We start from the raw sequence: 134,472 nt of genomic DNA, 5'->3' as shown, positions 1-134,472 counted from the left end.
GGAACTGCTCTTTAAAAGGAAGCTTGTCAAATGCATTCATTGGGTATGGTAGAGTGTTCTTCCTTGTTTTGCTACACTGGAAAGATTTTTCTAGAGCTATTGCACAAGATTATAGTTTCTAGATAAGGATACTTTTATGCCAAGCAAGTCTCCTACAATTCACAGAAACTGTTGTGTTGGGATTTTTTTGTCCTAACTAGGCCTTTTTGTTAGAGCTGCTAAAAATGCAGATAATGTAGGATCACAGAAATGTATAATCTGTTGGTTAGTAGTTTTTTCTGTAAGTTTCAAGATAATTTTTAAGATACCAAGACCAAAATAAGAAGAAAAAAATACTAATAACCGCAAAAAGGATAAACTCAAAAGAAACTACGTGGTGGAAATTGAAACAATTTTAACTAAATTATATCTCTTTGCCAAGATTTTAATTCATCATTCCACTAATGTTTGAAACTGTTTATGGTCTTTGCTGGGGAAGCAGATGTTTCTTATAAGGACTTGTTACCAAAGCAAAGCTCTGGTCCCTTGCTTCGCAAAATGACTCATAAGTGCTTGGTCTTTCTAATTCCTTGTTCCAAGTAAAATAATATTGAAGGGATTTGGAGTAAGTTTCTCTGCTTAAACAGCTGATGGGGCTTAACTCAAGACTCGTGACAGTTCTAGTTTATGGCAGGAACTGAAACTAGAAAGGTGTAATTGAACTCTTTTGATCATCCCATCCTGGCCAAATAGTACTGAATTCATAGCTAAATCTCTATAGACCTTGAGATTTGGATCTTCCTCAATTTTATTTTGTGTTTGTAGCTCTTTCTGTGAGACTTTCAGATCATGAGTGGAACTGATACAGAACTGCACGAATCTTTACAGATATAAATCATCTTTAATAGTTCTTTGACATCAGTTTAGCCATGACTTTCATATAGATTGTCTAATGTGATTTTAATTTTTACTTGCTAATTACTTTGCAGAAAGTAAAAGTAAGTTCCTGCCCAAAAGCTTAAACCTGCAGTGTACTGGGAATTGTTCCTTGGACCATTTTGCATTTTGTAATAGAACCTTCCCTGTGCTTTAACTTCAGTCTGTGAAGAACAGTTAGACATAGAGACATGTTTTTCATTTTCTGAAGGATTGTCTTATCACTGCTTGAATTGTCAAATATTTATTACACCCTTATTATTGACTTAACTGAATGTTTTGGCTTTATGCAAGTGACACAACAGTTTTGCTGGATGGTGTGATGAGTACTGGGTTTACAGCTGGTGTTGTTTGGTACAGTGTACGACAGTATGGCTGGTACGCTAGCTTTTACTTGCCTCTAATGTTCTGACCCTCCCTCCCCTTTACAGGACTAAAACTTTCTTCTGTCTCCACAACTATTGAACATGTGTCACATTCTAAAGAGAAGTGTTTTCTTTAACTAGATAATTTTTGGGAGGTATGAGAAAGGATTTTAAATCTGCTAAGAAAATGTGGAGTTTGGTTTTTCCTCTCTTAAGTGTCTGTGTGTTGCAGCAATTTGTAGGGGAGACAAACTTTTATTCTTAATTTCAGGAGGGAAGTAGCAAATTTCCTTTATGTTGCCATAAAAGTCAGTGAAAGGCTGCTGTTTCAGTAGAATCTTCACAATGAAATTCAGTTAAGTTTAGACAACAGCAAACTCAATAAGAGACTTGTATTTCTGTGGATACTGTCCTGAACTCTAGAAAACTCTACAAATTAGTGATAGGAAAAAGCAAGTCTGCAATAGATGAAATTATCTGCAATGAGGTTCTGATCAGCCTTTCCTGGGTAGGAAAGCAATGACTTGCTCATTCTGTACAAGTCACCACTCTCACCTCTCAGGTATCTGGTGCTTCCCTACTTACGGCCTTTCCGTGTGCCACGAACCACTTTTTCTGACTTTCATGGACACCTGCTTCTCATCTACTCTTCATCTTTTTCCCTTCAAGTAGCTCCAAAGAGCAGAATCCTACCAAACTTTACAGTCCTACGTCATACTAGGTGATAAGCCACCATACAGGGTCCTTCAGCTCACAATGGAGAGCATTCATGTGCCAAACTGATTGCCTTCAGGCGGTCATCCTCTGCCTAGTCAGGAATCTCCATTCTGGGTTAAACACTGTAGCTAGACTGAAATGTGCACAGCAAGATTGCAGATGATGAGAAATTGCAAGAAAATGTGTCACTAGAGCACCCTAGAAAGAAAAGAGTAAGGAGGAACCTGTGTGTGGCAGAGGTAAGATGTTGGCACCTGGAAGAGAAAAGAGTTATGAGATCAGGTAAGGAGAGAACATAAGAAATCAACAGAAGTGTTGGAAAGTAGTAGGCTGAGGAACAAACTGACATTTGCATACAAGGCATGAGTTGGAAATCACCTTCCCTTTTCAGATCACCCTGGGGGATAGGAACAAAGTAAATTCCATCTTTATTGTCTTTCAATAACTTGCAGAATTACTTTTTTTTTTCTTTTTCCCCTAGCTGATAAGCAGTTATGTCAATTAGCCAGCTTCCCAAAGTTGGAGAGTAGGGAGCCATTTTGGCTTAGAGTTGTGGTCATTAATTATAGTACCTAGAGAGGAGTCCGTAGCCTGTAGTAATTCTGATGCAGTTAGATTCCAGGTAGTCTCAAGTTTGAGTTTGTAGATGGATTCAGCAGGAGGCCTTCCCACAATATAAAAAAAACCCCAAACCAATAACCCTACCCCACCCAAATCCAACAAAGGTTATTTTCTAAAAGTTCTTTTTGCCTTAAATGTATACAGTTAATTTGACATGATAGCTTAAAACATAAGCAGAAAGTATGTTCTACCACTTCGGTTGAAGACAAAAAATTCCTCCCATTTATTTACTCCATCTCATGTTTGATTATTTCTCCTGGTATGCCATTAGCCATACTTGGACAATTCCCACTGGAGCAAATTCAGTACTGGTGAATTCCTGCTGCAGTGAATTCAGTCTTCATCAAGTCTTGTTGTGAAGAGTTACTTTGCAATGGCTGATCTCATGCTGTTCAGCGAAGGGACAGAATGACTCAGTTTCAGAATGTGATGACCCAGACTTCCACTAACCTGCAAAGATATGTATTTTTTAAACTGATAATTTAGAGAGGCTGTTATCTGTGCTTCCACTGTACACAGCATGTACTTTATTTTTGGTGACTGTTTACAGCATTATTCACGCTGTAATGGCTACTAATTGCTTAGCAGTTACTGCTGTGGACTACAGCAGAACAGTTTCAGATGCTGGTACTAGAAAGTAAATAAAGCTGTTACTCAAATTGACGCTGCTTTAAGAAAAATATTCTGTTTTCTATGGGCTGATGTTTATAGGACAGAATGCTGCTCTGGCCATTTTTAATAAGGTTTGATGGAGTAAAAGTTGCCAACATCTTTAAGACAGTCATGAAAGCACAAAGTCAACCAGTTTTGTATCCAGACTTATTTCATACCGATGCTAATTAGCACTGTGCTGTACTTGCCTAGCAGCAGCAGTTCTGCTCTTTCCTGATGCACTGGCCTTGTTGACAGTATTTGGATTGTGTCTACACTTCAGGCTGAATAACCTCACTACCATATAATTGCAAGAAATTATGGTCAGGGCTGGCTCTTTTCACTTAGAGACATGTCCAGGCATCTTCTGTGAATGCCTGGTTGCTGAGATGTCTTGCCCATGCAAATAAGTGTCTATTTCAAAATGTATATAGAAGACAGTTCACTAGTTATGCACACACTGTATCTATGATACAGCAGTGCTGAAGTACATATCTGGTCTGATGGCCTCATGATTCTCTCTCTGCTTGGACTTTGGAGGTGGTAGTCTCCTATAATTGATCTGAGAGTCAACCAGTTTCAGTTTGAGTCGAGTTAGAAGACCAGAGCTTGAAGCAAAGATAAAAATGGTACCTTGCAACAAAAACATGCACAGCATATGGAACCTGGCAAATACAGAATCTGATAAATAAATCTATACTTTGAAGAAATCGCCACCCCAAAAATCAATCAATAACAGATTTTGATCTCCTTCATATTTCCTCAATACAGCCCAGACAGGCACCTCACACATTAATGGGTTGGCTTAATGTTGAGGTACTTGGGAGAAGCCAGGAGGAAGAGCAATAGCTCAAGCTGGCCTATCCAGTTTAGTCTCTGTAGAAGTACAGAGACCCGAGAGTGCTGTTAGATGAGCTGTGCGCTTCGGGTGCCTTCTGCTACCACACAGCTCCTGCTGTGGCCTCAGTTTGATCTTCCTGCTACAGGAAGGAAATAGGAATTATTGACACTAAAAAAGTTTGCCAATAAAAACCAAATCTCAACACATACACCCCTAGCCATGGGTATTCAGAAAGAGAGTATGATCAGGAAAAGAAATACCTGGGACATCCACTAAGCCTTTTAGGGACAATTACAGAGAACAGTTGGGGAGAATTAAGAGGAGCCCACAGTGCATGGCCTAATTTTCTGCTTTCAGCAGGATCCAATATAAAATCTTAAACTGGTACTCTGGACAGGTCATGGAAATTGGGAATATTGTTAGCAGTAGTAGCATTAGTAAAACTTCAGAATTCCTGCAGAAAATAGTTAATGACACTGCTCTTGTACTACAAGATGTGGAAAATTAGCTTGAGTTCTCTAAAGTCAGAAGCTGTTGACTCTGAGCTGACCTCCAAAAAATGGTGTCTTCCTCCAACAACATGACTTTGCAATCAGAACATTATTTTATTGTACTGTGTAGTTAGAGTATATGATTTAATCAGCGTTTGATTTTGGTTTATTAAATGCTTATTCAGCACTAAGTGGCAATCAAGCATTGAAGTACTTTGGATAAATCCAGGAACTTGATAATTAACAATCATAATACGTTTGCCTCATTTCTACATGTTAGGTCAGGTTCTGCAGGTTGAATTGCAGGAAGTGATGGAGAGTAGTCTGCCGACTCTTCCCTAGCCCCCCACCGAACAGATGAGAAGTGAAACAATCCAGATAGCTCTAACTCTTAAAGATATTCAAACTAAACCCCTCTTCCTCCAGCAAATCACATTACTTTCTACTTCAGCTGCAGAGGTTTGCTGATGGAATTATGTTCATTGATTCCTGGTATATAGACTTCATCCACACGCACGTTCTAGTTAATTACCAATTGCTGTTCTGCCAAAGTTGATATATATATTGACATACTAGGCAGAGAGCCAAGTAGTTAGGGTACAACTGCTTGATTTCATAGGCTGTACTTGCTCTAGTTACAACAGCAACCAGCAACATTGTGTTAGCAACCCCTACAAACATTATTTCTGAAAGGGCACCTTGGTAAAGGTCATTTCAGCTACATCTAGATACTAATTTCTTACTCTGCTTTGCATGCCATATGTAAAATGACTCTAAAGGCAATATTGCTTTCATTCCCCTGCCCTTTCTTTTTAACTTAACTTTGCTGGGGGGAAGAAACACACTTCTCACTGACCTGCATCTCCCACAGGTATTACATAGCCAGAAATGACTGGCTACAGTCGGAGACAATTGTGTCACAACTTGTGTTGTGGCATTATGCAAACACACAGCAAACATCTTTTTATTCAAGAGAACTTGCCATTTGAGTACTTAGTCCTAGAGCATATGATACCAAAACTCAGATTTGTTTAGACTACTTCACTTTCTGTTACAGTGGGGATCATAAAGACTCCTTTCTAAAAATGTCTTCTAAGTTTTGTCTGTAAAGTAACTGCCAAGAGTTACAAATGATCTCTGGAGCAACTGCCATGCAATTACTGTGGTGAACTTTACAGGTATATTTCTACCCAGCATATACTGTGACTCATCAGCGTTGGTGTGCTATGGAGAAAGTTGTATTTCCTGTTCATGTACCTGGGTTCATCTGGGAGTACTGAATACCACATCTGTGGCTGTGGAAGTGTGTCATTCCAGTTGATCTGGCAGCTGTTTTTACTACATGAACAAAGAAGGTATTTGTTGGATTTGTGGCCATACTAACCACTGCAGGAAATTCAGATGTAAAACTACTAGCTAAAGATACTTCTCGTGGTGATGTTGACATTTACAAGACAGCCTTAAGTATTATAACCTGTACTGCATTGAATTCAATATTGTCTTCAGTAAGATCATATATATCTTGTTTTGATATATTCAGAACAACTCTTAGTAATCTGAGCAGTGATTAGTCCTGGGTGATAGACTTGAGCAGGACCAGGCTTCAGAGCAGAAAGGTATTTACTATGAAAATAATAAGCATCTAATTTGGATCTTTGTGCTTTGATGTCATGTACTTAGATATTTTTCTATCTTCAATACACCATGCAGAGGGGAAAAAATGCCCACCAAAATAATTAAGGAGCAAAAAGAAACAAACAAAAAAGGGTACTTTTTCATGGCAGTTGGTGAGTTGGTCTCTGTTCTGGGATACCTGCTTGGTAAAAGAGGCTTCTGTGAGCTGGACACCTGTGATCCCTCATGAATATAAACAGCTGTATGAATATCTGGTCTCAATACACAGTTTAGAGTGCAGACTTTAGGCTGAAATCCAGGTCAATCATCAATGTATCTGTGAAATACAAGTTGACTGTCTCATGATATTACGGAATGATCAGAGTAGCATATTCTCTACTCATTGAAAGGTAACGATGTCAGGAGGCACATAAATAACTACAGGAATAAAAATAACAGCAGTTACACTGGAGCATGTCAAATGTAATTAAATTTCTGTACACTACTAGTGTCAAGCAACTGAAATTGACAGTACTTTGGAGTACCTTTTGACTGACTTTCTGCATGGATTACATGTCAGAGTTAAGAAGGACGTTAAACTGAAGTACAAGTCAGGTTTTAAAAACTGTTCTGTGGTAGTTATCCATGTGACTTGACCACAATATTTGACTTGGATAAAGCTCTTTCTTATCTTTCTAGAAGAAAAATTCTAGTCAGCTCCAATGTTTAGATTTTAAGTTAGAAAATGGTAGCGGAAACGAAGATGACAAAAATATTTAGGTGTTTAAAAACGCTTCTTGAGGTAATTTACTTATCTGTCTATGGTATTGGTAATATTATTTATACCACAACTCACAGCATTTATCAGGAATGACCACAAATCTGATTTTCTTGACTGGTACAAATGACTTTTATCACTGAAATCTCACATTATGGACAAACACAGTGTTTTGCAATTGGGGCCAAGCTGACTTCAGTGCTAAACAATAAATTCAGAATAGAATAAGGAATCTGGAATTCTAACATTTTGTGCAATAGTATATAAAAAGCTGAAAGAAGCCAATGTTAAGTATGACATCCTTCTAATAACTCTTACGTAAGCCCATTTTAAGTGAAAAGACGGGAAAAGTACTATTTGGACTTTGAACTGGAAAAAGATAAGGATGGGTGTGGCAAAATACATCATCAAGCTGAAGGGAAAGGAAACCTAATTAACGTTCCTGTTCCTCTCGTTGTTTGGATCCGTTCCAGGAAACAGCCCTTCTGTTCGTGCTTTCCTGCAGCAGGCCAGCTCTGTGCCGCACCCCACCACCGCTCCACGGACACACACCCCTAGGACCTGAGGTTCTTGTGCGTCTCCTCCTGTAACCCCGTTACCCTGGCACGGCCGTGCGTCTCGGCAGGTCCTGCTACTGCTCAAGAGCTGTAAAGGAAAACTGAGGCCCTGCTCCGTTTGGCACGCTCAGATCGCGGGTGCTGTGGGGTCGGTGTCTCAGTACAGAGTGCAGCGCTCAGCGGTGACAGAGAAAAATCATGAGCTGGGCTCGTTTTGGGAGTGGCTTTACTCAGCCGGGGGTCTCGGGGAGGGGACGGGCAAACGGGAGCAGAGTGGGCAGAACTCTGGGCCTGAGGCCTTGCGGCCGGGCTCCGCGGCCTGCACCCCCCATCTCGCAGCGCCGGCGCTCCCGGCCCCTTTAAGGGCCGTCCCTGGCGCCGCGTCGCCTCAGCTGCTGCTGCCAGCGCTGCCGGCCGGGGCAGGCCCATGCGCCGCGCGCCGCCGGCGAGAGCCAATCAAAGGGGCGATTGGAGCTCAGGGGCCCGCCCCCTTCGCCGCCTGCACCAATCCGTTTCCTCCGTGTCGCTTCGCTTCCCCGCGGCCAAGGAGGGAAGATGGCTGCCGGGAAGGGGGCGGGGCGGCCAATCGCGTGTCTGGGGCGGGGCCTGCGGGGCGGCGCGCACGCGGCGCGGGCGCCTCTGAGGGGCCGGGTGCGGAGCCCCGGGTGCGGAGACCCGGGCCGGGTAAGGGCCGCTGCGTGGGCATTGCTGTGGGAGAGGATCAGCTGGGCCGGGGGTGGAGGGTTGTTGGGGATGGGGTCCGCCCTGCTGGGAGCGCGGGGTGCCTGTGGCGCTTGTCGTGGGCGAGGACAGGGGTAACCGCGGCGGGTGTTTTGGGCTGGAAGAGCAGCCGCCTCTGTCGTGAGCCTGCTGCTGCGCCGGGGCTGGGCATGTCGGTGGATGGGGCGCCCTGTGCAGCAGCGAGGAGAAAGGGGGCTCCAGGAGTTTCGTTCTCTCACCGCTATCTTTCTTTTCCGTCAGGCTAAACGGAAGCAGCTCTTGCTGTGCTGCTAGTGATGCTGTCTGTATCGCTGCTAACGCGTGAAGAAGAGCCCTCGACTTACTCTGTGAGTTTATCCCGTTACTTGGCAGAGCCTTGGAGCTTGGAAAAACTGTGCTCTCAAAGCAGAGGGCTTGGTGGAGGGTTGACACTGGCCAGAGTCACCATTTCTAGTTTTGATGCCGTGTCTGTTAGAGACGGGAATAGGAATGAACCTGGCATTGAGGGCTGTGTCAGTGTATTGCTAGTTTGGGCAGGCACATCTCAGAGTTATCAGGGTTAAAGTTGAACTGTTTTTGCACCTATTAAACATAAAATATGTTTATTAAGAAGTTACACTGGTAAGTACCAGCTGACCTCACCTAGCTTTAGTGAAAACAAGGCTATTAATAATAGTAACAGTCTTAAAAATGTGCAAAAGGTCAGAAGAAGAAATAAAGTCTTTGATTTGATTGCTTTATTCCCTTGGGAAAAGTGAAACCTTCTTAAGATTTTGAAGATAAAAAACCCAACAAACTACTTCTAAAGCTGTAATCTGTATATCCTTAAATAATGTTTTATATAATCCACAGGTATTTCATAATATGCTACGTTGGAGAATTAACTTTTTCTTACAGGATATGGGGAGTGGAATTGTCAATGCCACGCTACTGACTCACATTGGTTACAATTCTATAATTCCAAATTCATTTCCTCTAGAAATGTGTTGTAAACTTGGGAGCATGCAGAAACACATGGTCTTTTCTTGGTCTGTAAAAACTTAGTTCTCAGAACTAAGCTATGTTAATGGCTTTTATTTTGTAATAATTTAAATGGGTTTCCTTTTTGAGAGTAATCATCATTCAGTGAAGTGTGTGTGCACAGCAGCTCCTGTAAGAGAATTGTCACTGTCAAGAGAGTAAGTGAAAAGGTTTCTGTTCATGTGTATCCTAAGGATTTCTTTGTAGTTGCTAATTTTATGTGGCTATTTGAAGTTTACATGTTGATTTCTAATTGTTTAAAGATTTGGTTAAAGAATTGTTTAAGATAGCTATTTGCATTTTCCTCCAGGTATCTTTTTATGGGATCAAGAAAAAGTGCTGTAAGGAAGGTGGGCCTAGGAATTCTCAGCGGCCTCTGCATCTGTAGACAGTGACATGAGGCCTGGCTGTTTCATGTGTGTTCTCAGACTTTTTGGAAACAATTATCTTCCATTTTGCCTTGCAAGAGTTCTGCTGTGCATCAGTGCCATTTGTTTAGTTTTTAAATGCCCAAAGTATAAGGTGATTTTTAAAGGAAAGTTTTTCTTTCACTGTATTAGTCTTGGGAACAAGAGTCTTTTTGGTCTGCTCCTGATTGTGTCAGAGAAGTCTCATGTAAAACCAGATTGTTGTTATGTCCTGGCAGCACTTCTCAGCTGTGTTCTGCAGCTTTGAGATGCTTTTACTGTATTATAAGTGTACAAATAATTGGATTTCTGAGCTTTTTCAGAAAAGAAGGCAAACCAGAATGAAACCAGCACTACTGTGGTTACTGTGCTGATTAGCTGCATTGATGTAAAGTCACCTGGGCAGATTTCTAGGGCTTGGTTTTAACTGGTGAGTGAAAAGATGTCTCCTGTGTGGGTCAGCTTCCCCTGGGTGATGACAAGTCTGTTAGTGGGTTCCACACCAGACATAAAAGAAGTCTTGAGACTTGTGAATTGGAGACTTGGTTTTGGAGATGAGTGTCCTTTGTGATGTGCAAGGAGTTCAGGTGCAAAATAGACAATAGAGGACATTAAAAAGATAAGAAAAGAGTGTGTTGCCTATAGCTACATGGGGTTAGGAAGTTCAACTTCAAGCATGCATTTGCCCTCTGCAGACTTTAGCCTGACCCACATCCACTTCTCCCTTGCCTCTTCCCTTTCTCATGTTCCTATACTGTCCTTTCCTTTAAGCAGAAATTTGCCGATGTGTTGTCTTCTCTTATTCCTACTGCTACCTCCTTTTCCTTCTCCTTTCTTCCCTTCAAAGCTGCACTCAGACTATTCTCTCCTTCCTGCCTGCAGCTTTGGAAGCCCTGGGAAAGGATAGCTCCATTGCAGCCCTTTGCACCCTCAGACCAACTGGTGCTGGTTTGGGTCTTGCAGAAATATGAGCATACAGAGATGAGACACATTCACTACAAGTCTGTAAGGAAGCTCAGAGCATTTAATTTAAGGCTGCTTAATGAAATATTTGTGGAGATAACTTGGTGCATTGACATGACCAACCAGAGTGTGTTGTCTTAGCTACTCTAATAAATGGAAGGGACTGTGGAAACTGGGCATGTACAATTGTTGCTTTGGTAGATAAAGCTTTAGACTAGGAGTGAAGAAAACCTTGCTTTCAGATTAAGTTCCAGTAGTTTGGATTAATTGTTTCTACCATGTGTTTTTGCCTTAGCTGATACTTTGATGCAAGTTTCAACAACTTACTTCAGTGAGAACCAAGCAAGGAGCATGGAGAGTTCAGTCGCAGAAGGAAGTAAGCCAACCCATAGCACTGCATAAATCACGCTCAAATTGCAGGACAAATACCGAGTTTCATCAGGCTGTTCTGAGGGCCACAGCATGGAGTGTGTTTTCTGTCTTGTTTCTAGGCCTTACAGGACATTCAAGTGTTTTCAACAATTTCACAATATTTTGAAAGGAGTGTCAGGAAGCAAATCTTGTGCAGCTGTCCATTTTAACAGGTTCACACTAGTGCTTTCTTAACAACTCCTCAGGCTGATACATTGTTATTCTGTTCATTATGTCAGGTGTTTAGGTCCAGGCATATTGCAGTATCTAGTTTGATCTCCTTTGCAAGATAAACCATCTGTACTGTTGTTTATACTCTTTACAGACTTCACATAAATTTGTCTCCCCTTTTCATATTAACCTGAAGCCACTTCTTGCAGCCTGTTAATGTTCTCAGCTTCCTGTTGTTACTTTTTATGACACTGTCTGTATGGCTGAAAATGTTTTGAGGTGATAATGTTTAGTTTCAGGATAAAAGTTATAACAGATAGAGGAACCAAAGTATTCCAAAAACCTCTTGGTCCCTATTAATAGTTTTGCTCTTTGAGACTTGTTTTATATAAAACTTCACTGTGTCCTTCTTATAAGGAAGGGCATTCTTTATTTCTCTAGTTCTCCAGGTAAATGAAAACTTCATGAAAAATCAAAACTCAAGAGTTCTGGAAACGCTTCATTTAATATAGCAACTGCATCTTAACTGTGAAAAACCAGCTGCATTGAAACACTCAGAGTTCTTATGCTGGGTTAAACTATCTGTTTTTCTGTATTGGTAATCTTTCTTGCATTTTCTTTTTCTTAATATTTTTATTAATCTTAATTTCTTAATAATTTTTCTTTGGTTTTTTTAGTTGATCATCTTTTCATTTGCACCTTTCTCTGCAACCAGCCAGATCTACCATTACCTTTCTTTTTCCTCATGCCTGTTATTTCAAGCCAAAGCCATTGCTCAGCTTTTTGTTAAACATAACAAGATATGAAATCCAGTATATTGGTGAACAGTTAAATTTGTGCAAAGACAACCTAGCATTTAACTAAAACTGCCAAACTACTTGCTAGATGGAGCTATGTGCTAGCAGCACCTGGAATAGGAAGCTTCAAATACTTACCACTCTTCAATAATTTGAAGATATTTCTGTAAGAAGCATTCATGTTTATTTGTTGCTGTGGGCATTGCTGAGAGACCTGAAGTTAAGTGTTGTTTGTGAATCAGAAGGGACGAGGGGGTGGATGTGAATGCAAAGATTCTTGTTCAGAAACGTGCAGCTCTTGCTAGCAAACCTGACTTGAACTTGGGTTTCTGTACAGTTTGTGGGGAGTTTTTTGAGCTATGTGAAGTTGATTTTCATTGACTCAATATCTGTCAGTATATCTAAGGAAGTACATGACTCAGTTTTGAAAGGGGGGAAAAACCAGATCTAAGGAAGAAATCCATTCTAGTGGTTTAATGTCTCGGGGTAACTATTAATTGCCATCTATGTGTATTGAATGTTCCTTCGTCAGGATAGTCATAGGAACCAGACATGAGTGTAACAGACTGAGAGGAAAGATGGTTTAACTGTTAAATTGATTTGTTCGCCCTGCTTTCCCGGGAAAGTTTAGGGATGGATGTTTCTGGGCTTGTCACTTGCTGAATGTTTAAAGAGCAAGTACAAATGCACATGAGTGAGTTGTTCCCTGTATGCTTCTGTGTGCATGGCATGGAGATACCCAAGTTGTGTCTCATGTTTTTGTGAAGTCTGAAAGATCAAAAGCTCTGCATTGAATTCACAAACTAAGATTTTTTTTAAAAAAGAGCCTGTAACTTATTTTTGCTCTCTTTGACAGATCAGAAAGGGAAAGTTGCAGTGTTGTTGAATTTGGGTTTTTTTTCCATCTCCAGTTTTTGGTGCTAGGCTAAATAAAAGCTGTGTGTTTATTATTAATAGTCCGATGTAAGAATCTCCGGGTTTTAGGAGGAAAAAAGCCGGGAAAGTACGCTAATGATGTGCTTTGCAGTATTTCAGGCTCACCTCCCGCGCCTCGCCCTGCAGACGCCGCGGTGCCGGGCGTTACTGACATCGCGCGGGCTGAGCGCGCAACAGCAGCTCCCGCCGCGCTGATGCCGCCCGCAGGCACGGGGAGATGCGGTCCCTGCCGGACCAAGGCTGCGCTTCTGCAGGGCGGTGGAGGCGTGTCCTTTCTCACGCCGGATGCCGCTGGCTGGAGGGCTGCGTTTAGGTGCTTACGCCTTCATCCCAAGCACGCCAGGGGCGCGGGGAGAGGAAGCTACCACACGCTGGGGATTGCGTTCTCTTTACGCACATACACACGCCCTTAGCACGGTCTTAATACTGCTTTAGAAACTGTGCAGTAATCAAATACACCTTGCAATTGCCTGTCTGGCAGTGTGGTATATTCCAGAATGAAATGGTGAGCCAGCTCATCTCCTAGTTGCTTGTTTTTCAGTCTGCCTTCCTATTTATGTTCTTTGCTGTGCAAGGGTAGCTGTGAGTGCCAGGCTGATGAGGTTATAAAAGCAGATGACAGCTGAAATTTTTGCCTCCACTGTTCCAACTGGAAACTATTTTGAAAGATAAACTTTATAATTTCTGCTCTAAATTTTATTTACAGTCAGTTCATGCTCTTAAACTGTTGTGCCAGTATTGTTCTTGTGTAGCTCCCTTCCCTCCTCAACATTTATTCCTTTGATGTAGATAATAATTGTATCCCGTCTCAATCTCTGGCTTTGCCAAGCTATACAAGGCAAAGCATCCCAGCTACTTCTTGTAAAATAAACAGTCCATTCCCTGGATCATCTAACCCGCCCTCTTCTGCGCTAGATTGTGGCTTGGTTATTAAGAGGTTGGCTTCAGCAGAGAGCCCTGCTTGCAACCTGCTGTGACCCTGCGACATACGGATTGACTAAAGCATTGAGAACAATCATGGCTTGAGAGCAAGGTCATTAAAGAGGCAAGGTTTTATTTTGGGGCAATACTGTCTGCCAAAGATGTTGGAAAGGTCTTTGTGGACCTTCAATTCTCCACCCAGGTCTTATGGGTTTGGGTGCTAACAAAAACATAAGTGGATTTTTTTGTTCTTTGCCAGCAGGGATCGTCTGTGTGGCTGCATACAGTAGATCTCTTGATAAAGAAGTGGTAGATCATCGATACCTACACACTTGCTCTTTTGTCCTTCCCATTCACCATTCCATTTCTTATGATTGAGTCCTAACTCACAGTAGTAGTGAAAAAGAAACTGGGGGATTGGACTAGATGATCTCTAAAGGTCCCTTCCAACCCCTACCATTCTATGATTCAAGGCTACCCTATCTAAATATCACAACACCAGATAGCTAAACAACATTTAAACTCACAGATTATTCTTTCTAGGAATAAAAAAAGCAAGTCTACATGTATATGAACTTACAGTGCAGTATGATGGAAAATCACTGTGCACTTGGCTGTTCTATATAAAAGGGAAAAATTATCTGTGTATGGCATTGGTGGAGTTAGCCCTGGAGTGCTCTGTATGGTTCAAGTGTAAACACTGTGTAAAGGCTCTTGAAAACAGAGAGCTGAAGAGAACGGCTTGCATGGGTACAATGTGCACATGCTTCATGCCTTAGCATCTTTTATGGAGACTGAAAAGTAAATTCTCTTGAAAAGGATAGAGTCAACATAGCTCTAAAGCCCTTGATTTCAGCCTCTTCCATCCTACTGTTGTCACTTAGATGACATCTTTTCCTTTTTTCTGCTACAAAGCATTGAAAATTGAGCTTAGGGCATGATAAGGCTTCAGCAGAGCCTCCGGCTGTCAGGCTCTGCACAATGAGCATGTTTTGGAAATTGATAGTCAGTGAACTGTCATGGGCACACAAGGATCTCCAGTTTCTCCTGTTGCTTTGATACCAGAGCAGGTCTGAAAAATTACGTTGATGCGCTGATGTTCTGGATTAGCTAAACGTAAAAAATGGATGTTGTAGGGTGTGACTGATGAAGCTGCTTCAGTGATCTGCGTGTTCCTGGGGAAGCAAATGAAGAAAATGAAAAGTCATTTCCCCTGCTTAGTTTTGAGGCATGTTTTTGCTTGTGCTATACATCTGGAGCTGCAGAGGATGCGTAGGCAAGGGTGTTAGCATTGTGTTAAAAATTGCCAAGCACACCAGTGTAGTGTGTGGAAAATATGGGTGCCACATCTGCACAGGTAGGGGAGTATCTTCTTATCAGTTCACCAGCAACATCTCAGGTGAAGACTGGAACTGATTTAGGTTTGCATTTGTAAGAGGAAAGTTTTGAGAACATCATAGAATCACAGAATGGTAGGGGTTGGAAGGGACCTTTAGAGATCATCTAGTCCAACCCCCCTGCAGAAGCAGGGTCACCTAGATCAGGTCACAAAGGAACATGTCCAGGTGGGTCTTGAAGACCTCCAAGGAAGGAGACTCCACAACCCCTCTGGGCAGCCTGTGCCAGGGCTCCCTCACCCTCACAGTGAAATAGTTTTTTCTTATGTTTAAATGGAACTTTTTGTGTTCCAGCTTCATCCCATCACCCCTTGTCCTGTTACTATCTGCTATAGAAAAAAGGGATGCCCCAACATCCTGACACCCACCCTTTAGATATTTGTAAATGTTAATAAGATCCACTCTCAGTCTCCTCTTCTCCAGACTAAACAGCCCCAGTTCCCGCAGCCTTTCCTCATATGAAAGATGTTCCAGTCCCCTGATCATCTTGGTGGCCCTGTGCTGGACTCTCTCCAGCAGTTCCCTGTCCCTCTTGAGCTGGGGAGCCCAGAACTGGACACAGGACTCCAGATGAGGCCTCATCAGGGCAGAGTAGAGGGGGAGCAGAACCTCCCTTGACCTGCTGCCCACACTCTTCTTGATGCATCCCAGGATGCCATTGGCTGCCTTGGCCACGAGGGCACTTTGCTGGCTCATGTTCAGTTTATTATGAGCCAGGACTCCTAGGTCTCTCTCTGCAGAGCTGCTCTTCAGCAGTTTGACCCCTAGCCTGTCCTGGTGCAGGGGATTGTTCCTTCCCAAACATAATCATCTTGTTTTGGAGAATGAGCTCTGGTAAGGTAGTGTAGAGAAGTGAAATTACTGTTGTGAAAGAGTTTCTAAAATGTCCCGGTAAATAAAACATTTCATCTCATTATCAGTATTTTGGCACCAGTGTGTGGTAGGAGGAGGTATTTTTCCTGCTGTAACTAAGTTTCTTCATGTCCTTTTATTACAGTTGCTTCTAAATTGAGGCTGAAATTTCCCAGGCTTCCTGTGCTGTAGAAGCAAATTCTTTGGAAGAATTTCAGCAAAATATTTGGGAAGAATCTTCATACTTATTTCCATTTAAAAAAAAAAATGAGACTGTTGGTACCAAGTGGCAACATCTAAATTGAAGGAAATAAATGGTGTTATTTCAGATTTAAATTATTCATGCAGCTGCACAAGGAATTTTTTCCTTTCACCTTTCTTTGGAAGTGGATCCTTGGGGTTGCCTATTCATGTGACGGTTTTGTTCAGCTTAAAATGGCCCTGAAAGTCATCACTCTTGGAGTCTTTTCTTGCAATGCCAAACTTGAAAGGAAGTCGAAGCACTTTTTGATTGTGGAATTCGCAGGTGCATTGCAGTGTTACTGAGACATTTGCATTTTATCTTCTAGTGGTGATGTTCAGACGAGGCTTTTTCTTTCACAAGTCTGCTGCTGACTGTATTTACTAATGTTTACATACACAGGCATTATGATTTAGGCAAATACTATCACTGTTTCACTGATAAAGAAAGTAAAGAGTGAATGTTGCATCTTGCTGGGAATTACTCAGTAAGCTGTTCTGCCAGAATCAGGACTAGTGTTCATAGGCCAGGCTCTTGTTCCAATCCACTCAACCAACCATATTTCTGTCTCCTTTATCTGTGAGGTGACCCGTCTTGGTGTGTAGCTCTAGTGCCAAGTCTTTGACCTTTCACAGAAGAAAATGCTGTTAGTGAGCAGGTATATGAAGAATAGTTCAGAGAACAGTTCTCTTAGCTACTCATGGCTATATTGTGGAAATGTGAATGGAGAAAAACTTAGTATTAAGTGCAGGAGAACACTGTACCCTACACATTTGATTTACAGTAGTTGCTGGCTGCATGCAATTGAGAGACTAATTAGTTCTGGATCTTCTTTCCTATGTTTGCGGTTACAGAAAGTAATGTCAATATGGAGCCTAGGGTGGGAGGTTCTCATCAGAGAAAGGAAATGACTTTTCTGTGGTCACTGTGGTCTGATGAGATAAACGCAAATGCAGAAGACTGAGACTTGGATTCCCTTCAAGTTATGTAGAGGGTTGTCTGAATAGCCATGGTTGTGTTACAGACACCAGGACACAGCCATTGTCTGCTGGATCTGGGAGCACCGGTGTTCATGCAGTACGTGGATGGGGATGTCTGCTGGAGCTGCTGGGTGCGCACATCATCCACCTTCACTTCCTTCTGGGGGTGTTAACCAACATCCTGGGGCTCATCCTAAGATGAGATGTTTGTTAGAGAAAGGGTGAGTGTCCCAGAACTGGCCATGGCTTCCCTGGTAGATGCTTACCTCCCCTTCTTTTAAAAGAAGGGGGTCTGGCTGCCTCACCCCCTATGCTGTTTGTGTGCTGGGCCGGAGTACAGGTTGTGTGCCTGGGAGGAGAGGGGAGGTGGAGGAAACAGTAGGCACAAACCTCTTATTTGACCTCCATCTCAAGAGACCTGCTCCAGTGCAAAATCCAAGCCCAGGCTAAGAAAGTTTTCCTGGCAGCTCTTGCCTGCTCTGTAGAACCCACCCAGGGACAAAGAGTTTGTCATTTACCTCTTTAGAGGCCATGAGTGTGTGATTTAAGCCTAGATCAGCTTTTGCAGAGGGGTTTAAAATACAGTGTTCTTTAAAAAATAAAGGAGAATATGTAGAATTTAGAAGATAAATGTCCCAATTACAGTATCTCTTTCTATGGTTTAACCTTTGCCCAGGAATCTGTCAGATCTGTCTTTATAAAATAGGATTGCTTCTGCTGCAGCTTCTGTGAGCTTGGTCTGAGAATAGCCGTGAGAGTAAAATAGAGCATCTCTTATCCTCTTATCACTTTGCAGCCTCCTTTATTGGATGACTGCCTCATCCACACCTTCGCTCTCTGCTTTGGTAAATTAGAATCAGCTATAGGAGTCTGTAGGCTGGAGAAATGGCGTGTGCCTGATGGGTGTGTTGTGTTTCCCCTCAGTGCTGAGATCATGTGGCTGATCCATCTTCGGTTGTGAAGTGGAACTAGTGAGGAGGTGTCTCTGAAGGCATTTTGCCTCAGTGAAGTGCAGTGTACTTAATGCATCTTCCTCAGACAACCTTGAGCTTTGCAGTTTTGTCTTAAAATGCAAACCACATGTAATGTTGCAGGCATGAGTTGCTTTCCACTGCCCAGGTTTGTTCTTGAGCTTTTAATAATTGTGAAAATAAAGGGAGGGTCTGTTTTCATTGTTTATAGTAGGAAAGAACAGTACAAGATTTCATCTACTGCTGTTCAAATCCCTTGCTATTTTTGGTATTTGACCTCTACAGAGACAATTGCCAAAACTACAGGTTGTTTTCATTTTTGCTACATGTTTCTACCCTCTTTCTCCTAAGTTACTGTTATATTACTAATTAAATCTTTGAGTAAGTTCCATTTCTCCTACATTTCCAATGGTATTTTTCAGAGAGGCAATTTTATGTTTCTACATCTTGTTGAGCTCACATTCCCTTTTGGAAATGAGAGTGATGCCATTTGGCAGCATTGTGTGTACACCACTGAAAGGAGAAGGGAAATAACTTTGGAATTGCTGCTGTATTTTTTGGAAAACTTTCTGGATTGAAGAGGACTCATGAGCCTGTTGACTTGAGTTGGGGCTGCAACATTTAGAATACTGCAGGAATAGCACAGCAGTGTATGCTGAGGCAAAATGAAATGTTTAGTTTGTGTGGATAGGTGCTTGCTTTTCATTTCCCTGACATTGGCAAGACCTGCTTTTGGCATCCCTGGCTGCTTGCTTCTGCTCTTGCTGTGTGGTTGTTTCCACACTCCACTAGTGAGGAATACATTAACAAAGGCATCTGAAAATCCTGTCCTGGCACTTTGGCATCCCTTCCACTTTGTGCCTTTTGCTCTAAAAATCAAACTTGTGTTTTAAAGGAGCCTTGTAAGTATTTTAGGTTATTTCATAGGAGTGTATTTATTCTAAGTTCTCAAGAGGTAATTAGTTTTGAGTGTCCTTCAAGAAGCTTGTTGTTTCTGGTAGCTGTGATATCAAAAGATGTGTAGGAATTGTTTATAACTGTTACAGTTCATAGAAAAGATCACATGAATGTAGTTCCAGAGGACCATACACATTAACACAGAAGTGTCATGGTTCATTTGTAGGAGGTGTCTTTACCTCGTTCGAGGAGCACACAGGAGGGATGCAGCTGTTTATATGAGGAATGGTGATCATTGAGGATGGGATTGAATTTCTGGTTCAAACACAAGTGACTGGCTGTTCAAAAGATACTGCTGCCTATACTGGTATTCAAAGATACTGCCTTTTCCAAAAGGTTACTGGTGACCATAACAAAATAGATACCTGTTTTGTCAAAGGACTGCTAAACTCAAAGTGCTTCAGTTTGGCCATGCAGAGCACCACGTGCTTTTGTAAGATGGCAGCAGTCCAATGCTTGGTTATCTTCTATTGTATTTGGAAGACCATTGTTTCCTATTTGTCCCATAAATTTAACACAGATCCCATTCCTGCTATTTAAATGTTCCCATCAAAATACAACAGTGACTTCCCCTTCTGAAAAGGAAGGGCTGGCAGCTACACCCTGAAGTTAGAATTGTTTGTGTAACCTTCAATCACAATTTCATAATAGTCAAAAGATTTTCTCACTAGGGCAGACATTTTACAGAGTTTTTAGCAAAAACCTGCCTGCCATCAAATACAATTTTAAGGCTTCTTAGTCATTGCAGTGGAAATACAATTGAAAACTCTACCTTCCAGCTTCCTGATGATACAAACTGTGCATCTATCTGGAAATATGAACAGCATTTTCTGCTATTTCAGAATAGCTGTACCTGTGTCATTCAGGGATAAAAGCTTAAGAGCTGTCTTGGACTAACTCTATTTCCTGGAAAATATTATTAAATCAGAAGGAAAATGCTTTTGCAGACTTGGGCTTTTTACAACTTCAGGGTACTTGTAGAGTTCCCTTGCCCTACTCTCTCCAGCAGTAAAAGCTCTGACGTGAGTGTTGCAGAAACTACTCATTGAATAATATTCTCTATTCAAGTCAGTAATGTTTAAACAACTGCAGCTTGCTTTCCGAGAGGATGGCATTTATCAGGAACTTGGCTGGTTGAGTTTGCTTGGCCTTTTGAGTATAAAAAGTATGAATATTTAGAGCTTGAAAATCAGGTCAGTCTGGAAAACTACACTTGTTGCAAAAAAGTTTACAGAGAGGACCAAGTTGTTTTCTTAGTGATTGTAGCACAAAAGGATAGCTGGTTTGTGAAGATGCCTTTCTTCACGTTCAAGCATGGGTTTTTGAAACTGTATTTAAATTGAACCATCCCTTGTAATTCTCCAGTAAATTGGACTAAGTGGACAGTCATCCTTGTTAATATTACAATGTTTTATCTCTGTAATTTAAATTATCATTTTGCGTAGGAGTTCAGTAGTTTTGTGGTTGAGCAGTGTAACAAGCAGTGTTTGACAACAGTTGGCTTTATGCAATGGTTCTAGCAAAAGCTTGTTCCATTTGAGGCCATACACAGAAGAGTAGGGAAGGAGTGGGCTCTGTGGGAGGGTTGTATGCAGGCTAATGCCAGAAAACAACTTGAACTTCTCTTCAGAGGGGAAAGGAGTTTCCACAGGATGTCTGCGTTTTATGGCAAAAATTACTTGTAGATGTGCTCTGAAAGGTTGCTTTGATGTGGAAGATTAACCTGGGGACCTCATTGTCAGGATGTTACTGAGGCAAATAGCTTAGTGAGATTATTTGTGCCTTGGGAATTAAGCTTTTATGAGCATGCCTACCGAAGCTGTTTCTTACGAATTTGCTCGTTGGTCACACGGCATCATGAGTATGTAACAAACAGGAGGAGGGAAAGCAAAACCCTGTAACTACAAACACCACCAAGAAATGAAAAAAAAAGCAGAATGCATGTTTGTCATAGCAGCTTTTCCTTTTCTAACCTCTTGTGGACCATTAAAATAATTACCCTAACCCAAGTAATACATGGAAACTTGCTCATTCCATCCCTAAAAACACAGCCTGAAGAATTTGCAGAAAAATTTATGATAGGAAAAGCACGAGAACATTTTTTTCTACTCTGGGTCTGCCTGATTTTTACTTCATTTCTATTTGGATTTTCTTTAAAGGAATCCTTTCATGCATGTGCTAAGAAGGATTGGGTGCTGGTAAACTCCCCGAGGAAACAAGATTTTTGAGTTCTGCTTTACCTGAAATCCCTGTACCAGTGAAATCATTGATGTGTCCCCCCCCTTAGACCCTGCTGTGATTTCACCAATGTTCTGTTTGTGTTTTGTAACATGGAAGGGTAGCCTAGTTGAACCCATAATTTTGACAGAAGTCATTCATGTGAGTGCTTGTTTCATAGAATCATAGAATAATTTTGATTGGAAAAGACCTTTAAGGTCATTGAGTCCAACCACTCACCTCACACTGCCAAGCCCATCACTAACCCCTGTCCCCCAGCACCTCAGCTACATGGCTTTGCAATAGCTCCAGGGATGGAGTCGCTCTCCACCTACATCTTTCTGTTAAAAATGGCTGTAGTTTGCAAACTCACTAAACCCATGCATTGTTTATGATGGCAAATGTCTTTCCAGGTTAAATGCTCTAGTCATTTTTTTGACTCTAAATTGATGAAAGTCTTTACTGCAGTTACAGAATTGATTTTTACCTTGTGTTATAGAAGGAAGAACATTCCTATTTTTTTAGAACACACTGTAGTTTAAAAGCAAATCTGTGTATGAAAAGATTGAGAGAATGTCTTTTGGTTTTGCTGAATGAAATTGTAATTTGGGTACATCACTGGAATAGTTGGGGTTTCTAGGAGGATTCAGTAGCATCAGAGAAGAATTGCCTCTGGAGGGAAGATCTTTGTCTGTTGCACTAAGAGCTGGTGTTATTGGGGCTTTATAGGAGATTCAAAAAACATTTAGTTTCTCAGAAGAATTGCTGAAAATGGCCAAGGTGCTTAACTTCATTGATTGCACTAATGTCATGTAGCCTATTTAGGTGGTCCATGGTATGCTGAGAAGGGTTTATCTGCGTCATTGGGCACTTAAATACCTGTAAAATGGATCTCATCTGGTCATTTCAGGCTGTAGCTCTGTGTAGTTTTGTTCTTGTTTTCTGCCAACCCTGTGAGTGTCCCTCAACAGACAAAAATTACCAAAGTCATCTCCTGTGGTTGTACTGGCCCAGCAGTTCCTGGGCTGGGCCTCCCAGCAGCTTTTTAGAACAAAAAGTTATTCCTCCTCAGGTAGCAGCAATGACTTCATTTTCTTTCTGCTTTACTATTCACTTTATAAAAATAACGTAGGAAACTTAGCTAAGTGACTTGCACAGCATCCACACAGTGTTTAATCTTGTAAGGAGATTATATGATGTAGTGCTTACAACCACCAGAGACTGAGCACCTTAACACCTAACACGGGTCCCTCATGTCTGCAAATAAAGTTGTGGTGGGCAGGACGCCAGGATAGTTGATTTTTGACCTCATGTACCATTTCTGTGCAAGGTGCTTTTTCTTACATATTTTTAAAGCTCATTTCATTATGTTATAATTACAACTCGCCTTGGGTTTCATTTACTGCAGGTTTCTGATGCCATCAGGAGCAGCACCTGAGATGACTGCAGTGGAGAAGATCGAGGAGCAGCTTGCCAGCCTGCGCATAGCGAAACGTTCTGCGCCAAGTGAGGAACCCGCTTACGTGCTGGATATAGACGTTTCCAAACCTGCTGAGTCCGAAAGCGGCCGCTTTGTGGCAGCTTCGTGTTCCAGTAAGTCCATCAGGGTATATAACAGGGAAACATTAGGCTTCCTGAGGGAGTACCACGGCCATCCTGGGGTACTTGCCGGAGTCAGGTTTGCCCACACCTGTGACAGCCTGGTGTTGTCAGCCTGCGGTGACGGTACAGTAAAGTGTTGGGATATTCGTTTAGCAAGTCAAAAAGCTGTGCAGGTGTTTAGTGGGTATCCTTCCAACGTTTTCATCAGTTTTGATATCAACTGCAACGATCTCATAATCTGTGCTGGAACAGAAAAAGTTGAAAAAGACACATTTCTGGTGTTTTGGGATGCAAGAGGCATTACAAACTGCACCAGTGCTAGAGAACCATTGGGAGTCTATTCTGAAAGTCACAATGATGATGTCACTAAAATTTGTTTTCATCCTGTTGAACCCAGCTTGGTAATTTCTGGGTCAACCGATGGGTTAGTCAATGTGTTTGACATTAACAAGGACAACGAAGACGATGCTCTGGTATCAACTTGCAACTCGGATTCATCAGTAAGTTTTATTGGCTGGTCTGGGAAAGATTATAAACAGATCTACTGCATGACACACGATGAGGGGTTCTGTTGGTGGGACATCGCACAGTTAGAGACCGAAGAACCAATAACACTGTTGCACGTTCTGGATGTCAGAGACACAGCCTGCATTGAAAATGATGGCTTACATTATCTGGTAGGTGGCTTGTACCATGAAAAGGCAGACAAGCTCTTTCTTGTGGGGGGAACGTCCACAGGAAACATTCACCTCATCAGCTGCAGCAGCAACGGGCTCAGCCCAGTGGGTTCCCTTTGTGGAGGACACTCTGCCACCGTGCGCTCTTTCTGCTGGAACCTGAGAGATGAGTCTCTGTTGACGGGTGGAGAGGATGCTCAGCTGTTGCTGTGGAAACCTGGAGCTGTGGAAAGGTCCCTCGCAAAGAAAGCGTCTCTGAAGATTGCTTCTTCCGTGCAGAAGAGAGTAAGAGTTCACAAGAGCTCCCTCAAAAGCAGGATAAAGTAAAATTCTGAGGGCAAGAATCTCTGCTGTGCGCAGTTGTCCTGGTCCTGGATCTCTCCAGCACTGCTTGGCTGAGTTTTATTTGCAGGTATTTGTGGAAAGAGCTGTGGTGCTTGAATTCTACCTGGGAGCCTGTTTCAGTCATCAGAAGCATGCCTTGCTTTGGTTGCTTTGGGTTTTTTTCAGGGTGATAATATTAATCAGAAAAGAGTAAAAGCTTGTTCTCAAGTTCTTGAATTAATAGATCTTAAATCATATGATATAAAAATGTTTATGGTTGTTTAGTCTCAGCCAACATTTTTAATGCATAATACAGGCCTGTGGCTTGCATAATTTGTTACCTTCCCTCTGAAATTCCCTGGCATGCTTGAGAAGCTTTTGTATTTCATGCTGTATTTTGCTTTCTTTGTAGAGAACTTAATGAAACTGCTCAATACATTAAAAGATTTTATGTCACGTCTCAGTCCCCAAGAGAATTACTTCTTGATGAAACAGAAAATGAGTCCTATTTTGCACTGTCATATCACAGGTTTATAACAGGCTCATAAAGAAGCAGTTGATGGAGCCATATTTTTCATAGCAAAGCTATGAATGTATTCAACCAAGTGAGAACACATGGTTCTAAGCACCTCATTTTTAAGTGTATGAGAACTGTTAAATTGGCATTATTATTTTGGGCATATTTCCTGCATGAAAACACCCAAGGGGCTTACAAGCAGCTTTGTGCTCTCCTGCTAAGTGTGTCTCAGGGGAGGGTGGGTGCACCTGGAAGACTTTGGGAGATCTTCAATGGGTTATAGAAATTGATGAGTGCAATTACAGCAGCGGTGCTGAAAATCCCAGATCCTGCATCAGAAATAGGCTGATATGGCATGCTGAGTGAGAATGGCAAACCCCTAAATGAGCAGTACTTTCTGGGACTGTGCTGTGGGAGCAACAGCCTGGTATGAGAAAACCTTTCAGAGGTTTGTGTGTGGCCTTTAAGATATGTTTCTCTCTGCAAAGGGGTTTTAGGCTGAGACATCTCCCTCAGCCAGCTTTCCTTTAGCATTCCATCAAATACCTATGAAGTGGTGCAAAAATTGGTCTGTACTGCTGGAAGTGCTGGAGTGTTTATGCTCATACTGCTCTGCTGGCAGGTGATGATCTATGCATCTGGCTCAGCACAGGCCATTGCCCTCAGCCTTCTGGGGACCACGCAGCCAGACGAGGGGTGGCAATTGTGCCAAGGCTCACATGTGACTGTAGCAGAGACCAGCACGGGGGTATTTCAGAACTGCTCTTCCTGAGTGGCTGGCAAAGGCACAAAGAGAAGTTGGGTTTATTTTTTATGCCTGAGGACAGATAGATACTTCTTTCAAAACAAGTTTAGAATGTCAGGTTTAGAGGATTAGCCTGGCATTCAGAAACAGTTTCCGAGGTATAGAAGATAGCACCAGTATATGGTTACAGCTGTGCTGGAGATGCTTTAACATCTCTGGAAAACAATCCCATTCAGCAGAAGTATCCAGTTTCCAGTTGATGTGTTTCACAAACTGTTGGTGTCCCTCAGCCACAGGTATGCATCTGGAGTTGTTCTAGGTCTGCCTCTTGAAGATAATTAAGATGATTCGCTTCCTTTTGTTACTGATGGTTATTTGAAAGTGTTTGTTAATTTGTGCTAAATGCAAGTTACACCCAACATCCTTAGCTTTTGGCTTTCAAATTACTGTGTGCTATTTTGAGACAACTTGGGCAGTGAGCGTGGGGCCTGTGATGTGCCTGGACTGGGTGGCCTTTCAAGATTTATTCTCCCAGGTCAGTAGTTATTGCCTATTTTTGTGGAAATCATGGGTTTGTGACCAGCCAAAAGCTTAAGCCGCCTCTGAATTCACTGTAGTGCCTCACAGGCCTGGCCTGGTTCCATAGCAGCAGCTGGAGATGGGGAACTCAAGGATGATTTTGTGACCTATCTCAATTGCAGGTATGATATATAACTTGTTTTGAGGTGCTGATCTGCTCTCTTTTCCTGGTATCGTGACACACTCAGTGCATTAAGGTCATTGCGTCTCTCTGATGCTCAATTTCTTGCACAGTGTTGTGTGCTACACGCAGAAATGCTCAGAGAGGGAGCTTTTGGTTGCCTCCACTTGCTCTCAACTGTATGTGGAGCCAGATCCTGATGTGCTCTGCCAACTGTCTCTGAATTAAAGCAGCAGAGATAGCAGTTCTGGTACTGAACTGTTTGAAGTATTCAACCTGTGTCTGTGACCTTGTTGCTGGACCAGACTAAGATATAACAAATCCATACCCATCCCAGTTAAAGCCATGCTTTTCCCAGAGATGTTGATTTCTCCCTTTTACACACATAACTTCAATAGCAAGGAAAGGGGAAAATGTATTTATGTGTCTTAAAATTCCGCACAAGCACAGCAGCTGTCAGGAGATTCAGGCTTGTGTTGCCTCTGAAAAGATTTGATTCTTTTTCTTTCATGTTGTCTAAATTTCAGATTAATATCCATAAAACAAGCATAGATGGAAACCTCATGTTAATGACTAATTAGTGTTGCTTGCTTGTGTAAACTGCAAACAGTATTTTATAGACTACAAAGTGCATGCAGGATATGTGTGTAATCATATAAATACTAATGGACTTGAAATCAAATCAGGCAGGTCAACTTCTCCAACTGTGTTTCATCTCTCAGGTTAGTTTTGCTCTCTGTATGTTGGCTTCAGCGTTGTTAAGAAACATACCTGACCTTTAAAGAACTTCTGTAATTGAGACTATGTGCAAGGAGCAGGCATTCAGAAATCACCATGTGAACTGTTTAACCCCAGGGGAAGCTTTAATTGTTTTTTTTTCCTGTAGATGAAAAGCAAAACTCCAGATAGACTACCCAAGTGCCAAAAAAAGTGTCCATCTTGATTTAGAGATGGCAAACCGCTTGTGCAGTACTTGTGAGCAGCAGGGGATTATCCTGCTGTGAACACGGGAGAGTAAACTTAATTGTGTTTGAAATGTTCCTAAATTTCCTCTTTGTTTCTTTTTCTTTTCTCTGCAAGTAAAATCTAACACTTGCCCACTCCCTGTCACTGTGTTCAAGGTGTGTGCCCACTGAATACAAGGTTGTCACCTCTTCCTGAAGTCCTGTTGCATTATTTCATTTTGTTCAAGTAAAACTGGCTGATTGACAGAGCCCTGAGGGTGGTGATCAATGGTGCCCAGTCAGGTTGGAGGCCTGTGGCCAGTCATCAACAACCTGGATGAGGGAATAGTGAATTTCCTGATGGCACCACACTGGGAGCACTGGCTGATTCCCCAGAGGCTGTGCTGCCGTTCAGTGGGACCTCGACCAGCTTGAGAGTTGTGCAGAGAGGAACCTCATGAGGTTCAACAAGGGCAAGTGCAGAGTCCTGCACCTGAGGAGGAACAACCCCCTGCACCAGCACAGGCTGGGGGTCAAACTGCTGAAGAGCAGCTCTGCGGAGAGACCTGGGAGTCCTGATTGGCAGTAAACTACCCATGAGCCAGCAATGTGCCCTCGTGGCCAAGAAGGCCAATGGCATCCTGGGGCATCAAGAAGAGTGTGGGCAGCAGGTCGAGGAACTTCTGCTCCCCCTCTACTCTGCCCTGATGAGGCCTCATCTGGAGTTCTGTGCCCAGCTCTGGGCTCAAGAGGGACAGGGAACTGCTGGAGACAGTCCAGTGCAGGGCCACCAAGATGGTCAGGGGACTGGAACATTTTCCCTATGAGGAAAGGCTGTGGGAACTGGGGCTTTTCTATAGTGCCCAGTGACAGGACAAGGGATAATGGACAAAAGCTGGAATGCAAAAAGTACCACTTCAACATGAGGAAAAAGTTCGTTACTGTTGAGATGTGGAAGCCCTGGCCCAGGCTGCCCAGAAGGATGTGGAGGCTCCTTTTCTGCAGGTTTCCAGACCAAGCTGGACGTGTTCCTGCGTAACCTGATCTAGGTGGACCTGCTTTAGGAGGGAAGTGGGAGTAGATGATCTTTAGAGGTAGCTTCCACCACCACCATTCTGTGTGTCATGAGGCCATCCCAAAGGCCATGGGTAGCTTCAGCAATTATTTCAGTGGAGTTTAGGATTTTACCCCCACTTTGGGTTTGCAGTAGAAATTGTCAAATCGAATGGTGTAAATTCATTTGCAGGTGGAATTTATTTAGCCAGCTGTCAGCCACAGGCCATTTTGTGGCCTGATTGTATATGGCATTTGTCCTGTGTGGGCATAACTGCATACCTAAATTAAAATCTTAATTAGCAAAGATGCTGATACCATAAAACATCTTAAAGACATGGAATGCAAGCTTTATACTATTTTAATACCTACTTTCTCTTGGCTAGCCATCTTGCATAGCCCTGTAGCTCATCCTGTTTCTTGAGGTCATCTTTTGCTGTGGGAGATGGGAGCTGGCCACATCTCGTGCTTGCAAGGAGGGCTCCCTGTCCAGCAGCACAGAGCCCAACCCAGGCGTGCTGGGGCTATGAAGGCACTTAACTGCAGTGTCACTTACTCAGCAAAGCTTTTGTGCTCCTGCAAGAACCTGCATTCTGTTGGCCCACCTCATAAAGCTCACCTGCCTTTGCCATTCGTTTAGAATTGCTTCTCCCCATCCTTTTGAAATGGTCTTCTGTTACTTGGCTTCTGGGTCTTATATTTTTTGGGAAGTAATAGGTTGTGTCTAGACACCTGCTTTTCTGCAGGGAGACAAGCCCTGTCCTTTTCCCCCATGAGCTCTCATGTCCTGTGTGTAGGCTGCTGGGCTCTGCACGTTGTGTTATACCATGTGGGGATGGGAAGCAAAGAGAAGGGGGAAGAAAGGGAGGTGCCAGCCCTCTGACAGAGTGACTGTTCACAGAACCTCCTCGACAAAGGAGCCAGACCCTCTACCTTTGAAATGCATGTAATGGCTTGTTCTTGAGGTCAATGGAAGTAAGATAGGACCTTAAATAAATGATGCAAGACATAAACACCCTTCAAGCATAAAAGCCAGTTCCTGTTTGTCTGAGATGAACAATTTGGCAGCCAAGCATGCAAGAGAGGCAGAAGATGTTTGCTTGCAGGGGCTGGGCCTTCTCAACTTGTGCTAGCAGTGCAGAGTGCCCCTGGTTGAGCCATTCCTGCTGCCCCTGCCCTGCAGAAACCAATGGATTTGCCATGGAGAGAAGGAAGGCAAAAGTGACTGTGGAAATGACAGCTAAGGGTGGCAATTCAGTCTGTGAACTTACAGCTGTGTGGTAAGTGATTATACAGGTCCTTGGGTCCTCATCAGAATTATTTGCAGGCAACCTTACAACCCCTCATGAGGATCTTTGGTAACCTCTTGTTTTCTCTTTCCTTGTCCATACCAGTTTCTATAAACTGACACAGGTAGGTTGGCTGATGGGAGCAGAGTGGGGCTGAAGTCAGTTACTGCCACTGACTGCTTGGCCTCAGCTTGTAGCCGTGATGCTCTGTCCTACTTGGATTTCAACACGTGCATCTCAAGTCTTCTGTCCTCACGCCTTTAGATATGGAATCTGTATTTTGTACTTTCCTGGAAGCTAAATGACAGAAAACACTATTCTATACACTCCTGCTGCAGTCTTGGCACCAGTATTTTTACGGGAAGATGTTACATTTTCCATTCCATATCCATTTCAGTCTTTCCTGCCTCATGCTCTGAATAAAGATGCGATGGATGCAGCTCGGCTCCCACGGAGGCGGTGCTCCAGCAGCCTGTTGCTGCAGAAACTCAGGCCTGGCAATGAGAAAAGCTGGGAGGACTTCAACAGAGTTCTGATTTAAAATGATCTTAAAGGAAGCTGAATAAAAGTAGGGGGAGGGGGAAAAGGGTCCATGGGACTCACAATACCCAGCAGATCCCCAAAGGACCATGGGGATTGCTAAAGCTGGGGAATACGTTTGACCAAGGCTGAAGCCCAAATACAGACCCACATTTCACATGGTTTTAGTACAAGAATTTAGACTTACTAATGGAGGAGAGTTACCTGTAAGTACAACTTGTGCCAGGTAAAAAATACTGGATACACAGAGAGGGTGAAAGGGCTGGAAGTGACTCGCCTGGCTTTGGCTGGGGCCTGGGGAGGGCGCTGGAGAGCAGCACCGGTAAACCAAACACAGCAGGTCGGGTTTCTCTTCAGTTTCAGTGCTGCAGGTGTGAGAACGACAGCAGAAAGGTCAAGCAATAAAGTGTTTGTAACGCTGCCTGGGTCTGCAATCGCTCCTGCAAAAATCTAGTCTCTGCTGGTGGATGCTCAGTTTAGGATCAGAGTTTCATGTCTCTTGTCTTAGAGAAAAATGATTCCTTTGCATGCTTTTGTGTTTGCTGAACCTGTCAGAAGCCAAGGAGGAAGTGGCACAGGCTCTGGAGTGGAAGTTCTGCTCCTATTGATACTTTATCAGCAACTGCCCATCTGCTCGTCCCTCTGAAGTACCTTCCTGTGTTTGAATCTGGGAACAGTGGATGTTTTTTGGGTATCACTCAGCCCTGCAAAACATCACCTGAGTGCTTCCAAGGAGCCTGGTTGATAGGTGAGCTGCCTGCTGTGTCTTGAAAGAAGTTGAGGCTGGCACGGTTTGATGATGGGAACTCTTACTTATACATGGAGATCTCCAATGTTGCTTTAAAATCCTTTTACTTAGGCTGTCTAGAGAATGTGTAGTGCAACGTTTTCTAACAGTAATTTGGGGATCATTTAAGAAGGAAGCCTCAGGACTTCACTGTAACAGTGACCTTAGGAAGGTCAATTTAAGACTGATAAATGATCAGGAAGCAGGGAGTTGTTCCTTGCTGAGGTACAGTGGTTTTTCAAAGGTTTGAGTAGCTGTAGATTTGCAGTAGGAACATGTAGAAGTAGACTTGCATTTCAGAGAATCATAGCGTGGTAGGGGTTGGAAGGGACCTTTAGAGATCATCTAGTCCAACCCCCCTGCAGAAGCAGGTTCACCTAGATCAGGTCACATAGGAACATGTCCAGGAGGGTCTTGAAGACCTTCAAGGAAGGAGCCTCCACAACCCCTCTGGGCAGCCTGTGCCAGGGCTCCATCACCTCAACAGTGAAATAGCTTTTTCTTATGTTTAAGTGGAACTTTTTGTGTTGCAGCTTCATCCCATTACCCCTTGTCCTGTTGCTGGCTACTATAGAAAAAAGGGATGTCCCAACCTCCTGACATACACCCTTTAGATATTTATAAATGTTAATAAGATCCCCCCTCAGTCTCCTCTTCTCCAGACTAAACAGCCCCAGTTCCCGCAGCCTTTCCTCATATGAAAGATGCTCCAGTCCCCTGATCATCTTGGTGGCCCTGCGCTGGACTCTCTCCAGCAGTTCCCTGTCCCTCTTGAGCTGAGGAGCCCAGAACTGGACACAGGACTCCAGATGAGGCCTCACCAGGGCAGAGTAGAGGGGAGCAGAACCTCCCTTGACCTGCTGGCCACACTCTTCTTGATGCATCCCAGGATGCCATTGGCCTTCTTGGCCACGAGGGCACATTGCTGGCTCATGGTTAGTTTCTTATCAACCAGGACTCCCAGGTCTCTCTCTGCAGAGTTGCTCTCCAGCAGGTCAATCCCCAGCCTGTACTGGTGCATCCATTTGCTATGCTACACTTCAATAAAATGTTTACTTGTACACCTGGACACGTAAATGTAACAGTTATGCTTTGGAGGGAGCAGTCAGATGCTGAGCAGCAGTACACTTCAACATTAGATCTTTCTGACAAAACTAAGTGGGGATCAGTTCTACTTGCTGTTATGCCACTGTGGTGGCAGAGATGGTTCCTATAAGGACAACAATGCCTTGGAACAACTGGGATGGCATTTGTGCTTCACACCCCAAAAATCCAAGTGTGACTGAGGCCAGTACTAGATAACCTAATGGTTAGTAGAAAGAAATGAACATTTGATTCTGTGATTTGATTAAACAATCTTGTTTTGCTAAATGAAGAAAAGTAATAAAGTATAGGTCAGAAGGAATACCTCTAGACAGCAAACCTTCAACCAGGTAGTACTAAAGATCTGTATGTTTATGGAATTGGAGCAACAAGAAGATTAACTGGTGGATGGAATTAATTCTTATACTTGGGTTGAAAAAATCTGAAGGCTCCTAAGGAATATCATAGGAGCACACAGGCCTCCCAGAGCGTGCCAGGGAATGAATGGTGGCATTTTGTTGAAACATCTTGGCTAAAATCAGCCCAAATCCTCATTTATTCTTATTAGTGTTATTATTTTACCATTTCTGTTGTGGTTTATTGTCAGCATGCCTAGACAGTGAGTGAGCTGGAGCTCTGGGCTGGTAGGAGCTAGCTCAGCAGCACATGCAGGCAGTGACAGCATCTCTTCAGGCTCTCACACATGTGTTTCCCTGTTGTCACTTTACTTTTGTTCCTGATGTTCTACACCTCCATGTTTCTTCTATTTCATTTAAGAATTGTCTCCCATTCATTTCCTAAACTGTTACAATGCCCCAAGGCTTCATTCTCATGAGATGTAACTGAAGCATTTGTGGTTTCTTACAGGGATCTCTAATGTGTTGGCCACATCTGCTGATGGCTAGATTTATTAAAGTGGTGCAGTTAGCACATGGAGAATTACCTGTTCATGCATTACTGTGGCAGTTTTAACTGTCCTGTCAATACTCCTTAAATACACACACACACACATAAAAGTCCTGAGACTTGATTATAGTTGCTAACTGCTGTAGATGTGGGTGGTTTTTTTGAAGACTATGGCTTAGGAAACAATTCTGAAAAGCTCTGTAATATCTTGTAAATGAGGAGCCAGCGTTTTCCAGATGGCTCTGCAAAGAAATTTGGTAGATGCAGAAATAAGTTGAGGTATTTCAAGAGCTCGGGGCTTGTTTTTGCACATAATGCTGTGGTGAGATAACAGAGGAAATGAACTTCCTTTTGTTTGCAAAATATGAAACCCTCCAGTTCGTAATGTCTTTTCCAGACTGCTGGGTGAGTTAAGCTACTGCTGGTCCACTGCAAGTTTCCATGTGTACCATGTTCATGAACCCTCCTCCAACACCTCAGAGAAGGCAGCCCCAGTTAGGGCTAGAGAGCTCCTGGGGATGCAAACCAGAGCATTCTGCTGGTACCCAAAGGTGTAGGAGAACAGAGTGCACACACCTCCCTGCCTACAGCAGAACATACGTAGCGCAGTTACTGCTGTTTGTCTCTTCTTTCTCTTGTTTTTAAGAGTTGATCCAGAGTCATCTTACAGCAAAACAGAGTTACTAAAGTTCTCTGTTATCTCTAAGAATCTCCTATATTTGTTCCCAGCCTTGCTGCTCTTGATCTCAGACCGTTTCTGTTCTGTGGGCAGAAGTGAACTTGACAGTTACCAGGGTGGTTTCCAACCATCTGCCTCTGCACAGGCACTGGGGCAGCACCAAAGAAACAGCAAATGGTTTGGGTTGGTTTTAATGCCCAAACTGCAGGAATGTTACTGTGTGAGATACTGTCCAGCTCTGGGCTCTTCAGCTCAAGAGTGACAGGGAACTGCTGGAGAGAGTCCAGCGCATGGCCACCAAGATGGTCAGGGGACTGGAGCATCTTCCTTACGAGGAAAGGCTGCGGGACCTGGGGCTGTTTAGTCTGGAGAAGACTGAGGGGGAGCTCATTAATACTTAAAAGTATTTAAAAGGTGTATGCCAAGAGGAAGGGGCAACACTTTTTTTTTGTGTCGTCTCAAGTGACAGTACAGAGGGTAATGGAAAGAAGCTGGAACACAAAAAATTCTACCTAAACATAAGAAAAAGCTCCTTTGCTGTTGAGGTGAGGGAGCCCTGGCACAGGCTGCCCAGGGCCAGTGTGGAGGCTCCTTCTCTGGAGCTTTCCAGACCTGCCTGGACACTTTCCTGTATGACCTGATCTTGAGCAGGGGGTTGGACTGGATGATCTTGAGGTCCTTTCCAACCCTGGACTTCTGTGATTCTGTGAGTGCTCTAAAAACACTGTTTTGCTTGCTGATGTGTTGGACCAGGAAGCTTTGTGCAGCCTATTGAAAAAAGACTGGGCAGAGCCCACTGAATGTGCCAAGGGGAGCCTGTGTGTACACAGCCAGGCTGAAATGGTGGTCTGAGAGGCCCCTTGTGTGACAGAGCACGTGAGGGAGCTCAGGATTGTTTATAAACATGATCTGAAAGGTTTGAATACAGGTGATAAAACAGCTGTGTCACTGGGATAGTCTAAATATACACTTGGACTAATAAACCATGGCTAAGCTTCTGGGGAAAAAATGGTACTCTGTCATTCAAAAATTATTTTCCCTAGATTTTAGACAGATTTAAGGATTGAAGGAGGCTTTGTTTTCCCCATTATCTCCAGTATAGCTATAACAAACCAGCTGATTTTTAAAGGTATTTGCATAGTTATTCCCAAGGAGTGAAATTAGAACTTCTGAACTTCAGAACCCAAGTGGAATCTAGGTTTCTAAAGTGCAGCTTTTATATATATACATATATATATATATAATGTGCATTCTGTTCTGTGAAGATGGCTTCATTGTTATTTGTTCACTTCATACACACAATGGTCTTGGAAACTGTTAATGTATCTTATATTAGCTTTTAGATAATGATCTGTAACAGCATATCTCCTTAACTTCCCAAGAAACTCCTCTGAGTGGACGGAGGCACATTCCTTCTGACCCGTGTCCCCACGTGCTCATTTCGTTGGTTGTGGCTGGAGGCACCAGCAGAGGCCAAGGCTTCCCTGTATGGACAAACAGCTCTGGATGTGCTGTGTGGATAGCCAGGAGCTGTCCTGCCAGGGAGTTCATTGTTTAAGTGTGGCAAACAGAGAGGGGATGTTGGTTTTGGGGGTTTTTTTCCTTCATTTTACAGATGGGGAAAGTGAGGCAAAAAGTTCCCCAGTTGCATGTAAGAAATCTGTGTCAGAACTGGATTGGAGCCAAGGACTAACACTCCTGCTTCTCTCCCATTCCTCTGCACCACAGGGCTGCTGCTGCTTTGGCCTCAGTTTATAATGGTACCAGCAGAGGGAATCTATTTTGTTAACTGAAAGCTTTGAAGCCTCTGTTGAGGTCTAGAACCCCCAGAGGACACAGACACAAGGAGCATGCAGCCCACATACCTGAGGGAATAAACCCTACATGAACAGAAGAGTAATGAGAAGAGAACACCAGCTAGCCAGTCAGTTGTTAAACCAGAACTCCCACCTCTCCGCAGCCCCTCACCGAGTTCTGTCAAGCTTTTGCAGGCATAGGGGCAGGGAGGGGAGTGTATCCATGGCTTTAAAGAATTCTTGAAAGGAAAATCATGGTTTGGTGGTTGCTTTCAGGAGCCCCTGGGGAGAGCAAGTGGGGGCAGCTGGGGAGACAACAGGAAAAGGTTCATTTGAAAGTCAGACGCAGAGGTGACAGGAACTCATACTGGATGTGTATCAGTGAGGCAGGAGTAAGACAGGTGTAACCTGTGTGGCCTGTTGTCTGCTCCATCAAGGCTAAATTGCAAACTCAAGGGCTTCTGTAGGGATGCTGAGATGTCAGCGTCCCAGAGTCATGTTTTCCTGAAGCAGAAAGCCTCAGAGGGATTGCATCAGCTCCACAACGAGTTGGGGATGCAGCAGGGCCTCTGTGAGACTGCAGCCACCATGCTGCATGCCACTGTTGCTAATGATGAACCTTCTGGGGACCCAGTGGGCAACTGTTTAGAGAGAGAAGAGGAAAAGTGAAGAGACCTGTGAACAGAGGAGCAGCAGCAGAGTGACAGCCAGTGGCAAAGGCACAGGGCTGAGGAGGAGGGAGCGGTGCTGTGTGGGAATCAGCTGAGATGTCCCCGGTGGTATTTTATGGTGATGCTCTGCAACGTGATCTCTGTTTACATTTGAATAGATCCATTTAGCAAACGCAGTGGTGGGATTCCTGCCAGCTCCTTTCAACCAGCCCTGTTTTCCTTGCCAACCAGCACAGGTGGAAGGCCAGCACAGGCACAGACAGCAAGCAGGCAGCCGTGCCTGGCTGTGGGGAAGGCAGGGGCTGAAGTTTGCGCTCAGCTCAGCTGCTTCTCTCCCCTAAGGATTTTTTGCCAGGCTCTTCCCTCAGACATCTCAGTGCTTTGTGACTGTGTGCACGTGTTGTGTTCCTGGAGCACGGGGTGCCCCGGGGTCCTGCTCCCCCTCCTGCAGCTCAGACACAGAGTCAGTATGTACCTGTTTGCACAGCTCAGTGCCTTCCAGCAGGGTCCCCCCCTCCCCTCTCCATTGGAACCCCAGGCAGCTCAACAGAGGTGGTGAGACCTGCCTGGCTGCTGCACAGCGTCAGGGGGACAAAAACTTCCTAATGGCCAAGTGTGGCTCAACAGCAAGTGGCTCAGGCTGAGTGCAGGAGGCAGAAAGCTGTTCAGAGAGAGTTTGAGTGTTGCCAGAGAGAATAGTCTGGGCTGAACCTAAATAGCCCCAACATAAAGTTGAATGGAGGATTTTTACCATGGGTGATGCTTAAACAATCCTGCTGAGGTTTTATTTGTGTGCTTTTGTCCTTTGGAGAGCCAGAGGGGAGAGCATGAACAGTGGGTCTGAGGCATGGATGGTAACATGACAATGATGTCCAGTGGTAGGACAAGGGGTAATGGGTGCAAGCTGGAACACAAGAGGTTCCAAAGAAATACAAGGAAGAATTTCTTCCCTGTGAGGGTGAGGGAGCACTGGAACAGGCTGCCCAGATGGGTTGTTGAGTCTCCTTCTCTGGAGACATTCCAAACCCACCTGGATGAGTTCCTGTGTGCCCTACTCTAGGTGGTCCTGCTCTGGCAGGGGGGTTGGGCTGGATGAGCTTTCAAGGTCCCTTCCAGCCCCTGAGATTCTGTAGTTCTGTGATCATAAAGGAGATGGTGTGAGCTGAGGGACCCCGGGGCACGTGGAAGCTGTTGCCCTCTGATCTCTGTCGTAGTGACTCAGTTTACCTGCTGTGTTCCTGAGAGGGCTTTAGCTCTTCACACCACAAACACTCAGGGTAACAGCATGAGGGGTGTGCAGGAGCCACGGCTGCACTTGGTTGCCATTGTATGTTACATAAGAAGAGATGATAAATCAAGTTTGTTTCACTTCACTTACATGTTGTAAACCCACAGAGCTCTCCTGTGGGCTACCAACACTTTAGTTGTGTTGTATTTAACGCCCTGAAGGCACTGACACTTTAAAGTCACCATTCTGAGAAGCCAGGGGAGGTCTTCAGTGGCTGCAGTCATTCAGAGCCTCCATCACAGGAAGGCTGAAGATGTTTTTTGGTGCTGTATGGGGTCCAACTGAGATGGAGTTCATGTTCCTTGCAGCAGCCCTCCTGCACTCTGCTGTGTATTGGTAGGTGGAAAGGTGTAAGTAACACTCTGGTGTTCTGGGCACTGCTGAGCAGTGCTCCATAGCAGCAAGGCTGGCTCCTCAACAGCCCCCTTCACCAGCACACTGGGGTGGGCAAGATCTTGGGAGATGCTGTCTGGGATAGCTGATCCCAGCTGACCAGAGCCATAGTGCACACTCTGTGATGGCTGCTTAGCAATGAGAGGGGAGAACACACACACATTTGTTATCACAATGTTTGTCCCCAAAGCACCTGTCACATGCACTGAAGTGCTGCTTCCTGAGCAGTGGCTGGACCTTGCCTGCTGATGGGAAGTAGAGAATAAATCCTTCAGTTTCCCTTTGCTTTTGCTGTCTTAATCTGCTTTTATCTTGACTCATGAGGATTTTTTCCATGTTATTTTCTCCCCCCTTGTCCTGCTGAGGGAAGGGACAGAGTGCCTTAGTAGGCACCTGGTGTCCACTCAGGATCAACCCACCACAGGTACACATTCAGGATTTCCCCAAGCCATGGGAAATGTATGCAACAAACCCTAAAGCCTTCTGAAAAATCTTAATTGGGAAGCCAAGTCACATATTGTCTGTGTCTCCCATTTATGCTTATACAACATGTGGGAGAAAACCTCCTGCCACAGCTGCAGGCCTCACCCCTTGAGATGCTCTCAGGGCAGCTGTTGTTTCAGACTGTACAAATCCCCTGATGTAACACTGCCTCTGAATGCTCTGTAACACTTTTACTGTGTTTATCTATTCTAATGCTTTGTAATAAAATCATACTTTGGGCTGCTTGGGCTGAGCGCTCCAGTCACCTTCATGTGTCAGCACTGCACAGAGCCCCTCGCTGAGGCAACCGGTAGGAGACTCACCCATGAGAGAGGGTGGTGGTGGTGGTACTGCACCATGGACCTGCTTCAGCCAGTGCTTACTGACATGGATTCTCTTAGTCCTGGGATGCTGGAAATGAAATGATGAGTTTTTCCAGAAATAAAATGGGGCTGGTCAGGCTGGCAGCTCACATGGTGAGTCACAGATGCTTTTGACTCAACCCCCTCCCGTAACACTTGCTTACTGTGCAGAGTACGCTCTCATTTTGAAGGCCTTTTTGGTGCTCTGTAAAGTGGGGCAGTGGTACCACTGGCTGGATTTTACACTTACAGACTGACCCCATAAAAGAAACTTGTCTAATGTGTTTTTCATCTGAGACTGAGAATTTCCCATCTTCTTCCTGTCCTTAGTGAACCTTGACTTAGCTCCAGCAGACAACTTGTTCCTCAATTTCAACACTGTCAAAGTGTTTGGGGTAAAATTTTGTATTTCAGTGTCTTTCCTGATGCTTGTTTTACCCTTGTTTCATTCTTACTCAAGTTTTGCATTTGTTGCTTTCTCCATAAGGTAACAAAGAGTCAGTGCCAATATCATTACATACCTGCAAGTCATAAATCCTTAGTTGGCTTGTAAAGTGCACATAGCAACGCAGCCTGCATTAGCAACCTAGAGATACACACAACAGACTGGACTCTACAAAAGAATTGTCATTTCCCTAACTTAGGGTGCTTTAACTCAAGTTCAGGATATCATTCAGCTTTTGGAACAGAGGCTTCTGTGAATACATCAGAATTAGTGTTAAAATTAATTAACAGCCAAGAATAGAAGTATCTAATCCTGTCCCAAGTCTGTGCAGAGTGCTGAATTCAGCTTTGGTGAGATGACTGTGTGCAGTGGGAGTCCTAAACCCATCCGTGTTTTCCTTCCAGAGGTTATGTTGTAGAGGGCAAAAAAAAGCAACACCCTCCCACCTTCCCTCTTTGGCTCTGTAGCATGTTGTGCTTTACTTGTGTACATGGCAGCAACCAATCTTTGCAGGATTATTTTCCATAGGACATGAAAATGATGGAAGCTCAGGCTCTGAAGGGCTCGTGAGCAGGGGCCATCTGAACACAGGGCGTCTGCCCAGCCTGAGGGCTCTGTGCTCCTCGGGGCCCATAGGTGCAAATGTGATCCCCTAGAAAGTCCAAGCCCAGTTCCATGGCCTTTCCTCCATGAGACCCTGCAGTCCTTCACCTCTCCCATGTGCTGGAGAAAACCCCAGGAGAGAAGAGTGAAGGGTTGTAAAGGGGCTGCTTATCCCTCCCTGAACAGCCTGCGAGCACCACAGACTCTGCTCCTCAATTAATGACTGCACCAGGAGCAGAACTTGTGTCTTTATTACAATAACCAACCTATGCCAGGATGAGCACCTCAGAGCCAAAATTAGACAGCATTCAAATTGGAACTAAAGTCCATTATAATGGCAGAGGTCAAAATTAACCATTGCAACAAGTGGCCCACACCCCTGCCACTGGAAGTACCAATCCCCAGTACTGGAAAAGCCAATACCAATTGAGGCTGGAGGTTCTTCACAAGAAAGGACAGCTTCTCATTTACTACAGCATTATGTTTCCACACAGATAAATATTTTGGTCTTTTTCTTCATCCTCAAACTCATTTCACTGACAAAGTGCAGAACAGCTTTAACAGTATTAACTTTCATTGAATTCTTCTCTTTTCTCTTCTCCTCAGTTAAGAAATTCGTCACCCTCGTTAATTCAGCTGAATACTTTTCTTAAAGGCATCGTGCCCTCTACACTCCTATACAGTCTCAGTTTTCCTCAATTTGAAAGATTGATTGTCTGAACTTCAAATTCAAACCTTTAAAAAGAAGAAAGCATCTCCCTGAAGAGGCCTGTGCTAGCCTGACCTTTCTGAATCGGCTTCTGAAGTGACACTTGAGCCAACAGCAACGCTGCATTGTTTCACAACTGCATGGATATGGTCCGTGCTGCAGGTGCAGCTCTCTTGAGTGGAAATGCACTAAACAAGTGTCTTTGTCTGAGTTTTGGAGTTCTTTCATAATAGAACTACAGACAAAGAGCTCCTCTTTACAAAGGAAGCAGCTGAAGGAGCAAGTAGCTTTTGCAACCGCTTCCCTCTTTGCTTGGCTGCCTTGACAGTAGCACGTCACGACAGCATCAGTGGCTCTGGAGGGATGTTGGAAGGATCTGATGAGTAACAAAAGAGCAACTTGTCTAAAGAGGTAGTGGAGTGACAACCAAAGCAATTGCTGAAGGAGATGCCATAACTATAACTGTTAGTAAAGGATGTCCACATATAGGACAGTGTGACTCCATGCAAAAAGCCTCCCGGGGTCACCTTCCAGAGCAGAACCAGGTGCTCCACCTGGAGAAAGAAGACAGGTTATTACTTAAGCAACTACTCCAGAGAGATCTTAACATAAACCCTCCTCCTATTCAGTGCCACACTGGGAGCAGGTCCACACTCCCCACGATCCACGAGGAACTGAAGGAAGGTAACAGCTTACACTTGGCTTTCAGAAGGTGCCTGTGTGTGCTCGTGGTGGATTTTCCATCTGTTTAGCTTGGGTGTATCATTTACCAATTTTCAGGAAAAACCTGCAAAGCTGCAGTAATTTTGTGCATCCTGGGACATGGGAACGAGCAGAAGGTAGTAAAGGGGGGACAGTTCCTCCTTAGAACGATGTGTAAACACACTGAAGGTTTTTAACTTGTAACACAGGTGAGAATGGCAGGAAGGAAGGCACATTTACATATTTCATAACTGTATTTGCAAGACATTACAGAACAACAAAGGAAAAATGATCCTGGGAAAAGAAAGAGAAAAGAAATAAGCAGTTGAGAGGAAGAGACTGTCAAGATGGGACACACCTCCCTGCTGAAGTGTATATCACAGAGGGAGGCCCTGAATGGTGTGTTTTACAGTCCAATACTTGTGTGTTTGACTATGGTTATTTTTGCCCCCATTTCCTTGTAAGTTAAAAGTTACAAAGAAATCATTCTGGTTAAGCTAAAAGGAATGGAGAAATATTTCTAGAGGAGAAGTAGTTTTCACTTAGTGGAAAGATCTGAGAATTCTGCTTGCAACACTATTGGCCCTGGTTCCTCTCTCTTGTTTATATTTTGGATTTTCGAGTCACATACGGAGTTATGCCAAGTGACAGAAGGGAAAATGTCTGTGTGGAGCAGAGTCGTGCTCCCAAGAGGAACTGGCTTCCTTGGCATATCCGTGTTTTCAGGCACCAGTGACCCTCTGACTGAGAAATGGGAAGAAGAATGATGAGCCAGATTTTCAGACTGGCAAGCACAATTAAACACATTTGAATGTGCTTTATTTACGCTCGCAAGGAGTTATTTGTATTCTCTCCTGGACTGTTTGAGCTTGCTGTAATCTTCTTTTAACAGCCACCCAGGTTGCTGCCCTCTTCAAGGTCTTGATTAGCTTGATGTTGCTTTCATTCTGTCTGGCTGCAATGTAGCCCCGACTGGGTTGAACAGATTTTGGGCAGCTGTGGGGTAAGCACAGTAGTTATGAATTAATAGAGAAAAAACAATGAGCTAGATGTAGGATAGACACATAATGCAGGATCTATGCAGGAGTACAGAGCAAGAAGGCAAGAGGCTGCCTGTGTTTACTGAAGGCCTCTGATTGCTTGTGTTTTAGGCTGTGATTCTGAGGAACATTTTCACAGGAAGCTTCTCTCCCATTTAAAACTGGCATGGCTGTACATTGCTCCTCGTGACAGCAAACAGCAGTAGAAACTGGAGCATCTTCCTTATGAGGAAAGGTGGCAGGAACTGGGGCTGTTTAGTCTGCAGGAGAGTGAGGAGAGATCTCATTAATAGAGATTAATACTTACAAGTATCTAAATGGTGGGTGTCAGGAGGTTGGGGCAGCATTTTTTTCTGTTGTTATCTAGTGACAGGACAAGGGATAATGGGATGAAGCTGGAACACAAAAAGTTCCATTTAAACAGAAGAAAAATCTATTTACTGTGAGATGAGGGAGCCCTGGCACAGGCTGCCCAGGGAGGGTGTGGAGTCTCCTTCTCTGGAGGTCTTCAGGACCCACCTGGACACGTTCCTGTGTGACCTGATCTAGGTGAGACCTGCTTCTGCAGGGAGGTTAGACTGGATGAGCTCTAAAGGTCCCTTCCAACCCCTACCATTCTGTGATTCTATGAAATGACATATGCTCTTGTGACTTGGCTTACACTTAAATCCAACTTTCTGGGTGAGGAATAAGTGATTTTTGATGCCTCATTTGACTACTGATACCATTCATGATGGTTTTACTAAAGCACGTTTATACCAGAACTAGAATTTTGTTGTACAAGTGGAAAAGTTACTCTGGTTTTGTAGTACATAAGTTTATACTTCTGTCCAGCTTCCCAGGTGAGAAGGGAAGTAATCCACATGCATAAACATGTGTCTTACTGTGGCAGGCAAAACAGTTCACAGATGTTTTTGCTGAGTTTGAAAAACTCGGTGGAAAAGCTGAAGAGGCACGGCTGTGGTAAAAAAACTGGGGGAAAAAAAACAGGCAGCAATTAGTACATCTTTGTGGTTCATACTTTATTTAAAAGAAACACCTGCAAGGGAGTCAGTGCAAGCAGTCCTAAAATCTTTCTTCTGGATTAGAGACCCAAACCAAGAACTGCAATTTTGTAATGAGCAAAATACTCTAAATGACTGGCATTAATGCAGGTCGTTCACCTCATTTCAGTGCCCGTCTTTCTGTGGCCAGGATACACATGATAAAGCAAACAGAAAGTCCTCTCTAGATAATGGGAAATGTTGACAGGTTGGGTTTTTTTTCCCTGCAGTATTGATTTTCCTGAGCACAACCTTTTGTAAAAAAAACACATCATCTCAAGAAACTCTTTGGATGCAAACACAAGTCAATGACAATTAGTCCCATTAGTGGAGAAATGGACATAACCGCCTAGGCAGGCTCTCTTCAAGGAAACAGAAGAAGCTGTTGGAAGACAGGCAGAACAGTTTCATCTCCTACTCAAACTAGTGAGAGGTCTTGACTAACAGTGTACTCTGCTTAACCACAGAAAAACTATGTTGTCCTGCTTTAGCAAGGAGCAGCTTTTGCTTGGTAACAGGGGGAGCGGGTTGCAGTGAAGACCCGATAAAGAGATTCTGGACTCTCCCCCGGCTCCTGGGTTCAGACCCACCTGCAGCCCGGCTGGGCCAATCTGGCGCCTCTGCCAGCACTATTTAGGGATGGGAATTTGAAGTGCTGGCAGGAGGTGTCAGAGTGATACAAGATGGAGGCGACCACGCGGAACCCACAGTCAGACAAGGAGGAAGGAAGGAGGAGCTCCAGACCAGAGACCCCACTGAAAGCCATGGTGAGAACGCAGCTGTGCCCCTGCAACCCATGGAGGGCAATGGCAGGACTGAGAGCCACCAGCAGCTCCGTGTGAGAGCACCCGGACGGGCGAGGGACTGTGTGGGGAGGCGGCCATGGCACAGGCCGTGCTGGAGCCTGCGGGCCCAGAGCAGCCCCACACGAGAGGCAGAGAGGAGCTGCAGCCTTTGGGATAAATGCACGTGGGAGCAGCCCGTGCAGGGCTGTGTGTGTGTGAGGGACACCACGGACGTGCAGGGAGGACTGGTGCGGAGCCCACCTGCCCTGAGGAGAGACAAATGGCAGAAGCCATCAGGAACAGACTGACTGAAACTCCCATTCCCTGCCCCTCTGGGCCGGGCAGGCAGGGAGGAGATAATAAACACCCGGATCAGGGCTATGAGCCCGGGAAGAGGGAAGGAGTGGGCAGAAGGTGGTCTTAAAGGGCTGATGGGACTCTTCATTGTTGTACCACTCTGTGTTGTTTTATTTTGGTTATGTTTTGGAGGTTTATGGGTATGGTTTAGTTGGTGTTGCATTAAATTATTTTCTGTTTTCTTCCCCAAGCCCAGTAGCCTGGTCTGTTTTGTCCTGGACCTTAAGCAACAATTAAGCTCTCCCTGCCCTTTGGCAATCCTCAGGTCTTTGGTACCTGAGGCTAATCGTGGTCTTTTGTTCCCTGATGGGCCTAAACCATGACATACTCCAAGATGATGCTCCTGTTACGGGGAGTTATATAAAAATCATCATTGTGACCAGCATGCTGGTGAGACACCTGTAGAATCTCTCTGGTTTCACAGTTCTTGCCTCCTGGGTAATGCTGAAATGTCTCAATAGTGAATTGAAGGGCAAACTGGCTAATGGTAAAGTGATAGACTGCAATGGATGAGGTACAAAATAGCACACAACACAATGAAATTGGGCTTAGCAGTAGTTTGTTTAAAAAACTCAATGAATTCTAAAGGAAACTGGAAATGCAAGTAACCTTGATTTAGGAAATAAGACTTTGATGGGTTTTGGAGTGTGAATGCCTACTGGATCCTGAATGAAAGTATACATTCCAGAGCCACAGGGAGCTTTCTACATTGCTGTGATGGAGAAAAATACCCTGTGATACGCTCCTACCTTGTGTTAGGCTTTCTTGACTCAGACAGGTTCTGGCTGATGAAGGCACACAAAGACAGCTAAGGCTGGACTAGCTTGCACTCAGCCATTTTGGTAAACAGTCTGTTTGGAGGAGAAACATCAGAAATGTCTTAATTCTTCAGAATTAGTTCCTGAATAAATTACATCATTTTTAGGGCCTTTGAATGCAAGAGAATGGATGTGTAGCCCATTGAAAAAAACAGTTAGTACACAAGTCCTAGAAGAGTTCATAGTGGTCTTTCAAAGGCTTTTTTCTGTTGATGGTTCATACTCTAACATGCAATGGAAAAGTGGGCACAAGTAGCTGGGGCCAAGCCTGTTACTCAGTGGAGAAAAGTTTTAAGCACGAAAAAATGAAGCCCACTCCCGAACTGCCTTTCCCCTGGGACAAAACATCCTCAGCATTGCACCAAAGTAGCTGTCTTGTTGCTTCTTTTTGGGGAAAAATATGGAGACAAGAATGGGTCCCTGAAGACAGAGAGACAGAGAGACAGAGACAGACAGACAGACACACACACAGACACACACACACACAGACACAGACACACACAGACACACACACAGACACACACACAGACACACACACAGACACAGACACAGACAGACACACAGACACACAGACAGACACAGACACAGACACAGACACAGACACAGACACACAGACACACACACACACACACAGAGACACACACACACACACAGACACACACACACACAGACACACACACAGACAGACACAGACACACACAGACACACAGACACACAGACACACACAGACACAGACACAGACACACACACAGACACACAGACACACACACACACACACACACACACACACAGACTGACATTGCTGCTAATTCACCTGGGCACTGAAGTGCCAGCCTTTGTCCCAGCCCTGTCAACCATTTCCCTGAGTGCAGCATCCACCCATCTCTGAAACCCCTCCAGGGATGGTGACTCCAGCATCTCCCTGGGCAGCCCCTTCCAATGCCTCACAACCCTGTCAGCAAAGAAATTCCTCCTCACATCCAGCCTGAACCTCCCCTGGTGCAACTTGAGGCCATTTCCTCTTGTTCTATTGCTTGATATTAGGCAGAACAGACCAAGCCCTGCCTGGCTACAGCTTCCTTTCAGGTAGTTTTAGAGAGTGAGGTCTCCCCTGAGCCTTCTTTTCTCCAGGTTAAACAGCCCCAGATCCCTCAGCCCTTCCTCATCTGAGACGTGCTCCAAATCCTTTCCTAGCGTGGTAGCCCACCTCTGGATCCTCTCCAGCACTTCAGTGTCCTTCCTGTAGAGAGGTGACTCTAGAGGTGGGGTTAAGCATGGACAACATCATTGTACTGCTGCTGCAGGGAAACGGGGCTAAGGCACACACCACTGGCCTGTCTCCTGGATGTTAGCAGAGGTAGCTGACTGAGGCAGCTCAGTCCCTGATCAAGGACTGGCTCTGAGCCTTAAGGTGAAATGCAGTCGTTCCAAGAACTACCATCTGTCTCCAAAAAAATACTTGTTCTCAGTGAAAAAAATAAACACACAAAGATTCTAACAAACAGAAGTACTGCACAAAGGACCTTTAGGCTCAGTGATCAAGGATCTATGGGCAGAAGCTGTTACCAGTTCTCCTGTAACTTTGGATGGATCAGCGGTGTAAGTTATGCCCTGATTTGGGCTAAACCATTTTGTGGTTAGATCAATGTATACTGGGTTTGGTGCAGTACGCTGGGTTTGGATTCCAGAAATAAGTCTGTTGCATGGGAAATGTGAGGCATCCTATTCAGCACAGTTTGTAAAAGTAGCAGCCATCTGTTGGGGTTTATAGAAGGCTGAGAAACGCAGGATGTTTACTTTTATTCAGATGTGTGGTGGATGTGCCTTGTATGAGCTGACTTGTTAGAATGCTAATAAAACAACTGGGACATGAAAGCTCAAGAGAAAAGCTTGTTTTATGTAGTGAAATTGAACTTGAGCAAGACAGAGAGCATTACAAATATGCACACACAGAGGCATATACATAATCAATGTAAAGGTGAGCGGCAAACAGGCCAGACAGAAATTCAGAACAAACAGGGCACTGACTTTGAGGCTGACTGCTTTATGAGCTGCTCTAGGAATTATCTACAAAAGGTAAGATAAGGGAAAGCCCAGTTTCAAAATAAACCTACGTGGCAAAACTACAAGCTGAGACTAATTAAGATCAATCCTCCAGAAGGGAGTTTGGCACTACTGACACAACTGAAATGTGTGAATCCAGCACCTCTAAAGATGAGACAGAGGCATTTCTTTATCATTCACGGTGATCACCAAGACCACGTAAGACACTTGAGAGGGAACTGGGCTCAGGTGTCTTTAACTAGAGGAAAATGTCATCCACAGTGTGAGTAGCTTGGTGCTGCTGTGAGTGGCAACCACCAAAGGGAAAAAAATCCCATGAGAGCTGAGGGGATGCAGGCAGAATTCTGCAAATGTGAAGAGAACAAATCCAAGAAGTAACCCAAGATGCAGATGGAGACGCTGGCAAGCAGCATTAGCAACAGCTAAGGTTGTTTTTGCCAACAAAGAGAAAAGTTAAGTACAGTAAATCAAATAAAATTAAACAAGTAGCAGCAATAGATGCCCTACTTTTTTTTCCCCTGCAACTGTCTTTTACCATTTTTTCCTCTCGGGAGGCAGTGAGGATTTTTGTAAACCTCAGTTGAAAGAAGACCTCCTTACTTATATTTCTCTCTAATGGCTTGAGTAAGCAGATAACATTTCAGATGGAAAACATTTTTTTCCACTGAAATAGAAGAATTCTGCATACCCAGCATTCTGGTTGATGTCCCCTGCAGATGATCACCAGCGGGACCAACACTGGATGGTAACTTTCTTGAAGGAACAATTTGAACAAGATGATGGGCAACAGTACCTTATGAAAGCTTGGGCATGTGTATTTGGTACAATTCTGTCAATTTGTTAAAGCAAAGCAGTGAGCTGTCGTGGGGAACAGGAGGCAAGCTAAACTGCTTGCACATATGCATCAAAACAGTTTGCTATGTGCCACGCTACCAAGACTTACAAAAAGAATCTCTACAGCATATTCACTGTTGTGCATTGGAACAGTATCCCAAAGATACTATATCCCAAAGAAAAGCAGAATCATAGAATGGTAGGGGTTGGAAGGGACTTTTACAGATCATCCAGTCCAACACCCCTGCAGAAGCAGGTCCCACCTAGATCAGGTCACACAGGAACGTGTCCAGGTGGGTCTTGAAGACCTCCAGAGAAGGGGACTCCGCACCCTCCCTGGGCAGCCTGTGCCAGGGCTCCCTCACCTCACAGTGAAATAGTTCTTATGTTTAAATGGAACTTTTTGTGTTTCAGCTTCAGCCCATCACCCCTTGTCCTGTTACTAGATACAAAAGAAGAAAAAAGGGATGCCTCAGCCTCCTGACACCCACCATTTAGATATTTGTAACTGAGATCCCCCCTCAGTCTCCTCCAGACTAAACAGCCCCAGGTCCCGCTGCCTTTCCTCATAAGGAAGATGCTCCAGTCCCCTGATCATCTTGGTGGCCCTGCACTGGCCTCTCTCCAGCAGCTCCCTGTCCCTCTTGAGCTGAGGAGCCCAGAACTGGCCACAGGACTCCAGATGAGGCCTCACCGGGGCAGAGTAGAGGGGGAGCAGAACCTCCCTTGACCTGCTGCCCACACTCTTCTTGATGCCCCCAGGATGTCATTGGCCTCCTTGCCCACGAGGGCACATTGCTGGCTCACAGTTAGTTCATTATCAGCCAGCACTCCCAGGTCTCTCTCTGCAGAGCTGCCCTCAGCAGGTCAATCCCCAGCCTGTCCTGGTGCATGGGGTTGTTCCTTCCCATAGCAAGATCACATTGGGCAGAGACCTGGCGTAGGTCTAAGTGAGTGTGGAATTACAGACGATGTGATCAGAATAGTCTGAATGTCAAGGAATGAAATTCTGGATCAATAATGATGTACCTTGGGAGGAAGTTTGGTAACTCTGAAATGATGTTTTATGTAGAAGATGGAGAAAACTAGTTTTCCTATTTTCCAGGATGTGGCTTATGAAATATTTTAAGATCCCAAATGAAGCTGCAGTGAGTTTTCAAGAAAGAAACCTAAGATCACAACACAAATTTGACCTAGATATAAACCAGGGAAAAGAAAAAAACCCCTCAAGCAGGCACTGAAGAGTATATCCCAGTGAACAGTGCTGCCCAGGACTGTATCACACTTGAGCTACAAGATGGCCATCGAACTTCCAGAACTGAGCTCTGCAAAGATTATGGGACTGAAAAAAACCTCTCTCACCATTAAACCACAGTAACTGCAAGATACAGGAATTATTCTAAACCAAACCTGCAGGGAAAGGTGTGTTTGAAGGGCTCTTGTTAGCCATGTGTGTGCTAAAAGCTCTCAGTGTTTCATTGTCTGGTTTATTTTGATGGACTTCAACACACAGAGTACAGATGCACACCTAGAGAACTGCAGTTGGAGATTAATCTGCTCAGAAGTAGGAGCTCACCTAGAAAGACATATATATCATAACTAAACATGACTCAGAAGTGCACAATCCCATTAAATATTTATTTATTCAAGATGAACAAGTGTCTGTGTGATTAGATTGGGAGTTTTTTATCTCTATTTGAGCTGAAATGGCTCAAGTGGGAGCCACAATTTCTTTGAACATACTAAATATAGTTGATAATGAATTTTCCAGAGGTGCTGCTTGGTGCCTTAGCAAATCATGGTTTGAACTCCTCTTTGCTTCTTCTTAAAAAGGAAAATCTCAGCTCTATTTTTGACCTTGTCTCATTCAAGTCTTGGCTATTGATTCTTGCTATAAATTCTTCTGGGACTCACCTGACACTGGATAATGCTGAGAATTCTCTAAGCGTGGGGACTAGGTAACGCGTCAAAGCCACTCGACACCAGTAACACGCCACATCTTCTCACTGGCTTTATATCAGCTCAAATTCTTCTACATTCACTGAGTTACCTTACCCTAAAGCTGGTGTCTAGACTTCTCTATAGAACAGATTGTCAAAGTTGATAGTGGTACTTTTTTATTTAGTGGCAAATAAGCTTCTCAACTCATTCAGGTGTTGCACATGTAACGTGTGTTGCAATTACGGCAGCCTGGTCATGTACAAGGACAATTTATCTCCTTGGTGCCCTTGAGCATTTAAATTCTGTTTTATTTGAACATGTTCATACTTTTTGCCTCTAGAACAGGACATGGAAGGTTGTAATGCTCCATCTTGCCAGAAAACACAAAGGATAACACAAAGCAGTTTTGAGCAAGAAGTTGCCCATCTCTCTTCCGTCCAAGGGCTTGACAGGCCCTTGTCAGACTCAGCCTCCAGTTTTTTTCTTCTGAGCTCAAGAACCCTGGTGCATTGACTCTCCTTATGCAGGAACTGTACCCAGCCATCTTACTCCTTTGGCTTTCTTGATATTCTTTTTTCTAGAGGCAGTCTATACCAATGCAGAGTTAAAGAGAAGGAAGTTTTACAATGGTATGATGGTGTTTTCCATTTTATTCACTATTCCTTTCCTAACATTGGCTTTTTTGCCTCCTTTTGTCACTGAGTGCTGGAGGGGCTTTAATGCCATCTCTTCTCAGCATTTCCCAAAGATCAGTTCTATGGATGTGCACCTTGGAAGTGAGACATTCTCATCTCTCCAACCACACTTTTAAACTTCCAGCACTTGCACAGAAAACCATTTTTATTCTTGTTCCTGTAATCTGCTTCTGTGTGATCTGCTTAGTCAGGAGATGGTTTAGGGTATTCTGTGCGATTTTCCATCTGAATCTAATCAACTTCTGCCTTTTTCTAGGGTTTATAGTCCTTTCCTACTAGTTATTTACAGGGTATCTGTCCTTCCTGTACAGGGTCACGAAAGAACTACAACCCTGCTTATGGTGGGCTTGGTTTTGGTGAGTGTGAGGACACGTCTGCTCATGTAGCAGCCTCGCAGGAGCAGGATCTGTGCTTAGACCTGTGACTAACAGCCACTTCTTTCCAAGCTTTGCTCTCCACGTCTCTTAAGAAATTGTTCAAAGTGCTCTCTGCATCTGTACAGCGTTTCCTCTGCCCAGCTTTATACCACAAGCTTTGGAACCCAATAAAACTTACATTTTAAACTTACTTAAGGGCTGGAGGATTCCCTCTGATGTGAAGCACTCCCCACAACGCTGTGCTGAGCTACAGACTGTAACACTTTCATTTGCTGTAATCTGAAAATGTTAAAGTATCTAATAGGTTAAAGCTGTCCCATGAGATAAAGAACATAAAGCAAGTTGAAAAAAGAAAAGCCCACAGTGTGAATACTTACTTGTTCTTTTATAATAAAGAGTACAAGTTACCTCCATCTCAGCCTGCTGTGTCCCCAGGGTCCCTGTGCTTAGGGAAAATCTCCAGTGTTTTATCAACTGCTGTTATAACCATGAGAGGCACCAAGTTTGGGAGGAGCTGCTCAGTGTTTCACTGGAGATGTGGGAAGTGACAGAGCCCAGAGGGTGGTGATCAATGGCACAGAGTCGAGTTGGAGGCCTGTGGCCAGTGGAGATCCTCAGGGATCGATTCTGGGGCCAGTCTTGTTCAACATCTTCATCAACGACCTGGATGAGGGGACAGAGTGTGCCCTCAGCAAGTTCCCTGATGACACCACACTGGGAGCACTGGCTGATTCCCCAGAGGCTGTGCTGCCATTCAGCGGGATCTCAACCAGCTGGAGAGTTGGGCAGAGAGGAACCTCATGAGGTTCAACAAGGACAAGTGCAGAGTCCTGCATGTGGGGAGGAACAACCCCATGCACGAGGACAGGCTGGGGATTGACCTGCTGGAGAGCAGCTCTGCAGAGAGAGACCTGGGAGTCCTGATTGATAATAAATTAACCATAAGCCAGCAATGTGCCCTCATGGCCAAGAAAGCCAATGGGCAGCAGGTCAAGGGAGGTTCTGCTCCCCCTCTACTCTGCCCTAGTGAGGCCTCATCTGGAGTCCTGTGTCCAGTTCTGGGCTCCTCAGCTCAAGAGGGACAGGGAAGTGCTGGAGAGAGGCCAGTGCAGGGCCACCAAGATGATCAGGGGACTGGAGCATCTTCCTTATGAGGAAAGGCTGCGGGAACTGGGGCTGTTTAGTCTGGAGAAGACTGAGGGAGTATCTTATTAATATTTACAATTATCTAAAGAGTGGGTATCAGGAAGCTGGGACATCCCTTTTTTCTATGGTATCTAGCAACAGGACAAGGGGTAATGGGCTGAAGCTGGAACACAAAAAGTTCCATTTAAATATAAGGAAAAACTCTTTCAGTGTTGAGGTGAGGGAGCCCTGGCACAGGCTGCCCAGGGAGGGTGTGGAGGCTCCTTCTCTGGAGGTGTTCAAGACCCACCTGGACACGTTCCTTTGTGACCTGATCTAGGTGGATCTGCTTTGGCAGGGGTGTTGGACTGGATGATCTGTAAAAGTCCCTTCCAACCCCTACCATTCTATGATTCTATGTTCTAAGTGCCATTAGAGCATCAGTTCAAGCACTGCCAGACACCTGAACCACACACAGGTATTTCACTTCATTTTGAGATGTGCTGATGTAGGAAGCTGGGCTGCAGCTGAGGGGTGCTTATCTGAAGAGGACAGCTTTATGTATTCTGGGAGATCATGACAGCATATACGTTTGGCTTCTATTGCATTCAACACAGAGATAACTGAAACGAGGATGCTTGATTGTGAAGCAAAGAAACACTTTGGGATTCAGCCATACCCCAGTGGCACAGGGGACATGTAGCACACAGGCACATGCTGCTTCCAGGCGCTGTGTCAGGTGCCAGAGGCAGCCCCGTGGGCGCTGCCCCAGGAGAGAAGTGCTGGAATCTTAAGAGGCAGCTGCTTAGAGGAACCCAAAGAAGGAGAGGTAAACAGGCAGGGAGAGAAAGGTAACCCAAAAATTCAGAAAACTAGGCTCAAAGGAGCGCCTGGGGCCTGAAGGCAAGCGAAGACACTGGGGGAGGGGGAGAAAATAAGAACAAAACTGGGAATTGGGGAATAAACGAAAGCAGCATTGAGCTAGGAGGAGTCAGCCAGCCAGCTGCCAAGGCAAGCAAGCTCCTACTTAGCTTGCCACATTGACTACAAAAACAGACTTCAAACAACGCAGTGTCTGTAAACAGAGAGGAAGAATTAGTTCCCATTCGGGTAGTGGCGTCCATGACCCTAAAAATCCCCATCCCACACAGGCATCAGGAATTCAGCTCCTGAGGGCACCAACAGTGTTACTGTGTAGCTGATAGCAGGAGGAACGTCAGGCAGAAAGTCACAAGCACTTGTTATCACAGAAACATGAGTCTAGTGATTACAAATGTTGCCCCAAAGCTGGACACACCATTCCTCCCCAAAATACAAACTGTACACATCAGAAGCCAACCGCAGGGTGAAGAGAATGTTTTCTCACGGCAGATGAATTTGATTCAAAAGTAAACAGTTTTTTTTACCAGACTCTGCTGTTTCAATCAAGCTGATGGAGCAGGACAGGTGCTTTGATGCAGCATTGCACTGGGTTCGCTTTTGGTAAAAGCCTTGTCCACATGCTCATTTGCCTCTTCAATCAGCACTGCTGCTTCCTCCATAACACTTTCTCTTTCTGCTCTTCTTCCTGCTGGTCTGAATAATTAGTTCTCTGGGGAGATGGAGCCTTTTCTTGCTTACCAGTATTGGAACAGGGAAATCTGAACTAATCCCATGGTACCCCAATAATGCTCCTTTTCTGTGACCCTTACTGTAGGTAAATACCTGTCAGATGTGCTACGTGAAACATTTACAAGCTCCAGCTAGATCTGTTTCTGTTTCATTTCAATGGAGCAGGACTTCCACCATGGTATCTCTGTAGCAATCCTGTCTGATAAGCTGCTGTGTAAAAAGCAGAATGCCAGTGTGGATGCCAGCTCCATACTCCTGCCTGGGTGGCCACAACAGATGGTCTATAGTGGAACTTCAGTCACACACAAAAAAACCCTGTGCAGGAGCACAAATCTGAGTCACTGGTGCAAAAAACCTCTCTTTTGGAGGAGTCTTGTTTGCTGTTCTGAGGGTTTGGGTGCTAAAAAGGGACAGGGCTTAACTGGTGAGGAGCTGGCCCTGAAAATTCCTTTCTAAGCTATTTTAAAAAATGCCTTTTGTAAGAAAGTATAACTTTTAAAAAGGAGAGGCTTGTCTTGTGCCTTTGACAGCAGTGGAGAAACAGTGATCAGAAGGACTCATCATTGCTTGTAGAGCTTCAGGAAAGGCTGCAGGTACTGAATGCATCCAGACTTTTATGCACAGGCCTATGTTCCTGTGTGTGAGATGTCAGCCATGTGAACTTTAGATGATGGCAGGTAATTTTTATTCTTGCAAATGGATATGATATGTATTTATACAGAGATAGAAATATACAGATACCTATCTAGGTACCACACCTCTTGTACTTCTTCTATTTCTTCCTAATCTCTGCTCAGGATTCCTGTAATCACTTTTAAAGTAGCAGTTTTTACAGAATACAGACTAAACAGAGAATTGTAACAGGGGCCCTTTGAAACAGTAGCAGTTTTACACATTGTGGTCTTAAATCTCCTCACAGACGGTGACTTTATAGACCAAAGTAGAGAAAAAGGAAGCAACCTGGAAAAGGGAGACCAACTCTGTAAACGCTGCTGGCCGAGTGATAAAGAAAAGGTAAGATTTCTGTTTATTCCCTGACAAAGCCTGTATTTTCCTGGAATTGTTACCATACAAACATGGCTCAATCCAGGACACATCACCAAAATGCTTTACACAATCAAAATGGAGAAACATACCACAACATGCATTTTTCATATCATAAACTACCTGAATGCATCTTTTACCACCCCTGTCCAGCCCTAGTGAAGAATGAAGAACTAATTCTATAGCTATTGCCTAAAGAACCACAGAATTTTAAGGGTTTGAAGGGACCTCAAAAGATTATCCAGTCCAACCACCCTGCCAGAGCAGGACTACCTAGAGTAGGTCACACAGGAACTCATCCAGGTGGGTTTTGAATGTCTCCAGAGAAGGAGACTCAACAACTCATCTGTGCAGCCTCTTCCAGTGCTCCCTCACCTGAACAGGGAAGAAATTCTTCCTTGTACTTCTTTGGAACCTCTGATGTTCCAGCTTGTACTCACTGCCCTTTGTCCTATCGTTGGACATCACTGAGAAGAGCCTGGCTCCATCCTCCCGACACCCACCCTTTATGGGTTTGTAAACATTAGTGAGGTCCCCCCTCAGTCTCCTCCAAGCTTCAGAGCCCCAGCTCCCTCAGCCTTTCATCAGAAGGGAGATGCTTCACTCCATCATCGTTGTGGCCCTGTGCTGAACTCTCTCTAGCAGCTCCCTGTCCTTGAGCTGAGGGGCCCAGAACTGCAGGATGTGCACGGGATGGTGAACTTGGAGAGCAGTCTTGACTTTTACCCCTTCTGAGGCAGTTATTTTAACAAACACCCACACCACATGCTTTAGTTTTAGACTTTAGGTGTTTTACAAAGACAGATTTAATTTCATACTGGGCAGACCAAAGTACAACCATGTCAAATGACACGCTCAGCTTGACCTAAAAGGCCAGTCTAGCCATCAGACTGTGCTACAACTCCCCTTTTAAAGAGGATGCTATCAATAACTCTGAGTTGCTCATCATTCAGTCCAGATCAAAAGCAGCACACAGGGCAGTGAATAAATCTGGGAATTAAAGCATGTCACTGACAAGCACAACTAACAGAATTACATCCCTATAACAAAGTAAAACATACACATCTACAGGTTCCGTTCCTCACTGATGGGGGCAGTGTTTTTACCAACTTAACCTTGTATTGATATTAAATCCCCCTGACTTACATTCTTTGCTATCAAACCTTGCTTGCACTTAGATTATTTTAGCTGGTTGACAGTTTGAGTTGAAAGTTCTAAAAATGTACAGATATGTACAAACCTCTCTCTAAGTTTTGTTACACGACCATTCTCTACCCGTGGCACTGCTCAACCTTAGCTAAGTTTTGTTTTTTAAAACACCACAAATGGAATTGATTTACAAAGGATGACAAAGGCTACAGTTTTCCAACTTAAAATCACATGGAATTTTATTGCAACAGATGTCTTGACCGCTCGTCTGTCCATCTGTCCAGCAGTAAAAATGACAGGAGAGCATTAGGGCTGTTGGAGTAAATCATTTCTCAATTAGCATTACTGTCAACTTGAGAGAGAAAGAACTGGCTCGGCAGGTCAGCAGAAATGGATGAGGGGCTAAAACAGGCCAGCAAAATCATGAACAGCTCACACCCATTCGAAAGTATCTGTATTAGCACATGTGAACAGGAATGTGGGCTGTGACAGCAGATGCTGGTGGTGTTGAGGCCTCAGCTGTAGTACTGTATCCAGTCTTGGGTGCTGCAGTTCCAAAGAGATGTGAATGATTTTGAGATGACACAGGGAGAAGAAACGAGCATCCTGAGAGATTTAAAACTATGACATGTGAGGAAAGACTGTAATGAAGTGGAAATGCATAGTCTATAGGTAAAAAAAATTAGGGGAGGCATTATTTCTTACGCCATGCAAGAGGTGTTCTGAGACACATGGCAAAACTGTTCACATTCATCACACTCAAGCTTTGATAGAGGTGAGCTTTTATTGCATCTCGTGTCCCAAGTTCCTCTGTGTGAGCTGGACCAGGGAACTTACCTGGCTAAAATGGTCAGTTCAGAAAGTAGTGTCACAGCAGCTTAAGTCACTCTAAACCGAGTCTGCCACAGTCTCACCTCCTCCATTGTGCCAACCTGGTGCTGACATAGCTGGAGGGTAAGCTGAGTCAAAAAGCTAAGCGGGACAAAAACTAAGTATCCTTTGTAGGATTAGGAACGCTCAGAGGGTTCTGAACTTGCTACCTGCACAAACGGGAGGACATGACTGACCCGTCAGAGCAACCAACTCCCAACCTGCTGTTGAGCTCATTTCATAAAAAATGCCTGTAGCTCAGGGGGTTTTGGCCCCATTGACACAAGAGGGCTGCTGCTTACTAAAGGATTTTTTTTCCCCTTTTCGGTGAGAAACACAGAGGAGACAGTGGATAACATTTTCAAATGTAACAGTCATATTAACGCTATTACTTGTATTTTGGGGAAACGAAGCCAACAACAAAACACGGATCACCAAGCCTTCAGGTAAACAAATATAAACAAAATGTATGATATTTAACAATATAATCTAGAAGCACTCGTGCTGGCCTCTATACATACAAATACGCCTTGAAACAAAGCAAACCGCAGTTATTTGGGCAGCAATCACACGCTGCTAAAGAAACGCGAGGGTAAGGGGTGCCGGGCTGCAGAAACCCTGTCGCGGAGGAATAAAGCCGTCGGCATCGGCTCACTCCCGAGCAGAGCCAGGAAGCTGCGGCCGTGCCCGAAGCGGCTGGGTCCCTCCGGCGGCCCCGCACGGCCAGGCCGGCCCCGGCGCCCCGCGGCGGGACGCGCCTCCCGCCCCGCCCGCAGCCCTCCCCGCCGAGCGGACTCCGGCCCCCGCGAGAGGGCCCGGGGCGGCGGGACGGGCGCGTTACCTCGGCATCAGCGGGCTTTTACCTCAGCACAACCGCGGTTTTTTCACCTCAGCCGACGGGCCTCGCTCCGGCGCCCGCCCACCCGCCCGCCTCGCCCCCAGCCCGCCTCGCCGCGACCAGGGCAATGGCGACGGCGCTGCCGAGCCGCCCGCAGTGGCGCGGCGTCCCGCCCCGGCCCCGCCTCCTCCTTCGCCGGCGCTCCCCTTTCCCGGCTGTCCCGGCGGCGGCGGCGGGCGCCAATGAGGCGGCGCGGCCCGGCGGCAGGCTCCGGTGGGCGGGCGCGGGGGGCGGGCCGCGGGCCGGGGGGGGGCGGGGGCAGCACGCTCGGTTGTGAGTGAGTGAGTGAGTGTGTGTGAGTGAGTGCCATGGCCGGAGCCCGCTGAGAGTGACAATAGGAGCGAGCCGGAGCGCGACCCCGACGCCCACCGGGATCTCCCCTCTCACCTGAGCCAGCCGCCGGCGGAAGAGGCCTTCCCTCCCCTCGCAGCATCGCCGCGCCGCCCGCCCGGCCTGTGCCCCCCCCCCCCCCCGCTCCCGGCCGCCCGCACCGCGCCCGCCGCTCCCCCTCGGCTCGGCCCGCAGTCGGCTCCCTTCGCGCCCCCCCTCCCCCCCACCCGGCCCGCGCCTCCTCAGGGCCCCTCCGCAGGGCTCCGCCGGGAATGTGAGTGAGGCAGCAGGCATCGCAGGCAGGGGGCCGCGCCGAGTGCATGGGACTGAGCGGAGCCCGAGCAGCCGCCCGCTCCTGAACCCGCCGCCAACGCCGCCCTGCGCTGGGGAGGCCGCCAACGCCGCCGAGGCCTACAGGCTCCTGCGCCGCCGCCGCCGCCGCGGCAGGGACCGAGCCCGGCGCGTACCACACTCGGGCCGCCGCCGCCAGGCATCGGCCGCGCTCCGACAAGCCCGGCTCACGCAGCCGCCGCCTCCCTCCCGTCTCCGGCTTCTCTACCAGGAGGGTCAAGGTAACTCCATCCTTCCGTCCCTCCGCGCCGGCCCGCGGGGAAGCGGCGGCGGTGCGGGGAGGAGGCGCGGGCGGGCCGAGGCGGAGTGGCGGGGGGGGCCGGGCCGGGCCGGGCCGGGCGGCGGTGAGGAGGCGCGGGGAGCTGCGGGGAGGACATGTTCCAGCTGCGGCGCTCCGCGGCTCCCGTCTGGAAATGACAGCCGATGGCAGCGGGCGGGAGGCGGCTAATTGCACCTCTGCTTCCCCGGGCGCGGAGCCGCTGGCTCCCTTCCCCGGTGATATCCGTCGGTATTTTCACGTCCACCCTCCTCGCCGTGCATTACGGCCCCCTCCCCCCTCGGGGACCAGCAGATGTGATGTGCGCGGCTTCGTATTTACCAAAATACTTCGGGAATAAAATAAGATCCCCTGCTGAAAGGAACAAGAAGCAGTGGCTGGGTTTGCAGCTTTCCCACTCGCACACAATACATAATCTTGGGCTTTTTCTCCCCCCCCGCCCCCCCTCCCATTGAAACAGCGTGTTTCACTGCGATAGTGCATTCAGGGGAGCGAATGTTCATTTGGAGAGATGAAAAAAAGATCAGTGTTTACTGTAAGATTGTTAGGCTGGATGTAGTCTTGTTGAATTAGAATTAGATTTTAATAATTTATAAAGCAGGTTAGGGAAACTGTTACTAAATTTACAGCAGAGAAGTGTCAGTAAAGCTTCTTGCTGACACAATGATCCTGCAGTTTAAGTGATCTACTTTGATACCTGTCCATTTTGCTTCATTTTTTTTTCCTGCCTTTTTGTAATTTAATTTTGGGAGAGCATGCAAACATTTCTGCAGCAATGGCTACACTTTAATGCTGCACGTGATGAGGAGGTGAATCTTTTCGATGGGATGATACAGGGCCAACCGATTCGGGTTTTAAGAATACTAGTTGTGCTGGTGTTTCCAGGATTTGGTTTATGTAACAGGTAACTTTGTGTTTGCGTGGTTTTTGGCGGACTGTTGAAATCTTAGAAGTGGCTTGCTAAAGTACAGGCCATTCTATTTCAGTTTATCTGACTTTTTTTATTTATTAATCTTGGCTGAGGCCTGAAAGCCCTGGTGATAGTGGCATTTCCCACCCCTCACCCCCCCCCAGATGATAAACAAGCCCAGTTTGAGGTACAGGTTCATGTTGCCGATAGTATATTATATTTAGAAAGCACAAGTTGGTAGTGGAAGGGTACCTCAGGGGAAGTCAAAAAGACAAAATAAGGTCTTTTGGTTGTGGTGATAGCAGCTGCACAGTTCAGCTTCTGGGTGCTGCACAAGCTTCCTTGAAGAAGCTATGGAGTTTATACTTCCATTTTTGATGGGTTTAGTGCACATATATGTAATTTTGCATTGAATAGTTCTTGCCTTTCAGACCTTGTTTACACAGATTTGTGTTCTAAGGCTTTTCATGCAAAAGACAAGACCAAATAACGTCTGTTTCAATGGCTTCAGTAATTTGTGAAGCTTATGAGTAACCAAGTATTTTAATGAAACGATTACTCGAAAGTGTTCTCCATATTGTGGAATCAACTTCTTTTAGCATACGAGTCACTTTGGTAATTGAAGTCAACAGACATTGAAGATGAGTAATGCTTTCCAAGGACATATTCTAAGACCCTGATCCTGCAAATGCTTATGCCAATGCTTAACTTTGCAGTGTGTGTAGCCTTACTGAAATCAACAGACCTGCTCTTCTTAATGCTCATGCTACTAATGCAGATAGTTCTGTTGATTTCAGTCGAGGTGTACATGCTGGTGAAGTTAACTGTTCACAGAGCTGCTTGAAATATGTAGGCCTGAGTTCCTCCCATCTCCTTTCCCTGAAGTATTACTCGCATATTTCAGCAAGATGTGATGGGCCTTTTCAACAGACAGGACAAGGCTGGTAAATACTCTAGCTGGATGGATTAATTCACTCTTTTAAATGTTACCTTTTGGTATTAATGGTATGGAATCAGTTACAGGAGTAAAGGCTTAAGTTTTATAGGAAGAAGCAATGCTTATTTCTTTGACCAGTTGATAGAGTTGGGAAACAAACAAACTTTTGCTTGCAGAAACCTCTTTTGGCTCTCTACCTCTCCCTGCAAACCTTGGCTGGCTCATGCCCATAGAACAGTTATGGCTACCACACTGCTCTGCTTACAGAAATGCCGGAACATGGAATAACTGTGTGTAAAGACACAAGAAAATTATCTGAGTGTTTCTCAAATGGAGAGTAAAGAAGTAATATGTAAAATTTGTCAGTGTTACTGGATCTGTGAAGCACAGCAGTACATTTTACTGTACTTGACATAAAATCTATTACATAGGTGTGGCAAACTGAATTTTTCTCCTGTCCTATTTTTTTTGTCCTGTGCATATTGGTGCCTTTAGTGCCAGTTTGCACCTCTTTGTGCACCCAGTCCTTAGCATGCACAGTCCCTTGTAGAATGAGCTGAAATTACTTGGTCCCAAAGAATACATAGTTCAAGGCTGCAATCCTTATGCCAGTTCTACAGGTGTGTGAAGTTGTATTGATGTAGTGATGTCAGCATTAGGTCTGAATTTTTCCCATTGTGGGATTTTTGGCAAATGGGAGAGACAGATAAACAAAGTGAGTGAGAACAATTTATGACACTGTTCCATTCAGTTAATTCCCTACAATTTGTACGTTGGTGGGTCAGCTCTCTGAACAGTCTGTCTGGGCGAGTTCTCAGCAGGCAGTGATGGAGAAACAAGAAGATATTAAAACAAAAATAGGTTAATCTTTACCCATTTCATCCATTTAGAGTCTGTTGGTAACCTTTGTTTTCCTTCAGTAGGGATATGTCCTCAGCACCAACTACTCCTCCATCAGTGGATAAAGTAGACGGATTTTCTCGGAAGTCCGTCAGAAAAGCCAGACAGAAGAGGTCACAAAGCTCCTCCCAGTTTAGGTCTCAGGGAAAGCCTATCGAGTTAACTCCCCTGCCTCTGCTAAAAGGTAAGGTCAAGAATGATTTTTTTTTTTAATTAATTAAAAAAAAAAAATAATAACAATAAAAGTACTCAAAGTATTCTCTTGCTAGAAATTGCAGGGAAATTGTGCCAGCAATGAGAAATGTTTCATGCCAGAAATGTATGTGTTTAAGCTCTACAAAATATTTTATCTGTGACTTGAGGGTGTGGTAACTGTTTGCAATACTTTTGAAAATGCTAATGTCAACTTGTACCATGACTTGAATTTTCGAGACACTCAGGCTCTGTGTGAGTATTTTAGTTTGTGAAACTGTGGCTGTTGACACAAATGAACAGTAATTTTGGTAAGGGTAAATTGACTTGTGAGCAGAGAGGAAACTGGTTTGTAGTATCTTTCCTTGACATGTAGGTCTGCAGCCTGGGACAGAGATGCCAAGTGCAGCCCAGGGGCACATTTTGAACACCCTACAGGAAGGAATTAGTGGGAGGATGGGACCCCCTCTCATGCCATCCGTGAATGGGTAGCTCTCAGCTCCTGGCCTCTGTTGGGTTTTGAAATCTCAAGGTCCTGTGAGCTGCAGCCTCTCAACAGGACCTGCCAATCAGGTCTTAGGCAAGACACTACTGTTTTGAGAGCCTGCGTATCCCAGCTCTGGTTGAGTTTCTGCTGGCACATTTAACCTCTAATTTGGAAAAGAAAATTATGATCCAGTATACTACTCTTGAAAGGATGCCAATGTCTCTGTAATATCTTGAATGCTTCCTCTAAATCTCAGTTGTTGCTGAATTTCAGTACAAATCCAGGGGCCAAAAGCACCTTCTCAGAACCATGTTGGTGAGGAGTGGGGAGTTCAGCACTGTTCAGTTCAACATTCTCAAATGGTTTATTTAGTTTTGTGGATTTTTTAATTCCTTGCTATGATTTTTTAATTCCTTGCTATTCTTTTCTGCTGTAAGTAATGAAAATAAGCATGATTGGTGCTGATAATTCTGGAAAACAGCAAGACTGATAGGTTGAATATTATGTTTGCTCCATTTTTGCTTTGTAGGCAAGTGTATTTCCCACCTTCCCTCCTCTACCTGTTGACAAATTTGTTAACTAGAACATTGGAATATGTAATAAATGTATAATTGCACTTTAGTTTAGGTCTTGACCACACTCCATCGTAAGAGAGAAGCTGCAAAAAACTCACTTCAAAATCTACCCCCACAAAAAAACTCACATCTTAATGTGTGTCTTTTAAAAAGGTAGGATTCTAGGATTAGTTCTAGTGGAGTTGTTATTAAAATATTTGGGGCTTCTTTCTGTGGGATACCTGTAAGAATGCACAAAAGGCCATACTACATCAAAAGAAAGGTCCATCTTGCTCCACTGCTTTGTGCCTGGCAGTGACTGACTTGGAAGCGCAGAGGAGAGTGGGAGGCCTGGAGTGATGCTGTAGCAGGATGATCCCCTCCTTCAGCCTTTCTCAGTTTAGTTTCTGTTGGTAACAATGTATTTGACTTTGTAGTCTGTAGTGAGTATTATTTTATGAATTCTTTGTGTCATCTTGTGGCAGGATGATAAAGAAGGAAATGTTCCTTTATAATAATTTGAAAGCTCGTTTTTGATACATGGGTCATTTTCTTTGCAAAGGCTGGTTGCTACACTTGAGAAGGTGACTGGAGTTTATCCTTTGGCTTAAATGGATAGATTACTGGAAAACATTGAGATTTGTATTTGGATAAATGAAGAAAATGGCGTTACAATTATTTCCTTCTATTGTGTGGTCCCATTCAGGGAATAAAGTAAGCATGTGCACAGGCGTAAGGGAACCGTTGCCTTTGTCTGAAGACCTTGTCTTGGGGAAAACACAGGCATATGCAGGTGATTAACTTGACTGCTGTAGCTAGTGTGTGGATTGAGATATAAAACTATAATAAGATAAAACAAACAGATGGGGAGCAGAGAGTGTTGGTGGGACTTTTATGATTAGTGTCATAATGAGTTACAATGGTCCAACTTCAAATTAAGAATCTGATCCTGTGAGTTAGTTTTCCCCCTTTGACTTAATGCAGAACCCTAGAGACACAGGGGAATCTGCCTGTGCAGGCTTTGGGCCTAACAATCTGTCTGAAGCAGCAGTGCCTGCTGAAGGGACACTGGCAGTTAAAAATCATGCCACTATTGGAAAATATTCTTGACCTACATTAATATTTGTAACATTCAGGATGATTAAGCCTGAAAGAACTGAGGAAACAATTTTCTCCTGCATCTTTCATACTTTTCTTGGCCAATTGCCTGAAAGACCTGAATTTATAAACTCGTAGGCTTAAGCTTATCATCAAATAAGTGACTAGCCCTGTTGCTTCAGTCCAATGATCACATAATTTCCAATTTTTTCCTTATTGTTTGGGCCTCTCAAACCAAAACTGAGAAGAGATTTCAGCAAAACAGCTCTTTAAAGTGTCAGAAAAATGAAATCAGTTTGGAGATCTACAGTTTATTTAAACTTCCTGTTTTGGGTAAGTTTCGAGTTTAATTAAACCTCTTCAGAAATATCTCCGTACAGGAAATTTTTAGAGGGCAGACCTTGAATTCAACCTTAGATGTAGTTCATATTCGTGATGGAGGGGCTTTGCTGATAAAAGCATCTATGCTGTGCTCCTTTTTTTTCTTGTTTTGTTTTAATAACTGTATTGACATTTGCAGGCTGCTTGCTCTCAAACAATGCTTTTATGGACTTGAGTCTCTTCTTTGATTACAAGAACCATGTGTGCAGAACACTAGATAAATGCTTAGTCCGTTCTTTGCAAGTTTTTCTACTCTGCCTGTCACCATAATGATTTGAGCACCTTCCAGTAGTGTATTAAGTGACGTGACTACACATCTGTCACATCTTATCTGCTCTCATTCCTTTCCCTAGGGGCAGAGTCAGATATAGTGAAATGGCTTGTTTTGGTAGTGTTTTAATGCAGTCTGTTGCCTTCTGTGAACATACATGCCTGTATTGCAAAAACAGATAGATACGTCAGCGTTGTTGTTTGTTTGGTAATAAAAATGTTTTGTGAAAGAAGAATAGAATGGTCTGTTTTGGTGCTGTGTACAAGTCTGAAGGCTAACCTGCTATTTAGGAAATATGAGAACTGGAATTTTCAGTATTGCTTATTCCAGGATGAAAAAAAAAAAGTACAGAGAAATTAAGTTGTTACAGTTGGGGTTTTCTGTTGTGTCATAGGTGGGTGTTTTGTTTTGGTTGGTTTTATTTTTAATTAACAGAAATGTATATGTTGGGGTTTTTTATTTTTGTAAGAAAACATTTAATGTCTTTAGAAAATAAGATGTACTTTCTAAGGCCCTGTTGGGCTTAGTTTAGGCTTTTGAAAGCCAGACATCAAAAAGCTACTCTGTTTGCCTCCAGTGAAAAATATTCTGAAAATGGAATTATGTTTTTATTTATTGTGTGTTGTGACTAAACCTAATGTGGAATTCCCTTTTTAAATATGACTAATGTCCAGTATAGCACTTTAAAACCAGCCTTTTCTCCTTTGTTTCAAGTACAGAGGAATGGGATGAGAAGTGCATATGGGAGCTGTCATACAGCTGCCCTTCATTTTCAATATGTGTACTCTTACCCGTGCTTCAGTCTCACATGTATTTTATGTTTACACGCTCTTGATTGGTGTATCTTGTAGTGCATTATGAATTTGGATTTTTGCTTTACTTTTAAAGAGGCTGTTACTATCATGAAGGCTGGTGGGTCCCCTACATATATCTGGTTTGTGACAGAGGAGTCCAGGTGAGGGGCCCTTTTCTGGGGATGAGTACTTCCATCTCTGCACCTTGGACAAACCCAGCCCAAGTTTCTTAACTGAGTTTCTGGTGTGCCTCAAATCACACTTGTTTTGTGGAGGAAGATAGTATTGTGTGTTCATTGGCTAAGTCTATTGGAGAATTATTTTACTTTCATTTTGTATAGATGCCCTATTTACTTAGGAGTCTCTAGAGGTAGATTGGTAGGAGTGCAATGTTAGAAAGCAATTGGTTGGAAGCAACACTATTGTAGAACTGGACATGTGAAAACAGAGCAATTTCAGTATTACCTGTAAAAGGGGAACGGGGACATCATTTGTCTTTCTGCTCGTATCTGTAATGATAGGGAGTGTCCAGAGGATAAAGTCATACATATAGATGACTAAAAAGATCATATGTCCTGTGAACACATTTACCGTCTCGAGAAACTGGACAGAAAACTTGCATGTAATTCACAGAATTCTTCCCACTCCCCTCGCCCTCATTCAAAATACATGTTAGGTTAAGCTAACCACTCAAAAGGAAGAGTGTTCAATTTTATATCAGTGTATTCCCCTTTTGTAATTTTGGGGTGGGCTTATTTTTTCCTATCATCCTCCCACATTTTCCAATGATGTAATATAATTAGTGTCATTTGCTTTCAGGTTTTCTAAGACCGTTGTATGTTTGTATTGAAAACAGCTCCAAGTAGGGTTTTTATTTTTAGACAGTTTTTCTTCCTTAAAATACACACTTGGAACAGAACTTCCCGGTCAACAATACCCATTGCTTTGCTACCTTGATATTAAGAAATTTATTGAGCTTCTAATACATTTATCAGATAGTTTCCATGGTGTTAAAGAATTGTAGTGACAACAAAAGAGCATGGCATAGTAAAAAAGGGGGGGAAAAATCTCTTTCAACTTGCTGTTTGCTTTTGATCATGATTTCCCTGTGGGTGAGATTTTATTATAAGCTTTTCATAGGAATCCCATCTATAAGTCAACTGCTGAAGTTCCTAAATACTGTAAAATCCTTCTGACTCCAAAAGACACAGTGAGACTCCAAAAGACATAGTGAGTACTGTAAGATATCTGCACCTGAAAAAGAAGGTGCCTACTTTTGATTTCTTAAAGAAGATTCTTGTAGAATCATAGAATGGTTTGAGTTGGAAAGGACCTTAAAGATCATCCAGTTTCATGGACTGGGACACCTTCTACTAGACCAGACTGCTCGAAGCCCCATCCAACCTAGCCTGCAACACTTCTCGTGGTTGATAGGGCTGGGACAAAGGTTGGACTTGATGATCTTAAAAGTATCTTTCAGCTGAAACGATTCTGATTCTGCTTCCAGGGATGGGGTAGCCACAGCCAGGGCCTTACCACCCTCATGTGGAAGAACTTATTCACACCTAATCTAAATGTCCCTTCTTTCAGTTTGATTCCATTTGATTCCCTTGTGCTGTTGCTCCATGCCCTTGTAAGAATTTCCCCTCCAGCTTTCTTTTTGGCCCTTTTATGGACTGGAAGGCTGTTATAAAGTCTCCCTGGAGTTATTCTTCTCCAGGCTGAACAACCCCAACTCTTTCAGCCTGTCTCTGTAGGAGAGGTGCTCCAGACCTCTGATCATCTCTGTGGCCCTGCTCTGGACTTGCTCCAACAGGCCTATGTCCTCCTTATCTGGGGGCCCCCAGAGCTGAGTTCAGCAATGCAGGTGGGGTCTCCTGAGAGCAAAGTAGAGGGAGAGAATCACCTCCTTCACAAAAGGAAGGTGAAAGGTCATTAAAAAGTCTGGCTTTTTCAGACTCTTCAGAACCCTACATATGGGAAATAGTTACATTTTTAGTTTTAGAAGAAGGAAGATATAGGTTCTGTTTTCTGTGGACTTTCCCGAGGGTTGGCTGCTTGTCTTTACCCTGCCCTGCAATTGTGACATTTGGAATGACTTACAGATATCAATAAACTACTAATAATATACCTAAGCAAAATACTTTCTGATAGTTAATGAACAGGAATTTAGGATCATAGTGGTTTTCAAAATAAAAATGTGTTTTGTTTCTGTAATTGGAAAGAGATCCCAAGTTTCCTGCCTAATTAATTGTGTGGAATAAACATGAGAATTTGGTTTGTGCTGTACGTAATCAATGGAGAATCAAACCTCAATCTGGGAACTGCTTTTAGGAATTTTGTACCCTTTCTGATTGAAATAAATCTGGAAGTCATGTTCCAACTCTGTGTGAGATTTGGGAGTAGGGCCACAATCCCAAAAGGGAAAAGGACTTATTCTATTTAATGTTCATTTTTTCGGAAGATGTATTTGGTTCTTGTCAAACGTGATGAATTTCTTCACTTTGTTTTGCTCTTGTTAGTTGTTTTTTGAAGATATACATCATTTCCTTTTGAAGTTTTTTAACATATGGTGGTTATAGAATAAATTTTTCCAATAATCTTAAAAGTGTCTGGTTGTTTCTAAAAGGTATTTGTTTGATGGTGTTTAGGAAGGGACCTATACTTAATTACTGTCTTTTTTGATTTAATTTCCCCACGTCTCGTTGTCTCTCACATTTGGAATGTACTTCTGTCGACCTACATTTTTAGAGAATGAGCACATGGAGAAATGCTGACTTGAAGTTAAGATGGTAGTAAAAGAATACCTCCTTATCTTAACAGTGTATTAGTGAAACTTCAGCTGGTGAGACATTCTGTCAGCTTAGCTCTGATCTTCTGATGTTTCTGTTATCGTTATTCATTTCTCAGTCTCTTTAGGGCTGGTGATTTTCCTATGGCTGTGGTGGTGGATTTTTGCCTGTTGGGTTTGTTTTATTTTGGTTTACTTTTTAATCTGAAGCCTTCGGTATAATTGTTTTACTTCCGAAATTTCCCAGACTACCTTCTGGAAATGTTAAATGAAAATCATTCCCAACTCTTTTTTCCTTTCTTTTTTTTTTTTTCTGTGGCATGTAATCACTGTGCAATATGTATTTCTGTTCTCTTCACAAGATTGAGTCTAAACTCTTGATAATTTTTCTGCAGGAATGTCCGTAGTTATACCATCATCAGAAACTCTTGTTTTCAATGTGTATTTGTACAACAGGTTTCTCAGAATTATTTATTTCTCTAATAATACTATAATTTTGTTTCCTGTGTCCGAGTGTAACACTGTGGGTCTGTGATAGAACCTCCTGGTTCTGTAATAAGTACCTTCTTTATATTCCTTTCTCAAAGTACCTCTGACAAATATAAGTTATGGTTTAGCCATGCAATTATTTCTGTATAGTATATGTGATTTTTGAAGTATAGTGCTGCCTTTATATGTACAATAAGGAGTTTTACTGTTGTGAAAGGTATCTTTTTCCATATCTCTGGATTTATTTGTGTATTTATAAAATCCATGTTTATGTATATTAAATGTGCATAACAGATATTTGTGTGTATGTTACATATTTACATAATGTCCCATATAAAGTTTAGGTTTTGAACTTATTTAGTTTTCTATTCTGTTTTAAAAGTTCATGAGCCACAATACGATAGTGCTTCTTTTCATAGGTAAAGCTTTGTAGTAGGGAAGCAGTCCCTTCATGTTCATCTGTTGTAAGCTACAGCCTCCCTGAGAAAAGAGCCCTTTCATTTATGCTTTCTGGGGAGTGGGAGGAGGACAGAAAACTATTTTTAGATTCAGGGTAACTTCCTTTCACCTAGAGTTTCTTCATTCAAGTTACTACTGTTTCTTTGGCTCAATCAGGGGAAAAACCTTACAAGTAACAGATGAGAGGACTTACCGAGCCTGCCTTTTGGTAGGGTAGGGCATTTATGGGTTATTTATGGCAGCCTGTAATCCTGGTAACTGTCTTTTTCACAAATATCAGCAAATGGGCACACAGTATGTGGATATGACAGGGCATATCTTAGGTTGAAACCTCCCAGGCTGTGTCAGTCTTCATGGCAAGTGCAGTTATGTGAGGGTTTTTTTCTATTGACAGAGCTTCTTCAAGAAGTTCCCAAGCACACACCACAGTGCACTGCCTCTCATCTGTGCTGAGACAAATGTCTGAGGGGTGACAGTGTAAGCCAGATTGTTGAAAAGGTTTTGCCTCCTGATTTTTGTGATGTACTTGATCCTGTGTCCTCTCGCAGTTAATTCAGCAGAACTGAAACTTGCTCCAGTTACACTCTGAGGAACTTTATGAAGTGTTTTCAAGAGATAAGGCAATGGTCCAAAGAACCGGTGTAAAAAACTTTTATACCCTTAGTTGTTGCACTCTTTTGAAAGTGTTGTCTCCTTTGAACGAAGTCTTGGAAGTCAAGCTACAGGGGAATCTGTTTTGATCAGGAGCAATAATGAGCAATGGAGGGGTTTTCACTGGTAGATATTTATAATTGATAGTGCCATGTGTGTAATTTTGAAAATGTAGGTATTCTTGGATTTGTTGTTTTTTTCAGTCTCACATAGAAAGTTTATTTTTCAAGTCACAGTATTTTCTATATTAACTGTTATATTAAGCTGCACTGCTTGAAAACAAACTATGTAATTATTTAAAAACAATTATTTTAAAACACTTTATCATGTAATGATGTTTTTATTAATGCAATTTTCCTGTAAAATTAATAATTTTGCATTTATGCACTTTATTAATTGTTACCACTGTTTTTTCCTTTCTTATCTGTATGACAGGTTCTTAACTGTGGTATTTTCCTTGCATATAAAGTGCATGGTCCTTCCCCTAGCATTTGCAAGAGTCTGAAGTAGTGAAGAAACGTGATGTAACAGAGTTCACGTACCTGGTGGAATGGGTGGAAAGCCAGAAAGTGAATGGGATTCTTTCTGGGTAGCTTACTAAAAGAAAAAATAGAATAGCAGATCACTGTAACATCTGTTGAGCATCCTTGGACATACTGCTAGCTCTTCTGTTACAGTAACTTCTTGTAATCTCTAATCTGAAGAGCTTATTCTAATAACTTAATGTTGGACTGACCAAGTTATGAGAGGTCAAGGCAAGCAGTTTGTTATTCCGGTTATAAAAGTTTGTGCATAATTAGGATTGGTTTTCCTTCTTTTTTTTTTAAGGTTGTTATGAATGTAAAAAGATGTATCTACTGCAAAACATCAGTCACAGACTTAGCCTTCCTTACTTTATGGGTATTTTGCAGGACCTAAAGTGAATCATCAGTGGTGTTGCAGGGATGATGATTAAATGCAGATAACTCTGTATACCTACTGGTAAAAGTATTAATTTTAGGACTTGACTCCCTAATTGGAGGTAATGGTTGACGTACTCAGATACAGTAATTTTTATTCAGAAGAGTCAGCTCTCGTCAAGAAGAGTAAGAGTGGCTGTATGTTGTCTGGAGAAGTACTTTCAGATTTTTATCAAAACAATGAAAGAAGTGTAGCACGCATAGTTATCCATTTCATTGTTATTGATCTGCTTTTCATTGTGAGTAGTGGCTAGGTATAAATGTAGCTTGTGTGATGGGAGAGAAGCATTTCTTCAGGTGTTCTTTTCTCATAAGGTTAAGAAGATCTGTCATTAAAATTGTTCATTTTGATGCGCTTTGAGGAGTATCAGAAAAGATGTTCGGTGTCATAAGAAGAAATGGTGGTTCGTGTTGGATGAGCTCTGTGGTTTTCTGTGGGACTCCTGGTAGATTTTTTAGGAAGTTTTAGGAATACATTGTGTGAAATCCTGGGATTTCTTTGCCTCTTTGCAGTGTCATGAGTTTCATTTAATATTTCATGGCTTCTTTTTGTGTGTGCTTGTACCAAATTTGGATTTTCAAATTTTAAAACACAAGTGGCAGTAAATTTTGTTGCTTTCAAAGTTTGATATATGTTATCATATGGATTATGTTGTAAAGGTAGACTACTGCAAGTTAGGTTTCTCATATTATAAATTGATATTGGGCATAGTCAGAAATTGAGGAAAAAAATGATTCCAGATTTTTGAGGAATTAAATATTCTTATTCTTCTTTGATGTTACCTGGTAGGATGTCATGTGAATGCATAAACTTCCATTGGTTTTCTTTATAAGTTTAGCTCACATGTTCTCTACTTTCATGCTCCTGCAGCAGGGCATAGATACTATGTGCAGTCTTTTTATAAATAACAAAGTCTATCTAGCAAGTGTTTTCTGACTTCACTGTTTATAGAGAACATCTTTTCCCATCTATGTGGAAACCGAGGTGCAAAAGATGATGCTTACAGCTCAGACAGTACTTGACTCACTAGAACACAACTTACTTGTTGAACGTTGTCAGTGTTCCCCAGAAAGGGAAAATAGGACAGTTTGTTATCTTTGGTGTTTTCAAATAGCATTTTTGGGATATCATTTTGAAGAAGTTGAGGTGGTACTGTATTACAAGTCATCTTGGTTCTCCTTCAACTTTCCCTTTATTCCACCAGGGCCAAACTTCTCCTTTCTTCTCTGCTTGATCTTTATCGCTGCCTTTCTCACTCTCACTTTCTTCTTCCTACAACCTCTGATGGATACAATTCACATGTTTTTCCACAAGAGGGTGATAAAACTCGCTCATACATGTAAAAAACAAACATTCCAGGTGGAGTGGATTGCAGAGGTTATTGGAAATTTCAATAGGATAAAATTAGCTATATTTAAAAGATCTTTTTGTCCTCTTAAGCTCTATCAGTGTGTTGCAGTGGTTGTTTGTCTGCACTTCTGGAGACATGACTAGACCCGTCAGGATGGAGATCCACCCTGTCAGGAACATGCCAGCTCCATCCTGTCTCTGCTGTAGTAATCAGACCTTACTGCAAGACAGTCTTCCCTTTCTGTTGTTCATGCAATAATTTTCCTTGTCCTTTATTCTCCACTCACTGTCTTGGTTTTTATTAATTTGTTTTCTGTTTTCCCTCTCCTCCTGTCTATTAGAAGAAGAGGAACCTCGTTCCACACTCTAAGAAACTGCAGTGATTGAAATTTCTACTCTTCTTTAAAAAGTGCAAACAGGCTAAAAAGGCAAGAGAGAGAAAATAGCCACCGCTGTTGTTTGCCTTTAATAGACGATCTTGGTAGAAATTTGAATCTGCTTTTGGGAAAACCTAGACGTTGGCAGGTATTTTACTCAAGACTAAAAGCTATTCTAGTTTATCTTTTTAGGATTAGAAATAATGGTGGTGAGAAGTAGTATTAGTCCTTCTGAGGAGCTCCAGAATTGTCCATCTTAAGTGACGGAGCTTTTGGTTTAAGTTCTGGCACCTGGCTTTGGCTCTTGGAAAAGCTGATGCAATTGTCTCAGGGTATGCTGGACGTCAAAGGTACAGCCACAGACCTATGAGGTTATGTGGGGATAGGTTGGGATGCAAGGCCTTTTAGATGCACTTTGAGGAAGAGACAGCATGTAAAGGTGGTTGTTAGGCTCTTATTTTGGATACTGTTGTAGACTCAAAAAAAGTGGCTGTTGCTGTAAACTCTTTAGAACACCATCTGAGCTGCCACATTAAATCTTGTTAGCCACAAGTAAAAGGAACTGCAAGGAGTCTCCTAATATTAGAGAAAGGAGTAAATGGGATCTTACATTGTGGTTTGGACATAAAGTAGGCAGTGAAAAGGCTCCTGGAAAAATTCTAGACACTTCATGATTCTATGATTTTATGATTCATTGCGATGAGTCAAAGGAGACTTAGCAAGGAAGGAGAAAGGAACAAAATGCTTGAGGTTATGTTTACCCCATCCTCCCATTAACTGTGAAATTTAAGGTCACAGAGCGAGATTTCTCACTCTTCCTTAATTTCAGAAAGAACAAATGCCCCAAATGATTAAAAAGGATGCAGTCTTTTAAGGAAAAGATTACCACAGTCAATGATCTTATCAGAATATGTCACTGTTCGCTTTCCTTCTTGTAGTAGGACATTTCAAAGATGGGAGAAATGTGTTGAATTTCCTAGGACAAGTCTGTTCCTCTTCCTATTCTTTCAGTGTCCTCTTGTCTCTAAAATGCCACATCCGTAATGTGCATGGTCACAGCTCAACAAGCAGCATTTTGAGCACCTTGCTTCATGGGCAAGAAGATTTAAAGTTTGGTTCAGGAATCTCTAAATCTCAGCTAGGATAGGTTCCCCCAGGTAATGTACTAGAGGGGTACATCCCCACCCCAAAGCAGCCCTTCTACAAAAGAAAAAATAACCCCCCAAAAACCCAGTCATTCTTAGAATTTCTGTATATGCTTCTAAACTCTTTCTGAGAGAGTGTGAGGGAATTGGAGAGATTCTGATTTATATCAGCAATGTAAAAGGGAATTTCTGAAGTCTTCTGGATATTCTAAGGGAAGAATGCTATAATAGCTAGAAGCAGAAGTGGGTAGAAGCAGGTTTTGAAGTATCTCTAAGCAAGTTTCTTTTATTTCCTCCTTGGAAGACACAGTCATTGGTGTTACAGAAACTTTTTTAATCAAGCATTTTGCAGAGGGGAGGACTGACATGCCCTTCAGACGAGATTCTGAGGTGACCTGGTTTGACACGAGTGCATCATTGGTCTCCCCTTGTTTTGATCTTAGTGTCAACAGGCGTTGCACTACAGCAAAAAATTAATTTGAGAGCCAACATCTTCAAAGTTATTTCACTTGTCATGAAATGTGCCAAAACTTCGTGTTCAATAAAAAGCAAATGGTTTGGAAATGAACATATTTTCTTGTTTATGTTTTTGGATACTTCAAATAGAACACATAATATACAATAATAAAGCTCAGACTGTATTTCATTGCAATTGATCTTTTTAGATAAAGTATTCAGTACTTGGTAATACTTTTGTCCATGTAGTTTTTAATGTCTCAAAGCAACAGAACCTCTCTGATGTCCAGAGCTGCAGCAAAGATAGTTGACTAGACAGCCTGCCCATGTGTGCTTTGTTTTGGGAGAGGAGTCAAAGGGGTGAAAGAGGAGAAATTCAGCCTTCCCCCCTCATTCCTAGATTCAGTGGTAGATAGTGCCTTCTCCCCTTTTGAGCTCATGCCATGGATGTGGTTAATGCAGTTTTTCTGCATTGTTGTTTCCCAGGTTTCTTGTCCATATTGAAGATCTATATTTGGGATTATTTCTCCCAGCTGTATTAGTTGGTGTTTTTCCAAACAATTTCACTTTATTTTCTGGCCGTGTAAGGAATTTACTTAGGTTCCTTTGTATTATTTCTGACACTGCTATTCCAAGTTCCCTATGTAATATCCTTTAGAAGATGTTATCTATATGCTATTTTAATCATATAGATCATTAAGGAAGTTATTAATATCTGGACTAAATTGATTCTTAAGTCTCACTGGCGTTTCTTTCCAGTTGTATAGTTTGATATTATTATCCTTTTATTTTCTAGACTTTTTATCAGTCTTGTGTTTCTCAGCCTCTTCTATCCAAAGAAAAAAGGAATCTGTTTTAAACATAGGACTTTGAGGAAAACAGAAGTTTCAGTCATGCTGAAGTAAACTCTGTAAATTCAATCACAATTGAAATTGAAACTGTGTTACAATCATTGCATACATATCTCCACATTGATTTCCAAATGCTGTCTTTGTACTTTAATTTGTACAGTAGTAGTTCTTAAATGATAAATTATTAAGTAAATATTTTCCTACTGGAATGTGCCTTCTATTTTTGTCTATCATCTTGAGAACAGAATGTGATTCCTTTCTGTAGGGTCAGCTATTTGAAATACTTGTCTGTGTTTGTTCTAACTGCATAATCTATAATCCTCAGTATGTCTTTAATCCACTTTATCTCCTACAGAACGACATCTTTGGAATAGGGAAGAATATAGTGTGATAGGATCTAAGGGTATAACATTTGTGAAGATTAAATCAATTTCTGAGGTCAATATTGATAGATGTTGGCAAATAACAGATATAAAAAAGGACTATTTAAGGAAATTAAATACTACTCATACTTTTGTTCCTATGGCATGAACAATGAATAAATAACAAAGAGTGGTAGAATGGTTTGGATTGGAAGAGACATTAAAGATTATCTAGTTCCAACTCTTCTGCCATGGGCAGGGACACCTTCCACAAAGAAGTTTTACTGCATTTCCTAGGTGGAAATAAAATAAAATTAAACTAAAGGTGGAATTTACCATCTAGCTCATCTTAAACATCTCCTGCAGTGTTAAGGAAGGGGAATGGATTTACTTTCTTTTGATTCTTTATGATTACTATGTGAAGCAAAACTGAACTTAAAACATTGACTTTATATGCATGGCTAAGGTAGAAACCAGAGTGCATGTTTCTTAGCACTGACCACTTGACATTGAGTGCATGGCATTAATCTGAAACAAATTGACCTGTGGGTTGAAGGAGCAGGATGTTTTTGTATGCACAGGTGTTTGGAAGTCAGTTCTTGGAAGAACGAGTGTGTCCTGGTATTGATGGGTAGGGTTTTTTCCCAATTTAGTGTGCTGGTTTTGTGAAGGTTTTTAAGGATTACACAAAAAGTCTATAACTTAAATATATTAATATTTAACAATGGGGAAAATGTATCCCTTTAACAAAATTATTGGCACTGTTTGGGGCTGTCTGCTTTGATGGACTTGATAAGCTATGCATTTTTCAAGGAGAAGAACGGGGAAGACCAGTCATCAACAATCATTTCAGTTGGAAAAGACTTTTAAAATCATCAAGTCTAACTACTGACCTCACATTGCCAAGCCCATCACTAAATCATGTCCCTCAGCATCTCAGCTATGCATCTTTTGACTGTCTCCAGGGATGGGGACTCCACTACCTCACTGGGCAGCCCGTGCTAGTGCTTAACAGCCCTCTTGGTGAAAAAGTTCTTCCTAAATCAGTCATCAAAAGTTCAGAAGCTTTTTTTAGTATTTGAACTCTAAACAAACTTTATTTAAAACCAATAATTTTCTGTGTGAATTTCTGGTATTTTATTAGGTGAGTGTTGAAGTGTTAGATGCAAATACAGCTGATTTTTTTTTTTTCCTCAGTTGTATGTTTTGGTAACTGACAGCAATTGATGGTTAAATGAAGCAAGTGTGTCAAAGGTCAGGTTTCTGTGTTTGTCTAACACTAAAGTATTAGGTTTATAAAGTATTTGTCAAGAGATGATGGATTTCTCATTTCACTTACTGACAAATAATCTGATCTTGCAAGGTCTTTGAGGAGTAGAGATAGTGATCATATTAAATGGCAAAGTTGCACAGCGCCTTTTTTTGTTAATGAAGCCACACTAAGTAACAGACCTGGCTTCAAATACCAACAGGACTCGTGTTTTTATTTTTTTAAGGTAGGGTTGTTAGACAAAAATATTCCTGGGTTTGTATTTTGGAAGAAGGTAAAGATCAACAATGCTGAGTAAATCTGGTACATTTCTCCTAATGTTTGTTGTTCTTACAAATAGCTAGGAACATGCATAACACTAAACAGAAGGAAAAAGTTAGCCTGGAATTTCAGCATTCTGTATTTGTAGAACTTCTGAGAATCCTGCAAGGAGATGTAAATTGCAGGGAAGCTTATATTTACATGAGTAGATATTTTCCTCATAGAAAAGAAAAAAGATACCATGTAAAGCATCATGGTCCTTGTCTGCTGCTTGCCATTAAAAATTATTCCATCTAATCCATTACTTGGAAGAGATAGGAACTGGCTAACAGGGCAGAGGGCTGAATGGGCAGACTGCTTACTGTGAGGGTGAGGGAGCCCTGGCATGGGCTGCCCAGGGAGGGTGTGGAGTCTCCTTCCTTGGAGGTCTTAAGGTCCCATCTGGACATGTTCCTATGCAACCTGATCTAGGTGAACTTGCTTCTGCACGGGGGTTGGGCTGGGTGATCTCTAAAGGTCCCTTCCATCCCTACCATTCTATGAACACTGAAATGTCTATTTTGCACCTGCGTGTTCTATTGCAACAGCATCCACGTGGCTATAGAGAGGGAAGGCTTACACTTACTTTTTTCCAGTGAGGAAATAAGAGGGAATTTGCATTTTTTGCCTTTTATATGACTAGAAGTTTTCTACCAGTTTCACTGCTTAAATTCATATTGTGCTTTCTGTGTTGCCACACCATTTTCAGTAAAAGAGCAGTTGCATGGAGACAAAGAGGCTGCTGATTTAAGTCTCAATAGAGGAGTCTGTTAGGCTTCAACTGTGGGAGGATACTAAATGGAGCTAAGAGTTTGGCAGATGCTACCTGGACCAAAACTACTTGAAAATATTAAGCAGCTGTTTAGTACGTTTGCCTAAAAAACATTTAATGAGTAGAAGAATTGCTGGGAAAATTATGACAGAAGAGTTTAGATTTTAAAATGTACTTATGGTTTGGTTGTAATTCACTGTTTGTGTTGAGTAGAAAAACAAAACAAACCAACAGAGTGCAGCTACCACTATTTTGCTATTGTTGATATGAGGGGGGGAAAAAATCCCAATGCCAAGCCCTCCTTTGTCTTCCCACCTGTCTTAAGAGTTTTTTTGGTGTGCTATTTCAGTTTATACCACATTTTGACTTTCATTTGCAAAAGGAGAAATACTATTTCTGATTATATATGTTAAGTTGAAAGCTGTGGAGTGTTGCTTTCTGAAGTTTTCAGAAAGGTCAGTCTGTTGGCTGATATTAATGCTTTTATAAGCTGTAACGCTGTGAAAATGTACCTGAAGTGTTCATTTTGCACTGCAGCCTTTGAGAGCACCTTACGGAGGCCAGAGGCGAGGTGGTGAGACTGAGCCTGAAATTCTAGCTGGTGCATGCAGTGCATTGTGTACAGACCAATAGGGGAAGCTTTCTTCTTCTGCACTTTCCTCATGCCTGCACTGGCCTCCTGTGCAGGCTTAGATGGTCCTGGGAGCTGTCCTGGTTTCTCACTTGTTGCTGAGCTGGAGTGTAAACACTCTTTAGCTGTATCATTTCTGACCCATGAGATGCTGTGTTGGATGCATGAAATGAGCTGCCCCAGCATTTTTTGGTTTTCCTTTTGGCAGATGGAGAAGGAAGATGAAGTTTGTGAGGCTTTTGTGTTGTGTGACTAAACACAGAGAAGAGGCCTAAGGAAGCCATTGCTCAGGTCCAGGGTAGTTAATTTAAGCAGGATGGCTGAACTTTTAATTCATTTCTAAGTGCGGTTCCCTTTATGACTTGTTCCATGGGAAGACCTGATTACAGGATCTCTGTGCTGGGTCATTAAATAGTTAACATCACTGAAGATACTTACGCTTCAGAAGCTGAGATTTGCACACACATGAATATAAGTGTTTTCAGTAGAACATATTTGATACTTAACCTGGAAAAAAGTTAAAAGAGATGATGATTAATGTATTTTACCTTTGGAATAGGTTTGATGTTGTATGCTTAGAGCTTCTTGCAGGTGCTGTAGAAACTGGGGGGAGAAAAAAAAGCTTTTAAGCATGTCCCACTCATACTTCACATTGAGCCACAAAATAATTTTCAAGTGAACAAGAATCTCTTGATTGAATCTAAATAGAAAATGCAATTTTCCATGGCCTAATTATTCCAGGAATGATCATTTAATTGTAAGCAAATTTAACTAAAACCTAGGAGATTCTGCAAGTGAGGCAAAGAAAAAGCAAGAGCTTTTTCACAGAGGCTATGCTGATCTGTGTCAGCTGTTAGTTCTGCTTCTCATAGAAAGGGTTTCAATTTTTATAAACGTGTGCTTTGTGTTTTGTCACTGCACTATACAGTAACATGACCAAAACTTGTGGGCACAGTTTCATGGACTTCCAGTGTTTCTTATAGAATTTCTAAAAACTTATTTCTAAGAGACTGAACTTCTGCCTATGTGAAGTGGATGCTTTAAAACTTCTCTAGTGGTCCCTTGCTGTTTGTCAGGGCTGGTTTTAGTGCCATTGATCAGCCTTTTGCTTTGTCCATGAATACCAGACCAAAATTGACAGTTCTGAATTGGCAGAAGATTATTTTAGGTGTAACACTTAGATAGGTTTGTCATAATTAAGAATAACCAGGCATTTTAGCATCTGTTGTTAAAAGAGTGTACATGTGTGATCCTCACAGAGCGAACAAGAGGCATCAGTGTTACTTCTCTTTGTGGTACTTCTGAGGTTAATGCTAAGATGGGGTCTGGGACTTGACATGGTTGAAGAAGCTATAGGAGATTGAGAGATGGGGACCCCTTAAACGACCAAAGACCTTGAGAAAATGCCTCATGCAGTACAACTTAAAAAAAAAAGAAAGTGTCAATCGTTTATCAAAAAGCTTAAACACAGATATGGTCATAATGTGCTCTAGGTGGAAAACACTGGTCAAATACGAGAACTAATGCTGTTGGCCATAGCCAGCAGTTAGGCATGCAGTTTTAACAATGAGGGAAAAATCTGAGCTGTCAGGAACACTTACAGTGATGTTGGAATCTGTTTGTGTGCTTTTGAGAGTCATGACTTTTCTAAAAGTTACGTTTTAGTTGAATGTAAGTTACCTTAATTCACAGTGTGTTGCTTCATCAGGAAATCCTTTACCTTAGACTACCAGCTCTGGTAGCTGTAAGACCTCAAGCTTTAACTGCTACAGAAGTAAGGGAATTGGGAAGAAGAGTAAGGCTTTCATGAGTTAGACAAGTTGGATCTTTCCTTGGGAGAATTAGACTTTGTTGTTTCCTCTGTTCTGTGTATCTCGAGTGATCCTCTGCTAGCTGTTCAGAACTGCTTGGTCTTTTTGCTGCTCAGCCTGAAACACTGGGTCGTGATTTACAGAATGGATGATGACTCAAAATGCAACTGAACTTGGTGGGAACTAGTTCTGAATGCTTCACAGCCCCATATAAACATCCAGGAAAATCAGGATGTCTCCAATTAGGCATTGAAAATGAATGGATGCTTTTACTCAGAATTTTTCCGTTTCTCCGTGTTCTTTTAAATGAATATCTTGTAGGCAAACCAGCATAAAACAGTGTTAAAAACTCTCATTCTTGTTTGGTTTGAGAAAAACAAGAGATAAAAATAAATATGACATTTGCAAACTCTTTTAAGGTTTGCTGCTTTTATTATCTTTAAGTAACTGAAAGATTACTCTAATCTTATTTAAATAGAAACAAATATGAAAAAAAAGGTTTTGGTTTTCTCTTCAAAAATCACAGACTGTCACAAACATTTTTCTGATTAAAGGTAATGATGCAGCCTACTGAAACTCAGGTGATCCAGATTGGAGCACTGTCACTTCATTGGCTCAGTGTGAAATCCCTTCCTTCTCAATCAGATTAATAAAGAAAAAGTGTTACAGCATTTAAATAATTATTCTGTTTTTTAAACTCATAATTCTTTTCATTATGCAAACTTATTTTTTCTTCCTGAGAGTCGGTGTGCTCTGTACTTTTGACTGTTTTTACTGAAATACTTTTATTTTATTGCTTTGTCAGATGCATTTCTTCTCATCAGCACATTTTAGCAAGCTTTGCCAGGTAAAAGTAGGGCTATAGATTTAAAATGGTTTGAAACTGCGATCCTGCTTAAGCTCTTCTATTTTCTCAGTTCTGCCTGCCCTCAGCACAGCCGTCTTCACATGCCCTTTTCTTTGTGATGTTCAGTGTCAACTGAAAGCAGTTCAGTGGCAAATGCTTTGTCTGTTCTCTTGTTATTCCTTTCTTTGGGTCAAAATCTTAAGCAATATTGAACAATGTCTCCTAATATTGTCAAGTGATATTTTACAGTGCCAAAAAGTTCATCTCTCTGAACTTTGATAGGATCACAGAATGGTAGGGGTTGGAAGGGACCTTTAGAGATCTTCTAGTCCAACCCCCCTGCTAAAGCAGGTCCCACCTAGATGAGGGAGCACAGGCATGTGTCCAGGTGGGTGTTGTAAACCTCCAGAGAAGGAGCCCCCACACTCTCCGTGGGCAGCCTGTGCCAGGGCTCCCTCACCTCAACAGCAGGAGAGTTTTTTGTTATTAGATGCAGGTGGTGAAGTGAAAGCTGTTCAGCACTTACTATTGAAAAATGATTATGTTCTCATCCTCTGAAAAGAAAGGATTGTAATTCGAGCCTGCCTTTTTAAAAGAAGAGTTTCCTTCAATGTTGTTTCAAGGTAGACTTTGAAAAAGGAAGTAATTTGTAAACTGTTGAAATACAGTTCAGCGTCAAAGCAACCAAAGAATAAAATTACTCAAAACAAATAGCTGCTTATATTTTGAAAGCGTGTCAAACTGGAGAAGCTTGCTCTAAGCATAGTTGCTATTGGCTGCACAAACCCCTTGTTTCTGTGGTGAATGATAGATAGGAATATTAAGAATATAATTCATGCCTTGTCGTATTTTGCTGCTTAATCATCTTGTTTGGCACTCCCCTGGCCGTGTTCTGTGTGGCCATAATTCAGGAATGAAAGCTCACTCGGGCGCTGGTATTACAGTCCAGCAATCAAGGAGGCTGGGATTATGCAGATAATGAAAGGACTGGCCAGCATGTGTTTACCCATGAAAACTGGAGTGAAGTTAGAGCCAGTAAACAGCTGGGGAGCTGCCTTCCACGCCGGCCCATGGCCGCCACTCCTACGTCACAGCAGCTTTAAAGAGCCAGGGTGGGTAAGCAGAAACCGAGAGCGCTCTCGGGTTCAGAAACATGTGTCAGCAGTTATTACTGCAAGTTTCCGCCATGAAAAACTGAATCTCTTACAAGTCTTTTGTACTGTTGCCTTTCCTTTGCTGTTGCTGCTGTCAAAAGTAGTATTTCAAGGAGGTTGCTAACGTTTTTAATAGCAAATACTTGATTTATAAGCAGTTTCCTGGCCATTAACATAGATTAGGAAGATAAAGAGGGGCTGTGTCATGATTCTTAATGCAAATAAAACGGAGAGCCAGTATTTTTTTTCTTTGTTTTCCTTCTTTTTCTTTTATTAACTAGAATTTTAAAATCCTAACATTTTCTCACTGGACCTTATGAATTGCTTGTGATTCAAAACATTGATATCTTTGGAGAATTTTTTAAAAGAATTTTGAAGTACAAGGCAATTGCTTGGCTTGATACTGAAGGGGATTGTAACTGGGGGGCACTGGAATGGATAAAATGATGAGAGGATGAAAGGAAGTATCTAAAACAAATAATAGGTTTGGCTGGATTTTGTTTGGTTTCAGGGATTTTTTTTTTGTATTCTTTAAATTTCTGGTTTTGAAACTCAAGAAGCCCATTCTCTCTCTTGTTTTTCAAATGTTAACATTTTAAATGTTATTTCATCTTTAAGTTGTGTAGATTCTTCCAAGATCTACCCATGATTTTTTTGTGGTTTCTATGCTCTTGTCAATGCATGAATAACAAATAATAGAATGGGTGGGGAGGAAGTTGATTGTAATTTGAGTTAAAAGCATGAATGTTTTGACCTCTACGATTGGCAGTTGGAAAAGAATGATTTGCTGGGCTGTTGGTGTGAGTGTTGTGTTGTTTGGTGTTAATCACCATCCAGTTATGAATATAATTCACTCGTTAGACAAGCGAATTAGACTGTAGGCTACTGTTGGACTTCTAAACGTGCTTTCAGTGAGCACTCGGGTTAAAAGGAGGGATGTTCTTTAGAGTGCTACGTTGGCGGAGAGAAAGCAGTATTCATCTTCTGGATGTAGTGAAGGTGAGGTTCTTCAAGTTGGAGAGATCTGAAAAAATAAATATTTACTTTTTAACTTTTCATTATGGTTTCTTATGTAGTTAAAGATGAGGTGCTGTTTGGACTGACTGCTTATGGTGAAATTTTCATGCATAATCAAAGGATGAGACATTAGTGGTTTTTTGGTGTTATTTTGATGGGGTCTTTTTTTTGTTGTTTCACTTTTTTTAAGAGGTTTAAGTTCCAAGCTTTGAGTAAGGATGCCTTTTGGTTTGGTTGATAACTTGAGATGGTTTTCTTTAGGAACTTGAAACTGTTATTGACAGGTATCACTTAAAAATAGTCTGTCTATGCATTGCTGTAGCAAAGCAGTCAACTGGGAGGAAAGCTGACCCTTATTTTTTTAAATGATACTTTAATTTGCAGATGTATGATGAGCTTTATGAGGCAGAGAGTAGAAATCAGATCAACTTACAACCTGATCCTAGCCATGGGAGCTCCAAAATCCGAGGAATTGTAGGATCAGTCTCCCCACTGGAATATTAGAATTATAGAATTAAGATGCCGTTTTATGTTATTCAGAAACAAGTCTAATTTTGATTTTATGACCATTTTGTCTGATTAAGGATCACTCAATCAGGTTCACTACTTGAAAGGTAGGGATGTTAAGAGAAGTGTATGTTTTTGTTTACTCAGGCTAGTGTGTTATGTGATAACAAGGAAAAGCTGATCTTTGTGTTGAAGGATAGTTAAGTGAGCCTGTATTTGTATTTTAATTCTAAAAAGAGATTCCAGTATATTTTATTTTTTGTGCATAATTTTGCTGAAGTTAAGACACGTTTTGAAAGTTGTTGTTGAACATGCCAGGGCCTGAGATCACTCTCCTTCAGTTAGAGGTAGAGAGTTATGCTCAGAATGAAGGCAAAATTGACTTCTAAAAACAAAATAGAATTCAGTTTCTCCAGGATTTTATATGGAAGTTATAAATCCAGAAACTTTCATTTCAGTCATGTGTTCTTAAATATTTTCATAGGGTAAAAATAGTCTGTTTCTGTTTGGTTTAAGAAAGGACATCAGCATTGCTTATAAGACATAAGAAAAATACCAGTCCAGTGGGAATTGTGTACACCTCCTGTTAGCCTCTGTATTCTACTCCTTGATCATGCAGAAAACATTAGGACTTTCAGTTATTATAATTTGGACATTTCTTCTGGTCATCAGGTTTTGGTGTTTTTTTTTACCATATTTTAAAACGTTCCTAAAATTCTTTTACCTGCAGAGTTCAGTGAGTTCATTATTTACAATAAGGAAACAAAGCTTCCTTTTCTTTTCCCTTCCAAGGTGCAGGAAGCCCGGAAACATAAAATGACATGTCATTGTTATCTTAGGCCTACTGAAAAGTAAAGGGTTAATGGCAGCTCGCTGGTAGCAATATGAAAAGGTAGGATAACCTGGGAAGGGGAAAACCAAGGGAAGTTGTTGCTCAGTCACAGAATCAGGAAGCAGAGAGGAACTGGACAGACCTGTTGTGTAAGAGGAACTGGGCTGTATCAGGTGCAGTGGAGGGGAATTAGAGCTCCCTGATACTGGAACTGAGTACGGAGGAGTGGAGAGAGCTCTGCTTGAGCCAGTTTATTCTGCAAGGGAGACATGAGGGAAGTGCAGCTGCCAGGTAAACTGTTTGCAGTTATCTGAGCTTGCTCCAATAGCTAAACCACTTTTCCCTCAACTTTTTTGACTCTGAGCATTTCAAAACATTGGAAGAAAGACGAAAATTCAAGGCTTACTTAGTATGCTATTAATTGGAGATAGTGAGGATGTGGAGAGGTGATAATAGAAGTTTATTCCTGAACAGATGAAGTACATTTTTGTACAATAATACAATTTTGTTTGCCTTACAAGTACTTTCACTAAAAATGCTGATGCATAAACTTGCATCTGTCTACAAGCTAAGGGAATTTTGGAGTAATGTGATATTTTTTCAGATGATCTGAAATATTGAAGGGAGAGCCAGGGGTAAATACCTGCAATACCATGAGTAAATACCATGAGTGCCCTAAGGTGGTACGGTGCCTCGAGGAAAGATTATCTCATAGTGGGAAGAGTACTGCCTAAAGCAGAACCTGCCATTTTCCTCTTTGTTGCACAAGGAGCCTTTCTTCCATTTTCTGTGCCTTGATTTATCCTGAGCAAAACATTGTGTTAGGCCAAGGAAGCCTGTGTGTCCATGTAAGGCTATATGCAGTGAGAAAAGGACAAACTGGGTGGCTCTTTACACCTTATCTAAGTGAGGACAAACGACTCAGAAGAGTTCATCCATCTGTATTAGGCCTGGACTCCTATTGAGTGCAGGAGATGACACTGAAATGGCAGAAAAGCATCCTAGGTGGCTGAGACCTATGAGCCCAAGCTGGAAGAGAAGTGTGCTGGGTGAATGCATGCCATGGACAGTCAGCACAGCTGTCCCCTCCTGCGGCTTAGCCCAGCCCAGGGAGTTTGCACTGGTAGGAGCTGAGTACCACCAGAGATCCCTGCATCTCTAGGCTTGTCCCAGATTGTTGTAACTCTGAGGCTGACTCACCTGCCTGTGACATCTGCCTCAGATCAGAGGAGAGGAACCTCCTGAAAAATGTTGAACAACCCTCAGGCCTTGATCTGCACAACCACCGTGTCCTGTCTCATCACAGTTATGTCCACAGCTAGAAGCTCTCCAACATTTCCTCAACATTTTGGATCATAGGCTTGAGAGCTGGAGAGAGTGAGAGGGACGCTCCTGAGCTGGGTTCTAGGGTACAGGTTGTCTGGTGCTCCTGTGATGGGTTGTGCTTGCCTTATAGGGAGTTGCTTTCCCTTTGCTCACTCCTCACTTCCTGCAGGCACTGAATGTCTCACAACGCTGTCATGGGAAGCATGGATCCCTCTTTGGTTTTGGAACCCTGTACATTTGAATCCAAATATATGTGTGTGCCTTTTCTATAGTGGATAGTAACATGTAAGTAACTTATGTTCTTAATGTAGTACTTGAATCCTCAGTCTGGAGCGAAGTTGTACACAGCCATACAGAACTGTGTATTTAAAAACAGAGAGAACTCCAACCAAAGCAAACAAAACTAATACAAGAGTGGGAAGCAGGAATGTTGCAGGGCTAATGGTGGTGGTGGTGGTGGTGGTTTGTAGGGCAAGGATTTTGCAGTCTGCTGTATGTGTTCATTCATTTTATCAGATTCACATTTAAAGCAGATACTATTTGCCTTCATTTCAAGTGAAAAGAAGTTCCTTTCTCAGCAAAACAAACCATCACAGAAGCATTCACTTTCTCATTTGCAGTATAAATGACTTTCAGTTCTTTTGGGTCCACGTGGAAAAAATACTCCACCATTTTCCCAGATGCTGTGTTCTCCTAAACATCTCATTTTAAAAAATGGCAGTTTTCTAATGATCCACAGCTGAAGGCCCTTCCTTCACGCTTGGCAGCCTGTGCCATCTTTATAGGGTGGAACAGGATCTTTCTTTTGTCCTGGGAAATAGTGTTAATCCTGCCAGTATTTAACTGAATCCAGGATTACTAATCTGCTGAAAAGCTCTGCTTTTAGTTTTTCCAGATGATGTTTAAGACATCTGATAGTTGCATTCATGTTGTCAGAAATGCATGCTGTGTTTGTATGTGGTAACCTCAGAATGTCTAGAAGGGATTCATTATGTTAGTATTAAATGATTGCGGTCTTCATTAGTAAAAATGAGTCAAGTTCTCTTAATAAAATGATAATTTTCTCGTTTATGTTCAGTGTTTCTGAAGCAATGACTTTTAAATACTCAGCATTTAAATTTGCCTTTCTAGTGGAATAATAAGGTATTAGAATGTCTGAAAAGTAATTTGCAATGAATTTAGATCATTTAGTTATTTACTTTTCCCAGTGTTTTCATAGTAAAAGCTGCCTAACTAGTTTGTCTGTCTCATGACCTGTTTTTCCTGTTTGTACCAATTTGGTTGATAACTATGCAGAAGTAGAATAGTTGGGAGGAAATTCCAAGATGCTTTGACTTCACTTTTCATTAGCGAAATCATTAAGAAGTAAGCAGGGCTTGCTGAGTTGCCTGAAACATTTTGTATCTGCAAAGCAAGCTGTTTGATTTCATGTATGTAAGAAAGAAATCTTCATGGAAAAACATCTTTTTCATAATGGGTTGCTTGTATGTGTGTATCATCATCACTTGTTTCACTCTTCAAAGATCTCGTGGTTTCTGTCATTTACTTTGAGTAGATCCTTGCAAAGTTTACAAGATTGGTGGAAAAGATTCTATGTGGAAAAGCGTCCCAAACTTGTGAACTGGTAGAGAACAGTTGATCTCTAGTGCTACAGTTAGCTTCTATCTTATGTGATGCATCCTTACAGGATTTAGAACTTCAAAAGTATAAAATTCTTGTGTGGGAAGGTCATTACTTGAAGAGAAAACAAGCATGAGTGAAGTTGCTATAGAATCTTAGAGGTTAAATTCTGGTTTAATTTGTATTTAACTCTGGGCTTTAGCTTGCATGGGAACACGTTTAGTGGAAGCTTCCTAATTTTAATTACTGCAAGTCTGAGGCATGCAGATTCCTCAATACAGCAGCTCAGAAAGAGTTAGTCAACTAGGTTACTTTTCCAGTTGTGACTAAGGGGCCAATTAGCGGCATCCGGAGTGAGACAGCAGTGCCTAGGTAAAAATAGATGGCATTTGGAGAAGCCAGGGGCTGCTTTGGAGAAGGTCTTCAGCTGCAGACTGAGAGAAACAAGACAGAGGGAAGCTTCAGAAAGTATTATAGACATGATTGTGAGAAACTCCATGAACAGGCAAAGGTAGATGTGGCCCAGAGAAACAGCAAGAAGCAATACCAAATTGGACTCTCGAATTTGAAGAGCCTCTGCTGCTGAAGGAATGCCTGAGCTGGCTTCTTCGCTCCCTTCTGACAAGAGAGATAATGCTTGCATTTGATATTAAAATGAAACAAGCTGTAACATCCTCTGAAAATGCCAAGATCCAGAGGAGTGGGTGTACAGTGTGCTAGATTGTTAGGTCTTCTATGAAGGATTGATACTTTAATGCCTCTGTCAGAGGAAGGAGTAAGGCACACAGAAATGCTGCGTCAGTGGGTTTGCTTGAAGTCATAGTTGACTATGTGACATGTGCCTGTGAGACCAAACAATTAAGTAATGTACCAGGTACAGGAAGGGGAACTTGATGACATAGGATAGTATTATGCTTTCCAGCCTTCACAGTTAGAGTTTTGTCCTGTGACTATGACAGTTTTGACCCTCCTTTGTCATTTCTGTAAGATACTGAAGCCATGGCATTACTATAGTTTAAAACTTTTGTTCTTCACTGACCTACTTTGACTGCATGTTAGCTGTTGGATTGGGAAAGGACCATCTGTGTATGTGCCTGCTGATACAGCCTGAATGTGAAGTAAAGAGAATGTAGAACGCCTCTGTGTCTTCACTTGATAAACTTGAGTCCCATGGAGATAATTAGTTTACATACTAATTTTTACTGTAAGTGGCATGGTCTACTTGTAATTTAATAATGTATTATTAAATTTGATATTTCAAGAAAAATAAGGCAAGAAAGGATGTACCTGAAGTCCTTCCTGCCTTTAAATACACAAAGGATGGGTGTAAGTGAAGAGTTCTTTTTAGTGGTCTAGTAGTGAGCCTGCTACTTCCTTTAAAAGTATGTTCAAGCTAGAGAATGTATGATCTCTTTATTCTATGATCATACAGAAAGCATGTTTGCTGTGCTCAGTGTGCTTTCTTGGTCAGTGATCTGTACTTGCAAAGGCTATAAAAATACCTTTTAAAAGTTATCCTCATTCACCAATAGTGTATTTGGATCTCTGCACATACGAAGAGGAGTTTTCAGACTTAGCTATGTGTGTATAAACCTGCAAAATACACAATTTTCCTGTAGAATCTTTCTCCATTTTTTTTTGTGGAATATGTAACTGATGAGATTGCTCTTCCTTTTCTTGATTAGTAAGCAACGAGCTTCCTGCCAATTCAAGCAAAGGTGTAATCGCAGTTCTAAGTAACCAGTGTAACACTCCCATTGATTTTAGCTTGGCCGGGATGTCAGCTGGAGATGAAGTTTGCGACCACAAGATAGTTGGGGATAGAAACTGTTGGTAATCTAATTTTGGTTGATCACTGTCAACAGAGAAGCACCTTAACTAATGAGCAGTTTGGAAGTGGTAGAGAGGGTAGCAGTTGACAATGACAAGTACTGTTTGGTAACCACAGAGGAAAGATTTTAATTATATTTAATGCCTAAACTGTTAGGTCTGGTTAATATTTGTAACAGTTTAATGGTTTTGCTAAGTGGCTGGATGCACAGCAGAGTGATGCCTTTGGTTACATTAGTTGCATGAAGTAACCTTGTCTGTGCAGTTTTTGGTTTTCTCAAACTTGTTTATGAATCTTAAGAACTCCAGAACAAATGTTTTTTTTTCTAATTTCATTAATATTTACAAGTATCTAAAGGGTGGGTGTCAGGAGGTTGGGGCATCCCTTTTTTCTATAGTATCTAGCAACAGAACAAGGGGTGATGGGGTGAAGCTCGAAGACAAAAAGTTCCATTTAAACATAAGAAAAAACTATTTCACTGTGAGGTGAGGGAGCCCTGGCACAGGCTGCCCAGAGAGGATGTGGAGGCTCCTTCTCTGGAGGTCTTCCAGACCTGCTTGGATGCGTTCCTATGCGACCTGATCTAGGTGAACCTGCTTCTGCAGGCGGGTTGGACTGGATGATCTCTAACAGGTCCTTCCAACCCCTACCCTTCTATGATTCCAATGGGTCCAATATTTTTAAAGGTAATATACTGTTGTAGACTGATAGTTAACATTGTAGAAAGTGTAAGTAAACCAGTGAAATTCACTTCAGGCGCTAAAGGCCCAATGATGATCAACTAGATCTGTGTAGTAGCAGAATGCATTTCTGAGGGACAGAAACCTCCTGTGATTGGTATATAAGCATGAGGGTAAATGTATTCAGCCAAAAGAGAACTTCTATTTTTTTTTTTAATTCGATGTTTTTGGAAGAGATCAGAAGTAAAGATGATATGAAAAGCCACAGTAATGCAAGGCTATACTGATGGTTATTCCTTAGACAATTACAATTGTCTAATGAGGTCTTTGCTCTCTGGACCCTTGGGTTGGGGAGATAAAATGTCTAAACTCCTTAGGATTCAAGCAGCAAAAAATGTTACTGTTTAAGATAAAAATGGCCTAATACTCTACATCAAGTCAAATTTCTAAGTTTTAGCAAAAATACCCAAGTTAGGTGTAACAGAGCAGTGAACTCTGAATAATAGTAGTAAATGAGTCTAAAACTGATAACTTGAGATGTGCCATTCTGTGGTGGTGAAGATCCTATTTTTGAATGGTTTACTGGCATTTTTACATCAACCTATGTCACGATCATAGAAATGACAAAAAATATCCAGCATAACACAGACTAACATCACAGGTTGTAGGGGAGTATTATACAGGTCATGTTTTTTTCCTCTCTTTGTGAATTGTTCCAGGTCCTGAAAAATCTGAAGATCAAGAGTGCTGTAGAAATGTTCTAGAGTGGGGACATATTTCTGTGCATCAAGGAGTGTGGGAGAGGTCTACAGTAATTGCAAAAGCAAAAGAAAATAAAGTAGATTTATTTATTTATTTCCTGTCATTTAGACGCATCTGCTGGGCTTGGCAATATGAGAAAGGGTGTTCCCTGAACTAACAGCTTGACTAATTTGAATTATTGTCATAAGGCATTGAATAACATCATCTGAGCCTTACAGATGACCATATCTCACGGCAGCTGGTTGAGCCTAAGCACCAGAGCACCTTATGCAAGGACAATATCTTGGAGGAGGGCATGATGTGGTAACCTGCTTTCTTAACAGACTCATGGATTGCTTGTGGATGCAAAGTCCTCACGTAGCCTCCTTTGAGTAATGCTTTCTAGTTCCTAAGTTGGCAAGGAGATGTTGTCACATCAGGAGGTACTTTTAGCTTTTCCTGTTGTTCTTGGTGGCTCAGCTGACATGTAGTGTAGGGTTATGTTCTTGTGCTCAGGAATCCCAGTGAGTGCCATGGCTGGTGTTCCTAAGGGACGTGCTACTGCATCGTCCCTTGCAACCCTGGCTTAGTTTTGGCATAACATTTGCTCCAACTTGGTGTTGATTAAAATCTCAGAGGAGGTCAGTGGGCTGAAACTAGTATTTAGAAGACTAAATGAATAATGAAGGCTAGACCTAGTAATTTTGTTCTTCACTCGTATTGGAGCTTCTGCAGTAACAGCTGTTTGGGAACTGTGGAATGAACTCCCAGCTTGTCTCCACATCTTTCATCATAACTTTGGGGTGTGTTTATTAAATCTTGTCTTTAGCACCCTTTACATGTGCAGTTCCATAACATTCTTACTCCATTACATACATTGCTCCCTCTAGGGACAGATTGAGCAAGCAAACACGTGACGGACAGTCCGATTGCATAATACCTTACTGGGAGATGTTGAGAGATTATTGTGGTAAAGTAGGATCAAGTAGTATATGTTGTTGCCTAAATTTATATTGCCAAATGAGAAAGGAATGGAAGTTGTTTCCAGCGTTCAATTAAACTCTTCTAATATAAATAGGGTTATAGAAAACTATATTTTGTATGTATGTACATTATTTAAGTTAATAAATGTAAATATTTTAAAATATAAGCCTGAGCTCTAAAAGAGTGCTTTGCATATGTAGAGTAGCTCTCACTTAATTTCTTCTTTCACTGGAGAACGAAGTACTCCCGTGACTTCTGGGATAAATTAGTGGGTCAGTATCAAGCAGAGTAACAATCCTGGCACTTGTTCTGAGCCACTTGGATAAGAATTATGGTTTGGGTTTCCTGTGCTCTTGGTTCAGGGTTTTTTTGCAAGCATCTAAATGTTTCTGAATAAATTTCATAGAGCGACTCTGTAGTTTGAACAAAATAAATATTGCATATTTTTATTTAGACTCATGGCAGTCTCAGAGCACTTAAGGAGCAAGGTATAATTTTTGCACTCTTACAGGAAACATGTACAACTGTATGATTTTATGATTATTTCATTATGTACTTAATGCACCAAACAAATTCCAATGCAAATTGTGAACTGTTTTGTGGCCACAGTTAAGAATGGAAAGTGACTGTAAGATTGCTACGACATATTTGTGTCATTGTATTTAATGATCATTACAGAGCAAGAGCCTCTCTTGTCATTTAGAAGAAAATGTGGTCTGATAAGAATCTTATCAAAAGGAAGACAATAATCCTCTTAACATTTCTTCTGTCTTAGGTCAGTAGGCCATCATGGGGTGTTTTTCAGAAGTGTTTCTTAGTAGCCTGGAAGTCGTAAACATTTTTCTGTGGTTTAGATTTTTTTTGCCATCCAAGGAACCTGGAAACCATGAGATGATTGTTATAAATTGCTACTCTTGTCATTTTCTGATATTTGCCATTAATTCACAGTGCAAAAAAAAAAAAAGCACATGATGTAGCAAGATAAAGTTGAAGCTGTAATGTAATCATCTATCATTCTCTCTGAAATTAAAAGAAAGTGGAAGATAAAAGCGATAGGAACATACCATGGCGAAGTTGAAATAATGAGCTGAGACTTGTGTCTTTATTGATGTTTGGAATTCCAATGCTCTACTAAGAAGTAAGTAATGGATGGAGGATGGCAGGGTCCTAGAGACTAGCTAGGCAATTAAAAATACAGTGAAAAACCGCCTGAAGGCCTGTGAGTGACTCTACTGCTGTCTGCCTTTCCTTTAGAGTGACCTACTGGGGCACTAAGCTCCCATTGTGTAGCTTTGCTCTATGTCTGTAACCTGAGAAATCACTTGGAAAATGAGATGGCTTTGTTTACATGGTGTTCCTCTCCCTGGTCTTCGTGGTTTTAGGGTAGAGTTGCTGAGTAAGTAGATAAGTCCAGCTTATTTTGGATTTTCATTTTCTCTACCTGTAGCTTTTGCTATCCAAATGTCTACAGAAAAGCCTTAGTTTAATTCTAGTGTACAACTCCTCCAAATACCAGTAGAAAGGAACCAGTGGAAGGTTCTGTATTGGAGGCGTTTCTAGCTCGAATTAAGCAGAAGTATTAAGTGGTACTTCCTTACATACTGATCCTAGAGTCTCAGGAAACCCAAGGGCAAAGATTTTTCATGTAGAGTGTTGTGTTTGTAATGGAACATGATGTTAAAATTTGGAGATGTTTGCGTTTGGGAATATTTTGATTCTTAGCCTAAGAATGTTCTAACACAGCTCTGGAGGCTCTAAACCTCTACTAGGTTTTAGTATTGTGTTCCAGCATAGTGTACTAGGTTGTCTTTTTATACACATAGCTGAATTAACAGGTCAGTACCTAAAAACCCCGCAAAATCAAACAGCATCCTACCACACTGCCCCATCCCACCCCCACTCACCCACCCCCAGATGTTGAAATAAATGTAGAAAGTAGGTGATGAATAATTTTTGGTCTGGGTTCCCTCCCCCACCTATTTTTTTTCCTCCATTTCCTTTGGAGAAGGCTTGTAAATGAAACAGTTGTGTCTTTCATATCTAGCAGTGGAGGGTTAGGCAATAGGTATGTGGCAAAGATGTCCTGGTAATTTCCTCAAACCTAGTGACTTTGACTCTTATAAATGATGGTTCTTGTACTTTGAGAGTGCATTTCAATAACAACCTACTTAACTAGTTAAGTTATACTGAGCCAGTATATAAGGAACTTGAATCGGTCCAGGAAAATTGGCCACAATAATTCTCAGTGTTTCAGCAAACTGTTTTGGTCCTATTTGAGGATTTTGTGCCACATATTCACTTTAGTAAATTGAAATAACATTTGTGTGTATTTTAGTCAGACTTTCAACTTCCCTTTAAAAAAAGATAAAAATTGGTAATCATCATTTTCAAAATAGATGAAAAAAGGGGGTATGGAAAGAAAGCAATCTACAAAACCTGTGGGGGAAAAAAAAAAGATAATTGGATATCCATGTAAACTCACCATAAATAATGTGTAAAGGGTTGTATTAAAGATGTCACAGTGTTGGGAACCTCCAGATAGGTAGCAGCTTAGTGACGTCTAGCCCCTAACCACTAACTCAAGCATTAGTATTTTGCTTATATACTTTAAGCTTCTGTTTTTCCTTTTAAAATCTTCTACTTTCATTGTGTTACATATTCCCCAAACAATTTTTTCCTCTCTGTCTTTTCCAAGACTCCTGCTCCAGCTCTACCTCTTTCTCTCATGATCTCACAATATTTTTTTATGTTGTTGGTCTGCCTTCTTTGGCTTCCTACTCTCTCCTCTCATCATAACATTAACAGCTGCTTTGCTGTTCTTCTGATTTTATTTCTTTTGTACACTCATCCAATTGCTTTTCTCCCATTAATTTTCTCTGCAGTTTGTGTAATTTGAATCCTTGTCCTTACCTTCTCTCCCGTTCTCTCTGACTGAGTAACCTTTGGCTTGAATGTACTTGGAGGTAGACTAGATAAACTTTAGACTTGGATAACTCAATTAATCTAAACTCTTCCCATTAATTGAAGAACCAATGAGGACAGGTTGAAAAATGTTGTCAACATATTTAAAGAAGAAGGTATTTTCCGATTGATTATGAAAAGACAAGGTTATTACTAAGTGGTGATTATTAGTGCTATCATTAAGGACAGTATATACTACCAAATATCTTGTGAGTCTCTATGTTTGTGGGACCCAGAGCACTGGTGCACTCAAATACCCTGGTAATATTGTCTTCCCTTAGTTGCTCATGAATTCTGACTATCCACTATGTATTTCCTTGGTTGCTTATTAGCCAAGATGTTTGCTATAACTCTCATAACGGATTCACTGTGTTAAGTTAGCAGTAAGTACTCAAACTTGTAAAACCTACAGCACCCTGGAAGCTCTCCACTCACTTTAGGGTGATAAATCATCGATGCTGATTTGCATTGACATGGTCCTTTTGGAAGGGATATGGATGTAATCATATTTTGCTATGGCTCATCAGTAGCTTTGACAGCCAAGCTCGTGGTCTTGGTCGGCTTCCAAGTTGAAAGATGTTCACAGCACGGACACCATGGTGTAGTCAGTGGTAGGATGAACAAGTGTTGGTCACAGACTGACAAAGCATAGCCTAAAGGAATCCTTTCATTGAAATCTTGTCAGCTGTGGCTCTGGATTGAGCCGTACAGGTGAATGTGAGGTGGCGTGACTGTTGCCTGCACCATGCCTGCCATGGAAGTAGGCAAAAAAGATAACTTACATTTAATAAACTTTATAGTTTAAAAAAAAATTCCTTATTGTTTTTTTTAAATCAGTTTGATTTTATATCTTGGTCTTGACATGAAGGAAACAGCAGCCTTTCCTCCATGTGTTCTATTAGAGGGCTGAAGTTCATAAGATTTTTACATAAATGAGTAAAGAATTGTGATGAGTACATTTGAAAGTATTTCTATGGTGTGAAACTTTGGTCATGTATATGACTAAGAGTGTGTCTGTTCAGAGGCATCTCCTGCGGCTTGTAATGCTGTTCCATTTGCACTCGAGTGACTCAAATTGTAGATCTACACTGCTCCCATACACTCAACTCTGTAAAGCTGGAAACCTCTGTGAAACAATTGGGAAGTTCTAGTGAGCGGTAGGGGGATTTGCAGTATTCAGGATCCTTGCCAAACTACCCAGGAGGCTCCCACTTGATGAAAACTTACTCAGTTTGATCAGAGAGAAATTTATGGTCAGGGAAGTTGTTCTCAGTTTTGTGATTGATTGTCCGACGAGACACCGATTATCAGGAAAAGTGGTGGAGTGTGTCCTGTGTTACACTTCTAATCGTGCCTTTTGAATGTGCTGGAAAGGGTATGTTAATGTTGTGCTTTCCTCTTTGTGTATATTCACTCATGAAAGTCAGCTTGAGTTTGTCCCACTGTATTTATTGCTGTGTGAATAATGTTGGTACTGGTTAGACTTAATCTGTTTGGAACACAATGCCTAGCTGGTGCCCTGCCTGTATAATTGTTAAGTATAGAAAATGGGTTGGGAAAACAGCTTTGAATAAAAGCACCTATTATAAATTAATGATTACTGACTTCACAAAGCATTTATAATATTGACAGCTAGTTAGGAAATTGAAATGAATACAATCAAGATAGTGATTATTTTCCTCAAGAAGTGTGTGTAAGAAAGAGAGGGCAAACATTTGTACTTCTTGGCATCTTAAGGCCAATGTTGTACTGTGAAAAGTGGCATATAGAAGTATGGCTTGTTAGGTACTCAGGTATATGTCTTATCAGGGAACTGATCCAGGTGTTCAGTGTCTCCCTCTTAGTTTTTTGCTGCCACTCAGAGGAGAAGCATAGCTCAGTTCTGGGAACGCAACTTTGCTGGTCTCATGCATAGTTTTACTTTTCTATCATCCAAAATCAATTGCTTGTGTTTTATTTAAAAAATGAATGTAGTATAAACATAGATATTTGAAAATACCTGTCAGAGACTTGCAGTAAAAGTGTACTATCAGATTTGTATGTCTTTATTTAATAAATGCCTGCAGGAGGCAGAGATTTCATAGATGACTGATGAGAAAGGATTAGCTGGCTGGATTAGGATTAATTTGGCAAAAGGCCAATAAGAGAGAAACTGAAGTGCTTTGGCCATTTTAGAATTAGTGTTTCAGCCTTTGTAGTAACAATTGTTGGTCCATGTCTACAAAAAACCTACTGTACTTTCTGTTAATTTTCCTGTTAACTTTAATGAAAATCAAGTGTTTTGTAAAGTCTCTGATTCTATCCCAATTATCATTGTTTATGTGCTTTAGTACTTGCTTTCACTAAGCCAATTTCATTTGAAGCTGTGAATACTCTGTATTTCAAAAGCTCTGTAGTTCTAAATGGCTAAAGAGAAAACTGACAAGCCTGAAAATGAATTTGTAGCAGAGACCTGAAAATGAGAAGAGTTGTCAGTCATCCACACAAAGTTTTATTCTCTTTAAATTTTTATTTTAGGTTATTGCATTAAAGAGTTCAGCTGGGGAGCTCAGTAGGTCTGTACCCCACACATCAGTGTGCCCCTTGCTCTGGAGAGTGGTGTCTTGGTGGTCAGGGAAGTCTATTGCTGGTGATCTTTAGGAAGGGCTTACACAGCTGTGAAAGAGAGGTTAGAGGCTTGAGGAAACCACCCCTAAAGAAAAAGAAAACCCAAATGAGAAAAACCCCACCAAACCCATTCATGGCATGGTCTCTGTGGGATGGGTGGGAACACAGAATCATGATTTTACTGCTTTTTGTTCTCCTTTTCTTGTGCTGTGCATAGTAGGACCTCCTAAAATTCACACTCCAACTCTCTTTTCCTGTTTCTGATTAAAAGCAACATAGGCATTAGGTGTTACCCTCTTCCTAAGGCACCACGAATTCCCAAGAATAATGAAAAATAGTATTGCATGAAACTTTTTGCAGTTCTATTTTGTAGTGTGAATGGTAAGTTGCTTAATAAAGAAAAGCAGAGACAACTGGAACAATTGGGTTTGGGGGTTTTATTTTCTGAGCCCTTGTGGTTTTTTGTTGTTGTTTGTGGGGTTTTTTGGTTGAGAGTTTTTGTTGTTTACCCCTATAGTTCACATGGCTCATTGACACAGTAATGCCAACATGAAATTCATGTAGTGTTCTAGAGTGGATTTTCTTGAGAAGAACTTAATTATGTTTTTCACTTTGTTCCCACACCTCCAGTTACTTAGCTGGAGGGAAAAAGAGAAATACATTTCATTATTTTAATGCTTCAGTAGTTTTCTTATTTAGTACCGACCCTGCCTCAAATTAATTTAATCTTCAGTCATGAAAGTCTGGTTATAACTTATGCTGAACTATATTGTAATGGATTCTCATTGGATTTCAGCTTGTGTTTTTCTTTGCCTGTGATATTCCTGCTAAGGTAAATGGCTACTAGCCATGTAGAACAACGTAACCAAAACTCTGTTATGTTCATGTAACATCATAGACTTCATTTGGTACCATTTACATGTTGTCAAGTTCTATGATGGATTATAGATACCATAAGAAAGAGTAGAGGTTAGAATTAAAAACAGTACTCCCAAAAAGAACTGATTTGCACTTTTAGCTCTCTATTTTTTTCCCCAACTTGTCTTTACTGGCTTTGGGAAGAAAATGTTAATCAACTGATTGTTGCCTGCTTGGTAATAACAAGGAATTCTGATGCCTATTTTCCTTTTCTGTATTATTTGAAGGCACATAGTCAAGAATACGGTTGCAAGTGCTTTTCTTTCCCAGGCTTTATCTCCTATAAGACTATAACCTTAGAAAGGTCTCTAATAGAAGTGGTCTTTTTTTTATGTATTGGATGAAGGCTAATGAGTTTCTGTGACACCTTGGCTTATCTTGGATTTCAGCACTGCCTGCTGTGTGCAATGTTTCAATGGATGTGACCTGGCCAGGGGAACTGCTTTAGAGTGACCTGGTTTTGGGACCTTCAGTTTTGCAGAGAGGTGTTTAGGGGGGATTTTTCTCCCCTGTAGCTCTTCCTTATTGAGGTTCTGCAGGACCATGTGTCTCATATCTTCTGTGCTACAGATGAATATAACCTTCAGGAGTGTGGTGTGAGCAATTCCGATGATATGAAGTGTGGTGTTTACCACTTTTTTCAATCCCTGTAATTTCCTTTGGACACAGCTGTTGTAGAGCTTACCCAAGCCTAATGAATGTGAGATTGGTGTGTGCTGCCCAGTGTCAACAATTAAACTTCATAAGATCTTGGTTGTTTTTTGTGGGATACAGCTTGCTAACCTGAATCCTGTCAGTAACTCAGTTCTGTAAGCAGAAAAAGGTTGATTAAACTGTCACATCTGAAGGCATGTAACATCTTTGTACTGCAATCCGTATTTATTCTTTTCAGTGTTTAAGCAATGCAGAAAGTTGATGTGAAGTGCCTTGGGGTCCTTGCATCTCCATCGGTACTTTTGCAAACTATTTAGCTATATACTATGACCTTGTACCGTTTCACAGGTCCTGCGAACTTGAAACTAACTGTTGTGTACGTGATTTTAGTCAAAACAGATTCATGGTACTTGGTCCTTAAAACTACTGTACAATTACTAACAGCTTCCAGTGCTTACCAACTATTAACTTGACATAGTCAACAATAACAAGTTCTGTCTCAGGTCGGTTCTTTACTAGTGTGCCCAAGTTTTAAAAAATAAACATGAACTCTTCACTGTTAAATTTTTTTCTAGCTGACACCTGCAACATTTTTCATTTACATGTTGTATTGTGGCTTGGAAGGTCACTTGCTGGATTCTGATGCTGACGGAGCTTTTCTGCTTTAAAAACAAGTTGATCAAAGGGAAGTGAGGTGCCCTCTAGTCTGAGGGCAAACTTTGAGAGTAAAAAATGCATATTTGTTTTGTCCAACTTTCTGCTATTGTTAGCCTCTTGTGTACATGAAAATCGGATAAACTAAGCTTACCTTGTACTCTTTTGATGCACTTGGTAAACTAACAAACCACTGAGGAGTTGACATTCCTCTTTATTAAGAGCAAAAGTTGTAAATAGTACATTCTGCTTACTTTATTGGTCAAGCACATAGTATTATTTTGTGTTGAAATGTTCCTATTGATACGTGTTACATGCTCATATTGCAGAAAAAAATCCTCACTGTGTTCCAGTAAAACTAGTTTTGCTATGGAAAGTGTCAACATGGGGATAATGATTGAATCTGAAGACTTGGTTGCAGAATTACAGTCTTACTGTGTATTCATATACATATTAATGTACATTTATACAGAGCTATAAATAACACAGTGTTTTTAAGAAACATACACTAGTCAAGCTTGATCAGTTTGATAGTTTTTTTCATCCTTTGTTGGAGTGAAAGTTAACAGTGCTGTACGTCAGCCTCCAGTGAAAGTAGAGGTGTATCATCGAACTAAGTCTTGAACGCTGTTCTGTTTGCATTCTCCACTTAAGCCTGGATATTTTTGGTGAACTTTATGTTCTTAAGAGGAGGTAATGATTTAATTATTTCTACAACATCTTGATTTCAAACACACAATAGTAATACAGTTCCTATAAGGGGTTCCGTGTTAATCTGAGCTCTTTTTTTACAAGAATTGTTTGAATGCTGCTTTCCTTTGAAATTGATCTTCAAAAAGAAATCCTGTTTTGTATAATAAGATGCCAGACTCACAAAGATTTCCTTTCTTGTTTCATAGACGTTCCATCTTCAGAGCAGCCTGAACTGTTCCTAAAGAAACTTCAACAGTGCTGTGTCATTTTTGACTTCATGGACACGCTTTCAGACCTTAAAATGAAAGAATACAAGCGCTCCACTCTTAATGAACTGGTGGACTACATTACAATAAGCAGAGGCTGTTTGACAGAGCAGACTTACCCTGAAGTAGTTAGAATGGTGAGTTCCTTCTTTCTCATGGTCTCTTTTAAATCCACTTGCAATTCCAGTTGCGCATTGTGGGCGAAATTGAATCCTGGAGTAGGTGGATTAAATGAGCCTTTTGGTTTGTATTTTCTACTAGACATCACTTGGGGATAATTCTCCAAAGACAAAAATATTAATTTTTATATATGCTTAATTAAAGTCAAGTAGATGATGGTTATTAGAGTGTCACAAATGTATGAAAGGAAACCTGGATTGTTTCCTGATGGAGAAAGTTGGCAGCCATAAAGTCAATCACTCACACTTCCCCTCCCACGCCCCCTCCCCCCCAGTGGAAATAGTGGAATCATTTTTTCAGATTTCTCGTCTGTCTTTGAATTTTATCCAAGCTCTCGAGTGTGTACTTTAGGCAGAAGAGCTTAAAGTATGCACAGATAATAATTTTTAAATAATAAATGCCACAAATGTTGGATCAGTGTGAACATTTCCTGGTTGAATTATGTGGACTGATAGCAGCTGCCACTAGAGTGAGCAAGATCACTCAACAATAAAGTCATACCTTGTGTACATAAACTGTCAAATAATAGTGTTTTTAATATAAAAATGGAAACAGTACCAGATGCTATATGGTGAAGAACGTTCACTGTGACTGTCAAAATCAATCACTGCTTTAAAATGTTTATTCTGTACTGCCATACGGCACCCTTACAACCTGCTATCTAAATGAGAAGGTAATTAGTGAAGTACAGACTTGGTGATGTTGGTTTACTAATGGTAATGTGTGGTCATGGAATCCACTGGCTAGGGGCTGTCGGAAGGAAAACATGAATGGATTTTACGTTGCATTGTGTACGTTCCTTATTTCTCTTCTGGTACACATATATATGCTGTGTTGCTTGTCTGTAATATTTTAAAATAGCTTTAAATTGTGACAGAATCATCAGACAATAGTGAGGAAAAAAACACCCTAGAATTAAGAGTGTATGGAAAAACCTTAATATGGCTTCTTTGTGTGTATGCATTGTCAGAAAGCCTATAATTATGTGATCAGATTCTTCCCCTTCTCCCTCACCCTCCCTTTCTCCCTTCTGTACTGGACCAATCTTCTGAATGAACTGCTTTTCACTCTGTGTTATTTGTTTAGCATGTGGTCTACTGCATCATTCAAATACCAGTCTGAATATAAAATTACTAGTTCTTTGCTGAATTCTTTCTGGTGCTACACTATTATCTAAATGGTTTGTAAATGTTAGTGTAATCTTCCTTGTACCCCTTGGTGATAAACAAATTGTGTCACACTCTTTTGTATAGACAGGACACTGTTGCACAGGTAACTGCAGTAAAATTGGTTGCTTTTTCTGTGTATAGGAGGCACCTCCAAACTCACCTCCTGGGAGAACCTTTTGTAGTGTTTCTGTTATTGAGGTTTTATTCTCACATGGACTTTTGTTATAGTTGTTTACTGTAACAACATTTGTAGAACAAAATCTCAGCAAGTTTCTGTTGTCTTAGATTGGGCCCCAAGAAACAAGAAGAATTTGATCTATAACTGTTAAAGAATCACAGAATCTTAAGGGTTGGAAGGGACCTCGAAAGATCATCTATTCCAAGCAAAGTTCAATTTGAATCATAAATCATAATCTATGAAGCAATCTGAATTTTAAGATGAGATGCAGTCCCTGCAGTCACTTACATTGATTCACAAAACTGATTTTACCTGATATGTTGCCCAAATAGGTAGAAAAGCAGAGTTTTAAATAATGTACTTAAATATAACCTGTAACTATGATTTGAAGGAGTCACTGGAAGTAAAGATACAGTGTGAATTTTACCAGTGGATTTCAGAGATATTTGCCAATGGGGCTTCAGGAGTTCCAATTACAGCTCATTTTTGATGAAAAATTGCTCTGTCTTCCTTTCTCCAGTACTCCTCTGCATCATGTCCTTCACCGTAGCCTTTTCTGCCTTGCATTTGTGCTCCAGTACTGAACTTCAGCTACATTTTCTCTTCCATACTGAGGTACTTAAGCAGAGAAGGACTAAGAATATTCGTCAGTCCTGTAGCTGGCTACTCAGTGGCCCCTGACTGCCCAAACTTGGATTCTTGACAAGCAAAAAGATAACCAAGTGATCTGGGAATTGGACATTCCTAAAGAATTTCCTGAGAAAGTTGTAATATTGAAATTTTATAAGAAATTCTAGTCTGCAACAGATGCCTGAGCTCTGATGCAGGTGTGAGCTGCTGGAAAGCTGGAGCCCTTTGTGTCCATCACAAACACAAAATCCCAGAACGGTGGCTTTGAGAGGGGCCTCTAGAGATCATTTAGTCCAATTCTCTTGCTAAAGCAGGTCCACCTAGATCAAGGGGCACAGGAACAGGTCCAGACAGGTTTTGAAAGCTCTCAGAGGAGATTCCACATCCTCCATGGGCAGCCTGTGCTGGGGCTCTTAAGTGGAACTTTCTGTGCTCCAGCTGTTGATTACCCCTTGTCCTGTCACTTGAGACAACAACCAGCAGTGTTCTTTGTGCATGCACTCTTACAAAAAGAGTTTGGTGGTAGAATTCCATGTGAGCAGGATGCTGTGCTCTGCTATTGAATTTATGTGAGTGAATCCATTGCAAATGCATGAATAATTTCTGTCGATCATCCCAACAAATGCTAATGCATTCATTGAACGTGTTTCTACTAAACCACATCATCGGTGCGTTTGTGCATTGCAGGTATTCTGCATTTTACAGGTAAACTCTGGCAAAAATGCTGTTTTTCGTTTCACTTTTTGCTTATAGTAGTGAGACTTCTCCATCATTTTGAGTACAGTTATACAGGCCCTAGAGGGATAGTTGAGACTCCTAATATTCTAGAAAATATTTTCATTTTCAGCCTGTATTGCCTTGTGCTGTTTGGTGTAACGATCTTTGCAATAAGTGCAGGTTCTTGCTTCAAGCAGAATTGTGCTCATAGTCAGTATACGGAGACAGACTTAACTGTACACAGTTGGCTTCATGAGTGCAACTGCCACCTTTATCTGCTTTGGAGGATTTTCATCTAGGTCTCCAACTGTGTTCACAAAGGAGCTGTCAAGTTGACAATCCCTTCTAGTGAAGAGAACAGCAGTATCTGTGTCCTGACCGAATTAGCATCCCCATTGACTGCCTGCCACAATTGTCATGGGAGCAGTCGTGATTCAAAGACCAGTATCTTAAAACTGGAGCACAAGTGTTCTTTGTCCCTTTGGAAGGTCTCCTCCCTGTTATCTTTAGTGTTTATGAATGCAGGAATTAGTATTTCCTGCTTTGGCCCTTTGGGCTACTGTGATTTGAAGGTGAAACAAAGTATTGTAAACAGATGAAAGAAGGTGTTTTGTGAATTTTGGCAACATTTAAAGCTGAAAGAAATGCACAGCAGTCTGGAGCTGATATGTAAAATGTTACTAATATTTATAAAGCAGGATTAATGGCTGATGTGCTTTCTTATCCTAATTGTCTAAAAAAGATATTTGTGGAAGAGCCTTTTTCTGTTTTAAACTTCTATAATAACTTCTCTGAACATGACCTAAAAGTAATCTGGCTTAACAGATACAAGAATGGGAAAAGGTTGCCTGTAAAATCCTTCAGAAACTGCGATATTTTCAATTAGTTCTAAAATGTGGCTGTGTTATGATGTAAGGATTTGCAAAACAGTCACTTGTGGTAGCCATCATAACAACTCCTGGATATTCTTACTGCCACCCTAAATTCATGCCATTAAAACCTTAATCCCTAATTGTAATATCACACTTTCATCTTGTTCTTCTGAGTGTATGACGTGATATTGTTTATAGCTAAGTGTGAAATCACTCGGCTGTTTGTCAGTCTGCGTGCACGTCCACTTTTTGAAACCACTCTTTAGCTCGGTATATACAGAAATGTTTGGCATGTTAGTGGGTATTGAAAGAAAAAAATAGAATTGAATTCACTAGTGGGCACACCAAAGCAAGTTCACAGTGGCCTCATCACTGTCATCAGTGTCAGCTGATGGGAAGAGCAGTTGGGATTTGCGTTAATGGACAAAAGCTGGACAGATTTATTCAGGAGAGTGTTGCTCGGTGCACTTCCTCTGCAGTTCAATGTGTAGAATTAGGCTAGTCTTAAGAAAAAAGGCCCTTGCCAATTAAACTCCTCTCTCCTAAGAAGAAAATGCCAAGGTAATACAACTTTATGAGCCAATAATTGGACAGTTAATCTTAAATTTGTTCCTGTCTGAGCAAAATGTGGAGGCTTAAACTAATGATGCAGATTTTACTGGCAGATTAAGCAATGGTAGTTGAACGAAATAAATGTTTGTGATTATCTGTGGTATCCTAAAGGGTGTGTGTAGTAAAGCTTTTTGTCTTTTCTGGGTATTAAGACACAGATTGAGGAAGGTGATTTCTTTCATTAAAAAAATCGGACGGGAAAAATTGACAAGCTGTTAAGCTGAGAAATCAGGATGAGTCTCTGTTGGTGAGCAACACTTCAGCTCTCCTACTTGCTGCTTCAAAAATTGTAAATCCAACCCCTGGCATTTACTGTGATGTTTGTGCAACATCCATGGACGGCTGCCAGCCTGTAAGACGTGACTAAGGAAACATATTGAGATATACCTTTTAGAATGGAATAGTATTACCTTGTTCTCCTCCCTTTTAAGAGCAGAGCTGCCTTTGACTTCCTGTTGTCTGTATCTTTTATGTAATGACGAATCAAGTAAAATACGACTGTAATCTCTACAGCCAAAGCTGTGTTGGGCAACAAAGTGAAAGAAACTTAGTTAAATGAACACCCCAAAAATAATAAAAAAAGCACTTTAGAGGTCACTTTCTGGGGGGTTTTTTTGGTTTTGTTTCTTGGGGTTTTTTCCCCCCTTTCTCTTTTCTTCTTTCTACTGACATAAATCTAGAGAGATTGCATTCCATTTACTGCAAGTTTGTTTCAACAGATGTGAGGGCAGAGGCTGATCAGATGTTTGTTTGTGACAGACCTGTTAAACATAAAGAATATTTTTTTTAAGCCATGGTGGGGATTTTTTAGTATGTTAATGAACTTATTTTTAGGAAGTGTTCTGGCTGTTAGACTTCCTAGGCATTATGAATTGCTTTATTTTCTATAGCTTTCGCTGGAGCTTATGACTAAGTATGACACCCTGCTTGCTAAATGTTCATACTGTTTAGGGTTTTCTGTGTTAAAATGTTCTTGGATAGAGATTTTTTTATGCAAGCCTACTTATATTCAGACTTACCTTTTTGAATTAGCAAAAACTCTGTGTCTGTGTTCTTGTTGGTTCTTGGGTTTAAAAATACCATAGAGTTATTTTGCATATAAGGGAAATAAATTAAATCATACACTCTTAGAAGAATTGACAAATAATGTTTCTTTTCTAACATGAATTTTATATAGCTTCAGGAATTGTGTAAATATTAGGAATTAATCAGTAGAAGTTGAACAGATTGTTTTGAAATGGTCTGAAATGTTGAAAGGTAGATGCAATGTCCCTTGACTCCCAAAGTAGACTTTCATTAAATATTGTCATGTAGGTGCAGACATAATGGAGCAAGCACCCTGTCAAGATTTGTTAAAAAAAGATTGCATTGTAAATTTTGTTCTTGTTTCTTTAATGTGAGGGTTATCCAGCAAGGAAAGAATAAAAGTTTGGTCTCTTAGGTGTGATTTCCAAATTCCTCTCGTAAATGCTTTTTATTATTAAAATTCTTTGTACACCTAGTTTGTACAAAGAAAAAAAAAAAAAGGAATGCTTATTCAAAGCAGAGGCTGTGATGTTCTTCACTCCTCTCAAAAAATCAGTTGGAGGCAGCTCTTCTTGCACTAGTTGTCCCTAATCATTTTCCCCGACAGTATGTAATTACGTTTACCCGTATCCATTATTCCTCCTTTTGATTACATAGGCCTTTCATTCCTCAGACTTTATCTGCATAATAGTACAGTGATGAGGTCTAAAGCAAAAAAATATACTGGAAAAAACATTTTTGTTCCAAGAACTACTTGTGTCAACTGCAGCTATTTTAATTTTTTTCTAAACTATGTTTTTTAAAGGGGTGTACACCACCCCTCTCCCCATTCTGGCTGTGTCATCTTCTTAAATACCTTTCAGGCATTGTGTCTGCAGACAAGCACAATGGGAATCTTCTGGGGGATTGTTTTCTTGGGTTTTGAAATTTTTGTTTAGTTCTTCAGTTTGGAATCTGAGACAATATGAGTTTTGTAATGCTGTCTAGAGTTCAAATTCATGTATTGGCAGGCTTTCACTTGATCTGATGCCTGCTTTAGAGATGAGGAGCTCTTTCTGCTGGTATTGCACTTCAATTTGTCCAGGATAACTTGAGTCACTGCTATGATTTTTTTTTAGATTGTATTGTATAGAATTAGCATTCTATCAAATGAACAACTGTTCCCTTGGATAATCTCAAAACACAGTTACATGGAGATAGTGCTGAAGAGGGTTATTACTAGTAGGGTACCCTGGTATGGTTCAGGTGTAAGTGACAGCAAGTGGAATTTCAGAGCTTCAGTTTCCAGCAGTGAGGAGGGATACCCAGAGGCTGCCTGGGGATGGGTCTGGACTAGCACTTCTGGCCCAGATTCTGAATGTGCTCTTGAGGTGTCTCTCCCATTGGTTCTCACCCCACTCTGATGCTTGCAATGACGAAGTCTTAGTGTTTGTAAATTCACTTCCTTTTGGACAAAACCTGTACTCTGGGAGTGTACCTCATGCTTCCCAACTTGTTAATGGGCTTCAGTGCAAGGGATAAACTAGAAAGAAACTCTTCCCTCCAAACTTAGAGTGTGCACATTGCACCTGAGCCTCAGCTCTTTTGTTCTGTGAACTTGCTCCTGCTGCACTTCTCTGTCAACAGCAGCATAGCCTAAGGATCTAAATTTTGCTGCTTGCTCATCTATATGGATGGAAGATGCTACCAGCACTGAAGTGATGGTAAGCTAACAAGTTTAGGAGTCCTGATCTAGAGCTAAATTCTTGCAGGTTATTGATTGAATTTTTAGAAGACTTAAAGGTCAAGAAAAGATGAGGACTATTTCCCTCCCCTACCCTATGATCTGGATTGTTGGCTGTGCTGACAGCCCAATGTAGTTCATTTTAATGCAACCAAGTGAAAAATAATGCTGCTGGGCTAAAAGAAGAGATATAATATTAAGCCTGAAAGACTCTATTCAGGCAAGCAGCAGTGCAGAAAAGGACCTGAGCATTGTGGATTGCTATCATGAGTACCTTCATATGAGTTTCTGGTACGTTGCACTGTTCAAAAAAGTGAATGTTGATAAATTAAACTGCAACATTCAGGGGAAAAAAGAGGGGGACAGTCTGGCTTTTTATAGGTACCCTAGTACACTTGTGGTGCACAGGTGGGAGCTCAAAAGAAGCAAAAGTAATCACAGGATTAAAAACAAAGAAACCAACAACTGCCTGGATTCAGAAGCTCTGTCTTTCCATTCAGCAGCACAGAGGTTGAGAAGTGTCATATCTTGTATAAAAATAGCTATATATGAATAGATACATACTGCATACGTAGTGGTGGTTTAAGAAGAACCAACAGGGAATCAACCTTGAAGTCAGAAGCAGTGCTGTAGTTCAATTACTAGGAAAAAATTAGGAGAAGAGAGCTGGTGGAATAATTTATAATATTTTAAGATACTACTTTTTGTAAGATGTCCTTTAGTCAGACTTCTGGATATAATTCAGTATAGGGAGGTTATAGTTGAGTGACTTTTATAGTTGAGTAGTCTTTTCAGGCTCAAGAATATGTAAATCTGTAAACAATTTTAAAAACCCCACATATGCAGATGTATTTCAGAAGGACAAGTTTAGTGACTGTTTCAGGGGCCATTATTTTCTTCTAGTTAGCATGGCTTCACGTTCTGTCTTAAATACATTTTGTCGTTCTTGTATATTGTTAATACACACAGCAGTTTAAACCTTGTATGTGCAGAGATGTGTAGTTTCAGTTTCATATGTAGATGAGGTTTATTTGGATGGTTTCACATATTGGTAATAGAAGAACAGGTGTTCTCTGTGAGCTAGCTGGGTATTCACTTACCCTGTTTTATATAGCTAATATATTAAGTTTCCCTGCATGTTATATTTGTTTTCATTCCAGGCTCCATTCAGGAAAATGACTGTTGTTGTTGTTTCAGACAGCACAGAGTAGGAGCACTGGGCTGAAATTGAATTTGTGAAGATGTTTGTGTGACAGTGTTGTCATTTTTATAGTGCTCCAGTGAGGGACAAAGAGAAGATTTCTCAAAGTCTTTATTCCTGACTATAGACATAAGCCTCTTAGTAGTTACTTTCTAGAAGTTTTTGTAGACATACAGTGATAAAATCAAAGGTTCCCTGAAGCTTATTACTTTTAACTGTATATTTGTAGTTTCATAGTTCTTCATTGCCAGGTGCCAGTCATCAGATCTGTTCAGGTGACTTGGAGCTCATTCTTTGTGGGGATGTCAGAGCAGCCTTCTCTGTCTTCTTGTTTGTTTTTAATGAATTGAAGTTGACTCGTAATTGCCTGGTAAAGTTTTTGTCTTGCTTCTGGTCAGAGCTGTGCCTTACTGACAGACTGACATGAAGCTTAAGAGACTTCTGGGCATCTCCAAATCTTAGCATTTTGGTATTTTCAGTTTGGTATTTCAGTTGGAAATTTTAGATTCCGTTCCAATGGGTAGATTTTACTGATTTTTTTTAAGCATTAGTTTCTGACACTTGGGTGTTCAAATTCTGCAGTGTGAGAGCAACGATGTACTTTTCTATACCAGTTTGGTGTGTGCCTCTGAAAGGAGGAGAGCATGCAGGTGTCTTTGAGGGCACAGTAGGAGAGATCTGTCATCATACAACTTTTGAGAATCTAGAGTTCTGGTTTGCTTTATAAAAATACCATCTGGGCTTGGAGGCGTTCCTAATCAGTGTAAGATGGAAGTCTGTAGTGATCAATAGTCATTTGTGTTGGCTGTGGGAGAGGAGGCATCAGGGGCTCTGTGCACAGGTTGGCAGGAATGTCCTTTGGCTTGATGATCCAAGAGAGGTCAGAAGAGAAATGATTCAGCTACCCAGCTGAAGGAATTTTGGCATGCTGCTTGGGCCCAGGGATAAAAACTAAATAGCTACCGTATGCCTATCTGAGAAAAATGATTCTTTCCAGATTGGTTGTAGCATGTTCCCCTCTTTGTGTGGTGGCTGTCAAAGTCTCTAACGTACAGCTGGGCAGTTCATGCATGGAAGAACTTGTTGCCTTCGGTTCTCCCTCAGAGGCTTATAAACATTGGCCACCCAGAGGCTACTGATTTAGATAAGCATGCCGTAAATTGACACTGCATGTAAATGAGCTATCCTGCTGTGTTGTGGTGATTAATGTAACTGTAATGGCACACATTATCTTTAAAAGTTATGATAACCTGGGGAAATCACTTAAAGATAACCTGTTCTGTCTGTTCTTCTCAGGAGATTATCTGTGTTTAGGCTCCATTTAGCTTATCTTTACTCCTAGCATAAGGAAGAAAATTAAAGAGCAAACTGAATACTAGGGCCATATTCTAACTTGCACTGCATTTACTCATGCATGGTAATTTTCCTAACACAATAAAAAAAAGCTTTTGAGTTGCTTTGAGACTTGCCTTTTTTAATAGGCACTCTCCAGAAATGCTGGTTTTGTTGCAAGCTCAAGATTTGGGTGTCAGTGCTGGTACTTAACTAATAGTTGCTGAACCCTTCATACTCCTGTCATGGTGTTAAGGCCTTGGCACTAACTGTTTGAGGCTTGGTTTGACTTCATTTAAATCTGAGAGGAATTTGGCTTAATTTAGCTTTTCATTCTGAAAGTAAGTACTTTTCCTTGCAGATTTTGCTTCTGCCATAATTCAGTATTTGTTCCAGTTTCTAAACACAATAGCTGATGAATAATTATGCTTTCTCTGAACTGTTAGTACATGTATGTATGGTTAAACCTGTAGAAAGCTTTCTTGTTTCAAATGAAGTTTAAATCAGGGGGAAAAAAAAGCTGCAGGATGCCTTTGGTTTTGCTTGTTTCCTATTTTGGTCCAAATACTAAGAAAGCTTGGATTTTGAAATGTGAAGCAATAACCAAAATGGTTCAATAAGTATTGCAGAATCCAAGATGTTTGGATCCAGGGAACCAAAAGGTATGTTTCCTGGAATCCTTTCGGCTCTCCACCCTCTTTTGCCAGGTGCTCTGATAGAGAAACTACTCTGTCTTCCTAATTCTGATCACCTTCCTGCTCTACCTGCTTTTTCATATCAGGGGTAGGAGGAAGAAGAGCTCAGGATGCTTTGAGGAAAGACAGACTATAACATATGTGGATTCCTGGAACATTTCTCCTCACGAGGCTAGAAAAGTTTTTCATAGAGGTGCTCTTGAGTAAAGTGAATGGATCAGGGGAAGAAGATGGAGAAGAGAGAAAAAAAAAATCTCTCTTAATAAATGCTAGTAATCCCTTGGCAGGTAGGTATACAGGGCCAGGAGAGTTCAGTAGCTATAAGCACAGGCTGCTGTGTCTGCTAAGCTCGAAAGGCACGTGACTTGAGCATACGAGATTTACATAGCCAGTATGTAAAAGTCTGTTATCTGTGTTTTGCTGTAACTGCAGTGAAATACACCCTCTTGTGGCAAGAAAGAAAAGTCCAGGCAGAAACCCAAGTGACCTCTTCCTGCCCACCCCCCACATTTTTTATCTTATTTATTCTTGTTTTGTCTTTCCCTGTGAATGTTGATCACTGGTATGCATGATGTGCCGCCCTACAGCTCTCTATTGTTTCATCTTTCTGTTTCTTCAGTCTGTTCTGTTTGTCTTGCAAATTTTAACACTTCACTCTGGCTATTTGTATCTGGTTTTATCAGTGTTAGGATTTTATTTAAACTCTTGACTTTAAAATGCCCTTTCTTACTAAGTTACTGATACACTGAAAACATGCCTTACAGGCTAAATTTAAAACGTGGACAGAGTAAAAGGCTGGAAAAATAAATAAGGATATTGAAGAAAATGCCAGTTTTGTTTATAAAATAGCTTAGTTTGCCTGAATTACTACTGAGGGGGTCATGTATAGGCAGGATTAGAAGATAACATGCTGCTTTTCCCAGCTGTTTGATTAACCAGCTTAGAGATGGGCCAAATTCAGTAGCAGAGTGCAAAGACGACACAACATCATCTTCAAAGTGCAGAAAAGGCCCTACAACGTGTTTACAGTTTATCAGATTTGCAGTATAATAAGCTGTACGCTCCATTCAGCACTAATTGACCCAGGAAAGCACTCTGGTTCGGTCTTAGCTGATAATGTGAACTCACAAAGCCAAACAGGCTCAGCAAAATACCTCTAAATAAGATTAAGTAAAGCGAACCAGCCATGAAATAAAATGTAAGCTAAGTGTCAAATAAATACTATCTATTGCTTGTATTTAGTACCAAGTTTTGTACTTGGCACGAAGTTTCCAGACACATAATCTGTGAAATACTGACACACAAGACAATAAGTAATGTTTTCCCTGTGCAAAGGGAACTAACCAAGTGTTGTATGAAAACACCTGTAAATGCATGTTGATGGCATTTCTGAGTAGTCATGGCTCTCAGCCTGTTGATGCCCAGCAGGATTGGCAGTTACAACGTTGGTTGGGCTCATCTGGAGAGCAGTGGACAGAAATGGTGGCAGCCTAGGTAATGCTGGGATGTAAGTGGAAAGAAGAAACAAAAAAAACTGGAGAAGAGAAAGCCAAAGCTGGTGGCAGGTTTGTGAAGTGTCAGGTTCCTTAGACCTGAACTGGTGCCGAAGAACTTTGTCAGACAGCAGGCAAAAGAAATAAGATGGAGGATAGAGTAGGTATAGACACACAGATTCTTGAAATCTAGTACCTGTTTGAAAAACAGATCTCAACATTCTGTCTTTTACTTTTCAGGTATCTTGCAATATCTTCAGAACTCTCCCACCTAGTGACAGCAATGAATTTGATCCAGAAGAAGATGAGCCTACCTTGGAGGCATCATGGCCACATTTACAGGTTTTTGATCATTTATCTCAGAAGAAATCCTTATAAATTCTTTAAAGCATCTAGTAATTTTCCCAGCTGTTTTTTTAAACCCATGTTAACTCATCTGTGAGACACTAATGTTTCTTAATATTGTTTGTGGCTTTAGTACCTACAAAGATGGCAAGTACTCTGTGAAGTTTGCAGAATATTAAAGCTTTCTTTTTAAATGGTATTGATGTTATCCCTCATATACCTGTTTTCCTTCACTGATGTAAAGGTTATTTTGCTTTCCAAACTGCTGTGATGCACAAGTGTTTTTCATTAACTCCAGCAAGGGTTATACAAAATGCCATGGGTGGTGTTAGCTGATCAGGAAAGTGAAAGACAAGCTACATCCCTACCTGTCTTCCTCCTTCTCCTTGAGTCAAGGTTGGCTTTGAGGTATTTGTAGTGGAATACATGCTCACTGATGTGTATTGTCCCTTCCTCTGTACCTCAAGTGTCAACACAAGGTATTTTGAACAAAGAATATAGACTAATTTAGGAGAGAGAATCATGGATGCTAATGCAGCAAATTCCAGTATCAAAAATAGAGATGCAGGTCAGGTCTGTGTTCAGACAATGACTTACACCACTAGTCAATTTAGAGGTTTGCCTGCATAACAGTTTGTAGAGTCTTAAGAGTTTCTGTGAGCAAGGGAGCACAACTGATCTCAGCTTGAAATGAAGATTTTATTTGTCAATTGTTTGCACAATATTTGCCTGTGAGCAGAGGTAGGTTTACTCTCTGTGCTCTCAAATTTAGAATCTGTTGAAATGTAGGTTTCTGTCCCTTATTTATATTTAAATTTCACAAAAAAAAAAAGAAGAATCTTAAAAGCTTCAGAAGAGCTTTAAGATTCTAAAAAAATCTTAAAAGCTTCAGCTGTCAACAGCTCTGCCTGCCTGGAAAGAGCACAGGCATACCTTTCTGTTACGTTTGTTGACATTAATGCTGCAGTTTCAAAAGTCGTTACTTACCTGGAAATAATGGAATTTCTTAGTCAGGAGATCATTTACCATTGTCAGGAAGAAATGCACTAAAGTATTTGTCAGGAGTTGATGGAATTGATTTCATGATGATGTAATATTAGTTATGTAAGCTGTCACTTTTTCCATGTCATATTTCTAAACCTCTCTCTCCCTTTTTGATTTCCCATTGCTTCCTTTTGGAAGACAGAGAGCATTGACATAAAGCAGCAGCAGCAGTATTGCAGCATGCTGGTGTTTGCATGGAAAAGTTTAGAGTTACTTTAAGATGTAATTTTTAGCTTCCTTTCTCCTTTTATTCATGCTCACTGAAGTCAGAAAGAAAAAAACTCTTTCAATGGCTGCTCTTCTTGAAAAGGTTCAGCAAAGAAAATTGCTAACTAGTAGCTCATCTGATCAGTGATGGGTCAGAGTTGCTGTCTTATGAGGCCACAGCAGTCCCTGTTTCCCTTCACTTCCTTCTTGCCTGTTTTTTAGACTCTTCCTCCACTAAACAAAAAGTCTGTTGTGGAATAGTTTAGGCAGACATTGAATTGCATGAAAGTAAGCAGATTTTCTCCAGCCCTGAGGCTAATCTGTATAGTAAAGTTAAAAACTTCTGCATAAATTCTGGTTTGTATTATTCTTCTGTGTTTCTAGTTGTAGTAGAATGCTCTTCTAAGCAGTTTCTAATTTAATTTACATATTTCCAACTGTTTCACAACCCTCTCAGAATTGTAATGCGTGTGTTTGATGTGACTTCAGCAGTTCAGAGGGCAGTTTAAAATTGCTTTCCAATTACTCTAGGGAGCTTTATAAGATGATAACAAGCATTACAAGATAACAGTACTTGTTCTTGGTGATGAAATGTCTTTGACTGGAGTTAAATAAGAAAAACTAACTTTAACAGCTCATGTAATTAATTCCAACTCTAAGGTAGCAATTTGATGAAGCAGAAAAGTCTCATTTTTTAACCTACTGCTTTGTGAAAAAATTAAGTGTTTTATTTTCTAGCCAAAGAATTTAGGGGAATAGTTAAAAACATAAAGAGTAATCAAGTCATAAACTAAACTATGAATATTTCCTTTTCTTTTGCAGCTTGTATATGAGTTTTTCATACGATTTTTGGAAAGCCAAGAATTTCAGCCCAGCATTGCCAAAAAGTACATAGATCAGAAATTTGTATTGCAGGTAAGCTGATCTGTTTTCTTTAAGGCTTCATTTTGCTTTTGAAAAAAAAGATATTTTAAAAGATGTTTTAAGGCCAAGCAAGCATATGCAATGAAAATTTACAGTCTACAGAGGTAGGAGAAATATGTGTGTGTGCTTATATATCAGTCTCTGTTGCTATAGATATATAAAGTAGTTGGTTTGGTTCCAATTTTGATACCGTAATCAAAATACCTGACTGCTTATGAGAGATGAAACAGTAACTTCAGAAAAATGAAAAGTTGGACTATCAGGTAGTCTAAAAATGGTATCTACAGAGACTACATAAATGCCAATTTTGATGTGTCTTAATGTTGCTAAAATATTTCTGTTGGAAGGAGAGAACATTTCTCCCTTCCATCGCTGCTGGAGAGTTGGCAACAAGGGCAGAAGTTCATTAACAATCCTAATTCCAGTACAGTACTGAAAACAGTGAGGCTGTAGTGGTTGGGAAGGAAATCAAGAGGCCATATAAAGTTCAAGCTCTATTAAAAGCATAAAAGAAGCAGCAGCATCAATAATAAAAAACACTGGCAAAGAATGGGTAGCTTTATTTTTGGAGTTTGCTTGCTGTCATTATGGCTACATGGAAGAGAAGGCCTCTGCCTGTCAGTCAGCTAGTAGTCAGATATTTTACACATATTTCACCTTTTCTCCTCCTTGTGCACAAGCAAGGCTTTTCATGTACTTTATTTCACTTGAAGCTACAGTAGTTGGCCTTTTCTACTGAAGAATTTTCATTCAGGCCTTGACAGATGCCAAAACAGAGGTAGCTGAAGGAAAACCCCACAGATACGACTTTTGTCTACGGACCCATCTTGTATTTTCTGTTCCTGTAATGAATATTTGTATAGCAAAGTCAGAAAGAACTTGGTATTTGATGCTCTTTGTGGTTTGCTTTTGAAATTAAGGAAGTTTAGAAAGATTCCTGCTGTATTAGAAAGAGGAGTTTTCTTATGGCCTCAGATTTGAATAAAAGCTAAACTAGAAGTGACAGGAGAAACTCAGCACTTCTATAGACCTTTTTCTCATCCTTTTGTCACGGAGCTTTTATTTTTCCCTATGGTGCTTAGGCAACAAAAGTACTACTTTTACTGTCCTTTTTTATTACTTGTATGAAGAATACCTGAAAAATACAGCAAAGAGAACAATTTCCATCCTTAAATTCAAAGATGGGACTTCAGTTTCCTTCTTAATATTACAAGACCTTCATTCTACAAAAACAATGGGATATACTTGTTTTTATTTTATCCATCTTCTAAATATGAGAGTGTTTCTCATCTGGATCAAACCTCTGTGCTGGAGTTTCCTTTTTGTTCATCTGAATATTGATTTGAGTGAGGGAGTGCACTGGTTTGATTATCCTGATCTAGGTGAACCTGCTTCTGCAGGGCAGTTGGACTAGATGGTCCAACCATCTAAAGGTTCCTTTCAACCCCTACCATTCTATGATTCTATGATCCAGAGATGTAAGAATATGTAGGGGACATAATCACTCTTGAAAGGTTTTTTCAGACTAATTGTTTTTTTTTTTTTAGATATAGCAGAGTTGCATTAGATAAAAATGCTTGTGTTCTACTTCAAAATCTAAAGAAAATAATTCTTAGATACTCCTGTTATGTGCTGCTGAAGTTGATCATGACTGGTGGCATCCCACTCACGCCCTTTGAGAGCGTTCAAACCTGTTACAGTTTGGCACAGGAGAATGGGTCTTTTTTAAAGAAATCTTGTTAGTCTTTGTGAAATCTGATAAATGAAAGAATGATCTCTACTGGAGGAGGCAAACAGGAGATGTAAAAACCTGTGTTTCTGAAAATGTGTGTTACGACAATTAAGTGTTGGAAGGAATTCCAAGAATTCAGAAGTTGTTGGCACGTGGCTGGGTGATGCAGTTTTAGGTAGTGCTGTGCACGTTGTGTCAATTCAAAATCCACATTTTTCTAGAAGTGGTGTTGAGCCTTATCCATACATCCAAGTAGACAGATTTCCTGTGTGTGTGTTTCTGTTTAGCCTGTCAGAACTGGAGTGGTCCTTCCACTTCTTATTGTGTTTGTTGTGTGTTTAATTTCTAAGGGTCTGGGCCTACGAATCACTTACATAGGAAACCAATTTGAGACTTAAGTACATTAAGCATCTTTGGTGTTTCATGACACTGACAACACAAGTGTGACAGGCTTTGAAATCAGCTTTCTCTCTAGATGAATTAGGGTTTTTTTTCTAATTTGAGGAACTTTAATGCAGTGTTCCTTGGCAGTAAGACTGCCTATATGAAAAAAAAGCCTAAATGAAAGGGCATTTTTTCAAGCTTTTTTCTTGTTTACTTGCTTTTTGCTTTTGTTTATTGAATATAGGTACGTTTCTGGCTTTCAGCTGTATGTTTTGATAAAATGCTGTCAGTATAACTGTTCATTTCTAAAGCCTTCCTATATACAGTCTGAAATGGTTGGCAGTGGTTGCTAAGAGACATACTATTCAAATATATCCACAAGTGCCTGTGTTATGTAGGTTGCTATTCTGGAAAATTTATTTCCCTCATCTATGTATGTTTAGTGTCAGAACAGTCACGTAAATTGTGGAAGTCTTGCAGCTTAGCCATAAAAATAAGACTTTATTGTTGAAATCTGATAATAAATTGGATATATCAAAATAATTGTGGGGTTTCTTCCTAAATTAGACACTGAGTTCAGCAATGTTTCCACAGAAGATTTTTATAAGAGAACTGGAAATATAAATATTTTTTCTCCTAAAACCAATCCAATAAGAATATGAAAAACATAAGTGTTTCTATCTATTTGCTGTCTTTGGGTGAGATTTGCTATTTGGGGAAAAAGGAGGGGACTGTTTGTTTATTTATTTAACTGTAGCAATGATTGAACAAAGCAATGTGTTTATAACCTCTGGAGAGCAACTGACAAATGTTTTTTCCTCATGAAATGCTCACCACAGATTCTTCAAGGAAAAAAATGGTGGGATCTCATTAAAAGCTACATGAGAATCCAAAACAATAAAGAAGAATACGTGCATCAGGCCTAAACCTGGATGTCAGAAAGCAAAATCCCTGACAGCTTATCACCTTTTAATCATATTTTCCTGTCTGTTTTTAATTTAAGTTTTCACCTCCTCGAAAGTTGTGTAGAAGTTGAGCAGAGATCAGGCAAAATACATGCTCTGACATATCTCCCTATTGGTATTTATAATTTATCTGTTTGTGACTCCAATATAAATCTGTTTTCTACCATTCTTGTAGTAAATTTTGACAGCATCTTATACATTTTTAAGGCTACTTTGGCAAACTGCCTACATTTGTCTTGCAGGATAGGTACTGATTGACAGTTTCTTTTCTTTTCCATGCAAGAGATACTGGTTGCTTCTGATTACTACCTGAAACGTCCCTGTTTTCTTTGTGTTTGGGAGGTTGTTTGGGTTTTTGGGGTGACTTGTTTTAGTTTAAAATAAAGTTCACCTTCTAACTTATTCTGAATATCTGCCAGCATAACCAATGTTGTGGTGTCAAAAAAGTTGAAGAAGCAAGAGTAAGGGGAAGCTCAAAACTTTACGGTAGAGGGTTCAAGGGGAGTAGAACAAAGACCTTCAGGTGACATTCTTGCTGCTTGTTTCATGCCTTAATTGTTAGGGACAACTTCAGGTGTCGATGTAGTAGACCCTGGATGGCATTCTCATTTGACTGAATGTCACGTAATCGTTCTGCTGTTTTAATATCTCATTCAGGGATACCTAGTAAAGGTGGGCTTTCTGTTGTTGGCTCTTGTTAACTGAATGTTGAAGTTAGGATTTTGTTCAACCAGGGGGATTAATCCACCCAGTGCTTTGATTTGTATCAGAGATTTGCATGGAGATCTTGTGATGGCAGATCCAGTGCTGGCATAGACTCACTGTTGAGTATTTCCACAGCGTGAAGGCCACACTGTCTCTGGGAAGGCTTAAGAGCTCATAATATAAATTACAAGCAATTAGAAAAATGTGACCTTGGCATAATGTTGTGGGAACAAGATGTAAGAGAAAAGTGAAGGAGTGGTGGATGGTAAGGAGCAAACTGTCTCATTTTGTAGTTATGACAGCAGCTAAGAATGTCTTTCTTTTTGAGGACAGTGAAGGCAGCGTTTTGGAGACAGTTAATCAAAAGTTCATTAGTTATTTGAAAGTTTCCAAAGTCTTGTGTCAGAAGTGGAAATGAGAATAAATTGAGTTTCATGATGTTGTACTGGAGTTACAGCAGATTTTTGAACACTGTATCTCTACACCTTGGGTAACACGGATGTCACGTTCTTACATCCAAATGCTTTCATAAACTCATTTTTTTATGTAGAACTCTGTGTGTTACCCTTGTCAAATGGCTACTGTTTCAGTTCTCTTTTTCCTTTAAACACAGCTGTTGGAACTGTTTGACAGTGAAGACCCTCGAGAACGAGACTACCTAAAAACAGTCTTGCACAGAATTTATGGCAAGTTTCTGGGTCTTAGAGCATTTATCCGAAAACAGATTAATAATATTTTTCTACGGTAAGTTGTGGGAGAAGCACTTTTCACTTATGAACATTTTAGGAAACTGATATGTTACTTATATTTAACTTTTCTTTTGTTAGATTTGTTTATGAAACTGAACACTTCAATGGCGTAGCTGAGCTGTTGGAAATTTTAGGAAGGTAAACAAGTCTTTATTATCTATCTCAAACTGCCCTTCTGGACATGTCAGAATAATGTTGGATTCAGAAAAAGTATGATGATAAGCCCTGATTCTGAAAACAGATGTGCCCACATGCCCATCTTTAAGCACATGTGCAAATCTCTGTCATGTCTTTGCCAAGAGTATATAACTGGATGCAAGTTACAGCCAAAAGTGTTGGACTGATTTTGTGTGGCTTGTTAAATTTTGTGTGCTTCAGCCTTACATGCTGCAGAATTGTTTTCTTATGAGCACACTAACAGTGTGAATATTTTGAATAAATCTAATTCTGGTGAGTTAATTACTCAAGAACACCTTGCTTAATGTCCCTGGAGGTGTTTAAGAGATGGGTGGATGTTGCACTGAAGGAAATGGTCTAGTGGTTGATAGGGCTGGGACGAAGGCTGGACTCGATGAGCTTAAATGTCTCTTCCAGCTGAAATGATTCTGTGATAATGTACAGACCACGCAGACAAGGTCTTATCTGTTTGGCAGCAAGTTTATGCAGCTGTTTATATGATTATTCCTAAGTTGTGGCTGAATGCACTGCTAATGTAAAGCAGGACAAAAGGCAGCACCTGTTTACAGATGGCATGGGCCAGCTATTTGTAAATAGGTGCTGCGTGCTAAATGATTCCACTCTAGAAAGCGCTTGTTCAGACCTCAAAGACATTTTCTGTGATGATAACACTAACAAGTCTTTCTCTTCTAATTTCTAGTATTATCAATGGGTTTGCTTTACCTCTTAAGGCAGAGCATAAACAGTTTCTGGTGAAGGTGCTGATCCCTTTACATACTGTCAGGAGTTTATCACTCTTCCATGCACAGGTAGAAATTCTAATAAGATTTTCTGCTCAGAATGGTTTGGGTTTTGTTTTTTTTTTCCCAGGGTTGCTTTGGATACTTAATTGCTAGTATATAAAAGTGGGAGGGAGCTTGAAAGCGGGGAAAAAATGCAATAGATTTACTTAATGTGCTTTGTAAGATAAATGTCTTGCTTCTGTTGAAAAAATTAGAGTACATCTGTAATGTTTTGAGGTCTTTGCTTAGTAGCAAAACTCTCTCTTGAGGTTTTTTTTTTTTCCTCTTTTGCTATTTTCTTGTTCCTCACAAGTTTGCCTTTCACATTCTCTCTTCCAAGAGGATATTGGAGTTTCCTTAGTCTTTTGCTGAAGGCTTCTCTTCGCCCTGGCAGATTTCTGAATACTAATACACATAATTTGGCATAACCTTTAACATTCTCCCTCACAGATTTCTTCATACTCTTCTACATCTTTTTGTACATTCAGCTTTCATGGCAGCATTTTTCCTCTGATAAGTGCTTCCTGTTGCCTTTCTCTTCCATTTTTCAGATAGTGCAGTCTCTCTTATACTGATAAAACCGTGCTTTCTAAATACCTTATTGCAGGCTTTAGCGTGTGTTGGCTCATCATGCAAGAGTTTTAATGATTTGGAAGACATATAAAACCAAAAAGAAACCCAAAACATAGTTTCAGAGAGTAACAGAAGCTTCAAAACGTTGCTTATATTTAGAATTCCAGGTTGCTTTGATTTTTATTATATGTGCTACTTTTGTCAACCTGATTTATTTGATAATGTGTTATTTCTTATGAACTTAAACTTGGATTTGCACAGTAAAAACTATGCCTCTCAATTTAAAATTGGATGCAGTTTGAGAAAGCTGTACAACATCTTGCCTTGAGTCTGTCTTTTTTAAATCATTGTGGCTTCTCTTTAGAAATGTACTGACTTCATTCTCTTATCTCTTTACCTCTTCATAGCTGGCGTATTGCATAGTACAGTTTCTGGAGAAAGACCCTTCACTCACAGAACCCGTAAATATTTCTTTCTTTCTTATTTTTTCATCATAAATGGCTTGCTCTGTTGAGAGGAAAGTAAAAAATCTAACTTTCTTTTCCTTCTCCTTTAGGTCATTAGAGGTTTAATGAAATTCTGGCCAAAAACCTGCAGTCAGAAAGAGGTAAGTGATTGGCTGCTGTTAACAAAAATTCAGGTTTATTTTGTTCCACAATATAATAGGCATGGATTCTTTAGATATTTCCAGGTAGATAGCATGTGCTGTGGTGGATCTTGGTGTTAATCCTTATAAGTCATTTTCCAAACTTGTGTTCTGCTTTTTTGGACAGTTTGACTATGAAGTGAAAAGTTTTGATAACTATGGTTTGTGTTCACAAAATAAGTATTGGTTCTTCTGCAGAGAGTTTATTTCTGTTTTAGAAAGGAGAAAATAAACCTAGTTGAGTATGGGTTGGAAAACTCAGTTTGATTTGCAATTGTTTATATGTGAGGATAGTATTTTTTTCAGGGAGGATGAAAGATACTTTATTGGCTGTCATTTACCTGTTGAATGTGTACAAGATGCAGTTAGACTGTTGCCTTTTCATTTCAAAATCTTGATGCAAATCTGGGTTGAGAATTTCTTGACACAGCAAAACCTTTCTTTTGAATATTAGTTCCATAAAGGAGAGAAAATTAAGGGACTCTCCTTAGCCTTGTACAAAGGATTTGGCCAAGGCTTAAAAACTAAGTTTTTAGCGTGGATATACTAGTGCAATTCTGAATTGTGTTGTAAAGGACTGCTTTAAAGACAGCATTTGCACACACTTGTCCTCTTTCTTTTAAGGGACTGAATCCAGAAGCTGCTACAGGTAGAACTGATCACATTTTTTGAGAGAGGGTCTTGCTGGGTTAGTGAGGCTTCCTTTTGTCCCTGAAATGGTAGAATTTGAGGGTTAACAGCATTTTGCTGATCAAGATGATGCAGAGGTTTTATATTCAATACTTCCTTCCTTGTCTTTAGGTCATGTTCCTAGGAGAGCTGGAGGAAATCTTGGATGTAATTGAACCATCACAATTTGTCAAAATCCAGGAACCTTTGTTTAAACAAATTGCCAAGTGTGTGTCTAGCCCTCATTTTCAGGTCAGTGGTAGAGGTTATTGTTTGTATTGGAACCTATAGTTTCAATTTCAAACAAAAGACATCCCCAAATGTAAATACTGTTTTATGTTACCTGGTTTTAAATGCTTGTCTCTCGATTTCTATGGAAGAGAGTATGTTGCAGGGCAAGTTCAGTTCTGAGCTCCATGAATAATTTGTTAGATGTATCTGGAGTTACAGCACAGGACTTGGCATTCTCACCCACATGAGATCTTAAACTACATCCAAACAGGTTTTGAGCCCTTCTGACAGCAGGTGATGGGTACTGTGTGGCCTTCGCACTGATGGATCATGTATCAGGATGTGTTTGCTGCCCTTTGTAGTGCAGTATTGTGCAGCTTTCTTGTTTTCATCCTTACTTCCTTCTACAAGGAAATGTCTGGTTAGAGGTGACAGAACTCATAGCCTCTTTTCCTCACATTGTATAGCGGGAAGGGAAATAATTAGGATTTAATTTGAAGCATATGTGAAGAGGACAGAGGATTTATGGCCTGTAGTGTCTCCATGTTAAGCTAGGTGACCTGTTCTGGCACAAAAGCAGATGTGGCTGTTTCAAATTGTTCCTTGGACTATATTTGTTTTTAGCATAATTTAGGTCAGTGTTTTCCCTCTTGCCCCCACAGCTCCTACTCCCCCTTCTCCTCCCCAAGGTGATTATTATCAGTGGTACCTTCCCCACAGTTGAGATCTCTGCCTCCTCATTGAGCCCAGTTACTGGGCCTTACCCTGTCTCCTTCCTTGGGTATCCCAGCACTGCTCTCTTCCTTCCAACTGCAGTCACAGGACTGAGGGAGAGGGAAGATAGGAAGTCTGTCTGCTCCCCCTTCCCCTCCACAGCTGCAGCATTAATGCAGAGTCTGCACCTGGTCTTCAGTGAGTAACAACATCTTGCTCAGGGGAAAGAGTGAGTGGATGCTGTGAGATCTGAATTCTAAGATAAAAATTTAATTCCATTAATGCATGTTACACTACTGATTAGAGTTTTAATTGCCAAGTTAATGATTCCCGTTAATTCATCTGCGTGAACTTCCTTGGTGATTTGTTTTTCCTTCAGAAAATTACAAAATTACAGGTATCTGGATTCCTGTTAATGTTTCATTCCTTTGATTCAAAGGTGGCTGAAAGAGCGCTGTATTATTGGAATAATGAATACATCATGAGTTTGATAGAGGAGAATTCAAACGTTATACTTCCCATCATGTTTTCCAGCCTTTATAGGATTTCTAAAGAACACTGGAATCCGTAAGTTTTTGCCATTACACATCATCTCACCATTTGAAAAACCACTGATAAACTTAGAAAATGTCTGCTAAGGAACATCTGAACGAGAGAGAGATCCAGATTCAAAGCTGACATGAGTAGGTGCAACTTTGTTAATGCCAATATGAATTAGTCCGTACTTGAGCTTGTCTCAAAGTGGTTTTAATTATCTGGTATGTGTACAAAAATCAGTACCTTCTGGGATAAAAATAGACCTTCTCACAAGTTGGAAAAAAGAGAAATTACACATTACATTGTTATTGAAGAAAAAATGTTGCTCATCAAGCCTTTCCCCTACGCAGTTTTTTATAAACTGGTTAATATCTTAAGCCTGATTCTAAATTGTCTAGAAGAATATTGCTTGGCATTAATAAAGCTTTGTGGCTGAATCATGGATGATGCTGATGTCCCTGGGACTGGCATTTTTCTAAACACCTGTGAAGCATAGAGACATCAGGCTGTTCTTAGCTTGGGTTGTCTTTTCTGCATTCATGTAAATACAGCTGTTCTCCATTACATGCAGGAACAAAGCAGCTGTTTCATACTGATACCTGTGATATGCAGTTGCTTTAAGACCTTAGTTGTAAAATATTTTGTCTTTTAAATTATTAGTATTTTTCTTCTGTAACAAGCCAAACCTCAAGTTTGTGTGCTTCTATGACAAGTCTAATGCTACTGGAAAGCTTCTGTATCTAGGGCTGGTGACAAAAAGACACTTTCTGTGGCATAGTAACACACTCACAGTCTCAATCTGTCCATCCTCCTGCCCAGCCTTTTATAAATTGCACTGGGATGCCTCTGTAATGAGAGTATTCCTCTGTAATGAGAGAATACCACTACCCCAGATGTTAGGGTTTTCATACACAGGAGTGTTGTACATTTGACACACAAGCTAGGTTAAGATACATGTAAAATAAGGTATTTAAAGAATTTTTGTAAGAGCATTTTTAGATGCAGGCAACACAACCAAAAGCTCATTGAAAGAGGTGAATGATAAATGGGACTAGAGCATTGGAAATGGCACACAGTTTGTCTGCTGTATAGGTTTGCTCTGAAAGTTCTTGTAGTGTTGACTTGCCTTCTGGCTGAAGAGCTGTTCCTTGTGCAGCCCCATGTCTGTACATGACAACCACAGCAGTGGGCCAGGAGCTAGGATCTCTTGATTAATCATCTGTTCCAAATTCTTGGCAAGACTTTTGGATTCATTTTCTTCTATTCTCCCTTTTCAATTCTTTACCTTTCAACTCTGACACAAAGGAATCTTGGCCTCTAGATAACCAGGCTGTTGGCAGACCCATCTTACTTTGAGAGTTCTTAATATATATAGGTTAGTTATCAGTTAATAAACTGATTCTGCCTGTTTTGAACCTTTGTGGGACAGGCTTTGAAGCCTTTTTGAAATTATTATTGTTATGCATCATTTCTTCATCATTTAATGAACTGATCATGCCTGTCATGTTTCATGCAATTAAGTGACTTGTATTCAAATGACCAGTGGTGGTGTGGCTCTTGGGTAAGGTCAGGAATAGCAATAAGCAAAGTAGGTAGAAGTTTCTAGAGATATAGATATATAGATACTATGTATATGTTTTTTATATATATATATACACACACATAAACAGTTTTGCAGATACTACAGCTCTCATCTGAAGGACTTGTGGTTTCTGTAGGAGTTTTTTACTGTATCAAGGTGAAAATGAATGTGAAATGTATGAGCACAAGGAAATTGCTCCTGAAATGCAGCCTTATATTTTACATAGTTGCACTGAATATTCAGCTTCATAGAAAAACTCATAAGAAAACATGAATCACTCCTATTTCGTGTTTAAATCTGTTCCTTCTGCCAGCATTGATGATTTGAATCCCTGGAGTTACATTCCAAATTGCTCTACAGCATGAGGAAAGAGTCTGTAGTTCTATGTAATAGCTTTCTGTTGTTGCCTTTCACCCTAGAGTTGTGGCTTGCTCCATTCAAGTAGTCAGCTGAGATATGAAAGCTGATTCTCACCTCTAAATATGTTAATCAAAAGTATTTTCACTGAAGTCAAAGAATTAGCATTGTCATAGTTGCAAGAGCAGAATTGGTTGCAGAAACGCTGGTAAGAGAAGATGTTTTTATATCACGTTTGATTTTTACCTGAAACTAATAGATACCTTTCTTTTTTTCTTAATGTTTCACAGGGCTATTGTGGCTTTAGTCTACAATGTGTTGAAGGCATTTATGGAGATGAACAGCACCATGTTTGACGAGCTGACAGCCACTTACAAGTCAGATCGTCAGCGGTAACTTTTTAAAGCTTTTTTTGTCGGCTGTGCATAAGGCCTGATGTTGAGTTTTCCCCTCACATTCAGATGCAATTGCGTCATCTCACACAGCAAACACACAATGCTTCATTTTTCCTCCGGCGTGCTCTTTGCAAGATGTAAGGTCATATCATGTAGAGGTTGTCCTTCACTCCTTGTGAAGTGCAGTGCCTGTTGCGTTGCTTGGGAATCTGCATTCCTCTTGGGTTTCCTTTTGATGCTGCAATCCAAAAGACTTCAATGTGTCAGTAATAAAAGAAAAGCAGGTGTTTAAAGGTAACAGTTTGCTTAAAAACTTCAAAAAAGGTCCTAGATTTGGAAAGACTCACGAAGGAAACCCCTAAGATTTGGTTTCCCAAATGACTGTTGTTAGGCTAGATGCGGTCTTAAAGGAGAGGCGCCTTTCAAACCGTTCATTTCTTACTCGGAGGTTTTGCTGTGTCTGAGTCCTTTGGCATGCAGGATCCATTAGATGCACCTCTCCTACAATCATTAGTTCCACTCTAGTAAAATGCTTTTTGTCTTTTTTCCTATTTTCCCTAATCTTCAGTTTCCAATTAGTGCAGCATCTTTTTTCAAAAGTCTCAGCTTATCCAAAGTGTCAGGTGAAAAAAACTGAGGAAACTTCAGGAATCCTGAACAGTCAGCAACTTTATTTAAGCCATACCTTTTGTGTGACTCTGGGTTCCCCCAAGCAGAACAAAAGATACTGGATGTTCTTAGATGAAACTTGTCTCTGAAGGCTCATGTTGGCCATACTTTGAGTCATGTGACTAGAGTCACACTGTCCTTTTGTTCTGCTTCATTGTTGTAAAATACAAAGTTTTGTCCCAAAAAAATCTATGTAAGTTATGTCATTTATACAGCATTTTAGTTTGAGAGACTTAGACCTGTATGTGAGCTAAGATGCTAGATGAATTCGAGATCAAGTGTTGATAAATAAGGCTCAGCCTGCTACGGCAGCTGAGACAACACTGCCTCATTTTCTAACAGGAAAGGCAGAGAGAATCTTAAGACTGGTCGCCTAATCCATCCATTTACTGCAGGACCTGTGTGACTTAAATCTCTTTGTGATTGCATTTTGCCCCTTAAGATGGGGAATTCTGTTTTTAACAGAACTGACACTGTAGTGGCATGTCCAATGTCTGGATAGTGGGTGAGATTTATTGGCTCAACTGCACAAAGAATGTGTGTTTCATGTGCTGAGGTGGTGTCGTGGCTAGTGGTAACTGTTTCACCATTTCGTTTACTGCTTATCATTTTAAAACATGGAAATACCTGAATGTGTAAAGTGGGATATTTGCCTTAATGTTTACAGAAAATCCTTAGCATCTTAATAAAATGACAATTCAAAAGGGTAGCTGTGATCTCACTTACAGCTTGAGGAGAAATACCTTCAATATTAATAACTATGATAGGTCAAATAGGTAAGTTGGATGAGGTGATCATCCTCTAATAGTCTTTTGGGCAAGCAGGCCTATATTTCATAATTATTCTGGTAAGTAGCCTGAAGATCTCAGGCTATTCTACTTACATTTAATTTCGAATACTTCCTTGTGGCAGTGAGCTCCGTGGGGCTTTTTGCTTGTTTTTTAAACTGTTCTTCAGGGATTCATCTGAAAGGTGTTTCCATTTTTGTATATGTCTAAAATACTCTCTGAAATAAGTAAGCCAGATACTGGTCCTTTGGCCACATCAAGGTGTATAGGAAGGTTTCTAATCTGCTGAAATACTTCTCAAGAATCCTCTAACTTGACTGGCAGAGCATCTGTATCACTGTAATTGTTAGATTTCCATTTCATCTGAACCTACGGGGCAACGTAATAGAAATGGAAAACATTTTGTTCCTTGCAGTGTAAGTAAGCTGTGGCCGAGACAGGAAATTTAGAAAGCAAATAATGCAGGTAAAGTAAATGTTAGGTTACCTGTTTAATTTCATCAAATCAGCCATTAAAGTCTGACTTTAAAGCAACTGCTACATAGATCTTGTAGGAACTTGGGAAGGACGAAGAGTAAATCACGGAACAAAAGGCACATCTTGTAGCTTGAACTTCTGCTTGGCTGTTACCTAAGCTGTATGAAAGCCACCAGTCAATGTAAGAAAGAACAATGATTCTCAAAAGAGTAAGAGAATGCTTGCTCTAGGCAGTGTCTGTTATTTATAAGATGAAAAATTACTTTGCTTAAATAAATAAACTTGAAAATAATCAGATGCAAATTAGTCCTGGAATGTTAATTTTTTAAATCATGATATTTATTCCATAATAAAAGTGTGCTGTATTGTTTCTGATTCTTAATTGGAATTACAAATAAGTGTCTCTGAACACTGTATCTTTGTTCAGCTTACATTTTATGTCCCTTTTGTACTTCTTTGTTTAGTGCTATTTATATAGGTGATGAAAAGCACCCCCCACCCCCCAAATTTTCAATAGTGAAATATATGTTAGGAAAACTGCAGTTGTTTTCAGCTAAATTAGTGCTGCTAATTAATGTCAAGTATATACTTTTTTTAACATGGATATCCTACAGTCTTCTCTCCTGCTAATTCTTTGTTTTATTTCATCTGTCAGTGAGAAGAAGAAAGAGAAAGAGCGTGAAGAACTCTGGAAAAAACTGGAGGATTTGGAATTAAAGAGAGGTCTTAGACGTGATGGAATAATTCCAACTTAACAAAAAAACAAAGCAGCATTATTAACCTGTGGAGTCACACATTTATGTAGTAGAAGATGGAGCAACAGTTTTCTGTATTGTGCAACTTTACAGTAGATTTCACATTTGTTTCATTATTACAACAGCACTGTATATACCTGTCTCTAAGTAAAGGAAAAAAATAAGGACTTTAATCCAAAGTTTGGACAGCAGATGGACTTCTCAGAACTTTGCAAACATAATGATTGTTTTAACCCTTCTTTAAAACCAGTCTTCAAAGATCTGTTGATGAAAATTGCAATGTCAAAATTCCATTGTCAGGACCTGTTCCTTATTTATCGTTAGCAGAGAGTATAACACAACTTTCAAATGTGAACAATCTTAAAATTCAGCTTGTCTTTCTGCTAAACTGTTAAGTGTATTTATAGTAAAAGAGAAAAAAAAAAGACTGTCATTTCCTTATGAGTTTGTGTAACATCCTCCTTCTCTGGATAACTTTACTGTAATTTGACTTTTTTCCTTTTGCACATCTTCGTAAGTTGAATGTCCATTCAGATCAGGGCCACGAAAACATGGTCCCTGAGTAAAAGTTTTGTTTACTGGTGTGAGCATTTTGGTTTTTTTTTTTTGTTTAAGTACCAGGCTGTTTCTGGTACTTCCTTAATTTGAGCATTAGGAGTTTAAAAACAAGTAGGTGATAAACATAGTAGGAAAAGGAGCTTTGGATTCATGCACCCGTGTGTTGCAAATCCAAATTAAGTGTCCACAGTCCTTAAAAAAATGTGCAGTGGTAACACCCTGGACTTGAGAACCAAACCAGTATTAGTGAGATGGCACTGGACACACGTACTGGAGTTGGTTTAGAAATACTAATTGCTAAATTATTACAGTATGTTTTAATTGGACCATTTTTAAAGAATAAAGACACACACTAAACAGTGCAAGCGTGAAACTGATCTCCGGTGGTCGTGGATCGAATTGGAAATGGAGTTGAGATGGCAGTTTGGACTGTTTGGAGTTGTTGCCTTACTTTTTAATATGTATTTATAAAGTGTTCCAGCAAAAGAGGATGTAGCCTCTAAGAAACATACTGTAGTGTTTTTGTGGTTCTAGTACTATTCCTCATCACAGTACAAGCCCTATGGTCTTAGCTGGAAGGGATTCTGGATAATATACTTCTGCATTCTCATCTGGATGCTCATTCCTAACTACTGTATTTGTTACCAAAAGTGGTTCTACAAATGCTACTGAAAGAAAATTCTGGAAATCCTAATGTTCTGAGTATTAAATAAAGTTTAAAATGCTTTTATATCAAAGGTGCATTGTGACCAAATTGTTTAAAACAGAAGGAAAACAAACCAGTACGAAAACAATGAAGAGGGCTGTATTATAAAGTATACATTATTGGCTATCTGCTTTGTATTTGAAAGTGGAATCTTACATCTTTGGTAGGTAAAATGCTGATAAGACTTATGTACAGTATATATTAAGCTAATGCAGTTGCATTATTATATACCGAAAGGTATGTGTTTCAGGATTTTTTCTCCAGGATGCTTTTGAACTGTTATAGACATATGACAACAGTGAATTGATAATCCTAAACCATCAATCCAGCAGTATTTACAGTATAAAACTGAGTTGGTGTTCATGAGTCTTTGTGATAGTTGCAAACATGAATTTATGACCTGTTGCCATTGATAGAGATACAGTATAAATACAAGCTTGTATATTTTTCTTCCTACCATTTAAATATACAGTAGAATTTGAAGTTTTCTTGTTTTCAGGCACGGAAAAGAGGTAAAAAAAGAATTCCCTCCTAGACTACTGACTGTTTCAGGATTATCAGGTCACAGTTTGTACTCCTGGGTCTGCGCACACAAATGTTGTAAACTCAACCGTTTTGTAAAAACTTGACACTGTTAATTCTGGACAAAAACAAAAAAAAAGTGGAACTAGTCATATGCAACACCAAACACAACGTGGTTTAATGGGATAAAGATGAGCTGCTTCTAAGAACACTGATTGGGACGCAATGTATATGAGGCAGTCACTGTCATAGTTGAAACATTTTATTTTAAAGTGCTGAAGCAAAGGTGCAAGCTGAAATACTGAAGATTAAATAAATTTATAAGAAATCATGTCCTTTAGCCCATTGATTTTTGACAGTCTTTTATTTCTGTTATAAAAAAAAGAAATAGTTGCTAGTGTGATTTTATTTATTAACCTTTCCCTCCTGTGTGAAATTACCATGCTCTGCAAGAGAGTGGACTCAAACTCGTGCTCAAAGACTGTGTCCAGTTGTGAAAACTGAGATGGAATGGAGAGGGGGAAGAAAGAGATTCATGTTTTCTACCTGGTGGAGTAAAACACCACAATGTGAAATTAGAAAAAGCACCTTGTCCTGTACTTAGAGTTTAGGTGAGTGTTGTTTGTTCATAACCAGTTTTATTTTTAGTCTTGACATGACATTCTGGTGTTGGTCATAAAAAGCTGATGAGAACCTGATGGGTTTCAATATCTTGTTACCTCTGATGTGGGGATGGTGGAGGAGTAGCTAAAGTTTATAGATGATTTATCAGTTCCGAGAAGGAATGTTTCTTTAAAGTGAACCACACGCCGTGATATTAGTCACTTGACTCTAAAAGGCTGATCTGACATTAGATTGCACTTTGTGATGGTGTCTGTGAAGAAGCACTTGCCACAATGATCCGGCCGTAGCCCCGGGACGCACTCCTTGCCGCACTCCAAGTGCGATGTCCTGCCGCTCTGCAGAGCTCTCTGGGTGTCGCTTGGAGTTGCAGGCAAAGAAGAAGGCAGCGTATGGGCCCAAGTGTGATCAATGTGTCTGTGGAATTATGCTTTCCTTTGCTTCTTGAGTTCTACCTTTATTTATGTTTTTACTAACTGCCTGTACCACAGTTGTTGGGTGGTTGCTCATGTCCTGTGCCATATTGGCTTCAGGAGGAAGGATTGAATGCTCTCTGGTCAAAGGAAAGAGCTGCATTTTCAGTACTAGGGCATTGCATCAGGTCATGGGGATGTAACAACTGTAAAAGTGAAGTTCCTCTCATATACTTTAAATTGAGCACACGTTGCTTGCTTCCTTCATCTTGCAAGTCTCTCTTACTGTTTTCCTTTCATTGCTTTTGAGTGTTTTTTGTATCTCTTCCAAAGGCTGGAATGCTTTAAATAAAAGTTCTCTAGTGCTATTGGAGCATTCACTGCAGGGTTACAGTAAATTTAATCTTGGTTTTGTTAGCATAAATAAAAGGATTTAATTTCTTTTTTTAATCTCCTCCTAAACATGGAAAAATCGAGGGTGTTAGAGCCAAGAAGCGCTTGAGTAAGAGACGCAGCAGCTGTACTTGCATTGTGCGTGTGTAAGTACAGCCTCGGGCTGTCTCGCTCTGTGGAAAGGAAAATATATTGAGAGCTTTAAAAACCTCTTTATTGTTTTGTGAGGAGAGGGAAAGACTGGATTCTCTTCCCTAAAAAGAAAACTGAAATCATTTGCTTTTACTTCTGTCTTGGAAAACAAAGATGGCCTTTACTCTTAATCCTGCAACAGTCTCATCCCAAAGCAGCTGCCCTAAAAGAAGACAAAAGTGACAACGTGCAAGATTGAAGGATGGTTTTTGTTTAGATGTGGCTTTTTTGTTTTGGCTCTCCAGGTGTTCCCGTAGCTGCTCTGAGTGAGCCACCAATTAGTTGTTTCTAGTTGATAGGAGCAGCAGGTTTTGTGTAGCTCAGTTTCTTTTGTGTTGAAGTCTATGAAACAGTATCTCGAGACAGAATGGAACTGATGTTCATTGAAAACTTCTATCCGAGTGTTGCTTCCCCTCCACTGAAGCATTCACTTTTTATCATGACCTCTCTGAATATCAGTTTTTTTGTTATTTGGGTCACTTCCTGTAAATATGTTGTATTCACAACCTCATGTAACCATGAGGAACTTTCAAATATAAATTGTACCGATACATTTCTTGTTGTTGTCCTATTTTTGACTGTAGTATAGCGAAGGACTTGCCATGCTTTTTTTTTTGTTTCGAGGTTAGCCTTAGATTCATAGATCTTAATATTTTAGCATTTCATTGTTTAAGCAGGAGAGGGCAGCAAAAGTTCATTTTTCCCATAGGAATGCTCTGGTCCATTACTGTTTTTAAACTTGGGTGCATTTAACTATCTGTGGGTAGGGGGGAAAAATGAAACATTTTTTTATATATAATAAAAGGTGCATATGAAAATATATAGACTGGTCCAGCCAGACTGTGAAAATGTCTTCTACTCTACATCAAGTAGTAATAAAAGAAAAATACCTTCCAACTCTGGATGAAGTACAAGCAGGTCTTAAGCTCTTGGATTCAAATGTCATTCTTTGGAAACAGTTTACTTTCTTAAAAGTGGTATCAAAGAGACTCAAACTCAGTGGTGCTCCCAGCCATAAATGTGTAATCCTCCTCTTTTGCACATGCTCAAGAGGCTCTGTACTGTGGGTGCATCTAAATAAAGAAGCAATGAAGTGTTTTCCAGGTGCTTGGCGTTTTTTTCCACCTCCTCCCATGTAAACTTCACGGCCCTTTTCAACAGCAATGCAGGGTTCAGGTATCCATTTACACGTGTCACATGTAAGGGTACTCTTCTAAGAAAAACACACAAGCAATGAGGTGGTAATTGAAGATTCTGAAGAATCATCCTAGTAAATGCTTAGTTTTCATGAAGTTGTTTTTTTAAAGGTCCTCTCATGATGGTGAGCATCCTTACACTGCACACAACCACACCTGAGAGGGAGGTAAAGAGCAGCAGATGCAGAAAACGAGCCCTGGATTCTACACAGTGAGCTCTATAAACCCTTTGAGCCTTACACTTTGCAGCTGGTGGAGAAACTGGTTCTTTAGAGCAGCGTTTTTACAGTTTCCATCCTGTTGCTCTGCCTTGCAGTTTGGAAGTGAGGACAAAGGCTTAGGATGGTTATGTATGTGGGAAACTTGCTATGCAGAGAGATAGAACCTGGTCAGGGGCACTGCTGGAGACCAGCTTTAGCAGAAGCACAGCAGATATGGATCCTGCAATGAAACTGTGTTAAATGTCTGCTTGCTGATTTTAAAGTGCTGCTTCCCTCTGTGAATGATTCCAGTAGTCTAATTCTTAAAAGTTCTTCCCATTTATTTCCAAATGACGTTTTCAGCTGTTGGATCTTGTGTGCTTTCTTAGAAGAGCTCCTTACCACAGCTCTCTAAATGCTTGTAAGACAACATTCAGATCATTTAACAACCTCTCATCTCCTGCCTTTCTTATTGCAAGGCAAGTATTTTCCAAAGAAGTTAAAAAACCCCCGAAGGAGTACACTCAGTAAGCTGCCCTTCAGGGCAGGATTTGTCTTCAGTACTTGCACATTAGAAAACAACCTTTAGAGAGTTGGAATTAGAAACCTAAAGTAGTTTTTTACTTTTGGTAATGATAATGGCTTTTTGCATGTTTCATCAATGTCTTCTAAGGACTGTTTTGGTTTCTCATATAATAGCACAGCACCTAGTTTATCTTATATTAAGTTTAGACCCCAGATCACAAGTCTGTGGCCTATAAAAGCAGTTTTGTGTGCAGGTAATGACTGTTCACAAGTCTGTCACTGTTATCACTTCAATGTACAGTAAAGCAATAGCTTGGGTGTTGAACTAGAAACTGATACAAGGTCTTACATTGTGAAATCAGAGCTATCTGTGGCTTTAGAGATTAAATGCTGAAGCCAACGTGAATGTCTGAATTTGTTAGTCAATACCTCGAAAGGAATCGTACTAACCCAATGTAAGTAGTCACTGCAGGCTGTTCTGGAAGCTTCCACCACATGAGAAATGGTGCACTGGAACTTTTTTCACTAATTTTCTGCTTGCTTGGATTTTCCCCCCCAATCACTGAAAGAGTGAGAATTTCAGCATGGATGGAAAGCCAGTGGTGAAGCTAAAGAAATATATATTTTGCTGGAGAGTGACTCAGGTGCTCTTGGAAATGTCTGGGAGCTTGTCTTGCTTTCTCCCTGCTTCTGGGAAGGTCTTCCCCAAAAAAGCAAGAAGGGGAATATAGTTGTGTTATTCTACACAGCTTCTCAATGTTGTTCTCATAGTTCTTCCTCTTTCATCAGCTGGGACACGTTTTTGCTCATGTACAAAGCTCCTGCAGTTCACCACCAGAAAGCCAGCAGCCCGATAGGCAGTAGTGATAGAGCATCTGGCCAGTGGAGCAATGCAATGCAAATCGTGTGCATCAGTGGAAAATCACTGTATGCTGAACCATTTTAAACCAGGGTGAGCATCAGCATTATGTGGCCTTTGTTTCAGGCATCTCAGAGGGACCAG

The 134,472-nt window shown here is 41.2% G+C and overlaps 2 protein-coding genes and 2 long non-coding RNA genes across 11 annotated transcripts; 2 read left to right on the top strand and 2 right to left on the bottom strand.

The window, feature by feature from the left end:
* Positions 1 to 7,678: 7,678 nt before the first annotated feature.
* On the top strand, positions 7,679 to 27,230 carry WDR89 (WD repeat domain 89). 3 transcript variants are annotated; one of them, XM_061998784.1, is made up of 4 exons: positions 7,679 to 7,698; positions 8,532 to 8,617; positions 17,411 to 17,587; positions 22,920 to 27,230. In XM_061998784.1, the coding sequence occupies exons 3-4, from the start codon at positions 17,472 to 17,474 to the stop codon at positions 24,115 to 24,117; spliced, it is 1,314 nt and encodes a 437-aa protein (XP_061854768.1). In that variant the 5' UTR covers positions 7,679 to 7,698; positions 8,532 to 8,617; positions 17,411 to 17,471; the 3' UTR covers positions 24,118 to 27,230. The 3 variants fall into 3 exon arrangements, with proteins under 3 accessions (XP_061854768.1, XP_061854767.1, XP_061854769.1); XM_061998783.1 differs by lacking the exon at positions 7,679 to 7,698 and adding an exon at positions 8,159 to 8,234; XM_061998785.1 differs by lacking the exons at positions 7,679 to 7,698; positions 17,411 to 17,587 and adding an exon at positions 8,159 to 8,234.
* Positions 27,231 to 40,596: 13,366 nt separating this feature from the next.
* LOC133625663 (uncharacterized) lies at positions 40,597 to 57,490 on the bottom strand. 3 transcript variants are annotated; one of them, XR_009818977.1, is made up of 4 exons: positions 57,426 to 57,490; positions 51,141 to 51,426; positions 50,955 to 51,042; positions 40,597 to 41,805 (listed from the first exon to the last, which is right to left on the bottom strand). It is a non-coding gene; the product is annotated as an uncharacterized LOC133625663 (long non-coding RNA). The 3 variants fall into 3 exon arrangements; XR_009818978.1 differs by having other exon boundaries at positions 57,404 to 57,478; XR_009818976.1 differs by lacking the exon at positions 40,597 to 41,805 and adding an exon at positions 49,374 to 50,279.
* On the bottom strand, positions 55,905 to 57,390 carry LOC133625662 (uncharacterized). The gene is made up of 2 exons (XR_009818975.1): positions 56,530 to 57,390; positions 55,905 to 56,298 (listed from the first exon to the last, which is right to left on the bottom strand). It is a non-coding gene; the product is annotated as an uncharacterized LOC133625662 (long non-coding RNA).
* Positions 57,491 to 57,716: 226 nt separating the features above from the next.
* On the top strand, positions 57,717 to 132,646 carry PPP2R5E (protein phosphatase 2 regulatory subunit B'epsilon). Of its 4 annotated transcripts, none has more exons than XM_061998804.1 (14): positions 57,717 to 58,362; positions 61,189 to 61,349; positions 99,850 to 100,046; positions 111,978 to 112,079; positions 114,156 to 114,248; positions 118,657 to 118,787; positions 118,871 to 118,930; positions 119,670 to 119,778; positions 120,732 to 120,785; positions 120,881 to 120,931; positions 121,772 to 121,891; positions 123,024 to 123,151; positions 125,351 to 125,452; positions 128,044 to 132,646. In XM_061998804.1, exons 2-14 carry the CDS (start codon positions 61,193 to 61,195, stop codon positions 128,141 to 128,143), a joined length of 1,404 nt encoding a protein of 467 aa, XP_061854788.1. In that variant the 5' UTR covers positions 57,717 to 58,362; positions 61,189 to 61,192; the 3' UTR covers positions 128,144 to 132,646. The 4 variants fall into 4 exon arrangements, with proteins under 4 accessions (XP_061854788.1, XP_061854789.1, XP_061854787.1 ...); XM_061998805.1 differs by having other exon boundaries at positions 61,186 to 61,349; positions 125,351 to 125,437; XM_061998803.1 differs by having other exon boundaries at positions 61,186 to 61,349.
* The last annotated feature ends 1,826 nt before the right edge of the window (positions 132,647 to 134,472 follow it).

Source organism: Colius striatus, chromosome 6 (assembly GCF_028858725.1).
Source record: "Colius striatus isolate bColStr4 chromosome 6, bColStr4.1.hap1, whole genome shotgun sequence".
Classification (NCBI taxonomy): domain Eukaryota; kingdom Metazoa; phylum Chordata; class Aves; order Coliiformes; family Coliidae; genus Colius; species Colius striatus.
The sequence above is the reverse complement of the archived record's forward strand: the minus strand, read 5'-3'. Positions and strand labels throughout refer to the sequence as shown.

Bases quoted from the DNA above. Each gene is read 5' to 3' on its own strand.
- WDR89 (XM_061998784.1), top strand. From the start codon at position 17,472: ATGGGGATGTCTGCTGGAGCTGCTGGGTGCGCACATCATCCACCTTCA. The intron at 17,588-22,919 runs GTGAGTGTCCCA...CATTTACTGCAG, and splicing joins AGATGTTTGTTAGAGAAAGG to GTTTCTGATGCCATCAGGAG.
- PPP2R5E (XM_061998804.1), top strand. From the start codon at position 61,193: ATGTCCTCAGCACCAACTACTCCTCCATCAGTGGATAAAGTAGACGGA. The intron at 119,779-120,731 runs GTAGAAATTCTA...ACCTCTTCATAG, and splicing joins TATCACTCTTCCATGCACAG to CTGGCGTATTGCATAGTACA. The intron at 121,892-123,023 runs GTCAGTGGTAGA...TTTGATTCAAAG, and splicing joins TGTCTAGCCCTCATTTTCAG to GTGGCTGAAAGAGCGCTGTA.